At 38.7% G+C, this 144179-nt stretch overlaps 1 protein-coding gene across 1 annotated transcript; it reads left to right on the plus strand.

The window, feature by feature from the left end:
• The first annotated feature begins 27370 nt into the window (after nt 1-27370).
• LOC127080740 (uncharacterized) lies at nt 27371-110890 on the plus strand. The gene is made up of 3 exons (XM_051021036.1): nt 27371-27589; nt 85789-87006; nt 110597-110890. The coding sequence occupies exons 1-3, from the start codon at nt 27371-27373 to the stop codon at nt 110888-110890; spliced, it is 1731 nt and encodes a 576-aa protein (XP_050876993.1).
• Nucleotides 110891-144179: the final 33289 nt, after the last annotated feature.

Here is a 144179-nt window from a genome sequence, read left to right on the forward strand (position 1 = left end):
TCCAGGTTAAAGTTATTTGTTGAAAAGTTGAAGTCAGGATGGTCTGGTCCATATATTGTAAACAAAGTGTTCCCACATGGAGCAATAAAGCTTAAAAACCAGACTAATGGAGACACAATTTAGGTAAATGGTCAAAGATTGAAACCCTACCACCCAGGACAAAAAATTGGTATGGTAGAAGGCGCAACTTACAATAACTTAGACCAGCCGCATGTCGAGCTATAAACGTTAAAAATCGCTTCTTGGGAGGCAAACCAAGGGAGAAGATTGGACGAAAGAAAAAATGCAGGATAGTTAGAAAAATAAGAAAAATCACATGCCCTGGCCATACGCGTATGAGCATTCATATACGAGTATGGAAATGTCAAAAAGCCAAACTTCTGGCCATACGCACATGAGCACTCTTATACGTGTATGGGAATTCAAAAAATAAAAATTGTTTGGTCCCTGCTCATACGCGTATGGCATGTGTTATACGCGTATAAGGGAAGTGAATCGTCATAGGGAAAATTGTGCAGTGAGTGATACATGTATGAATGAGTGATATGCATATGGAAACGATCACATTATTCTATAGGCATATTTGTATGCTTTGGTGCTTTTTCAACTTATTTATGTCTCTGGCCATACATGTATGTGCATATGATATGCGTATGGCCCAACCAGGGCAGCGTATTTATACACGTATGGGCATAAGCACCAAGTATTTATATTTTTTTTCTTCTGTCTTTCCTGTTATTTTCTCTTGAATCTCATATGCACCACCGAGTTCCTATGTGATCTCTATGCATTTTTCCAACTATTTTATTCTTTGTTCTTCACATCCCTCACCCATTCATTCAAAATGGTTGTTGGTTCTTCTTCTTCTTATGATTTTGACAAATTTATATTTGTTGTGCATCACGAAAGGTTTAAGATTCTTACAGATTGCAACATAGTGAATGCGAGGACATTCAACTTGAGCCCAGATGAATACGCATAGATTCACATGGTGTTTAAGATGCACAACCTGACTTATCTGAATAATCAAATCCATCTAGTTTCTTTGGATCTGGTACGTGAATTTTATGTTAATTCTTACCAACATCCTTCTGAGAAAATTGAAGCAGAGCCAACTCTGCTTTCCTGGGTTAGAGGGAAGGAAATCCGCTATGATAGGAAATCAATGAACAAAGTTCTGAAGATGAAATTCAGGAAATCGTAGTGTCAGTATCTATTAAAAAAGACAATTTCCCGAGCAAGATGGTCATTTAAGGAGATGTTGGACCTCTTGGAACTACGTGGTGCAGGTTGGCACGATTTCACACCATCTACTGATCCTAATCATGTATCGAGAAAAATAATGGTGCATGATCTGGATGTTATCCCAAAAACGAGGACATGTTTTTTTCATCATAATCTGAAGATGAACTAGAGTGGCTCAAATCTGATTACTATGAGATCCTTTAGGTTGTACCTGACTCTCACCCGCCAGTCGGCTAACTTGGGGCGAATTATCTCTAATGGAATGTATCAGATGGCCCAGAGCATCAAGAGAAAGGCTTTGGGACATTCTACTGTGATCCTTCTGCTGTGTCAAAAGGCGGAAGTGGAGGACTTGACAGGAGGCAGGTTGGTGAAACCAACACAAAGTATAGATGCTGCATGGATTGTTAGCATGCCTGCCAAGGCAACTCAGAAGACAACTCATGTGGGGCCTGAGGGGAGACCAAAAGATCCTGCAGGACCTAGTGAGCCTTTGAGGCAAGACATATTGTAAGACCACAATTTTGACCCTAAGATCCCTTATGCTATCTCATCATATGCATTGGCTTTGGGATCACACCTTGGCATCCTCCTTACCCCTTATTCATTGGGTTTTCATTGGGAGAGATAATCAAGCACTTTTGATTGTATCATACTTTGTTTTTCATTATTTACTAATCAAAATACCAAAAATATGTCAATGTATAATTTAACTCTTTTGTAGGTAGTGTGTGTGCTCACCTATGCTCCATCAAGCTCATATCTAGGGTTTGTGACCCTTAATGCAAGGATGTCAATCAAGATATGGTTCACATTGACTCTAGACATCATATATGGATCCCCATGGTATTCACATATCATTTTGATCAAGAAATCATCAAGAGTTTGGAGCTTGTTTGACTTGGAAGCCCTAATTCATCTAGGTATCTTGTGTCACTTCTTCAACAAGCTTCTTCAACATTTGATCAAATAATTCAAGGGATACTGTAGCGGTGTATTCGTTACTATATGATCTATTGATTAAATCATAAGCAAAGTATACAATGAATATAGAGTCGCCACCGCACTTTTATTTATCCTAAGGACTGGTTAAAAAGCGAACAAAAACCTAAGAAGTTTTACACGTAGAAAACTAATGAAAAAGATCAGAGATCGGGGTAAGGGGTAAATTACGCAACGGGAAGGTGTTAGGCACCCATCACGTCCTAGGTACTCCTAGGGAGCCCTTTTCACACTTTGTTGTTTGAAAATTATTATTTGTCATGACATAAGCATTGTGCAAACATGATTGGGATGATGAGGAAAGAATGTACATGTTAATTATTTTTGTGTTCGAACGGATGAACCCGTTGCCTACGTACCTTCCATCAAAGGTAAGGATCAAAACACCGTAGTTCGGCTAAAATTTTTCCAAAAGTTAGTGGATTCAATTTTAAAACAAAAGCTCACAGGTCTTACGTTACCCACGGGAGAAAACTCAACCTTATATAACAACTAGTCCACCATGTGAGAAAAGCTTCAACTTGCCAGAGAGGGGTTAACCCTATAATAGGCAAGGAAGACTTACAATTCATCTACTAAGGACAAATAGGTGAGATTAATATCAACCAACTAGGGTAAATCAAACCTATAGCTAATGTATGAAAACTTAACAGACATGGACAAAGCCACAAAATCACTTGAATGGGTGAAGTTATTTGGATTATTTACAAAAAGCTCAAAGTATGATTAAAGTCAATTCAAAATGAAGTATTTACAAAAATGAAGTTTGGAAAAATCATGGACTTAAGGTCCAAGTTTCTAATTTGGAAAGAAGGTGAGAATGTTTGCACAACACTTATTTCAAGTTTTAAAAAGTATGTGTGAAAAGGTAGGACACAATGGGATGAATGGAATGGTGTGTATGTAAAACTTCTTAGGAGGGTCCGCCTCTTGAAATCATATAGAAGATGATTCAAGTGGGTCCTTAGGAATAGGCTACAAATGAGCAATAATATGAACATGGTAACAGATGAAAGTAAATAAAAGCGGATACTGGATGCCACTCAATGGTCTTATACCTGTCTCCTAAAACAAGTAAGGATATCAGAAGCCACTCTATGGACTTACACTAATCTCCATCAGAATAAAACAAAAAAAAACAAAACAGGGAAGTCGACTGCCAATCTATCTGGACTTATGTTAACCTCCACAGTATGATCCTAGGAATACAAATGCCACATCACAGGGACTTACAATGAATCCTCACATACAACAACAATGCTCGAACAAAGAGCAAAGAAGATATGAGTGACCAATGAGGTCTTACACTCTATCTCTTCCATGTCATGGGAACAAAAGCCAATCAGTATGGACTTACAATTGTCCTCAATGGGAAAACATCAATGTCACAAGGACAAAAGAACTGATCATGCACTGATGGCAAACAAAGTCGATAAATGCACAACGACAATCAATGGTAGTAAATGCACAATGGCAATCAAGTAATCATGCATAAATGAATCAAGTAATCAATCACATAAATTCAAGTAGCACACGCTATAACCATTCAATGAGGCTCAAGCAAAAGGGTGAGGCATTAAAGCCAACTGTAATAGGGTTCAAGTTGCTCTTAACCTTGCCATTGAGGGGCTAAGGTGAAGCAGATGAAAGGGTATGAGGGGTGTGCCTCATTGCTTCTATCTCAAGTCCGAGAGAGCATGTAAATATAAGAATGTGGGGGAGCTCAGAAAGATGGAACTCTTTCCCCAATTGAAGACTCTATAGATCTTGGGTTCGGATCTCAATGCTACAACCATGTAATGGGAGCAAGGAGAAGACTCACAGAATAGTGGGAGATAGGCTACATATCTCTTATATCCACCAATTGCCTTTTAAAAGGACTTTTCCTGCTTGGGACAAATATAAACATACACAAGCATTGCCTCTTAAGGAGGACTTCAGACAGTTTGCCCGGCCAAATAACAGGCCGGGTCTCCAGACTACATGAAGAAGAAGGTGCAATACCTCAATGCCAATTGCTTATAAGCAAAGCAATGCAAGTTCTTAAGAGAACTGAGCAACTAAGGGTACCTGAAATCAGTCAAATATAATCAGCATCCCAACATAAACAAAACAACAACAATAAGAATCAATCAACAATCAAACAATGATGTACATAGCACCAAGTCCATGTGAACCAAGCACCCTACAACACAAACAAATTAGTATACAATGATCCAAAGTAAACAACTCAATTATGAATCAACCTCCTTAAAGCATTAGCTTTTTAACCTGAAAAGTCAAAGTCAAGCTCAAACATAAGTAACAAGACCACTAGGCCAAGCCTAGGGTCCAAAGGAGGGAAAAAATGTAAAACAACAAGTAAAACATGATCAATGTCAAGATAATTCAAATAAGAAGAGATCCCAAGTGGTCTCATGTCTAAACCATACACCAATTTCATTTTATGCACAAATTAAGGCAAAGTAAACAATGTTGAATCACATATGGACAACCAGAATGATTACATCCAAAAATAATATCAAAACAGCATAGAAAATTCCACAAAAATTATATCCTAAACAGAGGACATTCAACAAGCTACATGTCAATTTTTATGCCATTTGGACTAGTGGAGCTATGGGAATTAATTCAACATGTCAAAGCATGCAAAAACACAACCAAAATAGGTCACAATATGTACACTAACTCCAATCAAATGGTAAACAGTGATATCACATGGGAAATTAATGGGACCAAAGCCAAATGAAAGCTACACATGTCAGGAACTACTTCACCAAATTTCATATTCATAGGGTTAGGGATGAAGATTTGGCAACATAGGAAAAAATGTTACACAAGCAACAAGCCAAAATTGCTAAGCAGCAAACAAAAATTCTAATCAATTAGAAAATGGATTATAAAAATCCACAAAAAATTCATGTTGAAAGTTAACATATCAAAGGTATCTCATGCAAAAAAACATAACCATAGGCCTAATGGAAGCATGGAAAAATAATTCATGAACTCAGCATATCAAAGTGTGACACATATTGTCACACTCAAAAAGAATTAATCACATCTAGCAAACCAGAGGTCCAAAAATTACAAATCATATGTCAAAATCTCCAGGAGAGGGTCAAGAATCATCCTATAAAATTTCAATTCATTTGGAGCATGTATGATTATTTGGTGATAGAAATGGTAAAACACATAAAATTCACACACATGATGAACATCCTTATGTCAATTAAAATTCTATCAAGCACAACTTAAATTTTTATATCTAAAAAAAGTAGATTAAAAATGGAGATTATCAAAAAAAGTCTCGAATTATTTGGACTAGGGATGATTTTATGATTTTTAGAAGTTTTGAAATAATTATTGAAATGTTTATTTAGGATTTACAAAGAATTAATTAATTAATTTATGAATGAATGGCAACACGGTAATAATCACACGCACAGCCAAAACGGTGTCGTCCAACTTAAATGGCGTGGCAATATGCTATTCGTCCACACCAGCGGGAAACAGTAATTTGAGAAGCTAAACGCGGATGAAGGATCGAAGAGCATTTTTCCAGAATTTTTATCATCTTCTTCGCACAGCTCGTGTTATTCATCGCCGGCGAATTCGGTTACGAGCAAACGTCCACCGAATCGAACAAGCCTTATACCGTTGGAACCGGCATCTCATCAGGATCATGAATATGCATGCAATTTCGTCCAGAAACTCATATATGAAGCGAATCGAGCGAAAGAAAATATGGCATACGAACTTCAATCGAAGATATCTCAGTCAATTCATGACGAAATTACAATCTACAAGTTGCTACGTGATCTACGATGAATACTCTACCAAATCCCTATGCTAATTGAGGCAATCGCGAGTTTTGAAATCCAACCTTTCTTGAGGTGCAGCAATGGAGTTCGCGCGATTTTGCTTCAAATGATGAAAACAGGTGCGTGTTGAAGTGTGGAGAGGACGATGGAATCAAAATCCTAGCTCAAAGCGGCTCCGATTCTTAGAAATCTTCAACTGTTCCTCCTTGATGCAAGCTTGGACAGTGTGAATTGTGAAGGCTTCTTGATCCACCACCTGAAAACAGAGCTTCCAAAACCACTACAGATGATGAATTCACCACGAATTAGCACAAAACTTGAAGAATTCTTGGTGAAAAATTGAAAAATGTCAATATGCAATGTGGAAAAAGTGAGAGAAAATGGGAGAATTTCTTGAGATTTTCTGTTGGATTTGTGAATTATGATTAGTGTGTGCAGTTTCTGTTACAATTAAGTTTATATATGGTGCTCCTAATCCAACTTTAATCAAGATTAGTGAAAAAGGGTGATTAGTGAAAATGGAGCTTATGTGCATTTGGCCTTTTTACCCTTGAATGGTTAGAAGCATTGCAGCAGTAATTTATCCTTTTGAACAAGTCACAAATCTCATTTGGAAACTGATAGAATTGGTCCCATGTCCAAATTCTTCATACTTCTCAATTTCACTATGTGATGGTACTTTGTCCATTTTTCCAATTCATTTCAAAAGCTAATTTCCAAACCACAAGGCCTAGGCATGTTATGATGATTCCAACAAGTTTCAAATGCCATTTATGAAGTGTTGCAAAAATCCCCACTCAAAAATTCCAATTATTTCACAAGTTGGACAATTTTGCCCCTGGTCATTTTAACTGTACACTTGAAATTTGACCTTTTGCATTGACCACTTTTGAAGAAATCCAATTATGCACCATGAGAGTACATGTCAAATGGAGTTTGTGCATATAAAGAACTTGCAATTTGGGCAATCCATGTGGAAGTTATGCCCTCCTGATTACGGGTCATTTCTGAAATTCACTGGACCATAACTTGACAACCATACATGGGATTTTCAAGTTCTTGGACTTTTTGGAATGGTGAGGACAAGATCTTCAACTTTCATGTTGGACAAAATTCCATTTGAAGCTTGTATCATGATGTAAATTTGAGGAGCAAAACTTTCCATTTTGGGCAGGTGAGAATTACAGGTCACCTGCCATTTTTGGAAACTTTCTGTCTGACTTCAATTCCTTCAACCTTGATCTTTGAAATGCCAAATGAGGCTTATATGGACATGAATGAGGTCTTTCTAACCATCTCACACCTTCCAAATCCTGATTAAACGCACAGTTGACCACAGTTGACTTTTGTTGACTTTTCTTGACTGGGCCATGTTCTGATGAATTCCAAGCCTCTTTTTCTTGAGATCTTGCTTCCAAATGATATCACAAGTTATATGAACTCTTTATGAAAGATCATGGTGTCCAAATTCTTCAAGAATGGTCACCATCTATTGCTCAAGGCCTGATTTGACTGTTTTGACCTGGCTAGCTTCATCTGCAAGCAACATGGTTAGATGACAATATTTTTGTACTTTTGGTTAGTGAATATATGAAAAGCAATGATATACAAATGCAATACATGCTTGGTGAACAAGAAATACACTCACAAGGTAACCCCACCCACTAGGAGGGTAGCTAGGGTATGCACTGATCCTTGAGGCCATGATATGATATGATATGGGCCATGAGGGATCTTAGGGCCAAAATTAGGGTCTTACAGATGCCCCTATTTAAGATCATTCTATCCGGAGAAGTGAAGTTTAGAAATCTTCATCTCGACGCGGTAGAATGGGCTTAAATAATAGTAATGAGACGAATTTTGGTCCCTAAGAGACCTCATGATGCAGATGTATGCATGCAAAAGCAAATTCTGTGGAGATATATGGTTCACACAAAAGAAAAAGACGATCCATCGGAGTAATACACTCACCAGGAACAGAGGCTCTAATGAGACTCTTATTGGGACTCTATTAGGGGATAGTAAGAAAAAATGCGTGAGCAGGACACGACTTTGATTAGGGAAAACAAAACTGACACAGCGTGAACTAAGACACGACTCCGAGTGGGGATAACAGACATCGGACTGGAGAGCTTGCTGGAGAAGCAAAGGACTCACACCGGGGAATAAAGAAATTCCAAAGGAAAATAAATCCATAGGAAAGACATAAGCTGACTCAACTATCCAGAAAGGATACTTCGGATAAAAATCCGGACTCGGACCAGGAAAAGATTCACATAGAACTTCCCTGCCGGAAATGCATATATTGGGGAAACGCCCATATAGCAAAAGGGTAAAAATCACCAAAGGAAACTCCACAGGGGAATGTCTAACAAAGAGACTCTCCTGGGAAAAGCAACAAGAATGAGGTGTTACCGGTATAAGGGTAACAAACTCAGGAAGAATGAATATCTAAGACCGGTATAAGGGTGAGAGATATCAATCAACCAACATCTGAGAAAGACCTACAAAGGGTATAATACTCAGGAAAATCCGACTCCACAGGGGACCAAGGTCATAATAGGGAGTAAACAGAAAGGAACACCAGGGACACCGAGGTATATAATAGGTGACCGACAGAACGTGAATTGGTATATATGCCAAGACACTCATCATCCAAAAGGAGGGCTTGAAAAAGCAAAACAATTTACAGGATGGACATTCGAATCCACAACGGGAAAACGAACCTTACTCAACTGGGGACACAAACCCAAAGAGCGCATGAGATATAATATCCATTACCGGCAGACCGTGGATAAGAATACTCGCATGAGATATATTATCTATTACCGTCAGAACGTAGATAATAAACTCGCATGGTAAGAAACACCAGAGATACCGAAGTATATAATAGGTGATCTACCACAAACGTGAATTGGTATATATGCCAAAACACACATCCGAAACACAACTGGTTAAAGGATGGATATTCGATTCTACAAAGAATACGAATCTCGCTTAGCTGGGGAAAATCAACAAAGGATTCCAACCAAAGAGCGCGTGAGACATATTATTCATTACCGGCAGACCGTGAATAACATACTCGAAAGGAAAAGACACCAGAGATACCGAAGTATATAATAAGTGACTAACCAAAAAGAGAGACCATCGATACCAAGCATCCGGGTAAACGAAAGACAACTCAAGGGGATAAATTGCAAGCATCCGGCAATTATCCGACAACAAGAATATTCGATTCCGCGAAAGGGAAATAACGAATCTTACTCGACCAGGGAAACACAAAAGGCTTCAACTGAAGAGTGCATGAGATATATTATCCATTACCGTCAGAACGTGGATAGTATACTCGCATGGCAGATTATCCACAACCGGTATAAGGGTTAATAAAGGATAAATCGACCGAAAAGAAAGGCATCGGGATACCAAACAGGCATATAATGATGACCAATCAAAGAGTGTAACAACATTACCAACAAAAGGGTAAATGAAAGACTCACTGGGGATAAATTGCAAGCATCCGACAATTATCCGCAAAAGCAAGGAATACATTGATAAACAATCAATGATCCGGGGAACAAATCACTAGCAACCGGTGAAAAGACCCACTGGCGACTTCAAAAGGATAACATTGCAAGCATCCGGCAATGATCCAGAAGACTGCTGGGAATACAAGTGCTTACTCAAGAGCAACTACCCAAAAGCAGGGGGGAATATCAACATCGAATATTGAATGAAGACAACCATAAAGAGATTAGGGTTTACATCTACCGAATACAGGGCAGAAGACCAAAAATCTAGCTGAGGAAACAAGGGGTTTAACAATACCGACTATTGGGTAAGAAACCAAAGACTCAGCTGAGGATAAAATTGCTAGCAACCGGCAATTATCCACATGTATCATAAGATACAACTCCGCTAGAGCGAAAAATCACAGCGACAAAGGATTTACAACTACCGAATACGGGGTAGAAGACCACAAACTCCACTGGGGATATAAATCACCACAGGGAACAAAACTCTGTTTGGGATAACACCACAACAACAGGAAATCCACCAACAACCAGATCGAACCACAAAGGTTACCACTGCTAGGGGAAAAGAGATAGGACTTACGACTACCGAATACGGGGTAGAAGCCAACACTCTGGCGAGGATAACCACAATTTAGGGTTTACATCTACCGAATACGGGGTAGAAAACCAAAAACTCTGCGTGGGGATAGAATAAATCACGAATCCGCACGAGAAACCAAAAAATGAGGTATATAACAGACCGCAAACTCTGTTGGAGAGCAGGGAATTAGGATTTACGACTACCGACTATCAGGTAGAAAACCAACAACTCTGGCTGGGGACTAAAAGGTATATAACCACAAGTTCCGCCAAGAAAGCCAGGAAAATAGGACTTACAACTACCGGTATAAGGGTAGGGGCCAAAATCGACTCTTGCGGAGGAATGAAAGGTATATAACCACAAATTCCGCCAAGAGGACAAGGAACAATAGGACTTACAACTACCGGTATAAGGGTAGAGGCCCGAAACTCCGCTGGGGATAAAAATCACCACAGGGAAGCACAATGAACAGACGACAAATGTTAATTCAGGAAAGATCCGAAAAGACAGACTGAATCAAGACACGTCCTAACGAGGATATAACTCAAATAGGAACATCCATCCCAATATATGTGTTGGGAGGAAACGGGAGAAACCGTCATCCACGAGGGTATATCTCAGTGGGGAACTGCAGAAGGACAGACAGACATTTTCTGCTTATGGGCTGACTCTATATGGGGAGATTAAACACCCGACATCTGCTTAGGGAGACCTATAAAGATCTATATCACCATAGCAAGGAACAACAAACAAAGGATATATGGCAAAAAATGCAACATGAATATTTGGATGTTTTATGAATATGCATGAATATGCGTGGTTTATGTTTGATGGATGCTGACAAAACAGACATATCTAACACAACAGGTCCAGGAATCAAACGTCCGGTATTACACTTCCAGGGGAAAACCAAATGGAAAGCCAATTCTGCTGGAGATCTATATGCTATAAAGCAAAGATCTGCGGGTACTGCTGGGGAGCAGAAGCAAAAGAATCAGAGATATCTGGAGAATACCAAATCTCTGAGTGATGGATCAGCGATCACCCCATCTAGGGCACAGAAAGTCGCAACAGGCAAAGAGCCACAAAGACAAATCTGTCGGGGAACAAGAGAATCTCAAAGTCCTGCAGGGGATCCTAGCAAACACTGCTATGGAAACGGATCCAACATAACTCCATTGGGGAACAACCCACTGAGGGAGCAAAGGTTACCCGGATAGAGTTTGGCTGCACACGCAACTCTACTGGGGATATCATCAACTACTCTCTTGGGGAACAACCCACCGAGGAAGGAAAGCACCAAACAAGTAGATTCTGCAACAAACCACTCTACTCGGGGCGAACACGCATCTGATGGATCACATCAACAGATTCTGCAACAAAATCCGCTCTACTGAGGATCGAAAAGTAATCAGGAAATCAATACAATCTCTGGATGACGGAGCTATCAACCGACCATACCGGGGATTGAAAGAGGTTCAACAGGCAATACTGCCACAACAACCGCTCTGCAGACAAATGCTGGAGAAAGTTGGATGAAAATACGGGGATATCAACCTAATCAACCACGGAGTAGGAAAATAAATCCTGCTCTGACGAGAATAACAACCATTCTGATAGAGAGAAAGTAAACACTCCGTTTGCGACTGCGCTGGGGAGGAGTGACAACAACTCTGCTCACGACTTCGATGGGGATATCAATAACAGCTCTACTGTGCCAAGGAGACAAATAAAGTCTGGGGATAGCGATCCACTGGAGAAAGTGGCGAGGCACCAAGGTGGCAAACCATCAACTGCCGAATCTTCCACAAGGAAAGCATCCATGCTGGGGAAAACTGCTGTTGGAGAAAACTGAGTCTTCAACAACACTCTGCTTGGGGAATAACCCCACCAACAACTCGACTTGCAATCATGCTGGCAACTCACTTGGGGAGAAATACGGGATACAGGGATATCAACCCACTAACCACAAATTTTCTAAACAGCTGAGCAATCAAGCCGGGGAGAGACTACTGCTGGAGAACAGACTGAGCCTTCAATACACCACTCTGCTTCGGGGAGTCAAAATCCACAGAAGCTCTGCTTAGGGAACAACCCCATCGACCAAATCTCTGCTTGGGGAACAACCCCAACAACCAAATCTCTGCTTGGGGATCAACCCCAACAACCAAATCTGGAGAAGAAGGATACAAACCAAACCAGGAGTATGAACAAATGTCTTACCTGTTGGAAACCATGCCACCCTTGGGAGAGCACTGAGAAATTCTTTGAGTATCCTTTTATCATTGTGAATGTTCACTTTGTTTAAAACAATAATCTTTGAAAAATTATGTTTTTTTTTTAAAACAATGATATTTTTATCAATTAAAACATGCAAAACATTTGTTGAATTGAAACAAATAAGAGTGCAAATAATTGGATAAAAAGCTCAAATTTATTTGATGGAATGGTAGTCTGCAAATGGCAAGACTCAATAGATCTTTACAAATTTGAAATCAGTGATATATATTGGAGGAGGGCTACATTGAACATAATGATCCTTTCTCTACCAATTTGAATCTCGATGTATCCGAAGCTTCAGTTGACGACGAATCGAGAATCCTCTGACGAACAGACAGCTGGTGAACAGAAAGTCTTGTCAGGATGCAGTTACTTGCCAAATCCCTAATTTTTGCCTAGATTGCCCCAGGGTGAGGTATTCAATCTAGCGGGATGCAAATATTCTCTTTTTTCAAGTCTCTAATCTTTTGCCTAGATCACCCATGCGGGTTCTCCATCGAGACGCTCATTTTTGCCTAAGCCGCCCTTTCGGGTTTTCAGCTTAGCAAGCTATTCTGTTTTTTTTCATTTGCATATACTCCCCCTTTTTTTTAGGCAAAGTATCTCTTAACTGCATCTGAATTCACAGGACGAGTGAAATCCTCCCCATCCATTGTTGTAAGCATCAAAGCTCTGCCTGAAAAGGCTCTCTTAACAACATATGGACCCTCGTAGTTTGGAGTCCACTTGCCCCTGGAATCGGGCACGAAAGACAAAACTTTCTTGAGCACGAGGTCACCTTCTCTGAACACACGAGGCTTGACCTTCTTATCGAATGCTTTCTTCATTCTCTGCCGATACAACTGACCATGACACATGGCAGTTAACCTCTTCTCTTCAATCAAGTTTAGTTGGTCATAACGACTTTGAATCCATTCAGCATCAGTCAACTAGGGACTTGAGGGTATCAGGCTTCTTTTATTCCTTTTTCTATTTGAAATTTTTTTCCTGATTTTTGCTTTTACTTTGCTTTTTCTTTTTTTTTTTCACCCTCTTTTTTTTTTTTTTTTTTTTTTTTTTTTTTTTACATTACATTTGTAATGCCCCAGTTTGACTGTTTTGCTGATTCTCATGATACAGCTGGATGAGCTTCTTTTATGCTCGAGAAGGATAGGAAATCTCATCAGGAATCCCCTTCAACATCATCTTCCTCTGCTTCGAATACAAAGGATTCAAATTTGGGAGATGGCGTCGGATCATTATGTTCAATGGGTTTAGAAATCCCTGCATAATGATTCTGGATAATGAAAAGCTTTTGAATTTAAACAAGCAAATCATTTATGCAGATGAAAAAGTTGTTTTATTGTTTTTCAGGGTTTTTTGTGATCACTGATTTCATGCAAAAAGCAAAAAGTGAAAACAAATGGAAAAACAAATGTTTAACAATGCATTAATTGAATGAAATATCATTGTATTAAATGCTGCCAACAATGTCATCACTTCTCCTTTTGGCATGGGAGAAGGGTTTTGAACAAAGTGAACCATTACTCTGATCTATGGATGACTGTAGGAACATCCACAGCGACCCAATTGTGACAGACACCACCAGGAATAACAAAATTGCTCATATCCTCTGCATCTTCTTCCAAGATAGCAGCAACTTCCTCTTCTTCAGGCTGATCATCATGGATGAATCCCCCACTTGTGAACAAACCTTGCTCATTATATGCCCCAGAACAGTAGCCAATGCCAGCCCGGGATTGGTTAACCAGGAATAAATCCATCAACAGTACTTAGTCTGGCAAATATCTCTCTAAGTTCACAACTCTCTTACTCAGGATGATCCATCAATCTGGTAGAGATTGGCTCTGGTATGGTACCGGCGAAGTGCGTCTTCAAAATAAATGAAGATCGCAGGGTCAAACCACAGGACGGGAGACTGGAACAAAACGCCCGCTTATGCAAATGATGCATGAAGTGTTTATGCATATGCTTGTTTTTTTATTTCAAAGGAACTCAAGGGTTCTATTTGCAAACTTTGAAATATTTAGCATTTTATTGCATATGGAAATATCTCATCAGATAGATCAGGTGAAAAAAATTTCCCGGTTTTTTCATGTTTGAAATTTTTTGCAAATAAACTCCTTTGAGTTCCTTGAAAATTTTCTCTTTATCTGATGATATGGATGTAGATGAATGCATGAATGCATGAATGCAACAATCACACTCAAGGATCAAGCAAAGCACACCAAACAAAGGTCGTGGGAAAGCTCAATGTATCCCTAATATCAATCATCCATTTTGGTGGATTTAGGTTTTCACCTTATCGACACCCAAGTTCCATTGATATTAACGGTACATGAACCGGCTCGAACATCCTTAATATCAACCAGCCGCTTTGGTGGATTTTAGGTTTTACACCTGATCCGGGATCCATTGATATTAACGGTGTCTGAACGACTCAACCACGAATCACGGGTTTGCTGAGAATCACGAGCATGAAGTCTTGGTTAAGAACCACCCAAAGGGAGTGCACTAGGGTTTAAACCTGCCAGACATGTTCTATTAGAGGTTCCCATAATCATCGTCCCATCTCTCGGATATTATCGGAGGAACGAATACTCGTATTCCAAAAATATTCTCGAGAGAGACTCTTATGAGTGTAGTATCGCGTAACAATCGCATCAGAACTTACATCTGAACGACCTCCGCACTACGTCCTAAAAATAGGCCAAGATGGGTTTGGTAAACTAAGGTCCTTGGCTTCTAAGGCACATGATTGAAGGAATAATGCCTAACCACAAATAACTTGTGTGACATTATCAATCCAACATGACCTCCACCAAGTGAATGGACTCGCAAGTCAACTGGCTAAGGAATACTCCACACCAATCGACAAGACTATGCCATTCTCCTATCCTAGAGTGCACTCGAGTTCGGGTATAGAACTCATCTCACAGAGATCACCAAAGCAAACAACATTTGTATATCAAGCAATTCAAACATTACAATCAATACAGTGATCCCAAATTGTACAAAAATATGTCAAATAACAAGTAATAATATATCACACAACAATGGTGAAAAGTAGGCAATACCGCCAAGGAAGGTCTAATGTTATTTCCCCAGCAGAGTCGCCACTTTTCTGTAGCGGTGTATTCGTTACTATATGATCTATTGATTAAATCATAAGCAAAGTATACAATGAATATAGAGTCGCCACCGCACTTTTATTTATCCTAAGGACTGGTTAAAAAGCGAACAAAAACCTAAGAAGTTTTACACGTAGAAAACTAATGAAAAAGATCAGAGATCGGGGTAAGGGGTAAATTACGCAACGGGAAGGTGTTAGGCACCCATCACGTCCTAGGTACTCCTAGGGAGCCCTTTTCACACTTTGTTGTTTGAAAATTATTATTTGTCATGACATAAGCATTGTGCAAACATGATTGGGATGATGAGGAAAGAATGTACATGTTAATTATTTTTGTGTTCGAACGGATGAACCCGTTGCCTACGTACCTTCCATCAAAGGTAAGGATCAAAACGCCGTAGTTCGGCTAAAAATTTTCCAAAAGTTAGTGGATTCAATTTTAAAACAAAAGCTCACAGGTCTTACGTTACCCACGGGAGAAAACTCAACCTTATATAACAACTAGTCCACCATGTGAGAAAAGCTTCAACTTGCCAGAGAGGGGTTAACCCTATAATAGGCAAGGAAGACTTACAATTCATCTACTAAGGACAAATAGGTGAGATTAATATCAACCAACTAGGGTAAATCAAACCTATAGCTAATGTATGAAAACTTAACAGACATGGACAAAGCCACAAAATCACTTGAATGGGTGAAGTTATTTGGATTATTTACAAAAAGGTCAAAGTATGATTAAAGTCAATTCAAAATGAAGTATTTACAAAAATGAAGTTTGGAAAAATCATGGACTTAAGGTCCAAGTTTCTAATTTGGAAAGAAGGTGAGAATGTTTGCACAACACTTATTTCAAGTTTTAAAAAGTATGTGTGAAAAGGTAGGACACAATGGGATGAATGGAATGGTGTGTATGTAAAACTTCTTAGGAGGGTCCGCCTCTTGAAATCATATAGAAGATGATTCAAGTGGGTCCTTAGGAATAGGCTACAAATGAGCAATAATATGAACATGGTAACAGATGAAAGTAAATAAAAGCGGATACTGGATGCCACTCAATGGTCTTATACCTGTCTCCTAAAACAAGTAAGGATATCAGAAGCCACTCTATGGACTTACACTAATCTCCATCAGAATAAAACAAAAAAAACAAAACAGGGAAGTCGACTGCCAATCTATCTGGACTTATGTTAACCTCCACAGTATGATCCTAGGAATACAAATGCCACATCACAGGGACTTACAATGAATCCTCACATACAACAACAATGCTCGAACAAAGAGCAAAGAAGATATGAGTGACCAATGAGGTCTTACACTCTATCTCTTCCATGTCATGGGAACAAAAGCCAATCAGTATGGACTTACAATTGTCCTCAATGGGAAAACATCAATGTCACAAGGACAAAAGAACTGATCATGCACTGATGGCAAACAAAGTCGATAAATGCACAACGGCAATCAATGGTAGTAAATGCACAATGGCAATCAAGTAATCATGCATAAATGAATCAAGTAATCAATCACATAAATTCAAGTAGCACACGCTATAACCATTCAATGAGGCTCAAGCAAAAGGGTGAGGCATTAAAGCCAACTGTAATAGGGTTCAAGTTGCTCTTAACCTTGCCATTGAGGGGCTAAGGTGAAGCAGATGAAAGGGTATGAGGGGTGTGCCTCATTGCTTCTATCTCAAGTCCGAGAGAGCATGTAAATATAAGAATGTGGGGGAGCTCAGAAAGATGGAACTCTTTCCCCAATTGAAGACTCTATAGATCTTGGGTTCGGATCTCAATGCTATAACCATGTAATGGGAGCAAGGAGAAGACTCACAGAATAGTGGGAGATAGGCTACATATCTCTTATATCCACCAATTGCCTTTTAAAAGGACTTTTCCTGCTTGGGACAAATATAAACATACACAAGCATTGCCTCTTAAGGAGGACTTCAGACAGTTTGCCCGGCCAAATAACAGGCCGGGTCTCCAGACTACATGAAGAAGAAGGTGCAATACCTCAATGCCAATTGCTTATAAGCAAAGCAATGCAAGTTCTTAAGAGAACTGAGCAACTAAGGGTACCTGAAATCAGTCAAATATAATCAGCATCCCAACATAAACAAAACAACAACAATAAGAATCAATCAACAATCAAACAATGATGTACATAGCACCAAGTCCATGTGAACCAAGCACCCTACAACACAAACAAATTAGTATACAATGATCCAAAGTAAACAACTCAATTATGAATCAACCTCATTAAGGCATTAGCTTTTTAACCTGAAAAGTCAAAGTCAAGCTCAAACATAAGTAACAAGACCACTAGGCCAAGCCTAGGGTCCAAAGGAGGGAAAAAATGTAAAACAGCAAGTAAAACATGATCAATGTCAAGATAATTCAAATAAGAAGAGATCCCAAGTGGTCTCATGTCTAAACCATACACCAATTTCATTTTATGCACAAATTAAGGCAAAGTAAACAATGTTGAATCACATATGGACAACCAGAATGATTACATCCAAAAAAAATATCAAAACAGCATAGAAAATTCCATAAAAATTATATCCTAAACAGAGGACATTCAACAAGCTACATGTCAATTTTTATGCCATTTGGACTAGTGGAGCTATGGGAATTAATTCAATATGTCAAAGCATGCAAAAACACAACCAAAATAGGTCACAATATGTACACTAACTCCAATCAAATGGTAAACAGTGATATCACATGAGAAATTAATGGGACCAAAGCCAAATGAAAGCTACACATGTCAGGAACTACTTCACCAAATTTCATATTCATAGGGTTAGGGATGAAGATTTGGCAACATAGGAAAAAATGTTACACAAGCAACAAGCCAAAATTGCTAAGCAGCAAACAAAAATTCTAATCAATTAGAAAATGGATTATAAAAATCCACAAAAAATTCATGTTGAAAGTTAACATATCAAAGGTATCTCATGCAAAAAAACAGAACCATAGGCCTAATGGAAGCATGGAAAAATAATTCATGAACTCAGCATATTAAAGTGTGACACATATTGTCACACTCAAAAAGAATTAATCACATCTAGCAAACCAGAGATCCAAAAATTACAAATCATATGTCAAAATCTCCAGGAGAGGGTCAAGAATCATCCTATAAAATTTCAATTCATTTGGAGCATGTATGATTATTTGGTGATAGAAATGGTAAAACACATAAAATTCACACACATGATGAACATCCCTATGTCAATTAAAATTTCTATCAAGCACAACTTAAATTTTTATATCTAAAAAAAGTAGATTAAAAATGGAGATTATCAAAAAAAGTCTCGAATTATTTGGACTAGGGATGATTTTATGATTTTTAGAAGTTTTGAAATAATTATTGAAATGTTTATTTAGGATTTACAAAGAATTAATTAATTAATTTATGAATGAATGGCAACACGGTAATAATCACACGCACAGCCAAAACGGTGTCGTCCAACTTAAATGGCGTGGCAATATGCTATTCGTCCACACCAGCGGGAAACAGTAATTTGAGAAGCTAAACGCGGATGAAGGATCGAAGAGCATTTTTCCAGAATTTTTATCATCTTCTTCGCACAGCTCGTGTTATTCATCGCCGGCGAATTCGGTTACGAGCAAACGTCCACCGAATCGAACAAGCCTTATACCGTTGGAACCGGCATCTCATCAGGATCATGAATATGCATGCGATTTCGTCCAGAAACTCATATATGAAGCGAATCGAGCGAAAGAAAATATGGCATACGAACTTCAATCGAAGATATCTCAGTCAATTCATGACGAAATTACAATCTACAAGTTGCTACGTGATCTACGATGAATACTCTACCAAATCCCTATGCTAATTGAGGCAATCGCGAGTTTTGAAATCCAACCTTTCTTGAGGTGCAGCAATGGAGTTCGCGCGATTTTGCTTCAAATGATGAAAACAGGTGCGTGTTGAAGTGTGGAGAGGACGATGGAATCAAAATCCTAGCTCGAAGCGGCTCCGATTCTTAGAAATCTTCAACTGTTCCTCCTTGATGCAAGCTTGGACAGTGTGAATTGTGAAGGCTTCTTGATCCACCACCTGAAAACAGAGCTTCCAAAACCACTACAGATGATGAATTCACCACGAATTAGCACAAAACTTGAAGAATTCTTGGTGAAAAATTGAAAAATGTCAATATGCAATGTGGAAAAAGTGAGAGAAAATGGGAGAATTTCTTGAGATTTTCTGTTGGATTTGTGAATTATGATTAGTGTGTGCAGTTTCTGTTACAATTAAGTTTATATATGGTGCTCCTAATCCAACTTTAATCAAGATTAGTGAAAAAGGGTGATTAGTGAAAATGGAGCTTATGTGCATTTGGCCTTTTTACCCTTGAATGGTTAGAAGCATTGCAGCAGTAATTTATCCTTTTGAACAAGTCACAAATCTCATTTGGAAACTGATAGAATTGGTCCCATGTCCAAATTCTTCATACTTCTCAATTTCACTATGTGATGGTACTTTGTCCATTTTTCCAATTCATTTCAAAAGCTAATTTCCAAACCACAAGGCCTAGGCATGTTATGATGATTCCAACAAGTTTCAAATGCCATTTATGAAGTGTTGCAAAAATCCCCACTCAAAAATTCCAATTATTTCACAAGTTGGACAATTTTGCCCCTGGTCATTTTAACTGTACACTTGAAATTTGACCTTTTGCATTGACCACTTTTGAAGAAATCAAATTATGCACCATGAGAGTACATGTCAAATGGAGTTTGTGCATATAAAGAACTTGCAATTTGGGCAATCCATGTGGAAGTTATGCCCTCCTGATTACGGGTCATTTCTGAAATTCACTGGACCATAACTTGACAACCATACATGGGATTTTCAAGTTCTTGGACTTTTTGGAATGGTGAGGACAAGATCTTCAACTTTCATGTTGGACAAAATTCCATTTGAAGCTTGTATCATGATGTAAATTTGAGGAGCAAAACTTTCCATTTTGGGCAGGTGAGAATTACAGGTCACCTGCCATTTTTGGAAACTTTCTGTCTGACTTCAATTCCTTCAACCTTGATCTTTGAAATGCCAAATGAGGCTTATATGGACATGAATGAGGTCTTTCTAACCATCTCACACCTTCCAAATCCTGATTAAACGCACAGTTGACCACAGTTGACTTTTGTTGACTTTTCTTGACTGGGCCATGTTCTGATGAATTCCAAGCCTCTTTTTCTTGAGATCTTGCTTCCAAATGATATCACAAGTTATATGAACTCTTTATGAAAGATCATGGTGTCCAAATTCTTCAAGAATGGTCACCATCTATTGCTCAAGGCCTGATTTGACTGTTTTGACCTGGCTAGCTTCATCTGCAAGCAACATGGTTAGATGACAATATTTTTGTACTTTTGGTTAGTGAACATATGAAAAGAAATGATATACAAATGCAATACATGCTTGGTGAACAAGAAATACATTCACAAGGTAACCCCACCCACTAGGAGGGTAGCTAGGGTATGCACTGATCCTTGAGGCCATGATATGATATGATATGGGCCATGAGGGATCTTAGGGCCAAAATTGGGGTCTTACAGATACTTCATATTACATCATACTACACATATATGATCCTCCATGAGTCAAGTTAACAAGATGGTTCATGGTGGTTGACCAGAGAAAGTCAATTGGTCAAAACTGGGGTTCCCTATACCCTATCACCTACAATTTTTGTCATATGAAAATGATTCCAATATCAAAGTTACTCATAATGACATTACAAAAAAAATTCATGTTTAAATCAAGAGCTAGTTTTGCTTTGAAAGTCATTTTTTATGGTGGAATATTATAGGTCATTTTGTCTGAACCCTAGTTAGGAGGTCAACTTCCAAGGACCATAACTTGCTTGATTTTTATGAGATGAAAGTCATTCAAGTTTTATGATCAAATTCAAGATGTCCTCTTCAACTTTTATGTTTGAACGAAGTTCAAATTCAACTTGAAAATGCATATGCCAAGAGGAAACATTATAGGTAATTTTGGGCCATTGCCATTGAACAAGTGATTTTCCTCAACTTCTAAAATGTATAACTCCTTAATGACAAATCCAAATGAGGTCAAATTGGTGACCAAATTGAAAAGGCTTGAAATAGATACAACTTTGGTGAGGAAACTATTTCCATTTGAAGTCTATAACAAAAGTTATTCAAGGTGGAAGAAGTGAACATTTGACTTAGTACTGAGAAAATTTTCAAATATGTTTGATTTTCCAAACTTCCACCTCAAAATTCATCATGATTCGAGCTTCAAATGGAAAGGTGTTCAACATGAAAGTTGTTTCCCTTGATCTCGTCTTTCTAAAAATTCCAAGACCATCTCATTTGGATCAAAATTGAGGGATTTACGCATGAGTGTAATGCATGGTCCCATTTGGAAATATTTATGACCAATTTTCATTTCAACATTGCATGGTCCCTTGATTTCGTTTCAGCATCATTTGGTATTAAGTTTGGACCCTTTGGCATCATTGATTGGGGTTTGTACACGCCCATGCAAGCATGCATGAGATCATTGCTATTTTTGGATTTTGAATTGAAGTGTGCAAAAAGCACTGAGTAAGCTTATAAATACAAGTGCCCTGAGCTCAGAAATGAATGAACACCTTACCTAAGCTTTGCCAAGAGAACTCAGACCCCTCACTCCATAGAATTTCTTGAGGATTTCATTGAAATCGAGTTTGAATTTCACCTTCTATTTTGAAGTTCAAACTCCAAGAATTCATTTCCCTTTTCATCTCAATTGATCACTGCAAGAAAGAGGAGGAAGAATCTAGCAAATCCAGATCAAGATCAAGCTGAATTGAAGCTACTCGAGGGTTAAAATTGAGAAACTTCATCTCTTCAATTCTCTCTCAATTCTCCACCATTCTTTGTGATTTTTGGTTGGTTGAAGTCCTACCAATGTAGGCAACAAGATTGAGTTTCTTTGAGGTTAAATCGAAGCAACTCAGTTCATGATCCTCAAAATTCAAATCCATGTATATTTTTATATACTTGGAATTGGAGAAAATTGAGGCCAAAGTCGTGATCCTGAGCACTTTCTCTTCAAAATAGTGTACTTGCTTATCATTTTTCATGAAGTTTAGGTTGGACCAGTCTGGTGGTCATCACCGGAGAAGATGACCGGAGTTAGGGCTCCGTTGGTGTGTTGGCAAGGTTCTAACCATCTGATCTTGGTCCAACGTTCTAATCTTGGCCATTGGTTTTGATTACCACGTTGTGGCGCTTTGGCTCAAGTCCACCATAGATAGCGCGCACGTGGCCATCAGATTTGACACCTCAATTAATGAGGCAGATCTGATGGCCTTCATTTTGTTTGTATTATCTAACTTTTCATTTAATTGCTTTATTTTGTTTAATTCATATTAATTTCATTTTTAATCCAAAAAATATGAGACTTTCACCAAAAATCCTTAAATATTTTTCTCTTTCATTTTCTGAATTAAAATTTTTTTTTTGGATTAATTTTGATATTTTTCATGTATTAAATGTTTTTGTGCATATTTTTAATTGTTTAAAAATACTTCTGACTTTTCAAAAATCATGAAATTTTTTGTCTAAGGTCCTTTGACCTTGTTTGACCTAGGATAAATATCTTGGCCATTTATTTGGTGTTTTGAAGAGATTTTAGGTTTTGACCAAATTAAATTGTATTTTAATCCATTTTTAAATTGATTTTTAATTGATTAATTGTGTAAAAATTATGTTGAGCCATTTTTATGGTCTTGTGATGTTTGACTATTTGTTTGGGCCTTGGTCAAGGTTGAATTGAATTTTGTTGGATTAAAATCATTGAATTTAGGGGATTGATGAAATGTACATTTCATCTCCCAAAATGAATTAATTATTTTAATTTGATAAAATTCCTCCCATGACCAATTTGTGTTTCTCTTACTCCCTTCCCCATTTCATATTCATCCCTATTATTTCCCGTTCCTCTCATTGACCAATGAAGTCTCAATATCCTAAGGCTAATTGGTTCATCAATGACTTTGTGTCAGATGAACCAATACTAGTATGGATGAGGTAGGTCCATCCCTTTTGATCTTTTCTTTTAGTGTGTGGTATATTTTAGGAGTTTGGTTTATTATACCAAATCTCTAACATGCATTAACACCTAAGTTTTTATTGCCCGGCCTCAGATAGTTGCGACTTCTACATAAGTCCAATTACTATTGCTTAACATAAAGCTAAATTTGACCCTAAAGGCATATCATTCTAGTAAGTGAGATTGTAAGTCTCCCATCTTTCATGATATTGTACGGAAACTTGGCTTTTTTTCCTTCCTATGGAAGATGTCTTGGTTCAAGGATCCATGCTTGTGAATAGATGGTTGAGTGTTCTCCAAAGAATGACTTAATCAATCAAAAAAGCAAAACACCACTTACATGCAATTAATCTTGACTAACATTTTACTAACTCTTATTAATATTACTTTACTTTCAAATTATTTATTTTATTCAATTTAATTTCTAGTCATTTATCATTCATTTCCATTTACATTTCATTTAACTTGTTTATGTTTATGCCATTTTCACTTTGCTCATTTGAGCCATATATTGTGATTGTATTTATTTTGTTTGTATATTTTGATTATGTTTGTGGTCTTGGAACCTTAAAAATACTTAATAAACAACAAAAAACCCTAAAAAATGTTTGGTGGACTATTGATCTTGATCTGAACTTTTGGACTTAGAACTAGGCAACATTCCCTGTGCAAAAAGGACTTGGCCAATCCCAACATTTTGAGACCGAAGTTATTGAGAATTGAGCCTTCATATGATGCAAGTATTGGGATTCATTTGAGCTTATCTGCTACATCGTCTTGAAGTAAACTATTATTTTGATCTTATGTCTAATGCTTTATTCTAAGTGGATCAAAGAGTATTTCATCTAATACATGAGAAGACAAAGAAGACTGCTAGTTATGGGATTTGCTTGCTTGGATGTGGCCATCTTTATTTGATGCCTTGGTCTTCATATTGCTAATTGCTTGCTGATTATTTCTTGATTCTATGTCCAAAAGGAAAGTGAGTCTTCTATATGACAGTCTTGTCTGTTGGATTGCATCCCAACGGTCAGATCTTTTCAACTCTTAACTTTTAATTTTATGTTTAGGATTAGTCTCTTCATCTCCTTCCACTTATTAAATTTCAAAATCTCTCCCCCTTTTCAAAAACTTTCTTTGCTTGTGATTTCAAATTTAGACCTTATTTCAAATAGAAACTTTGGCCATATGCCATTGAATTTTTCAAACTCTTTTCTTAAATCAAATTTGTAAATGAACTTAACCATATTGACTTAAAATTTCAAAAGACAAAAAGAACTAACACTCATTCAAACTTTTGGACCATTTATGCCTTTTTTCACTTAACTTTTGATTAAAAGTAATCCACTCATTTTTTGAAATTGTTACCACGAACTACGAGGTTTTGATCCCTCATTTTATGTTGGTACGTAGGCACAAGTCCGAAGGTCTTGTTAAACACAAAAATATAATCAATGAATTCTTTTCTCATCCCAACACTCTATTTTTCTCAAGCATCTTTTATACCAAAAACACATACACACATAAAAAGGTCTCCCTAGGAGTACCTAGGACACTTTGGGTGCTAACACCTTCCCTCTTTGTAACCAACCCTCTTACCTGTAATCTCTGGCATTTTATTAGTTTTGATTTGAAAACTTCTTATCTTTGGGTTTTGTTCGTACTTTTCCCCTTTCCTTTAGAAACAATAAGAGCCCGGTGGCGACTCTGGTTTTATTGACGTTAAGCTTATCCATAACTTGATGGTCATGAATTTACCGCTACAGGAATTAAGTGGCGACACTGTTGGGCAGTAGTCCTCAGTGGGTTTAGCCTACTTTTTTATGTGTGTATATTTGTATATTTGTATATTTGATGTTTGTATATTTGTTTGTGTGATATAATCTGTTTGTTGTGCTTGGTGATATTTGAGTGGTGAGATAAGTTCTAACCCGAACTTGAGTGCAATTAAGGTAGGAGGATGGTATAGTCATGTTCAACTTGTGTGGAGTAGTCCTTAACAAGTTGGCTTGAGACCCATCTACTCAGTGGAGACCCTTTTGGAGTTACTAATGTCACACAAGTTATTTGTGGTTAGGCATTACTTTCTCTAATTTGGGGTCCGAGAAGCTGAGGACCGTAGAACATTTAACCCAACTTGGCCTATTTAGGACGTAGTGCGGAGACTGTTCAGGTGTAGACCTGATAATAGTTGTTACACGATACTACACTCAGACGAGTTTCTCTTGAGAATATTATGGGTTGATGAGTCAGTCATCCTAACCTGTAATATCCGATAGATGGAATTAAGACTCTGTGAACTTTTTAGAACATGATCTACAGCTTTTTATCCCTAGTACACTCCTTTGGGATGGTTCTTAACCCGACTCCATGCTCGTGACTCACAATAAACCCTTTGATTCTCGGTTGATCCGATCAAGTCTCATAAATATCAATGGAACTTGGGTGTTGATAAGGTGAAAACCATAATCCACCAAAATTGATGATTGATCTTTATGATGACTTGATCCATCCCTTGACCTTTGTTTGTTTTTTCCTTGTGTGTGATCCCTTGTTTGTGATTATTGCATTCATGCTTACATGTGCATCATAACATTCATCATAGAAAAATAAATTTCAAAGAACTAAGGTGTTATTTGCAAATATTTTCAGACCATGGATTGCTGAAGAAGGAACACTAGGAAGTTATCATCCTTTCTATTAGATCCCTTGGACTTCAAGCAACGTCATGAGAAGCTTTTGTTTGTGTTATCTATTGATATGGTTGGAGGACTCTTGAGTGTTTTGGTTCAGTTCTATGACCCTCTCTACCGGTGCTTCACTTTTCCCGATTATCAGCTCGTACCTACGTCAGAGGAGTATGCCCATATCTTGGGAATACCTGTTTCTGACAAGGTCCCTTTTAGTGGATTAGAGGAGATTCCTATGTCTATGGTTGTGGTTGAGCCATTAACTCTCCCTAACCAAGATGTAGAGGAGTTGGAAGACGCACTCATCAAGATGAAGCAAGAGAGAGATATGTGGGAAGAGTGGTTCCATGCTTTGAGCTGAAAGCATGAGGAGTTGCAGCTTGAGTCAAAGGACAAGGATTCGCTTATTGAACTTCTTGAAGACCGAGCAGTGAAGAGACAGAGAGAGCCAGAGGGTCCACCTTCCTCTAGTATGCCTCAGCCTTCCGGTGCTTGGAAGAAGATTGTTGATCAACTTGTCCTTAAAAAAGCTCAGATAAAGACGTCTTTTGAGTCTGAGATCTAACGCATCCGAAGGAAGTACGCGCCCACATCCAGATCATCTTATACCATTACTAAGGGGTCCTTAGGATGGTTAGTTTCCTTTTCTCTTGTATTTGTATTTTGGTTTCTGAAATTGTACTCAGTGTAATCCTTCCAAATTTTATGAATAAAAGAGATTTTATGGTCAAACAAATTGCTACTATTAAAATTTGCAGATAGAACTTCATATGCTCCTTAAAATTTAATAAACAAAAAACATTGCATTTCATGCATCATTTGCATAGCAGGTTTTCTTCCGCCAGATGTCTTATCGGTTATTCTTTTGTGCTTCAGCCAAGCTGACTCACCGGTACAACACTTGCGCTAATCAACCGAAGATCATGGAGCAATTAGAGGAAGAGAATAGATAGTTGAAGGATGAAATTGCATGATTAACTGCTATGATGGAGTCTACTCTTGCTGCTCATAATCGGTCTTCACCAACTCCTGCAACTCCTCCCCAGAGGATTGTTATTTATGAGGTTGCTACCTCGACTGTTCCTATTACTTCCATGCCTGCTGGATTCCCTTGGGAAATGTCGTCCAACTTTATGCTTGAAGGATATGTGCCCACTTTTGTTTCTCTACTGGAATCTAGGTTGATCATGACATTGCCACCTCTAGTTTTTCATACTCTGCCTCGTGTTGAGGACACCATCTACCATTCCGAGCCATCTGAGGACCCATGAATGGACGAAATGAAGGATCAGTTCCTCGAGCTGTGAAAAGAGTTAAAGACTCTGAGAGGAAAGGATTTGTTTGGGAAGAGTGTTGTTGAGCTCTGCCTAGTGCCTAATGTGAAGATCCCGATGAAGTTCAAAGTCCCCGACTTTGAAAAGTATAAGGGAAATACTTGTCCGCTGAGTCACCTTGTGATGTACACCAGAAAGATGTCAACCCAAACTGATAATGATCAGTTACTGATTCACTACTTCCAAGACAACCTGTCTGGTGCTGCTTTAAGATGGTATATGGGGTTGGACAGTTCAAGTATCTGTACTTTCAATGATTTAGGTGAAGCTTTTGTCAAGCAGTACAAGTATAATATGGATATGGCGCCTGATAGAAACCAGCTGAGGTCTATGTCTCAGAAGGATAAGGAGACATTCAAGGAGTATGCTAAGAGGTGGAGGGAGCTTACTACTCAGATTAGTCCACCCTTGGAAGAAAAAGAGACGACCAAGATTTTCTTGAAGACCGTGAGTTTGTTTTATTACAAACGTATGATTGTCAGTGCCCCCAATGAATTTATCGAAATGGTAAATATGGGGATGAGGTTAGAAGAAGGAGTCTGTGAAGGACGTCCGTCCAAGGAAGAAGCATGTTCATCAAAAATCCATTTGAAACTTGGAAAGTCATCATTTATTTCAAAACATTATAGGTCATTTTGATTGAAACCCTAATTTTAGGTCAACTTCCCAAGGACCTAACTCACTCATTTTTTATGATTTTGAGGTGAGACCAAGTGCATTAGAAATTTTAAGATGTCTAATTCAAATTTTATGTTGTACAAAATGTCATAATCCTAAAAGAAACACATGTGATAATACAAAACATTATAGGTCACTTTGGACCAAAGCCATTGAATCTTGAAAAAGTCCAACTTCAAGTGCCCATAACTCTCTCATTAAAATTCAAAATGATGCAAAATTTAAGTCTAAATTGATTAGTTTGAAAAGATATACAACTTTTATGTTGAAGGTTTTGTCATTTGAGGCTTGAATCATTGAAACAGAGGGCTTGAAGTTGGTCATTTTTGGCAAAATTTTCAAATACATGTTTTGTACCTTGAACTTCATGGCCAGTTTTCATAAATTTCCAAACTCCAAATGGATTTTTGTTCAACATAACTTTTTTTCCTCATATAAAGACCTTTCCAACCATTACTCACATGCTTATGTTTGGATTTTCCAAATGGGATTTTCGAAGAGATGAACAATTTTGACCATTTATGCATTTCATGTTAAATCTTGATACACAAGCCATTGCCTTGCAAACTGCACGTCCAATTCAACTTGGTTGATGTTCAGCATTCATTTGCAATAGGTTTTGGGCCTCACATGCTCCTGTACAGGCCCATGCATGGAGGACCCAATTTCATGCACACGAGTTTGCTCACACATTCCTTGCAGCTGTGGCTATAAATAGAATGCATTGCCTCATTCAAATGGTAACCTGAAGGCACCTGAATCCCTGCTGAATTCATTTCCCAACCTCTCACCAAAGAAATTTGAATTTTCACTTGCATTTTTCAAGTTTGATTTTCAACAACATCAGTTGAATTTCAATACTAATTCCTAAGCCTAACTCTCATACCAAGCATCAAGATCAAGCTGCAAGCAAAGGATTGGTTGAATTGTGCTCATAAAAGCTGCACTACAAAGGTTTACACTATAACTGTTTTGCTTCGAATCTCACTGAATATTGTGCATTGCTTGTGTTGGTTTGGTGTTCTAAAGTCCTCATGTGAGAGGCAAGCCAATGGTGGCTTTAATTTTATGAATTGTTGAACTTCAGATTGAACACCTAGTTTTTCAACCTCAAATTTATTCTTCCATAAGGATCTTGAGTGAAAACTAAGGTTACAGGGGTGATGTACATCACCCCGACTTTAATTTGGTGTATGGATCGTGTGGTTTGGTTAGAGTTGCAAAACCTGCAACTGGTGGCCGGATTTTAGCTTCTCACCGGAGAAGACGGTGGTTTCCACCACCGTCCACACGTGGCGGACCTCATAGCCCTTGGATCCATTAGCCACGATCTAATCTTGACCTTTGCTTCTGTTTACTTTTTTAAATACAATGTGTTATGCTGTTGACTTGTCCACACCATGCGCGCGCGCATCATGACCTTCTGATCAGCCACGTTAATTAATGAGCGTTGATCCAAGTGCTGTGGTTTTTTTTCTATTTTCTGAATTTCTGTTTTATTTTCTTTTATTCCATTTATATTCAAAAATTCATAACTTCTTTATTTGAAATCACAAAAATATTGGACCAATTGCAAAAAAATTCTCTTAAATTCTAGTTTCATAATATGATTTCTAATTATTTTTGTGATTCCATTTAATATTTTTTGTGAATTATTTTGTTTTTAATTGTTTTTAATTCATTTTAAATACTTTTAGATATTCAAAAATGCCAAAAATATTTTCTTAACATCTTTGAATGATGATAAGTCTATGAAAAATATTCTCATCAATTTCTTAATTGATTTGAGATTTTTTTGAGATTTTAGTCTAATTATGTTATTTTTCTTCATTTTTAATTGTTTAAAATTAGTTTCTGTTTTCAAAAAATGTTGAGAAAATTTGTCAAACCTTGTTTGACCATGTTAGACTTATGATGATCCAATTGGACTTATCCCACTTGCTTTGAATTGGATTTGAAGTTTGACCTTTATTTGTTTATTTTATTTTATGTATTATTTTAATTCCAAAAAATACCAAAAATATGTTTGACATTTCTTGACTTCTAATCTTCATTTCACTTCTGTTTACCATTGATTGATGTTGATTCCATTCATGTTTGACCAATGTGTTTTGGTTATGTCATTTGAATTTCCATTTTTGTACATTTCATTTTCATCTTCATCTTCTTCTTTTTCTTTTGACCAATGAGTTAATGATTTGTGGTTAGCCTTGACATATGAGGGGCTTAACCTTCTTTGATCCAAATCAAATTCAACTTGATCAAAGATCAAGTGAATTGCTTTGTGTCCAAGATAGGTTGCTTCTTGGTCAAGCAAAGAACCTGAAATCCATACAAGGTCATTCTTCTTTTCTTTTGGCATGGCAAGTTGTAGGAGCTTGGCTTACTAGTCATGGTCTCTAACTTGTGTTTATTTGCCTATAGTTTTATTGACCGGCCTCAGATAGGTGTGACTACTGCATTAGTTCACTTACGATTGCTTAACATAGCGCTAAATTGTCTTATGGCACACTAACACTAACTACTAATTACTAACTTTTAATTCAAGCATTTAATTCTTGCAATTTACTTTAATGCAATTTAATTTCTTGCTCATTTATTCATATTGCCTTTTCCCTTTGCTCACTTGAGCTCATGTTTATGTTTATGCTATTTTTTCTATTGCTCACTTGAGCACATGTTTATGTCTATGTCATTTGCCTTATGCTCACTTAAGCATATTATTGTGTAAATATATTGTTGCCTTGTGCTTGTTTTGTTTTTGTTTGTGTGAACCCAATGCAAAAAGGAGAAAGGACTTAGAATTAGGACCTTACCTATGCTTAATGAAGTTCAAGAGAAACTAGGCCTCATGCCTTTAGAATGCTAAAATTGTTGAAGAGCAACTAGGCCTCTTGCCTTTAGAATGCTTAATCTTGAAAGTTGAATTGAAAGGACCTCTAATTCTAAACTCATTCTTTGTCCATTCCTCTTATTGCATTGTGAACTTTTTGATTGTTTGTTCTTGTGTGATAGGGATTCCAAACTTGAGATAGTAAGGAGGACCATTGTCATGAGCATCCAAGTTAAGAGAAAGATAAGCCAAATGGAGATCCTAGGAGCTTGATTGAATATTTTCTTGATTGCTTGAGTTAATTGCTTATTGCTTGCTAAATCCAAAGGAAATGAGCATCTTGAATCATCTTTATGATCTCAAGAAAGGAACTCCAAGGGTTTTATTCTCTTCTCTCATCTTTGCATGTTTAGGACTAGCCCTTCTCTTCTTCTCTCCACTCTAACCTAAGCCAAACTCATTTTGTGCAAGCATTGACATTGTTTTCAAAATTAGAAACCTAGGCATTATGCCTTTGATTTTTCAAACTCTTTCATAATACTTATTTTGAATTGAATCTTAAGTCAACTTTGACTTTATTTTGTGAATACTTCTAATTTGTAAAGACAACTCACTCAAGTTTGTTTTTGTGGTTCCAATGGCCACCTTTGCCAAAGCTTTTCATAAACATTAGCCATAGGTTTGAGTTATCATAGTGGTTGATGTAAACCTCACCTCATCCTTAGTGATTGGACTATAAGTCTTCCATACTTATTATAGGGTGGATCCCTCACTAGTATGTTGAAGCTCTCCTCACATGGTGGATTGTTGGTTTAGGTTGAGTTTTCTCCCTTTGATAACAAAAGACCTTAAGGCTTTTGTCCAAATCAATTCACCCACTTATTTTGAGATTTTTACCCCGAACTACGAGGTTTTGATCCTACCCTTTGTGATGGTACGTAGGCAATGGGTTTATCCATTCAAACAACAAAATTGTAAATAATATGTATATTCTTTTCTCATCTCCCCAATCATGTTTGCACAAATATTTTCACAAATACCAACCTACCATACAACTTTGCAAAAAGGGCTCCCTTAGAGTACTAAGGATGTTTTTGGTGCTTAAAACCTTCCCATTGCATAACCAACCCCCTTACGCAGATCTCTGACATTTTTATTAGTTTTTGATTTGATAAAACTTCTCGGTTTTTGTTCGCTTTCTAACCTTTCCTTTGGATAAATAGAAGTGTGGTGGCGACTCGAATTGTATGATTTACTTTTGATTTAGTCAATAAATCTAAAGGTAACGAATACCTCGCTATAGCTATTATTTAATTCCTTTGTATTCTACCTAGTATTCTCCCATTGGTATTCTACCCAGTAAAAAGGTAGTTATAATCCCTATTTTTTCCCCAGAGATTTGATCCTTGATATGTTCATCCTAACCGATGACGGGTTTCCTTCTCTTTGCGGTCTTCTGCCTAGTAACCGGTAGTTGTAAATCCTGCTTTTCTCTCCCCTTTGCAGAGTCTATCCTTGATATGTTCATCCTAACCGGTGAAGGATATTTTCTTTTTGGTATTCTATCCAGCATTCGATAGATGTAATTGTAAGACCCCAATTTTGTCCCTAAGATCCCATATGGCATCATAACATTGCATTGCATAGCCTCAAGGATCATTGAGCATCTTGGCTCCCTTTCCCTTTAGGTAGGGATCTCTTGTGAGTGGTTTGAGATCACCAAGCATGCTTTAATTGTATATCATTGCTTTTCTTGTTTTATTTACTAACCAAAAGCACAAAAATATGTCACTAACATCTTTTGTTTGTAGCTTAAGCAATCACCAGGTCAAGAGCTTCAAGAAGATCCTTTGTGCAAGAGATGAGATATTTTCTTGGGATGAGGATCACATGATTATTATAAGGAGCTTACATGAGCTAGGGTTTCATTTTGAATCAATTTCACCAAGTGGTAGAGGTTCAAGTTAATCAGGACATTCCAAGGTCATCTGAGGACCAAAAGTCAATTGTGCAGTCAACTGAGGGCTATGAGGTGGGGAAATGAGTTGAGACACCTCAATCATGTTAAAATGGGGTCTATTAATCATTATAAACATCCATCTTGAAGATTCAAAGGTCATGGCAAAAGTTACTAAAAATGGAAAATTACCTATAATTCAAAGTTTCCAAATTTGGCAAGTTTTGGTCCACTTTCAACTTGACTTGTCAATGTCAAAGAAGTTTCAAATGGATTTTTGGTGAACATGAAAGTTGTTGATTTTTGTCTCCCCTTTACAAAAAGTCTTAATTCATGTCCATATGATGAATGGTTGAGAAGTTATGGTCATTTGATCACAAAGTGTGCATGGAAATTCAAAATGGCATAACTTTTGATGTAATGCTTCATATTGGTTCATTCTTTTGGCAAAATGCTTCTCATGTTCAAGACATCTCAAAATGAGCTTTGCCATGCATGGGAAAAGTGTGTATGTTCATTATTTCACACATGTGCGAAATGAAGAAAATCTCCACCATTCATTTTTGGCTTAAGATGCAAGCAAATTAATATTCAAATCCTAGCCCTTGGTTGTTCATGAGTGAATTAAAAGCTTAACATGAGGATGTGCACGTGTATTATGGGCACATGAGCTCATTTTGCATTTTTGCAAGTTACTTCATATCTCACTAATCATGATTAACCAATGGAAAATATGATTAGCATTGTCATTAGCATGAAGTATAAATACTGAAACCCTAATCATAACTGAAAAGAACCACCATTTCAGATCCAAATTCAAGAACTCTCTCAAAATTATCTCTCTTCGAATCTTCATTTTTCTCACACAAACCTCAATGATCCTTGCATAATCTTGATCCTCATGCTTCACTGAGCAAGATTCATCCATCATTTGGTGCAATTCAGTCAGAATTCGAGCAGACCAAGAACATGAACATGGCAATGGAATTTGGAAATTGAAGTGGATTCAAGAGGATTCAACCGTTCATTATTTCTTAAAGCTTCATAGGAAGATCATAGGAGAAGATCTGGAGCTGTAGAGCTTGAGAGAACACGATTTCAGAGAGCTGCACTTCAAGGTGACTCAAAATTCGATCTCTCCTTTTGCTGTTTTTTGATCATAGACTTGTAGATCTTGTTGAGTAGAGCATGGAGATGTGTTTAAATTTAAAAATGAGTGAGTATTGAGGATGTTATGTGGACTGAAAGTTTGGATCTAGAAAATGTTTCTCTTCGATCTGTAGAATCTATGAGGAATTAGGGAAATCTAAGGTCATATTTGGATTCAGCGTTGGAAGACGAGTGGAACGGTATAGGTTTTGTGAGATTCTGGAAATTTTTGTGGCGGCACCGCCGTGCGTCTCGTCGGAGAAGACGACCGGAGCTGTAGCTCCGGCGTCTGCGTGTGTTAGGGCTTTTGCTTACGTGTGTGCGATGTGTGTTACTGCATGGAAGTTTGATTGGATGTTGTTGCTTTGACTGATCCACGCGTGCGCTTGACTGCTGATGGAGCATGCTGACGCATTAAATGAAACGGTGTGTTTCATGTTTCAAATGTGGAGCGTTGGATTGATGAGCGCGCCAGATCCATTGGTTCCTGTTTTTTCTGGATTTATTTGAATTATGTTGTTTCCCTCCATTTTCCATGTATATTTCCATTTATTTTAGTCATTTTAGAAAATTCATAAAAAATACAAAAATGATCCAAATGAGTCCCAATTTTTTTTCATAGTTTTGTATGGATGTCTACATTTTTATGATGCTGGTTTCAAGAATTGTTGATGTCTGGATCTTTATGTGTGAATTTTTGAATTGATGTTGTACCAAATTGACCTATTGCATTCAATGCATTGTGAAATCCTCAGTGTTGAGCCATTTGATCCAATTTTTTGCATGCTTGACATTCATACATGACATGAATTATTGGTCACTGGTTCGGATTTTTTCTCACATGTTATCATCATTTTTGACACATAGAGAAAAGTGTGACAATTTGTGTCACATTTTTGACATTGAATTGGTGCATTTTTGTTCATATAGCATTTGCATCATTCTGGATTTGATTTTTTGCATGTTGAACATTCATGGCATGAGAAACGTATACAAAAAATCTCAAAGTCATTGCATGCATTTCTGATTTGGTATGAATTTTCTAAGTTGGAAGCTCAGTTTGTGCATATTTTTTAGGCTTTTTGAAGCATTTGAATGATATTTGGAGTATGATGGATCTTTGGCCATGGTGATTGGTGTCTAGGGGTTCATATGGTTCTGTTTGGGGCTTGTGATTTGATTCATCTCATGCCATTGGTTGTTTATGCTTTGTTGTGTTGATTGGATGTACATAAGCTAACTTTGTTGTTTTGTTTCAGGATTGGATATTTAGCATTGGTAATTGGGTTTGTTCTCACTTTGTGAGATGCAAGCACATTGAATACTAACCTATTGTTATTTTGTAGGGTTTTAATTGATATGGTGAACTCATGAGCTCATTTGAGTGCTAGGGCACTTATGCACTGAATTGTGTAACTGTTAGAGGGTTTCACTGTTTGTTTTCTGGTTGTATGACTGAAGTACTAATTCTTTAGTCTTTGTATAGGTACCTTAGTTGCTTGCTTGCTTTAGCTTTTGTTTGAGCATTGGATTGTGGTTGACACACCACTCAGGTAGTTAGCTTCTTACTTCATGTAGTCTGAAGTCTTGTCACCTTTTTGGTAGGCATTTTGCTGGCAAGTCCTCCTTCAGAGGCTCTGTTTGTGTTTGCTTAAAATTGTGCTCAAAGACCTCCAAGAAGTGGCATGTGTTATTTGTTAAGACCTCCAAGAGAAGAGGCAATTGACGGATAAAAGGGATTAGTAGCCAATCCCCCGTTATTCAGTGTGTCGTTCTTTATGCTCGCACTACATGCTGATGCAAGACAACTATTAGGCTCGAGTCTTAATCTCCCTATTAGTTTGTTGTTTCCCTAGTCTCGGGTTAGGAGAGTGTTTTACCCCATGGAACTTTTGATGTGTGTGCTCTTGAACTAGGAGTTTCCATTTGAGCTTAATTGGAGGATCATTACCATGTTCATCCAAGTGGAAGACACAAGATACATTGAGGATCTCTTATGAGACTTGTTTGATTGCTTATGCTTTGTGCTTGCTTATTCCAAAGGATGGGAGCTACTTGGATCATCAATATGATCTCAAGAGAGGGACTCCTAGTGTGGTTTCATTTCATATCCCTCATCTTTTTGTTTTCCTTAGGACTTAGCCCTTCTTCTTCATCTCTCCACTCTAACCTAAGCCAAAACCCTTTTTGTGCAAACATTTAACCTTTGTTTTCAACATTAGAAACCTAAGCCTTATGCTTTTGATTTTCAAACTTTCTTTTCATAACACTCATTTTGAATTGAATCTTTAAGTCAACTTTGACCACTTTTGTATATACTTCTAATTGGTAAATATAACCCATTCAAATTTCCCTTTTGTGGTTCCAGTGGCCACTTCCTTAATCAAAATTTTCCATAACCTTTAGCTATTAGGTTTGAGTTATCCTTGAGGTAGATGTAATACTCACCTATATCCTTAGTGATGGACAATGAGTCTTCCATGCTTATTATAGGGTTAACCCCTCACTAGCATGTTGAAGCTATCCTCACATGGTGGATTTGTGGTTTGGTTGAGTTTTCTCCCTTTGATAACAAAAGACCTTAAGGCTTTTGGACCAATCAATTCACCAATTTGTTTTGAGATTTTTACCCCGAACTACAAGGTTTTGATCCTAATCTTTTTATAAGAGGGTACGTAGGCAATGGGTTTATCCATCCAAACACAAAATGTAAATAACTTGTACATTCTCTTCTCATCTCTTCAATCATGTTTGCACAAATAAAATTTTCACAAAACAACAACCTTCACAAGTATGAAAAGGGCTCCCTAGGAGTACCTAGGATGTTTTGGGTGCCTAACACCTTCCCATTGCATAACTAACCCCCTTACCCAGATCTCTGTTTCTTTTATTAGTTTTTGTTAAAACTATTAGGTTTTTGTTCGCTTTCTAACCATTCCTTTGGATAAATAGAAGTGCGGTGGCGACTCGACTTGTATGGTTTACGTTGGATTTAGTCAATATTTCTAATGGTAACGAATACCCCGCTACAAAAAAGTGGAGACTCCGCTGGGGATGACCCCTAGTGGGTTTTGCCAACTTTTCATGCTTGTTGTATTGTATTGTTTTGTGACATATTTTTGTGCAATTTGGGATTACTGTATTGTATGTAATGATTGATTTGCTTGATATTAATTCCTTGTATGCTTGGTGATCTTTGTGAGATGAGTTCTATACCCGGACTCGAGTGCACTTAGGATAGGAGAATGGCGTAGTCTTGTTGACTTGTGTGGAGTTATTCCTTAGCAAGTTGACTTGCAAGTCCATTCACTTGGTGGAGGTCATGTTGGGATCAATAATGTCACACAAGTAAGTTGTGGTTATACATTACTCTTTCCAATATAGACCTTAGAAGCCAAGGACCTTAGTTTACCAAACCCATCTTGGCCTATTTTTAGGATGTAGTGCGAAAGTCGTTCAAATGTAAGATTTGATACGATTGTTACGTGATACTACACTCATAAGAGTCTCTCTTGAGAATATTTTTGGAATACGAGTAGTCGTTTCTCCGATAATATCCGAAAGATGGGATGATGACTATGGGAACCTCTTGTAGAACATGTTTGGCAGGTTTAAACCCTAGTACATTCCCTTTGGGTGGTTCTTAACCGAGACTCCATGCTCGTGATTTGCAACAAACCCTTGATTCATGGTTGATCCGTTCATACATCCTTAATATCAATGGAACTTGGGTGTTGATAAGGTGTAAACCATATTCCACCAAAATGGATGATTGATATTAAGGATAATATGATCTATCCCATGACCTTTGTTTGGTGTGCTTTGCGTGATCCTTGAGTGTGATTGTTGCATTCATGCATTCATGCACTCATTTGCATCCATATCATCAATAATGAAAGAAATTTTCAAGGAACTTAAGGGGTTTATTTGCAATATTTTCAGACATGGAAAGACAAAGAAGGAATACAAAGAAGTACAACTTCAGGCAACCAGATTTGAAAGAGTTAAGGAATCTGACATCCTATGTATTAGATCCCTTGGGTTTCAAGGCTCGCTTTGGGAAACTTCTTCCTCTTCTGACTACTCAGGTGGATGAAGGGTTGATGAGTGTATTGGTGCAGTTTTATGATCCCTTGTACCGTTGCTTCACGTTTCCGGACTTTCAGCTTTTGCCTACCCTTAAGGAGTATGCCTATCTCGTGGGTATACCTATTCTAGACCAGTTGTCGTTCAGTGGCTTGGAGAGTATTCCTACTTCTCGAGAGATAGCTGACATGTTGCACATAGATGAATCTCTGATTGGTGCTCATATGACTACCAAAGGTAGAATTCAAGGTCTCCCTTCTGAGTTCCTCATTGCTCAAGCTACTGTTTATGGGAAGGCCATGAGTGAGGATGCCTTTGAAGCCATATTTGTACTTCTCATCTATGGATTGGTATTGTTCCCCAACCTCGACAAGTTTGTGGATGTGAACGCTATCAGGATCTTCTCCGCTCTTAATCCCGTTCCTACTCTGTTGGGTGATACCTATTTCTCTTTGCATATGAGGAATGCAAAGGGTGGTGGCGCCATTGTGTGTTGTTTGCCTCTGTTGTATAAGTGGTTTATTTCTCACTTACCTCAGACGGTCGCTTTCAAGGAGAACAAGGGATGTCTACGGTGGTCCACGAGACTTATGTCTCTCACTAATGATGATATTTCTTGGTATAACCGTGTATATGATGGTGTGCAGATTATCGACTCTTGTGGTGAATTCTCCAATGTGCCTCTTCTTGGTACATGTGGTGGGATTAACTACAACCCTGTTTTAGCACGTCGTCAGCTTGGGTTCCCCCTAAAGGATAAACCTAATAACATTCTGTTAGAGGGTGTGTTCTTTCAGGAGGGTAAAGATCCCCAAGGCTTGAAGGGCAGAATGGTTCGCGCTTGGCGCAAGGTTCATAAGAAAGGAAGGAAGGAGTTGGGTCCTAAGAATTGCATTGCTTTGGAGTCTTACACTGCTTGGGTAAGGAAGAGAGCATCTGAGTATCTCATGCCTTACGAATATCCGAGACCTACACCTTTGGTTGTGGCTGGGCCTTCAACCCTCCCTAACCAAGGAGTAGAGGAGTTGAGAGACGAAGACCTATCACGTGCCTGGATCCGTGAAAGGGAAGAGTTGCTTCAGCAGATTAAGGAGAAGGATGCTTTGATAGAGTTCCTCGAGCATCAGGTTATTGATGATCCTAATGATGCACGGACTTCTCTACTTCCCCAGTCTTCCAAGTTTTGGAAGAGGAAGTATGACCGACTCGCCAAGGAAAAGGCAGATATGGAGGCAGCTTACGAGAGGGAGGTGAAGAGGCTTCGTGCATCTTTTCTTCTTATGTCCCGAGCATTAGATGATTGTTTCTAGGGATCCATAGGATGATTATTTTCCTTTTCTCTTGTATATGATTGACAAATGTTGTACTTCTTTTCCCTGATATTATTTCATGAGATATTTCCATATGTGATAAACAGTTAATATTTCCAAAATTTGCAAATAAAACCCTAGAGTTCCTTTGAAATAAAAACAAATCATGTGCACAAGCATTGCATGCATCATATGCATAAGCAGGTTTTGTTCCTGGCTTCTGGTCTTGTGGTCTAACTCTGTGCTCTTCATTTATTTTGAAGACAAGCTAACTCACCGGTACTACACTAGAGCCAACTCTTCAAGACTGATGGATCATCTAGAGTAAGAGAACTGTGAACTCAAAGAAGAAGTCGCCAGACTGAGTGCTTTGATGGAATCATTCCTGGCTGCCCAGAGCCAGTCTTCTCCAACACCTTCAACTCCTCCCCAGAGGACAGTTATCTCTGAGATTGTTTCCTCAACTGTGCCTGCAGCCAGTGCATATTTTGCTCCAGCCTCTATGCCAACCGGGTTTCCGTGGGGGATGCCTCCTAATTTCATGCCTGAGGGCCCTGCTCCAACTTTTGCTTCTATGCCGGCATCTAGCCCGGTCCTTGCTGTTCCTCCTCCTGTCGTGCATACCATGCCTAGGGTAGACGACACCATCTATCATTCTGAGCCATCTGAGGGCCCAGATGTCCATGAGAAGATGGACGCTATGAACGACCAATTTCTTGAGCTTCGCAAGGAATTGAAGACTCTTAGAGGAAAGGATCTCTTTGGCAAGTCTGCTGCCGAATTATGCTTGGTTCCTAATGTGAAGATCCCAGTGAAGTTCAAGGCCCCTGACTTTGAAAAATACAAGGGGAACACCTGTCCTCTCAGCCACCTGGTCATGTATGCCAGGAAGATGTCAACTCAGACTGATAATGACCAATTGCTCATCCACTACTTTCAGGACAGTCTGTCCGGTGCCGCTCTGCGCTGGTATATGGGGCTGGACAGTGCGAACATCTGATCCTTCAACGACCTTGGCGAGGCCTTCGTCAAGCAATACAAATACAATATGGATATGGCTCCCGATAGGGATCAGCTAAGGGCCATGTCCCAGAAGGACAAAGAAACATTCAAAGAGTACACCCAGAGGTGGCGAGAGGTGGCAGCATAGATTGTGCCTCCGCTAGAAGAGAAGGAAATGACCAAGATTTTTCTGAAGACCTTGAGTTCATTCTATTACGAGCGGATGATCGCTAGCGCTCCTTTTGACTTCACCGAGATGGTGAATATGGGGATGCGGTTAGAAGAAGGGGTCAGAGAAGGACGTCTAACCCGAGAAGAAGGCTCTTCTGCCAAACATTATGGGGTGTTTGCAAAGAAGAAAGATGGAGAGGCACATGTTGTGACCTCCCATGTGAAACCTAGAAGACCCTCTGTGAGGAGGAAGATTGTGCGTCCCGCCGGTAACCAGCACCAGGTGGCTCACATAGCACCTGTTTTCAGAGACAATCAACAATATCAGCAACATAGCAACAATCAACAATCACCTCAGCAATATCAACAACAGCACCGTCCGCAACAGCAAGCCTATCAACCTCGAAACAGTAATCAAACCAGCATGAGTTACGAGAGGAAAAAGGTCACTTTTGATCCGATTCCAATGACATACGTAGAACTATATCCCTCTTTGGTAGAGAGGAAGTTGATTACTCCAAGAGACCCACCAGCTATACCTGCTAACCCTCAGTGGTGGTATAAGCCTGAATTGCATTATGTATACCACTCTGGTGCTCCCGGCCACGACGTGGAGAATTGCTATCCTTTGAAGACCAAGGTTCAATACCTTGTAAGGTGTGGCATCCTGTGTTTTGAGGACGTAGGTCCTAATGTGAAGAAGAACCCATTGCCTGAGCATGAGAAATCTGTTAACATGGTCCAGGGCTGCCCTGGCAAATACAAAGTCAAATATGTCAGTCATATTCGACAATCGTTGGTCGAGTTACATCGTTTGCTATGCGAGTACAATCACTATGAGCACGATCATGATAGATGCCGAATCTGCCCTGTTAACCGATTGGGTTGTCGCCACGTGTGCAAAGATCTTCAGGAAATGCTGGACGAAGGAGTTATCGAGATCCTTCAGAATATATATGTTGACGAAGATGAGCAAGAGGTCAACGTAATTTCCCTAGTATTCCGGATACCCGAGCCTGTTATCATTAAGTACGATGGTAGCAAGCAGAAGGTTTCTCCTACCCTGATCATTAAGCCTGCCGGTCCAGTACCGTATTCTTCTGAAAAGGCAATTCCCTTTCGTTACAATGTTGTTGCTGTAGAAGATGGGAAAGAGATGACTTTGCCATCCTCCTCTGTTGTGAATATTGCTGACGTAAGTGGTTTGACCCGCAGCGGTCGCGTGTTTTCTGCGCCACCGAAGCCCCAGGCTAAGGCTGATTTTGTTGAACGCCCGATCGGGAATGTTGTAAGCACCCCGAATCCGGCACCTGTTGTTAAGCCCTCCTCTGTACTAAAAACTCCTACTTCTATTGGCCCTAGCGGCAATGTGAAAGAAGACTGTGATGAGATGCTAAGGCTCATCAAGAAGAGTGAGTACAATATTGTAGACCAGCTTCTACAAACGCCATCCAAGATATCCGTGTTATCATTACTCCTGAATTCAGAACCACATAGAGAGGCTCTGCAGAAAGTTTTGGATGTGGCATATGTAGATCATGATGTCACTATAGAACAGTTCGATAGCATTGTTGCAAACATTACTGCTTGTAACAATTTGAGTTTTTGTGACTCTGATCTCCCTGAGGAGGGAAGAGACCACAACTTGGCTTTACACATATCCATGAATTGTAGAGACGACGCCATGTCCAATGTGCTGGTAGACACTGGGTCATCCCTGAATGTATTGCCAAAAACCACTCTCTCAAAACTGTCTTATCAAGGGCCTCCCATGAGGTAGAGTGGGGTAGTTGTGAAAGCTTTCGATGGGTCTCAAAAGACTGTGATTGGGGAAGTTGATCTCCCAATCAAGATTGGACCAAGTGATTTCCAGATTACCTTCCAGGTTATGGACATTCACCCATCGTACAGCTGTCTCCTAGGCAGACCATGGATTCACGAGGCGGGCACCGTGACATCCACCCTACACCAGAAGCTGAAATTTGTGAAGAATAAGAAACTAGTGGTGGTAGGGGGAGAAAAGGCTCTCCTGGTTAGCCATTTGTCTTCCTACTCGTACATAGACGCTGAGGATGAAGTTGGAACTCATTTCCAAGCTTTATCTATAGTTGAGCCTGTTGAGAAGAGAACTCCTTCATTTGCTTCCTACAAAGATGCGAAGTTGGCCATTGAGCGTGGTGCAATTGCTGGTCTAGGAAAAATGATTGAGCTGGAAGACAAAAAGTCTCGGGCTGGCATTGGCTTTTCTTCTGGGGTTTTCAATGAGAAAGGGTTGTTCAAGAGTGGAGGTTTCATCCACGCTGGTCAGGAGGAAGAAGCTGCTGCTGTTTTGGAAGAGGATGCAGAGGATTCTGACAATTTCATCATCCCTGGAGGGATCTGCAACAATTGGGTCGTTATGGATGTTCCTACAGTTGTCCACAAGTCCACGTAATGATCACTTTGTTTAAAAACCCTTCCCCCAAGCCAAAAGGATAAGTGATGACATTGTTGGCAACATAAATACAATGATATTTCCATTCAATAAATTCATGTTAAATGTTTATTTTTCCAATTATTTTCCCTTTTTGCTTTTTGCATGAAATTGGTGATCACATAAAACCCTAAAAATAGAATAAAATCAATCTTTTCATCTGTATAATGATTTACCTTGTTTGATTTCTAAAAGCTTTTCATATCCAAAATCATTATGCAGGTTGATCAAACCCATTGAACATAATGATCCAACGCCATCTCCCAATTTTGAATTCCCTGTATTTGAGACAGAGGAAGATGATGTTGAGGAGATTCCTTATGAGATCACTCGTCTACTTGAACATGAAGAGAAGATCATTCAGCCGCATCTTGAGAATCTGGAAACAGTCAACTTGGGGTCTGAGGATTGTGTGCGAGAAGTGAAGATTGGGGCACTCCTGGAAGAATCTGTTAAGAAGGGGTTGATTGAATTGCTACGAGAATATGTCGATATCTTCGCTTGGTCGTATAAAGACATGTCGGGTCTAGATACTGATATTGTGCAACATTTCCTACCCTTGAAACCTGAGTGCGTGCCTGTGAAGTAGAAGCTCAGAAGAACTCATCCTGATATGGCAGTGAAGATCAAAGAGGAAGTTCAGAAGCAAATTGATGCGGGGTTTCTGGTGACTTCTACATATCCTCAATGGGTGGCCAATATTGTGCCCGTGCCTAAGAAAGACGGAAAAGTCCGGATGTGTGTGGATTATAGAGATTTGAATAAAGCTAGTCCGAAAGATGATTTCCCTCTACCACATATTGATATGTTGGTAGACAATACAACTAAATTCAATGTCTTCTCATTTATGGACGGATTTTCCGGATATAATCAGATCAAGATGGCACCCGAGGATATGGAGAAGACAACATTCATCACACCATGGGGAACATTCTGTTATCGAGTGATGCCCTTCGGTTTGAAGAACGCCGGAGCCACGTATCAACGAGCTATGACCACCTTGTTCCATGATATGATGCACAAGGAGATTGAAGTATATGTTGATGATATGATTACTAAGTCAAGAACGGAAGTGGAACATGTAGAGCACTTGTTGAAGATTTTTCAGCGTTTAAGGAAGTACAAGCTTCGTCTGAATCCCAACAAGTGTACATTTGGAGTCCGTTCTGGCAAGTTATTGGGCTTTATTGTCAGCGAAAGAGGTATTGAGGTTGATCCTGCAAAGGTCAAAGCAATACAAGAGATGCCTTCGCCCAAAACTGAGAAGCAAGTCCGAGGTTTTCTTGGTCGCTTGAATTATATTTCAAGATTTATATCCCACATGACTGCCACATGTGCGCCGATATTCAAGCTCCTCCGGAAAGATCAGTCCCATGATTGGACCGAGGATTGCCAGAAAGCTTTCGATAGTATCAAAGAGTATCTGTCTGAACCTCCGATCCTGTCTCCGCCTGTGGAAGGAAGACCTTTGATCATGTATCTGAATGTTCTTGAAGATTCAATGGGTTGTGTTCTTGGTCAGCAAGATGAATCAGGGAAGAAAGAATATGCTATTTACTACCTGAGTAAGAAGTTAACTGATTGTGAGTCTCGATACTCAATGCTTGAGAAAACATGCTATGCTTTGGCTTGGGCTGCTAAGCGCTTACGCCAGTATATGTTAAATCATACGACTTGGTTGATATCCAGAATGGATCCGATCAAGTATATATTTGAGAAGCCTGCTTTAACCGGGAGGATTGCCCGTTGGCAGATGTTGTTGTCTGAGTATGATATTGAGTATCGAGCTCAGAAAGCTATTAAAGGTATTATCTTGGCTGACCACTTGGCACATCAGCCGATTAAGGATTATCAGTCAGTTCAGTATGACTTCCCAGATGAGGAGATTCTATATTTGAAGATGAAAGATTGTGATGAGCCTACACTCGACGAAGGGCCAGAGCCTGGTTCCAGATGGAGTATAGTATTTGATGGCGTTGTAAATCAGTATGGAAATGGTATTGGGGCAGTAATTATTACTCCTCAGGGCATACATATTCCTTTTACAGCAAGGCTAACTTTCAAATGCACGAATAATATGGCTGAGTACGAGGCCTATATTATGGGATTGGAAGAATGCATTGATCTAAGGATCAAACATCTTGATGTTTATGGTGATTCGGCCCTCGTTGTTAATCAGATTAAGGGTGAATGGGAGACGAATCAGCCTGATCTTATTCCATATAGATATTATGCGAGGAGGATTTCAACGTTCTTTACTGAGGTTGACTTCCACCATATTCCTCGAGATGAGAATCGGATGGCAGATGCTCTTGCTACACTTGCTTCCGTGATTGTGGTTAAATATTGGAATGAAGTTCCCAATATCACCGTGATGCGCTTGGATAGACCAACTCATGTATTTGCAGTTGAAGAAGTGAAGGATCATAAGCCATGGTATTATGACATCAAGTGCTTCCTCCAGAACCAGGTTTATCCTCCTGGGGCATCTGTGAAAGATAGGAAGACTTTGAGAAGATTGTCAGGCAGTTTCTACCTCAATGGCGAAGTGCTTTATAAGAGAAATTTTGACATGGTTCTGCTCAGATGCGTGGATAGACACGAAGCAGACCTGTTAATGACTGAGGTCCATGAAGGTTCATTTGGTACCCATTCCAATGGACATGCCATGGCTAGAAAGATGTTGAGGGCAGGCTACTATTGGCTGACAATGGAGTCTGACTGCTGCAAATATGTGAAGAAATGCCAGAAATGTCAAATTTATGCGGATAAGATTCATATTCCTCCGACACTTCTGAATGTGATTTCATCACCATGGCCTTTCTCTATGTGGGGGATTGACATGATTGGCATGATTGAGCCGAAAACGTCCAATGGACACAGGTTTATTCTTGTAGCAATTGATTACTTCACTAAGTGGGTTGAAGCGGCGTCATATGCAAATGTGACCAGGCAGGTAGTCGTGAAGTTTATCAAGAATCAACTCATATGTCGTTATGGTGTGCCAGATAAGATCATTACTGATAATGGATCTAACTTGAATAACAAGATGATGAAAGAGTTGTGTAGTGAATTCAAGATTGCACACCATAATTCTTCTCCTTATAGACCCAAGATGAATGGGGCTATTGAAGCTGCTAATAAGAATATCACGAAAATTATCCAAAAGATGGTTGTCACGTATAAAGATTGGCATGAGATGCTGCCATTTGCTTTGCATGGATATCGTACATCTGTCCGCACTTCAACAGGGGCAACCCCTTTCTCTCTTGTTTATGGCATGGAGGCCGTACTCCCAGTAGAGGTGGAGATCCCATCAATGAGAGTCTTGATGGAGGCCAAGTTGACTGATGTTGAATGGGTTCAGAGTCGCTATGACCAGCTGAATTTGATTGAAGAAAAGAGATTGACTGCCATGTGTCACGGTCAGTTGTATCAACAGAGAATGAAGAAGGCTTTTGATAAGAAGGTCCAGCCTCGTGTGTTCCGAGAAGGTGACCTCGTGCTCAAGAAGGTCTTGTCTTTCGCGCCCGATTCCAGGGGCAAGTGGACTCCAAACTATGAAGGTCCATATGTTGTTAAGAGAGCCTTTTCATGCGGTGCTTTGATACTTACAACTATGGATGGGGAGGATTTCACTCGTCCTGTGAATTCAGATGCAGTCCAGAAATACTTCGCCTAAAAATAAAAACAGAATAGCTCGCTAAGTTGAAAACCCGAAAGGGCGGCTTAGGAAAAAATGAGCGTCTCGGTGGATTGAAAACCCGAAAGGGCGATCCAGGCAAAAGTTAGAGACATAAAAAATGAATATATGCATCCCGCTAGATTGAGTACCTCATCCTGGGGAAATCTAGGCAAAAATTAGGGATTTGGCAAGTAACTGCATCCTGACAAGACTGTGTTCTACAACTGTCATCCATCAGAGATTCTTGTTCATTCGTCGTCAACCAAAGCTTCGAATACATCGAATTCAGAATTGGTGGAGAAATGGTCATTATGTTCAATGTAGCCCTTTTCCAATATATATCACCAATTTCAAACTTGTAAAAAATCTATGGGGTCTTGCCATTTGTAGGCTACCATTCCATCAAACGAATTTGAGCCTTTTATCCAATTATTTGCATTCTTATTTGTTTCTATTTCAACAAATGTTTTGCATGTTTTAATTGAAAAGAAATGTCATTGTTTTAATCAAATTGCTCATAATTTGTTTTTAAACAAGGTGAACATTCACAATGAGAAAAGGATACTTAGGAGACCCTCGGTGCTCTCCCAAGGGTGGTATGATCCCCAGCAGGGTAAGACATTTATTCATATCCTTGGCATGACTGTATCTTCTCCCTCCGGAGCCCCTTTTATGGTTCATCCCCGAGTGGTATGCTTGTTGAGATGTTCACCACTCTCCCCTTCAGCGAAAGAGCGATCTTTTCTCCTCAGCATGTGTGATCTCCTTGGTGAGTTTGGTACTTGGTGTCGGATCACCAGATTCCTCTTATATCCCTTAGATGGATTCCCCAATAGAGTTGCTTTTGTGGCAGTTTCTACCTGTGCAATGAATTTTTTCCCCAACCGGATTAACTGATGATTCATCCCCTAGAGATTTTGTGATTTCCTGGTATCTCTGATTCCCCGGCAGATTGGATACTCTCCATTGGAATTTTGGGCTTCCTCCCTTGAGATGTAGTACCGGACGGCTGTGTGCCTTTTCCTTTGGAGCTGTTTGTGTTAGAATGTCTATTTGTCAGCATTCATCATACATAAATCACGCATATGTGCATATAACCCTCAAACATTTGGATATTCATATTGCATTTTGTGCCATATATCTATTGTTTGTTATCCTCTGCTAGTTAGTTATACATTTCCCAAGCAGATGTCGGTGTCTGGTCCCTCAATATAGAGTCAGCCCCTTTAAGCAGAAAGTGTTTATCTTTCCTGCCATATTCCCCACTGAGTTATATCCTCGTGGACGACGGTTTTTTCTGCTTCCTCCCAACACATATATTGGGATGGGTTCCCCTATTGAGTTATATCCTCATTAGGATGAGTCTCGATTCAGTTTGCCTTTTTGGTTTGATCCTAAATTGGCCTCTTGTGACTGTCTTTGGTGTTTCCCTGTGGTAAATGAATAATTGCTCAGTAATTAATAATTATTCACCTTATCCTCAGCGGAGTTTATGGTTTTCTACCCTTATACTAGTACTTGTAAACCCTTTTTCCCCCCTTTTGCAGAGTTAACCATTGTTGTTCATCCTAGTGGATGACGGTTACTCTTCCGTGGTTTTCTACCCGGTATCCGGTAGATGTAATCCCCTCTTTGACGGTTATCATTATCCAATATTCGGTATTGATATTCCCTCCTTCTTTTGGATATTTGCTCTGATTAAGCAATTTTATCCCCAGCGGGTCCTCTTTCATTTACCGTTTGCCGGTGATATTTGTTGCTCCCTTTGTTTGGTCATCATTGTATACCTAGTTTTGGTATCCCGATGCCTTTCTCTGTCGGTCGATTTATCCTTTATTAACCCAGTAACCGGTTGTGGATAATCTTCCATGCGAGTATATTATCTACGTTCCGACGGTAATAGATAATATATCTCATGCACTCTTTGGTCGAAGCCTTTTGTTCTTCCCCAGTCGAGTAAGATTCGTATCCCTGTTTTGGAATCGAATGTCCATCCCATAATTGAGTTTGCGTTCTGCCTTCTTTTTGGATGATGAGCGTTTTGGGAATATTCCCCAATTCCTGCTTTGGTTGGTCACCTATTATATGCCCAGTAACCGGTATCCCTGGTGTTCCTTCCTTCTGCTCCCTATTATGACTTTGGTCCCCTGTGGAGTCAGATTTTCCTGAGTTGAGATATACCTTTTAGGTCTTCCTCAGATGATTTGGTTGATTGATATCTCTCACCCTTATACCGGTCTTAGATATTCATTCTTCCCGAGTTTGTTGTTCTCTCACCCTTATACCGGTGATTAGATCACATGTCTCATTGAGCTTGTTACCCAGTAACCGGTAACACCTCATCCCGCTGCTTCCCCAGGAGAGTATTTTTAGACATCCCCAGCGAGGTATCTGTTGTAGATCGCCTTTTGCTGTGTTGGCATATTCCCCAACACATGCACCTTCGAGTCAGCTCGATGTCCTTCCATTGGGTTTACTCCCTTTGGGATTATGTTCACCAAGTTTCAAGTCGTGATCTACTCATGCGTTTTCATCCCTTTACTCCCGGTAGAGTCCCTTCCCCATGGAGTGGATAACTCATAGGGATTATCAAATTCCTTCTGATCTTTTCTTCTTTGTGGACACATATCCCCGCAGAGTTTGTTTGTTTTGCATACATACATTTGCATCATGAGGTCTCTTAGGGACCAAAATTTGTCTCTTTGTTACTACCTCCGTTCCTATTTGTAAGAGACAAACATAAGAAATCACACAAACCAAGGAATATTTTTTTTAATTAATTTTTCTGAAAAATAAACTTGTACTTCCAAAAATACCCCTAAGTTAAACATTTAGTAGTATTAATGTTATAATTAAGCCAAATGTTGATATAATAAAAATTGGTCAGCATTTATTCTATCCAAAAATAATTACAACAAAAAAATTGGCTTTCCACATTCTCATCGTGAAAAATTAGATGTAAATTAAATTTCCCTCTATTTTTTTTATACATCTTCCCACCAAATTTTAAAAACCAAAATAATCTTCCCACCAATTTTGGTAGTATATTTGTCTTTTTTATATAAAGAGAGTTGGTGTTTCATTTCAATCATACTAGAAATTTAGTTTTCATCTACTAGAATTAAGTCCATGGCAGATGAAAATGGTGAGCAATCTCTTTATATATTGATTACTGTGTGACACGTTAATATACTTGGCTAACATATATAGTTATATGCATGGTAATATACATGATGATATCCATTAATATATTTATACACTACCAGTGGAAATTTTTTTCCCTCCAAATCATTAATATCAATGGAAACTGAATAGGTTTGGCTTTAGATACCCATTATGTGTATGGGGAATATACATAGCACGTTCTTTTCAAAACATTAATGCCCAATGAATAATAAATATTGCATTTTGTTTACTAAGGGTATAAATGAGATTTCTCAATTAATAAAATTTAATTTTATAATGTGTCTCTTATAAAAAGGACCAAAAGAAAGTTACAATTTGTCTCTTACAAATAGGAACGGAGGTAGTATTATTTAAGCCCATACTACCTCGTCGAGACGAATATTTTAACCTTCACTTCTCCGGCTAGAATGACCTTAAATAGGGGCATCTGTAAGACCCCAATTTTGTCCCTAAGATCCCTCATGGCATCATAACATTGTATTGCATAGCCTCAAGGATCATTGAGCATCTTGGCTCCCTTTCCCTTTAGGTAGGGATCTCTTGTGAGTGGTTTGAGATCACCAAGCATGCTTGAATTGTATATCATTGCTTTTCTTGTTTTATTTACTAACCAAAAGCACAAAAATATGTCACTAACATCTTTTGTTTGTAGCTTAAGCAATCACCAGGTCAAGAGATTCAAGAAGATCCTTTGTGCAAGAGATGAGATATTTTCTTGGGATGAGGATCACATGATTATTATAAGGAGCTTACATGAGCTAGGGTTTCATTTTGAAGCAATTTCACCAAGTGGTAGAGGTTCAAGTTAATCAGGACATTCCAAGGTCATCTAAGGACCAAAAGTCAACTGTGCAGTCAACTGAGGGCTATGAGGTGGGGAAATGAGTTGAGACACCTCAATCATATTCAAATGGGGTATATTCATCATTCTAAACATCCATCTTGAAGATTCAAAGGTCATGGCAAAAGTTACTAAAAATGGAAAATTACCTATAATTCAAAGTTTCCAAATTTGGCAAGTTTTGGTCCACTTTCAACTTGACTTGTCAATGTCAAAGAAGTTTCAAATGGATTTTTGGTGAACATGAAAGTTGTAGATTTTTGTCTCCCCTTTCCAAAAAAGTCCTAATTCATGTCCATATGATGAATAGTTGAGAAGTTATGGTCATTTGATCACAAAGTGTGCATGGAAATTCAAAATGGCATAACTTTTGATGTAATGCTTCAAATTGGTTCATTCTTTTGGAAAAATGCTTCTCATGTTCAAGACATCTCAAAATGAGTTTTACCATGCATGGGAAAAGTGTGTATGTTCATTATTTCACACATGTGCAAAATGAAGAAAATCTCCACCATTCATTTTTGGCTTAAGATGCAAGCAAATTAATATTCAAATCCTAGCCCTTGGTTGTTCATGAGTGAATTAAAAGCTTAACATGAGGATGTGCACGTGTATTATGGGCACATGATCTCATTTTGCATTTTTGCAAGTTACTTCATATCTCACTAATCATGATTAACCAATGGAAAATATGATTAGCATTGTCATTAGCATGAAGTATAAATACTGAAACCCTAATCATAACTGAAAAGAACCACCATTTCAGATCCAAATTCAAGAACTCTCTCAAAATTCTATATCTTCGAATCTTCATTTTTCTAACACAAACCTCAAAGATCCTTGCATAATCTTGATCCTCATGCTTCACTGAGCAAGATTCATCCATCATTTGGTGCAATTCAGTCAGAATTCGAGCAGACCAAGAACATGAACATGGCAATGGAATTTGGAAATTGAAGTGGATTCAAGAGGATTCAACCGTTCATTTTTGCTTAAAGCTTCATAGGAAGATCATAGGAGAAGATCTGGAGCTGTAGAGCTTGAGAGAACACGATTTCAGAGAGCTGCACTTCAAGGTGACTCAAAATTCGATCTCTCCTTTTGTTGTTTTTTTATCATAGACTTGTAGATCTTGTTGAGTAGAGCATGGAGATGTGTTTAAATTTAAAAATGAGTGAGTATTGAGGATGTTATGTGGACTGAAAGTTTGGATCTAGAAAATGTTTCTCTTCGATCTGTAGAATCTATGAGGAATTAGGGAAATCTAAGGTCATATTTGGATTCAGCGTTGGAAGACGAGTGGAACGGTATAGGTTTTGTGAGATTCTGGAAATTTTTGTGGCGGCGCCGCCGTGCGTCCCGCCGGAGAAGACGACCGGAGCTGTAGCTCCGGCGTCTGCGTGTGTTAGGGCTTTTGCTTACGTGTGTGCCGTGTGTGCTATTGCGTGGAAGTTTGATTGGATGTTGTTGCTTTGACTGATCCACGCGTGCACTTGACTGCTGATGGAGCATGCTGATGCATTAAATGAAATGGTGCGTTTCATGTTTCAAATGTGGAGCGTTGGATTGATGAGCGCGCCAGATCCATTGGTTTCTGTTTTTTCTGGATTTATTTGAATTATGCTGTTTCCCTCCATTTTCCATGTATATTTCCATTTATTTTAGTCATTTTAGAAAATTCATAAAAATTACAAAAATGATCCAAATGAGTCCCAATTTTTTTTCATAGTTTTGTTTGGATGTCTACTTTTTTATGATGCTGGTTTCAAGAATTGTTGATGTCTGGATTTTTATGTGTGAATTTTTGAATTGATGTTGTGTCAAATTGACCTATTGCATTCAATGCATTGTGAAATCCTCATTGTTGAGCCATTTGATCCAATTTTTTGCATGCTTGACATTCATACATGACATGAATTATTGGTCACTGGTTTGGATTTTTTCTCACATGTTATCATCATTTTTGACACAGAGAAAAGTGTGATAATTTGTGTCACATTTTTGACATTGAATTGGTGCATTTTTGTTCATGTAGCATTTGCATCATTCTGGATTTGATTTTTTGCATGTTGAACATTCATGGCATGAGAAACGTATACAAAAAATCTCAAAGTCATTGCATGCATTTCTGATTTGGTATGAATTTTCTAAATTGGAAGCTCATTTTGTGCATATTTTTTAGGCTTTTTGAAGCATTTGAATGATATTTGGAGTATGATGGATCTTTGGCCATGGTGATTGGTGTCTAGGGGTTCATATGGTTTTGTTTGGGGCTTGTGATTTGATTCATCTCATGCCATTGGTTGTTTATGCTTTGTTGTGTTGATTGGATGTACATAAGCTAACTTTGTTATTTTGTTTCAGGATTGGATATTTAGCATTGGTAATTGGGTTTGTTCTCACTTTGTGAGATGCAAGAAATTTGAATACTAACCTATTGTTGTTTTGTAGGGTTTTAATTGATATGGTGAACTCATGAGCTCATTTGAGTGCTAGGGCACTTATGCACTGAATTGTGTAACTGATAGAGGGTTTCACTGTTTATTTTCTGGTTGTATGACTGAAGTACTAATTGTTTAGTCTTTGTACAGGTACCTTAGTTGCTTGCTTGCTTTAGCTCTTGTTTGAGCATTGGATTGTGGTTGACACACCACTCAGGTAGTTAGCTTCTTACTTCATGTAGTCTGAAGTCCTGTCACCTTTTTGGCAGGCATTTTGCTGGCAAGTCCTCCTTCAGAGGCTCTGTTTGTGTTTGTTTAAAATTGTGCTCAAAGACCTCCAAGAAGTGGCATGTGTTATTTGTTAAGACCTCCAAGAGAAGAGGCAATTGACGGATAAAAGGGATTAGTAGCCAATCCCCTGTTATTCAGTGTGTCGTTCTTTATGCTCGCACTACGTGCTGATGCTTCTTAACATGTGCCCCAGATCTTTGTCCAGAGTCTGTTAAGTGGAAAAGGATCCCACTTTCTGGATCCCCACGCTTTCTTTGTCATGAGCTCACCCTGGCCAGGGTTAAGAGCATGAGGTCTCATCCTCATTACCGATTTGATCAGCTTCACCCTAACATTTAATGTTAGTGGTTAAGAGCTACAGATTACCCTTTACAGTTTGACTTGTTTGTCGAGGTTCACATGACCCCTCCTAACTAAAGCCCACCCATTGTTTGAGCCTCTTGTACGGATATAGTGTGTGATGTTTGTTTACTTGTGAGTTAAGTTCTTGTTAGAGACCTCAACTTAGGGATGTTGATTGCAAGACAACTATTAGGCTCGAGTCTTAATCTCCCTATTAGTTTGTTGTTTCCCTAGTCTCTGGTTAGGAGAGTGTTTTACCCCATGGAACTTTTGATGTGTGTGCTCTTGAACTAGGAGTTTCCATTTGAGCTTAATTGGAGGATCATTACCATGTTCATCCAAGTGGAAGATACAAGATACATTGAGGATCCCTTATGAGACTTGTTTGATTGCTTATGCTTTGTGCTTGCTTATTCCAAAGGATGGGAGCTACTTGGGTCATCAATATGATCTCAAGAGAGGGACTCCTAGTGTGGTTTCATTTCATATCCCTCATCTTTTTGTTTTCCTTAGGACTTAGCCCTTCTTCTTCATCTCTCCACTCTAACCTAAGCCAAAACCCTTTTTGTGCAAACATTTAACCTTTGTTTTCAACATTAGAAACCTAAGCCTTATGCTTTTGATTTTCAAACTTTCTTTTCATAACACTCATTTTGAATTGAATCTTTAAGTCAACTTTGACCACTTTTGTATATACTTCTAATTGGTAAATATAACCCATTCAAATTTCCCTTTTGTGGTTCCAGTGGCCACTTCCTTAATCAAAATTTTCCATAACCTTTAGCTATTAGGTTTGAGTTATCCTTGAGGTAGATGTAATACTCACCTATATCCTTAGTGATGGACAATGAGTCTTCCATGCTTATTATAGGGTTTACCCCTCACTAGCATGTTGAAGCTATCCTCACATGGTGGATTTGTGGTTTGGTTGAGTTTTCTCCCTTTGATAACAAAAGACGTTAAGGCTTTTGGACCAATCAATTCACCAATTTGTTTTGAGATTTTTATCCCGAACTACGAGGTTTTGATCCTAATCTTTTTATAAGAGGGTACGTAGGCAATGGGTTTATCCATCCAAACACAAAATGTAAATAACTTGTACATTCTCTTCTCATCTCTTCAATCATGTTTGCACAAATAAAATTTTCACAAAACAACAACCTTCACAAGTATGAAAAGGGCTCCCTAGGGGTACCTAGGATGTTTTGGGTGCCTAACACCTTCACATTGCATAACCAACCCCCTTACCCATATCTCTGTTTCTTTTATTAGTTTTTGTTAAAACTATTAGTTTTTTGTTCGCTTTCTAACCATTCCTTTGGATAAATAGAAGTGCGGTGGCGACTTGACTTCTATGGTTTACCTTGGATATAGGGGCAGCTGTAAGACTCCAATTTTGACCCTAAGATCCCTCATGCTATCTCATCATATGCATTAGCATTGGGATCACACCTTGACATCCTCCTTGCCCCTCATTCATTGGGTTTGTATTGGGAGAGATCACCAAACACCATCTGATTGTATCATACTTTGTATTTCATCATTTACTAACCAAAATACCAAAAAGATATCTTTGCTATTATTTAATTTCTTTGTAGGTAGGGTATGATCACCTTTGATCTATCAAGCTCACATTTAGGGTTTAAGACCCTCATTGCCAAGAGCACAATCAAAGAATGTCCTACAATGGCTTTATTCATCATATATGTATCCCCATGAGCTTTACATGTTATTTTGACCATCAAATCATCAAGAGTTTGGAGTTGGTTTGCCTTGGAAACCCTAGTTCATCTGGGTATCTTATGTAACTTCTTCACCAAGCTTCTTCAACAATTGATCAAATATTTCAAGGGATACTTAAAATTTCATCATCTTATGAATATATGATCTCCCATGAGTCCCAAGAGTCAAGATAATTGCAAGCTAGCAAGTTCGTTGATGGTGGTTGACCAGAGGAATTCATCTGATCAAATTTGGGGTCCCCTAGACCCTATCTCCTACCATTTTTATCATATGAAAATTATTCCAAGAGAAACTTTACTCTAAATTACATTCCAAACAAATTTCATGTTGAGGTCTAGAGCTATTTTTGCTTGGAAAGTCATTTTTTTATGGTGAAAGATTATAGGTCATTTTGTCTAAACCCTAATTTGGAGGTCAAATTCCCAAGGCCATAACTTGCTCATTTTTTATGAGATGAAATATTTCCAAGTTTCAAAATCAAATACAAGGTTCCTACTTCAACTTTTATGTTTGGAGTAATATCTAATTCAACTTTTATGAGCATGTGATATGAGGAGACATTATAGGTCATTTTGGACCAATACCATTGAACAAGTGATTTTCCTCAACTTCAAAAATGCATAACTCCTTCATATTAAATCCAAATAAGGTCAAATTTGTGACTATTTTGAAGTAATTTGAAAGAGCTACAACTTTTATGAAGGAACATTTCTCATTTGAAGCTCACATAAAAAGTTAGCTAAGATGGAATAAGTGAACATATGGCTTGACACTTAGAAAACATTTTTATATGTTAAAATTTCGAAACTTCCACCTCAAAATTAATCATTATACAAGCTTCAAATGGAAAAGTGTTCAACATAATAGTTGTTCCTCTTAATCCAACCTTTCCAAAAAGTCCAATTTCATCCATTTTGGACAAGATTTGAATGGTCTGCACATGGCTTGAACATTGCATCATCATTTGGCAAAATCAAAACTTCAAACAGCTGTGTACAATTGCCTTGCATTCCAAGTTGATTTCAGACTCATTCACACTTGATTATGGACCTAAGAGAGTGACTTCATGGGCCTGTACACGCCCATGCAAGCATGCATCATCCATTTCCAATTTTGGAAGAAACTTTGAAGGTGCAAATAACATGTGATTCAGCTATAAATAGAAGCCTCTAGGTTCAGAATTGAGGATCCCTTCGCGCCAGCTTTGCTCCAAGACCCCAAACCCTTCCATTTGACAGGATAATCATGAGAATTTTCTTTGAAAATTGAGTTTGAATCTCACTGTTTTGAGATTCAAAACTCCAGGGATCCAAAGCCTTTGGTTGATTATAATCTACTTCTGCAAGCTTCCTGAGTGAGATCAAGCAAGAATCAAAGCAAGAGCAATCGAATTCTGAACTGCATTGAAGGTATTTTCCAGAATTTTTCATCTCTTCGATTCTCACTCAATTCTCCATAATTCTCTTAGTTCCTTGGTTGTCTGAATTCCTACCAATGTAGGCAACAAGATTGAGTTGCTTTGAGGTCAAATCGAAGCAACTCAGATCATGCACCTCAAGTTTCAACTCCATGTATCTCTCAATATTCTTGGAGTTAGGATAAATTGAGGTCAGATTCGTGCTCAGTGTCATTTTTACTTCAAAATCATTTCCTTCTTTTTTATTTTAGTGAAGGTGATGAGTGGACCAGTCCGGCAAGGCTCGCCTAAGAAGGTGACCGGAGTTTTGCTCTAGTGGTGAGTTGGCATGGTCCAGAGCCACATGATCTGTTTAAATTAATCTAATCACGGGCGTTGGTTTTGAATACCTTGTTTGTGGCAAGCTGACTCAACTCCATCATGGAACGCGCGTTTGTGGCCACTTGATCTGCCACCTCAATTAATGAGGGAGATCAAGTAGTCCACGTTTTTTCTGAGTTTCCAATTTTCATTTTATTTGTGTTATTTTCATTAATTCATATTAATTTTAATATTGACCCAAAAAATATGAGAGTTTCACCAAAAAAATTTAAATAAAATTCTCTTTCATTTTCTGAATTAAAATTATTTTTAGGATCATTATTAATATTTTTCATCATTTAATTGATTTTGTGAATATTTTTAATTGTTTAAAAATAGTTGTAAGTTTCCAAAAATGATGAAATTTTTTCTCCAAGGTCCTTTGACCTTGTTTGACCTATGATAAATCTCGTGGCCATTTCTTTGGTGTTTTGATGAGTTTTTAGGAAATTGACCAACCATAATTTAATTTAATGCATATTTTGATTATTTTTAATTGTTTAAATGCCAAATAAACTGTGTTGAACTATTTTAATTGACTTGTTGAGTTTGACTTGTGTTGTTGGGCCTTGGTCAAGGTTGATTTGACTTTGTTAGGTTAAGATCATTGGATTTAGGGGATTGATGGAATCTACATTCCATCTCCCAAAATGAATGAATGATCTTAATTTGGTAAAAGTCCTCCTTTGACCAATTTGTGATTGATCCATTCCCCCTCCCTTTTCATCTCATTGCCCTTCTTTATTCATTCATGTCATGGACCTATGATATCTCTATATCCTAAGGCTAGTTGATTGCAAAATCAACATGAGTATGGATGAGATTAGGTCCACCACTTTGCATATTCTTTTTGTGCGTGGTATGTTTCATGAGCATAGTCCATTATACTATGTATCTAACATACATTAACTCCAAAGTTCTATTGTCCGACCTCAAATAGTTGTGACTTCTACATAAGTCCAATTACGATTGCTTAACATAGCGCTAAATTTGTGACATAAAAGGCATAGCATTCTAGTAAGTAAGATTGTAAGTATCCCCTCTTTCAGGGTATTGTGTGGAAACTTGGTCTTTTTTCCTTCCTTTGGAAGATGTCTTGGTTCAAGGATCCATGCTTGTGATAAGTGGGTTGAGTGTTCTCCAAAGAATGACTTAAACAAAACAAAGCAAAAGCAATACTAACTTCTAATCAACTAACAACTAACATTTAATTTCAAGCCATTTACTTTTATGCACTTTAATTTCAATCTTTTAATTCATTTTCCATTATTCAAACCATTCAATTTGTTTACTTAATGTCATTTTCACTTTGCCCACTTGGGCCATAATTTGTGATATATTGTGCTTGTATATACTTGTTTGTTTGTGTGGTCTTTTAACCTTAATGTACATAATAAGAACAAAAACCCTAAAAAATATCTTGTGTGGACTGTTGGTTTGATTTGAGACTATTAGACTTAGAATTTAGGCAACACTCCCTATGCAAAGGACTTGTCCAATGCCAACTTTCATGAAACCAAGTGCTTGTGAAGTGAACATTCATCTGATACCATATTGAAGATCCATTTGAGTTCATCTGCTACATGATCATAATGAAGCTGTTATTTTGAACCTGTGTCTAATGCCATCTTTGAAGTCATCTGATGCATGGAAAATTTTGAAGAAAGATCATGGAGTTGTTAAGCTTGGATGTGGCTATCTTTATTTGATGCCTTGCTCTTCATCTTGTTATTTATGTATTAAAATTGCTTGATTCTAAAGTCCTAGGGAAATCTGGGTTTCTATATGACATTCTTGTCTATTGGATTGCAGCCCATTGGTCAGATCTTTTCAACTCTTAACTTTAAAATTTGTGCTTAGGATTAGTCTCTTCATATCCTCCCCATTTCTTTAATTTCAAAATCTCTCCCTCCTTTTAAAACCTTCTTTGCTTGTGTTTGTTTTTTTCAAAACTTTGACCATATTGCAAACTAGAAACTTTGGCCTTATGCCATTGCATTTTCAAACTCCTTTTCTTAATCAAACTTGTAAATAAACTTAACTATACTTGACTTAAAATTTCAAAAAGAAAAAAGAACTAACACTCATTCAAACCTTTTTAGGCCTCTTGTGCCTTTGCTAAACTTAAATTTTGTTAAAAGCAATTCACTCACTTTGAAATTGATACCACTAACTACGAGGTTTTGATCCCTCATTTTATGTTGGTACGTAGGCACAAGTCCGAAGGTCTTGTCAAACACAAAAATATAATTAATGAATTCTTTCCTCATCCCTCTATTCTATTTATTGCAAACATTATTTTATACAAAAACACATATGCACACAATAAGGGCTCCCTAGGAGTACCTAGGACACTTTGGGTGCTAACACATTCCCTCTGTGTAACCAACCCCCTTACCTATAATCTCTGGAATTTTATTAGTTTTGATTTGAAAACTTCTTATCTTTTGGGTTTTGTTCGTACTTTTCCCTTTTCCCTTGGAAACAATAAAAGTGTGGTGGCGACTCTGGTTTTATTGAAGTCTAGCTTATCCATAGCTTGATGATCATGAATTTACCGCTACAGAAATCAAGTGGCGACTCTGCTAAGGAGTTGTCCTCAGTGGGTTTAGCCTACTTTTTGTATGTATATAATTGTATATTTGATGTTTGTATATTTGTTTGTACGATATAATCTGCTTGTTATGCTTGGTGATCTCTGAGTGGTGAGATAAGTTCTAACCCGAACTTGAGTGCAATTAAGATAGGAGGATGGTATAGTCATGTTTGACTTGTGTGGAGTAGTCCTTAAAAAGTTGGCTTGAGACCCATCTATTCAGTGGAGACCCTTTTGGAGTTATGAATGTCACACAAGTTATTTGTGGTTAGGCATTACTATCTCTGATTTGGGGTCCCAGAAGCTGAGGACCGTAGAACATTTAACCCATCTTGGCATATTTAGGACGTAGTGAGGAGACTGTTCAGGTGTATACTTGATAACAGTTGTTACGCGATACTACACTCAAACGAGTTTCTCTTGAGAATATTATGGGTTGATGAGTCAGTCATCCTAACATGTAATATCTGATAGATGGAATTAAGACTCTGGGAACTTTTTAGAACATGATCTACAGGTTTTACCCTTAGTTCACTCCTTTGGGATGGTTCTTACCCAAACTCCATGCTCGTGACTCACAACAAACCCTTGATTCTTGGTTGATCCAATCAAGTCTTGTCAATATCAATGGAACTTGGGTATTGATAAGGTGTAAACTATAATCCACCAAAATGGATGATTGATCTTGACAATGACTTGATTCATCCATTGACCTTTGTTTGTTTGCCTCGTGTGTGATCCCTTATTTGTGATTGTTGCATTCATGCATTCATGCACATCATGACATTCATCACACGAAAAGTTCAAGGAACTGAGGTCTTATTTGCAAATATTTCCATACCATGGATTGTGCACGAAGGAACACTAAGAAATACAGTTTCAGATGTCCGGATTTGAAAGTGTTAAGGAAGCTATCATTTTTTGTATTAGATCCCTTGGACTTCAAACAACGTCATGGGAAACTTCTGTCTATCTTATCTGTTGATGTGGTTGAAGAACTTCTGAGTGTATTGGTTTAGTTTTATGACCATCTCTACTGTTGCTTCACTTTTCCCGATTATCAACTTGTGCCTACATTAGAGGAGTATGCCCATCTCTTGGGAATATCGGTTTCTGACAAAGTGCCTTTTAGTGGATTGGAAGAGATTCCCAGATCTCATATTATTACTGAAGCTCTTCACTTGAAGAAGTATGAGATAGAGGCTCATTGGGTGAAGAAAGAAGGATTGTTTGGATTAACTTCTGAGTTCCTTATCAAGGAAGCTACTGCTTTTGCTCATGTCGGTAGTGTGGATGCTTTTGAAGCTATCTTTGTGCTTTTCATCTATGGTTTGGCTTTGTTCCCTAACATTGACGGTTTTGTTAATGTTAACGCCATTAGAATTTTTCTTGATTGGGAATCATGTGCCTACTTTGTTGGGTGATATGTACTTCTCTTTGCATCTAAGGAATTCTAAAGGTGGTGGAACGATTGTGTGTTGTGTTCCTCTTCTGTACAAGTGGTTTATTTCACACTTGCCTCAGACGCCTACTTTTATGGAGAACAAACAATGTCTAAGGTGGTCTCAGAGACTTATGTCTCTCACTAATGATGATATAGTTTGGTATGACTCTTCATTGAGTAGCTTGGAGATTATTGATTGTTGTGGTGAATTCTCTAATGTGTCTCTCATTGGTACACAAGGAGGAATTAACTACAACCCTGCTTTGGCTCATCATCAACTTGGGTTCCCCTTAAGAGACAAACCTAATAACACTTTGTTAGAAGGTCTTTTCTATCAGGAGGGTAAATATCCCTAACATTTGAAGCAGAAGATTGTGCATGCTTGGCATAATGTGCATAGGAAGGGAAGATCCGAGCTTGGTCCATGCAATTGTGTTGCTTTGGAAGCTTACACTCTTTGGGTGAAGAAGAGAGCTTTGGAAGTGAAGATGCCTTATGCTTGTGAAAGACCTGTGTATATGGTTGTGGCTGAGCCATTAACTCTCCCTAACCAAGATGTAGAGGAGTTGGAAGATGCACTCGCCAAGATGAAGCAAGAGAAGGATATGTGGGAAAAGTGTTTCCATGCTTTGAGCAGAAAGCATGAAGAGTTGCAGCTTGAGTCCAAGGACAAACATGCACTTATTAAGCTACTTGAAGACCAAGTAACAAAGAGACAGAGAGAACTAGAGTTTTCATCTTACTCTAGTAGGCCTTAACCTTTCATTGCTTGGAAGAAGATTGTTGATCAGCTTGTCCTCGAGAAGACTCAGATGAAGACTTCTTTTGAGTTAGATATTCGACGCATTCGAAGGAAGTACACGCCTGCAGCCAGATCTTCTAATGTTGTTAGGGATACTTAGGATGAATAGTCTCCTTTTCTCTTGTATTTTGTATTTTGGTTTCTGAAATTGTACTCAGTGTAATCCTTCCAATTACATAAATAAAAGAGATTTTATGGTCATATCAATTTGTTGCAATTGTTGTTATATATATATATATATATATATATATATATATATATATATATATATATATATATATATATATATATATATATATATATATATATATATATTTGCAAATAATATAGTAAGTTCCTTGAAAATAAAAATAACAAAGCATTGTATTTCATGCATCATTTGCATAGCAGGTTTCTCTTTTGCCAGATGTCTTATTGGTGTTTCTTCTGTGCTTCAGCCAATCTGACTCATCGATACAATACTCGCGCCAATCACTCAAAGATTATGGAGCATCTAGAGCAAAAGAACAGAGATTTGAAGGACGAGATCGCCCGCCTAACTTCCATGATGGAGTCAGTCTTAGCTGCTCAGAGCCAATCTTCTCCAACGCCCACAACTCCTCCTCCTCAGAGGACTGTCATTTCAGAGGTGTCTACCTCTACCATTCCCGCCACTGCTGCTCACTTTGCGCCTACTATGCCTGCCGGATTCCCGTGGGGAATACCTCCCAATTTTATGCCTAAAGGATTTGCGTCTACCTTTGCCTCCATGTCGGCATCTAGCCTGGTCATGTCTGTGCCGCCACCAGTTGTGCATACTCTACCCCATGTTGAAGACACCATCTATCATTCTGAGCCGTTTGAGGGCCCTTATGTGTATGAAAAGATGGACGAAATGAAAGATCAATTCCTTGAGCTGTGAAAGGAGTTGAAGACTTTGAGGGGTAAAGACCTGTTTGGTAAGAGTGCTGCAGAACTTTGTTTGGTTCCAAATGTGAAGATCCCGGTGAAGTTCAAAGTGCCTGACTTTGAAAACCACAAGGGGGATACTTGTCCACTCGGTCATCTTGGGATGTACGCCAGAAAGATGTCTACGCAAACTGATAATGGTCAATTACTGGTCCATTATTTTCAAGACAGACTGACATGTGCCGCGTTGAGGTGGTACATGGGCTTGGATAGTGTGAGCATCCGCACATTCAATGATTTAGGTGAAGCATTCCTGAAATAGTACAAGTATAACATGGACATGGCTCCAGATAGAGATCAGTTAAGGTCGTTGTCTCAGAAGGACAAAGAGACATTCAAAGAGTATGCTTAACGATGGAGAGAGCTTGCCGCTCAGATTACCCCTCCTTTGGAAGAAAAGGAGATGGCCAAGATTTTTCTCAAGATCCTGAGCTCATTTTACTATGAGCGGATGATTGCCAGTGCCCCCAGTGATTTTACCGAGATGGTAAACATGGGGATGAGGCTAGAAGAAGGTGTCCGAGAGGGACGGTTATCTAAGGAGGAAGCGTCATCCAACAAGAGGTATATAGTTTTGGTAAGAAAAAGGAGAATGAAGCTAATGCAATATCTTTTGGGATGCAGAGGAGGCCTCATGTAAGAAGAAGTCAACCACCCCGTTAACACCATCATCAAGTATCATCTGTGATCCCAGTATTTTCTAACAATCAGTAAACACCAATTCAACAACAACAACGTCAACAACAGCCACCACAACGAACAAACACCTAAAACAACAACAATACCAATAATCATCAACAACAACAAAACTTTGAGAGGAAGAAGGTCTCTTTTGACCCGATTCCTATGACATACGCATAATTGTATCCATCATTGGTTCTCAAGAACCATTTACAACCGAGAAACCCCCCTCAAATCCCTGAACCACTTCCCTGGTGGTACAAACCGGAACTCCGTTGCGCCTTTCACCAAGGAGCTCCCGGTCATGATATTGAGAATTGCTACCCCCTGAAGTATGAAGTCCAAAAGCTGGTTAAGAGTGGGATGGTGTCCTTTGAGGACTGTGCGCCAAACGTCAAAGCCAACCCACTACCTGCCAATGGAAATTCGTCTGTTAATATGGTGGACGGTTGTCCTTGGGAGTTCAAGGTATTTGATGTCCGCTTCATTAGAAGATCCTTGGTGATGATGCACAAGGATATCTGTTTGGTAAGCGATTGTGAGCATGATCATGATGGTTGTGCTATCTGTAGTGTCAATCCTAGAGGTTGTGTGATTGTAAGAAGAGACATCCAGAGGTTGATGGATGAAGGTATGATTCAGATTCTCCAGTCCCGTCACGTAAATGACAATGTGAATGTTATTGTTCCCATTTTCAAGACTCCTGAAAGAGTAGTGATCCAGTACGACAGTAGTAGTAGCAACAGTGTCAGCAACAGATCGGTATCGCCGTTGGTTATACGGTTAGTGGGCCCCATCCCGTATGCATCTGATAAGGTTGTCCCATATCAATACAATGCTAATATGCTAGAGAATGGTCAAGAGGTTCCTTTGCCCACGACTAGTTCCATTGTGAGCATAGCTGATGTTACTAAGGTGACCCGCAGTGGTCGTGTCTTTGGGCCGGGGTTCCCAAAGGATGTGGAAGATTTATCTGTTAGCAAGAAGGTTGATACGCCTGTGGTAGATCCTGTTAGTGCCCCAAAGTGTCAGTCTGGTGAATCCAGTGGTTTAAAGCCTAACGATGATGATGAGGTGCTCAGATTGATTAAGAAGAGTGAGTTTAATATGGTGGAGCAGCTGCTCCAAACTCCCTCTAAGATTTCAGTGTTGTCTCTGCTATTGAACTTAGAAGCGCACAGAGAAGCACTGCAAAAGGTATTAGAACAAGCTTATGTGGAGCATGATGTTACGGTGGGTCAGTTTGATCATATTGTGGCTAACATCACTTCCTACAACAACCTCAGTTGTTGTGATGAAGAACTCCCCGAGGAGGGTAAAAATCATAACTTGGCTCTGCACATCTCCATGAATTGCAAGGATGACGCTCTGTCAAATGTGTTAGTCGACACTGGTTCCTCATTGAATGTACTCCCGAAATCAACTCTGTCAAGATTGTCATACCAAGGAGCTCCTATGAGATATAGTGGCGTAATCGTCAAAGCTTTTGACGATTCTCACAAGACCGTGATCAGTGAAGTGGACCTTCCTTTGAAGATAGGTCCGAGTGACTTCCAAATTACTTTTCAAGTAATGGATATCCACCCGGCCTATAGCTTCTTGTTAGGAAGGCCATGGATTCATGAGGCATGAGTCGTTACTTCAACATTGCATCAGAAATTGAAGTTTGTCAAGAATGGAAAGTTGGTTATTGTTGGTGGGGACAAGGCTTTGTTGGTAAGCCACCTGTCATCTTTCTCTTATGTAGAAGCTGAGGATGAGATTAGAACTCCATTCCAAGCTTTATCTATTTCTGAGGAAAAGAGAGTTGGGGCACCCATGTTCTCATTTAAAGATTCATAGAAGATTGTTGAAGATGGTCAGCCTGATTAGTGGGGACAAATGGTTGAGGTCTCCGACAACAAGAGTATAGACGGTTTGGGTTTCCAACGCGGTTCATCAGTGGTTAGAGCTGAAGATGCACGACTAAGTTTCCGTAGTGGAGGGTTCATTCATGGTAATGAACAATACTTAGCTGCCGTGATCGAGGGTGGTGAAGATTAAGACTGCACCAATTTTGTGACGTATGAAAGAGCTTGAAACAATTGGACCATTGTTGGTATTCCTATTATTGTGTATCGATCTAAGTAATTGCTGTTATTTGTTTTTGAAAATCCTTCTCCTATGCCTAAGGGATAAGTGAACATTGTTTGGGCATTTCAAATTTGATCATCAATAAAATATAATTCTATTCGTCCACATATATGATGTTTTATTTTTACTTTTTGCTTTTTCTGAAAATGGTAATCACAAAAAACATAAATAAATAATATAATTGTCCATCTGCATAATATTTGGTTACAATTCACTTCTCTAAAATCAAAATATCAAATCATTATGCAGGTTGGTTTCTAAACCTATTGAATACAATGATCCTACTCCTTCTCCAAATTTTGAATTCCCTGTGTTTGAGGCTGAGGAGGAAAGTGATGAAGAAGTATCTGATGAATTGTCCCGTCTTCTTGAGCACGAGGAAAAAGCCATTCATCCATTCGAAGAGCAGATTGAGTTAGTCAACTTGGGTTCCGCGGATGATGTGAAGGAAGTCAAGATTGGGTCTCGACTGTGTCCAGAGGTCAAGAAAGGGTTGATTGATCTTCTCCGAGGGATGGAAAAGTCTGTATGTGCATTGATTATAGAGATTTGAATAAAGTCAGTCCGAAAGATGATTTCCCTCTACCACACATTGACATGTTGGTAGACAATACATCTAAATTCAAAGTCTTTTCGTTTATGGACGGATTTTCCGGATATAATCAAATCAAGATGGCACCCAAATATATGGAGAAGACCACATTCATTACACCCTGGGGAACATTCTGTTATAGAGTGATGCCTTTCGGTTTAAACAATGCTGGTGCAACTTACCAAAGAGCAATGTCTACTCTTTTTCATGATATGATGCATAAAGAGATTGAAGTCTATGTCGATGATATGATCGCTAAATCTATTGATAAAGAAGAACATGTTGAGCATTTGTTGAAGCTATTCCAGCGTTTGAGGAAGTATAAACTCCGCTTGAATCCCAATAAATGTACATTTGGTGTTCGTTCTGGTAAGTTGTCGGGCTTTATTGTTAGTGAGAAGGGTATTGAAGTTGATCCTGCCAAGGTCAAAGCAATACAAGAGATGCCTGCGGCCAAAACTGAGAAGCAAGTCAGAGGTTTTCTCGACCGCTTGAATTATATCTCAAGATTCATTTCACACATGACTGCCACATGTGCGCCTATATTCAAGCTTCTTCGGAAAGATCAGTCTTGTGATTGAATCGAAGACTGCCAGAAAGCTTTTGACAGTATCAAATAAAATCTTCTTGAACCTTCGATTCTGTCTCCACCTATTGAAGGAAGACCATTGATCATGTATTTGACTATGCTTAAAGATAGTATGGGTTGTGTTCTTGGTCAGCAAGATGAGATTGGAAAGAAAGAGTATGCAATTTACTACCTCGGTAAGAAATTCATCGACTGTGAGACTCGGTATCCTATGCTTGAGAAGACTTGTTGGGCATTGACTTGGGCTTCTAAACGTCTGCGTCAATATATGTTAAATCATACCACTCAGTTGATATTTAGAATGGATCCAATCAAGTACATATTTTAAAATCCTGCTTTAACTGGGAGGATTGCCCGTTGGAAGATGTTGTTATCAGAGTATGATATTGAATACCGATCTCAGAAAGCAATCAAAGGTAGTGTCTTGGCTGACCATTTGGCTCACCAGCCAATTGAAGATTACCAGTCTGTGCAGTATGACTTTCCTGACGAAGAGATCTTGTACTTGAAAATGAAAGATTGCGACGAACCATTGCTTGCAGAAGGGCCAGAACCTGGTTCCCGTTGGGGTATGGTATTTGATAGAGCTGTTAATCAGTATGGAAATGGCATTGGGGCAGTGATTATTACTCTTCAAGGCACGCATTTTCCATTTACAACTAGATTGACTTTCAAGTGTACAAACAATATGGCTGAGTATGAAGCTTGCATAATGGGGCTTGAAGAGGCCATTGATCTTAGGATCAAGTATTTGGACGTCTATTGAGATTCAACTTTGATTGTGAATCAGATCAAAGGTGAATGGGAGACGCATCAACCCGGTTTGATACCATATAGAGACTATGCGAGGAGGATTTCAACTTTATTTACAAAGGTTGAGTTTCATCATATCCCTCGAGATGAAAACCGGATGGCAGATGCTCTTGCAACGTTGGCTTCAATGATTATGGTGAAGTATTGGAATGAAGTTCCCAACTTGACTATAATGCGTCTTGATAGGCCATCTCATGTATTTGCTGCTGAAGAAGTCCAAGATGAGAAGCCATGGTATTTTGAAAGATAAGAAGACTTTGAGAAGATTAGTCGGCAACTTCTACCTGAATGGTGATGTGTTGTACAAGAGAAACTTCGATATGGTTCTGCTCAGATGCGTGGATAGACACGAAGCAGACTTGTTGATGACTGAAGTCCATGAAGGTTCCTTTGGTACTCATTCCAATGTATATGCAATGGCGAAGAAGATGTTGCGAGCAGGTTACTATTTGCTGACAATGGAATCTGACTGTTGCAAGTTTGTGAAGAAATTCCATAAGTGTCAAATTTATGCAGATAAGATTCATGTTCCTCCGACACTATTGAACGTCATTTCCTCCCCATGGCCCTTCTCCATGTGGGGAATTGACATGATTGGCATGATTGAGCCCAAAGCTTCGAATGGACATCGTTTCATTTTGGTGGCTATTGACTACTTCACAAAGTGGGTCGAAGCGGCATCATATGCGAATGTAGCCAAGCAAGTTGTTGTAAGGTTTATTAAGAATCAGATTATATGTCGGTATGGTGTGCCAAGTAAGATCATTACTGATAATGGATCAAACTTGAATAATAATATGGTGGAAGCTCTTGGCAAAGACTTCAAGATTGCACATCATAATTCTTCTCCCTACAGACCTAAGATGAATGGGGTTGTTGAAGCTGCAAACAAGAACATCAAGAAGATCATCCAGAAAATGGTTGTGACATATAAGGATTGGCATGAGATGCTCCCATTTTCTTTTCACGGGTATCGTACTTCCATCCGCACTTCAACAGGGGCAACCCCCTTATCTCTTGTATATGGTATGGAAGTTGTGCTCTCTGTAGAGGTTGAGATCCCATCATTGCGTGTCTTGATGGAAGCCAAGTTGACTGAGGCTGAATGGTGTCAGACCAGGTATGATCAGTTGAATTTAATTGAAGAAAAGAGGTTAACTACCATGTGTCATGGTCAGTTGTACCAGCAGAGAATGAAGAAAGCTTTTAACAAGAGGGTCAGGCCTCGTGTGTTCAGAGAAGGTGACCTTGTGCTCAAGAAGATCTTATCTTTTAAACCAGATTCTAGGGGAAAATGGACTCCTAATTATGAAGGCCCATATGTTGTTAAGAAAGCCTTCTCAGGCGGTCCTCTGATTCTTACAACTATGGATGGTGAAGAGTTCACTCGTCCTGTGAACGTAGATCCAGTCAAGAAATACTTCGCCCAAAAAAGAAAAGAACAACTTGCTAAATTGAAGACCCGAAAGGGCGACTTAGGCAAAAATGAGCGTCTCGGTGGATTGAAAACCTGAAAGGGCAATCCAGGCAAAAGTTAGAGACATAAAATAGAAAGGATTATCCCGATAAATTGAGTACCCCACCTTGGGGAAATTTATGCAAAAATTAGGGATTATGACAAGTAACTGCATCCTGCTGATCTTCAGATTTTTGAAGACGTTCTTGAAGCACATTGTTGGATTTTGATCCCCAGTAGCAGTCAAGAGCACAGTGGATATCAAGAGTTGGTAGAAGGATTAGTGATCATTGTATTCAATGTAGCCCTTTTCCATGTAAATTACCATTTTTCAACTTTTGTAAAGATCTCTGGAGTCTTGTCATTTACAGACTACCATTCTATTAAATAAAGTTGAGCTTTTATCTAATTGTTTCTACTCTTGTTTAATTCAGCCAAATAGATTTAAATTTTATTATGATCATTTTTGAAATTAATTTTTTATCAAAATCATATTTTTCTTAAACATATAAAAGCATTAATTTTAAGCAATTGATTTCATTAAGAGGAATATCAACAGTGGTTTGAAAAGCGGTAAGCCCTAAGTGTGAAGCATTATTATTTCTCCCTAAGCAGTTGGCATGTTTCCTCTTTCATCCTCGACAACATGTTTAACACCCGATGTTCGTTGATTTCCCCGTCCGATTAGTTCGCCATTATTCCTAGTTGAGTTTGTGTTTCTTCCCCATCTGAGTGTAGGCATTTCATGACAGCAGTTTGCATGTTCTCGACAGAACTTTGGTTCCCCACCAGCCGCTATCATATTTTGCTCCCAGTCAGAGTTTCCTCCTGGTTTCTGAGCAGCTATTTGTATTTATCCCCTGCAGGGTTGTCTCCCATTTGATATGGTGTTGACCTAAAATTCCCCACAGAGTTGATATCAATTTCCTCAGTGGATCTTCTCCTTCCTTCCCAACTAGGGTTGAGCCTTTGAGATGTTGGATCTTTTCTCCAGCAGTTGCTTCCCTCTTTAGTGGATTGTCCGAGAATTGTATCGATGATTCAAACCAGCGACATTTTGTATCCTTTGGGATTGTTTTTTCAGCATAATCATCATATATACATATACATATACATATACACTCATATAACTCACATTTATTGCATTATTACATCTCTTGTGATTCTTATCCTATGTTATGGTGGTACTTTATCCCCATACAGATTCGATGTGTCTGTCATCTTTCAATTGTAGAGTGTCAGCCCCCTAAGCAGAAAGACTTTAACCTTTCTCCTTTCCCCACTGAGTTATTTCCTCGTGGATGATTATTATTTCAGCTTCCTCCCAAGTTGATTATCTGGATGGAACCACTCCCCTTGAGTTCTATCCTCATTGGGTTGAGTCTTGTTTGACTGTTTCTTTCTAGATCTTACCTAGATGGATAATTTTGGTCCCCTAAGAGTCTATTGCCCAGTAACTGGTAATATTCTTCTTAGTTTGCATTTTGTTACTTTTTGCCCAATACCCGACAAAAGTAACCACTTTTCTCCCCAGCGGATTCGTTTTCACGTCTCCCAAGAAGTATATCCTTGATATGTTCATCTTAACCGATGATGAATATTTTCTTCCCCTGCTTTGAGTTTATCCTTGATATGTTCATCCTAACCGGTGACAGATATTCTCCCTTTGGTATTCTACCCAGTAAAAAGGTAGTTATAATCCCTATTTTCTTCCCCAGAGATTTGATCCTTGATATGTTCATCCTAACCGATGACGGGTTTCCTTCTCTTTGCGGTCTTCTGCCCAGTAACTGGTAGTTGTAAATCCTGTCTTTCTCTCCTATAAGACCCCAATTTGACCCTAAGATCCCTCATGTAACTTCATCATAGGCATTAGCATGGGATCATACTTTGGCATCCTCCTTCCTCCTTTTTCATTGGGTTTGGTTTGGGAGAGATCACCAAATACTTTGTGATTGTATCATACTTGTATTTTATCATTTCACTAACCAAAATACCCAAAATATGTCTTTGTATTTGCCTAACTCTTTTGTAGGAAAGGCATGATCCCATTGATTCATCAAGTTCACATCTAGGGTTTGAGACCCTCATGAACAAAGAGCACAACCAAGAATTGATCCAAGAATGGTTATGAGCATCATATATGAGTCCTAATGTTCTCTACATGTTATATTGATCAAGTTTTCTTCAAGAGTTTGAGGGTGATTTGCCTTGGAAACCCTAGTTTAACTGGGTATCTTGAGTAACTTCTCCAACAAGCTATCTCACCAATTGATCAAATTTTTCAAGGGACACTTCAAAATTCATCATATTATGCATATATGATCTACCATGAATCAAGAAAGTCAAGAGAATTGGAAGTTAGCAAGTTGGTTGATGGTGGTTGGCCAGATGAATTCATCTGATCAAAATTGGGTCTCCCTAGACCTTATCTCCTACAATTTTCACCATATGAAAATGATTCCAAGAGAAAACTTAATCTAAATGACATTCTAAACAACTTTCATGTTGAGACCTAGATCTAGTTTTGCTTGGAAAATCATTTTCTATGTTGAAACATTATAGGTCATTTATTCTAAACCCTAATTTGAAAGTCAACTTCCCAAGGCCATACCTTGCTCAATTTTTATGAGATAAAAAGTTTCCAAGTTTCACAATCAAATTCAATGTCTCTACTTCAACTTTGATGTTTGAAGTGGGAGCTAATTCAACTTTATTGAGCATGTGATATGAGGTTACATTATAGGTCACTTTTGACCTATACCATTGATCAAGTGATTTTTCCAAACTTCAAAAATGAATAAATCTATCATTTAAAATCAAAATGACATGAAAATTTTGACCATTTTTAAGGTCTTTGAAAGAGCTACAACTTTGATGAAGACACTTTTCTCATTTGAAGCTCATATAAAAAGTTAAGCGAGGTGGAACATTGAGACATATGGCTTGACACTTAGAAAAAATTTGATATGTCAAAAATTTCCAAACTTCCACCTCAAATTTCTTCATGATACAAACTCCAAATGGAAAAGTGTTGAACATGAAAGTTATTCCTCTCAAACTCGCCTTTCCAAAGAGCTCAAATTCATTCATTTTGGACAAGGAATGCATAGGCTCCGCATGGCATGAACATGGTGTCATCACTTGGCAAGGTCCACGTTTTTTCTGATATTTTAATTTTCATTTTAATTGCTTTATTTTTAATAATTCATATTAAATTTAATATTGATCCAAAAAATATGGGAATTTCACCAAAAAAATTCAAATATTTTCCTCTTTCATATTCTGAATTAAAATTATTTTTTGGATCATTATTAATATTTTTCATGAATTAATTGATTTTGCATTTGTTTTTAATTATTTAAAAATATTTTTAAATGTCCAAAAGTTATGAAATTTTTTTCTCCAAGGTCCTTTGACCTTGTTTGACCTATGATAGATCTCATGGCCATTTCTTTGGTGTTTTGATGAGATTTTAGGAATTGGACAAACCATATTTAATCTAAATGCACTATTTTAGTATTTTTAATTTGAATAAATGCCAAATAAATTTGTTGACCAATTGTGATGACTTGTTTATGTTTGACTCTTGTTGTTGGGCCTTGGTCAAGGTTGATTTGACTTCGTCAAATTAATATCATTGGATTTAGGGGATTGATGGAATGTACATTCCATCTCCCAAAATGAATGGATGATATTAATTTGGTAAAAGTCCTCCTTTGACCAATTTGTGTTTATCCCTTTCCCTCCCACTTCATCTTATTCCATTTCTTCATTCATTCATTCCATTTGGCCTATGATATCTCAAAATCCTAAGGCTAGTTGATTGAAAAATTGACATGAGTATTGTAAGACCCTAATTTAGCCCCTAAGATCCCTCATGGCATCATAACATTTCATTGCATAGCCTCAAGGATCATTGATCATCTTGGTTCCCTTTGCCTTTGGGTGGGACTCCTTGTGAGTGGTTTTAGATCACCAAGCATGCTTGAATTGTATATCATTGCTTTTCTCATTTTGTTTACTAACCAAAAGCACAAAAATATGTCACTAACATCTTTTGGTTGTAGCTTGAGCAATCACAAGGCCAAAAGCTTCAAGGAGGTCATTGGTACAAAGACATGGTCAGGAGGAGGAGGAAGAAAGCATGGCAATGGTTCCCAAATATCTCATCCATAAAATATGCCCCCCTAGCATCTCAATTCATCATTTTGATCAAAGCAAGTCAAAGGGTTTGAGGCTTGTGTCCCAAGGAACCCTAATTCATCTGATCATCCATAATGCCTTGCTCATGAAGCAACCTCAGCCCATGATCAAATACAATCAAGGGAAGTTCTTTAATTCATAATTTCATGAATATTTGAACTTATTTGAGTATCCTCAATCATCAATTCATCAAGGTATGAGTCATGGACTTGAGAAGTTGACTAGTCAATTCATCTGACTATTTTGAAATGCACTGAGACCTAACTTTTTATGTGTTGGTCAAATGGAGATGGTTCCAAAAGCAAAAATGTTCTTAAGAACAATTTGAACAAATTTCATGTTCATAAAAAATTAATTTGAAGCTTAGAAGACCATCTTCCATTCCAATACATTATAGGTCATTTTGACTGAAACCCTAATTTTGGGTCAACTTCCCAAGGACATAACTCATTCATTTTTTATGATTTTGAGGTGAGATCAAATGCATTGGAAAGCTTAAGATGTCTACTTCAAATGTTATGTTGAACAAAATCACAAAATCACAAAATCTCAAAGTAAATACATGTGATAATGCAAGACATTATAGGTCCTTTTGGGTCAAATGCATTAAAAGTCAAAAAAGTCCAACTTCAAGTGCCCATAACGTCTTCTTCAAAAATCCAAATGATGCAAAATCTTAGTCCATTTTGATTTTCTTGAAAATATATACAACTTTGATGTTGGAGATGTTTTCATTTGAAGCTTGCATCATCAAAACAGAAGGGCTTGAAAGTTGGCCAATTTTAGAAACCTTGCCTTGACATGTTTTGCACATCACACTTTAAACTCAAATTCCATAAATTTCCACACTCCAAATGAGTTTTTGTCCAACATAAAATTTGTTCCTTATACAAATACCTTTCCAACCATTACTCATATGCTTATATTTGGATTTTTCATGAGTGACTTTCGAAGAGCTGAATATTTGTGACCAATTGTGAAATTCACATTGAATCTTGAAATGCAAGCTATTGCAAGGCAAATTACACGTCCATTTCCCTTTGGTCATTGCTCAGAGTTCATTTGGCATTGCTTTTGGGCCTTGTGCATGATCATGCAAGCCCATGCAAGTGATATCCAAATTCATGCACACGGTTTCCTTCACACTTCCCTTGCCAATTCAGCTATAAATACATGCTTCATTCCCTCCATTTGGACCACCAATTCCAACCTGAAATGCTGCAGAATTCATTCCCCAACCATCACTAAAGAAGCAAGTTTCATTTCTCTTAAAAAATTTCAGATCTCGAATTCAACTACATCTGGTTGTTTTCATAGATCTAATGCTTCTAGACCTTCACCATACACTTCATTGAACTTCTGTTTTGATAAAGCAAGCAAGGTTTCAAGCTCAAATCACCAGAACTCAAACTTGAACTCCAACTGGTATTTGTTTCGATTCTCTTAATTCATTGACCTATTGGTTGTGGTTTTGTGTTGGCTGAAGTCCTCTCAATGGAGGCATCATGTTTATGCTTTTAATTTTTGCAATTCATTGAGTTCATGATGAACACCAGAGTTTTCCATCTCTGATTTCTCAAATCATAGAGATATAGAGTGGAAATGGATGGTACAGGGATGATGTACATCATCCCAGCTTTCTATTGATATATAGATCGCTTGATTTGGTTGAGTTTTGAGGTTCTGCATTTTGGCCGGAATCTGGAAGCTCACCGGAGAAGACGGTGGCTCCGGTGGCTTCATCAAGTCCAGTTTAAATCCTGGCCGTTGGATCCATTCTCCAAATTTGATCTCGTCCCTTCATTGTTATGACTTTTAATTCTTTCCCATACGCGTGCATTGACTCTGGATCACCATAGGCGCGCGCTTCTTGGCCTCATGATTTGCCAACTCAATTAATGAGCTTAGATCAGACGGTCACGCTTTTTTTCCAATTTCCATTTTCTGTTTTATTTTCCTTTTATTTTCTTTAATTCCATTTTATTTCAAAAATTAACATCTCTTTCACTTTTAATCCAAAAATTATGGGACCAATTGCATTATTTCCCAAATAAATTCTAGTTTCTATTTCTGATTTTTAATATTTTTTATTTCATCATTTGATATTTTTTGTGAATTTTCTCTTTTCTGGTTAATTTTAATTCATTTTAAATAGTTTTTGATATTCAAAAAATACAAAAATATTTTCCTAACCTATTTGAATGATGATGGATCTATGAAAAATATTCTCATCAATTTTTGAATTGATTTGAGATTTATTTGAGATTTTAGTTCAATTAGGTTATTTTTATTCATTTTTAATCGATTAAAAATAGTTTCTGACTTTTAAAAATGCTGAAATTTTTTGTCAAACTTTGTTTGACCTTGTTGAACTTAGGATAAATCACTTGGACTTTTCAAGGTTGATTTGAAGTGATTTTGAAGTTTGACCTTTCCATTTATTTTTAATTCAAGTTTATTTTAAATATTAAAAATGCCAAAAATATTCTATTCATTTCTTGACTTTCAATCTTCATCTCATTTCTGTTTTTGATTGTTTGACCTTGACTTTCAATGTTATTGGTCAACATATGAGGATTGGTACATGATATTTCACTTAATGCATTTATATTTCTTTACTTTTTCCATTTCTATTCTTCATCATTCATCTCCTTCTTCTTCTTCTTCTTTTTTCTTTTTGATCAATGAGTTGAAGGTTGATAAGTTAGCATTGATTAGAGGGATTTAACCTTCCTTGGTTCAAATCTAATTCATCTTGATCAATTGATCAAGTGAATGGCTTTGCATTAAGGATAGGTTGTCTTTTAAATCATGCATAAGGCTTAAACCAATACAAGATCAATTCTCTTCTCCTTTTGGCATGGCAAGTTATTGGGACTTGCTTCACTAATCAAGACTTCTAACTTGTGTTTGTTGCCTACATTATTATTGACCGGCCTCAGATAGTTGTGACTTCTACATAAGTCCAATTACGATTGCTTAACATAGCGCTAAATTTGCCTTATGGCACACTAACTACTAACACTAACTATTGACAATTAACATTTACTTAATGCAATTTACTTTATGCAATTTACTTTAAGGCAATTTACTATTCTTGCACATATTATCCATTTGCTTTTCTCTTTGCTCATTTGAGCACATGTTTATGCTAATGCCATTTGCCTTTTGCTCACTTGAGCACATAATTATGTATATATTTTTGTGCTTGTGTTTTGTTTTGATTGATGTGGACCAAATGCAAAGAAATGGACTTAGTTTCTAGGACTTTCCCTATGCAAAGAAATGGAGAATTGGACTTAGATTCTAGGACCTTCCTTCTTGTCCATTCTTGTTTTACTTCATGGAACTTTTGATGTGTGTGCTTTTGTGCTAGGAGTTTCCATTTGAGCTTAATTGGAGGACCATTGCCATGTTCATCTAAGTGGAAGAGACAAGATGCATTGAGGATCTCTTTTGAGACTTGTCTGATTGCTTATACTTTGTGGTTGCTTATTCCAAAGGATGAGAGCTACTTGGATCATCAATATGATCTCAAGAGAGGGACTCTTAGTGTGGTTTCATTTCTTTCCCTTTCCCTTTTATTTTCCTTAGGACTTAGTCATTCTTCTTCTTCTCTCCACTCTAACCCAAGCCAAAACTTTTTGTGCAAACACTTAATTATTGTTTTCCAACATTAGAAACCTAAGCCTTATGCTTTTGATTTTCAAACTTTCTTTTCATAACACTTATTTTGAATTGAATCTTTAAGTCAACTTTGACCACTTTGTACATACTTCTATTTGGTAAATATAACCCATTCAAATTCTTTTTTGTGGTTCCAATGGCCACTTCCTTAATCAAAAAATTTCATAACCTTTAGCTATTAGGTTTGAGTTATCCTTGTGGTAGATGTAATACTCACCTATATCCTTAGTGATGGACAATGAGTCTTCCATGCTTATTATAGGGTTAACCCCTCACTAGCATGTTGAAGCTATCCTCACATGGTGGATTTGTGGTTTGGTTGGGTTTTCTCCCTTTGATAACAAAAGACCTTAAGGCTTTTGGACCAATCAATTCACTAACTTGTTTTGAGATTTTTACCCCGAACTACGAGGTTTTGATCCTAATCTTTTATAAGATGGTACGTAGGCAATGGGTTCATCCATTCAAACACAAAATGTAAATAAACTTGTATATTCTCTTCTCATCTCTTCAATCATGTTTGCACAAACAAATTTTCACAAAACAACAACCTTCACAAGTATGAAAAGGGCTCCCTAGGAGTACCTAGGATGTTTTGGGTGCCTAACACCTTCCCATTGCATAACCAACCCCCTTACCCAGATCTCTGTTTCTTTTACTAGTTTTTGTTAAAACTTTTAGGTTTTTGTTCACTTTCTAACCATTCCTTTGGATAAATAGAAGTGTGGTGGTGACTCGACTTGTATGATTTACCTTGGATTTAGTCAATATCTCTAAAGGTAACGAATACCCCGCTACAGAAAAGTGGCGACTCTGCTAGGGAAACATGAATCCTAGTGGGTTTTGCCAACTTTTCATGCTTGTTGTATTGTATTGTTTTGTGACATATTTTTGTGCAATTTGGGATTACTGTATTGTATGTAATGATTGATTTGCTTGATATTAATTCCTTGTATGCTTGGTGATCTTTGTGAGATGAATTCTATACCCGGACTCGAGTGCACTTAAGATAGGAGAATGGCGTAGTCTTGTTGACTTGTGTGGAGTTATTCCTTAGCAAGTTGACTTGCAAGTCCATTCACCTGGTGGAGGTCATGTTTGGATCAATAATGTCACACAAGTAAGTTGTGGTTAGACATTACTCTTTCCAATATAGACCTTAGAAGCTAAGGACCTTAGTTTACCAAGCCCATCTTGGCCTATTCTTAGGATGTAGTGCGAAAGTCGTTCAAGTGTAAGATTTGATACGATTGTTACGCGATACTACACTCATAAGAGTCTCTCTTGAGAATATTTTTGGAATACGAGTAGTCGTTTCTCCGATAATATCCGAAAGATGGGATGATGACTACGGGAACCTCTTGTAGAACATGTTTGGCAGTTTTAAACCATAGTACATTCCCTTTGGGTGATTCTTAACCTAAACTCCATGCTCGTGACTTGCAACAAACCCTTGATTCATGGTCGATATGTTCATATATCCTTAATATCAATGGAACTTGGGTGTTGATAAGGTGTAAACCATAATCCACCAAAATGGATGATTGATATTAAGGATGATATGATCCATCCCATGACCTTTGTTTGGTGTGCTTTGCTTGATCCTTGAGTGTGATTGTTGCATTCATGTATTCATACACTCATTTGCATCCATATCATCAATAATAAAAGAAAGTTTTCAAGGAACTTAAGGGGTTTATTTGCAAAACTTTCAGACATGGAAAGACAAAGAAGGAATACAAAGAAGTACAGTTTCAGGCAACCAGATTTGAAAGAGTTAAGGAATCTGACATCCTATGTACTAGATCCCTTGGGTTTCAAGGCTCGTTTTGGGAAGCTTCTTCCTCTTCTGACTACTCAGGTGGATGAAGGATTGATGAGTGTATTGGTGCAGTTTTATGATCCTTTGTATCGTTGCTTCACTTTTCCGGACTTTCAGCTTTTGCCTACCCTTGAGGAGTATGCTTATCTTGTGGGCATACCTATCCTGGATCAGGTGCCCTTCAGTGGCTTGGAGAGTATTCCTACTTCTCGAGTGATAACAGACATGTTGCATATAGATGAATCTCTGGTTGGTTCTCATATGACTACCAAAGGTGGAATTCAAGGTCTCCCTTCTGAGTTCCTCATTGCTCAAGCTACTATGTATGGGAAGGCCATGAGTGAGGACGCCTTTGAAGCCATATTTGTACTTCTCATCTATGGGTTATTATTGTTCCCCAACATCGACAAGTTTATGGATGTGAACGCTATTAGGATCTTCTCTGCTCTTAATCCCGTTCCTACTCTATTGGGTGATACTTTTTTCTCTTTGCACATGAGGAATGCAAAGGGTGGTGGCGCTATTGTGTGCTGTTTGCCTCTGTTGTATAAGTGGTTTATTTCTCACTTACCTCAGACGGTCGCTTTCAAGGAGAACAAGGGATGTCTACGGTGGTCCACGAGACTCATGTCTCTCACTAATGACGATATCTCTTGGTACAACCGCGTGTATGATGGTGTGCAGATTATTAACTCTTGTGGTGAGTTCTCCAATGTACCTCTTCTTGGTACATGTGGTGGGATTAACTACAACCCTGTTTTGGCACGTCGTCAGCTTGGGTTCCCCCTAAAGGATAAACCTAATAACATTTTGTTAGAGGGTGTGTTCTTTCAGGAGGGTAAAGATCCCCAAGGCTTGAAAGCTAGGATGGTCCGCGTTTGGCGCAAGATTCATAAGAAAGGAAGGAAGGAGTTGGGTCCTAAGAATTGCATTACTTTGGAGCCTTACACTGCTTGGGTAAGGAAGAGAGCGTCTGAGTATCTCATGCCTTACGAGTATCCGAGACCTATACCTATGATTTTGGTTGGGCCTTCAACCCTCCCTAATCAAGAAGTAGAGGAGTTGAGAGACGAAGACCGTTCACGTGCTTGGATCCGTGAACGTGAAGAGTTGCTTCAGCAGATTAAGGAGAAGGATGCTTTGATAGAGTTCCTTGAGCATCAGGTTATTGATGATCCTAATGACGCATGGACTTCTCTACTTCCTCAGTCTTCCAAGTTTTGGAAGAGGAAGTACGATCGACTCGCCAAAGAGAAGGCGGATATGGAGGCAGCCTAGGAAAGAAAAGTGAAGAGGCTTTGCGCATCTTATCTTCCTGTGTCCCGAGCTTTAGAAGATTGTTTCTAGGGATCCATAGGATGATTATTTTCCTTTCCTCTTGTACATGATTGACATTGCTGTACTTCTTTTTCCTGATATTATTTTATGAGATATTTCTATATGCGATAAATGTTAAATGATTCAAAAATTTGCAAGTAAAACCCTAAAGTTCCTTTGAAAAGTAAAAACAAATCATGTGCACAAGCATTGCATGCATCATGTGCATAAGCAGGTTTTGTTTCCGGTCTCTTGTCCTGTGGTCTAACTCTGTGCTCTTCATTTATTTTGAAGACAAGCTGACTCACCGGTACTACACTAGAGCCAACTCTTCAAGACTGATGAATCAACTAGAGCAAGAGAACCGTGAACTCAAGGATGAAGTGGCCATATTGGTGCTTTAATGGAATCGTTCCTGGCTTCCCAGAGCCAGTCTTCTCCGACGCCTTCAACTCCTCCCCAGAGGATGGTTATTTCCGAAATTGTATCCTCAACTGTGCCTACTGCCAGTGCATATTTTGCTCCTACAGCCATGCCAACTGGGTTTCTGTGGGGGATGCCTCCTAATTTCATGCCTGAGGGTCCTGCTCCAACTTTTGCTTCTATGCCGGCATCTAGCCCGGTCCTTACTGTTCCTCCTCCTGTCGTGCATACCATGCCTAGGGTAGACGACACCATCTATCTTTCTGAGCCGTCTGAGGGCCCAGATGTCTATGAGAAGATGGACGCCATGAATGATCAATTTCTTGAGCTTCGCAAGGAATTGAAAACTCTTAGAGGAAAGGATCTCTTCGGCAAGTCTGCTGTCGATCTCTGCTTAGTTCCAAACGTGAAGATTCCTGTGAAATTCAAGGTCCCTGACTTTGAAAAGTACAAAGGAAATACTTCTCCTCTCAGCCACCTGGTCATGTATGCCAGGAAGATGTCTACTCAGACTGATAACGACCAGTTACTCATTCACTACTTCCAGGACAGTCTGTCCGGTGCTGCTCTGCGTTGGTATATGGGTTTAGACAGTGCGAACATCCGATCCTTCAACGACCTTGGCGAGGTCTTCTTCAAGCAATACAAATATAACGTGGATATGGCTCCCGATAGGGATCAGCTAAGGGCCATGTCCCAGAAGGACAAGGAAACATTCAAAGAGTATGCCCAGAGATGGCGAGAGGTGGCAGCACAGATCGTGCCTCTGCTAGAAGAGAAGGAAATGACCAAGATCTTTCTGAAGACCTTGAGTTCATTCTATTACGAGCGGATGATTGCTAGCGCTCCTTTTGACTTCACCGAGATGGTGAATATGGGGATGCGTTTAGAAGAAGGGGTTAGAGAAGGACGTCTAACCAGAGATGAAGGCTCTTCTGCCAAACGTTATGGGGCGTTTGCAAAGAAGAAAGATGGAGAGGCACATGATGTGACCTCCCATGTGAAACCAAGAAGACCCTCTATGAGGAGGAAAACTGTGCGTCCAGCCAGTAACCAGCACCAAGTGGCTCATATAGCACCTGTTTTCAGAGACAATCAACAATATCAGCAGCATAGCAACAATCAGCCACCACCTCAACAATATCCGCAACAACAGCACCGTCCGCAATAGCAGGCCTACCAGCCTCGCAACAGTAATCAAACCAACACAAGTTACAAGAGGAAAAAGGTCACTTTTGATCCTATTCCGATGACGTACGCAGAATTATATCCCTCTTTGATAGAGAGGAAGCTGATTACTCCGAGAGACCCACCGGCTATACCTACCAACCCTCAATGGTGGTATAAGCCCGAATTACATTGTGTATACCATTCTGGTGCTCCCGGCCACGACGTGGAGAATTGCTATCCTTTAAAGACCAAGGTTCAAGACCTTGTGAGGTGTGGTATTCTGTGCTTTGAGGACATAGGTCCTAATGTTAAGAAGAACCCATTGCCCGAGCATGGGAAATCTGTTAACATGGTCCAGGGTTGCCCTGGCAAATATAAGGTCAAATATGTTAGTCATATCCGACAGTCTCTGGTTGAGTTGCACCGTTTGTTATGCGATTACAATCACTATGAGCACGACCATGATAGATGTCGAATCTGCCCTGCTAACAGGTTGGGTTGCCGCCAGGTGCGTAAAGATCTTCAGGAAATGCTGGATGAAGGAGTTATTGAGATCCTTCAAAACAGAAATGTTGACGAAGATGAACCTAAGGTCAACGTGATTTCCCCAGTGTTCCGGATGCCCGAACCTGTTATCATTAAATATGATGGTAGCAAGCAGAAGGTTTCTCCTTCCCTGATCATTAAGCCTGTCGGTCCAGTACCGTACTCTTCCGACAAAGCAATTCCCTTCCGTTACAACGTTGTTGCTGTAGAAGATGGAAAAGAGGTGTCTTTACCATCCTCCTCTGTTGTTAACATTGCTGACGTAAGTGGTTTGACCCGTAGCGGTCGTGTGTTTTCAGCATCACCGAAGCCTCAAGCTAATGCTGATTTTGTTGAACACCCGATTGGGAATGCGATGAATTCTCCGAATCCGGCACATGCTGTTAAACCCTCCTCTGTACTGAAAACTCCTACTTCTGTTGGCCCTAGTGGCAATGAGAAAGAAGACTGTGATGAGATGCTAATGCTCATCAAGAAGAGTGAGTACAACGTTGTAGACCAGCTTCTATAAACGCCATCCAAGATATCCGTGTTATCATTACTTCTGAATTCAGAACCCCATAGAGAAGCTCTGCAGAAAGTTTTGGATGTGGCATATGTAGATCATGATGTCACTATAGAGCAATTCGATAATATTGTTGCAAACATTACTGCTTGTAACAACTTGGCATTACACATCTCCATGAACTGTAAGGACGACGCCATGTCCAATGTGCTGGTGGACACTGGGTCATCCCTGAACGTATTGCCAAAGTCCATTCTTTCTAAATTGTCATATCAAGGGCCTCCCATGAGGCAGAGTGGAGTAGTTGTGAAAGCTTTTGATGGGTCGCGTAAGACTGTGATTGGGGAAGTTGATCTCCCAATCAAGATTGGACCCAGTAATTTTCGAATTACCTTCCAGGTTATGGATATCCACCCATAGTACAACTGTCTCTTAGGCAGACCATGGATTCACGAGGCTGGCGCCGTGACATCCACCCTACACTAGAAGCTGAAATTTGTGAAAAACAAGAAATTGGTAGTGGTAGGGGGAGAAAAGGCTCTCCTGGTTAGCCACTTGTCTTCCTTCTCATACATAGATGCTGAGGATTAAGTTGTAACTCCTTTCCAAGCTTTATCTATAGATGAGCCTATTGAGAAGAAAACTCCTTCATTTACTTCCTATAGAGATGCAAAGTTGGCCATTGAATGTGGTGCAACTGCTGGTTTAGGAAAAATGATCGAGCTAGAAGACAACAAGTCCCGGGCTGGCATTGGCTTTTCTTCTGGGGTCTTCAACGAGAAAGGGTTGTTCAAGAGTGGAGGTTTCATCCATGATGGTTAGGATGAGGAAGTTGTTGCTGTCTTGGAAGAGGATGCAGAGGACTCTGGCAATTTCATTATCCCTGGAGGGATCTGCAACAATTGGGTCGCTGTGGATATTCCTACCGTTATCCACAAGTTAACGTAATGATCACTTTGTTTAAAAACCCTTCTCCCATGTCAAAATGAGAAGTGATGACATTGTTGGCAACATAAATACAATGATATTTTCATTCAATAAATTCATGTTAAATGTTTGTTTTTCCAAATTATTTTGCTTTTTTGCTTTTTGCATGAAACTGGTGATCACATAAAACCCTAAAAAAGAATAAGATCAATCTTTTCATCTGCATAATGATTTGCCTTGTTTGAATTATAAAGCTTTTCATATCCAAAATCATTATGCAGGTTGATTTCTAGACCCATTGAACATAATGATCCAACGCCATCTCCCAATTTTGAATTCCCTGTATTTGAGGCAGAGGAAGATGATGATGAAGAGATTCCTGATGAGATCACCCGTCTGCTTGAGCATGAAGAGAAGATCATTCAGCGCACCTGGAGAATCTGGAAACAGTCAACTTGGGGTCTGAAGATTGTGTGCGAGAGGTAAAGGTTGGGGCACTCCTGGAAGAATCTATTAAGAAGGGGTTGATTGATTTGCTACGAGAATACGTCGATGTCTTCGCCTGGTCATATGAAGACATGCCTGGTCTAGATACAGATATTGTGCAACATTTCCTACCCTTGAAGCCTGAGTGCGTGCCTGTGAAGCAGAAGCTCAGAAGGACTTATCCTGATATGGCAGTGAAGATCAAAGAGGAAGTTCAGAAGCAAATTGATGTGGGGTTCCTGGTGACTTCTACATATCCTCAATGGGTGGCCAATATTGTGCCCGTACCTAAGAAAGATGGAAAAGTCCGGATGTGTGTGGATTATAGAGACTTGAATAAAGCTAGCCCGAAAGATGATTTTCCCTTACCACATATTGATATGTTGGTGGATAATACAGCTAAATTCAATGTCTTCTCATTTATGGACGGATTTTCCGGATATAATCAGATCAAAATGGCACCCGAGGATATGGAGAAGACAACATTCATCACACCTTGGGGAACATTCTGTTATCGAGTGATGCCCTTCGTTTTGAAGAACGCCGGAGCCACGTATCAACGAGCTATGACTACCTTGTTTCATGATATGATGCACAAGGAGATTGAGGTATATGTTGATGATATGATTGCTAAGTCAAGAATGGAAGTTGAACATGTAGAGCACCTGTTGAAGCTTTTTCAGCGTCTGAGGAAGTATAAGCTTCGTCTGAATCCCAACAAGTGTACATTTGGAGTCCGTTTTGGCAAGTTATTGGGCTCTATTGTCAGTGAAAGAGGTATTGAAGTTGATCCTGCAAAGGTCAAAGCAATACAAGAGATGCCTGCGCCCAAAACTGAGAAGCAAGTCCGAGGTTTTCTTGGCCGCTTGAATTACATTTCCAGATTCATATCCCACATGACTGCCACATGTGCGCCGATATTCAAGCTCCTCCGGAAAGATCAATCTCATGATTGGACCGAGGATTGCCAGAAAGCCTTCGACAGTATTAAGGAGTACCTGTCTGAGCCTCCGATTTTGTCTCCACCTGTGGAAGGGAGACCATTGATCATGTATCTGACTGTTCTTGAAGATTCAATGGGTTGTGTCCTTGGTCAGCAAGATGAATCAGGGAAGAAAGAATATGCTATTTACTACCTAAGTAAGAAGTTCACTGATTGTGAGTCTCGATACTCAATGCTTGAGAAAACATGTTGTGCTTTGGCTTGGGCTGCTAAGCGCTTACGCCAGTATATGATAAATCATACGACTTGGTTGATATCCAGAATGGATCCAATCAAGTACATATTTGAGAAGCCTGCTTTAACTAGGAGGATTGCCCGTTGGCAAATGTTGTTGTCTGAGTATGATATTGATTATCGAGCTCAAAAAGCTATCAAAGGTAGTATCTTGGCTGACCACCTGGCACATCAGCCAATCGAGGATTATCAGTCAATTCAGTATGACTTCCCAGATGAGGAGATTCTGTATTTGAAGATGAAAGATTGCGATGAGCCTACACTCAATGAAGGGCCAGAGCCTGGTTCCCGATGGAGTATGGTGTTTGATGGCGCTGTAAATCAGTATGGAAATGGTATTGGGGCAGTGATTATTACTCCTCAGGGCACACATATTCCTTTTACAGCAAGGCTAACTTTCAAATGCACGAATAATATGGCTGAGTATGAGGCCTGCATTATGGGATTGGAGGAATGCATTGATCTCAGGATCAAGCATCTTGATGTTTATGGTGATTCGGCCCTTGTTGTTAATCAGATTAAGGGTGAATGGGAAACGAATCAGCCTGGCCTCATTCCATATAGGGATTATGCGAGGAGGATTTCAACGTTCTTTACTAAGGTTGACTTCCATCATATTCCTCGAGATGAGAATCGGATGACAGATGCTCTTGCTACGCTAGCCTCGATGATTGTGGTTAAATATTGGAATGAAGTTCCCAATATCACTGTGATGCGCTTGGATAGACCAGCTCATGTGTTTGCGGTTGAAGAAGTAAAAGATGACAAGCCTTGGTATTATGATATCAAGTGTTTCCTTCAGAGCCAGATTTATCCGCCCGGGGCATCTGTGAAAGATAAGAAGACTTTGAGGAGATTGTCTGGCAGTTTCTACCTCAATGGTGATGTGTTATACATGAGGAATTTTGACATGGTTCTGCTCAGATGCGTGGATAGACACGAAGCAGACCTGTTGATGACTGAAGTTCACGAGGGTTCATTTGGTACTCATTCCAATGGACATGCCATGGATAGAAAGATGTTGAGAGCAGGCTACTATTGGCTGACAATGGAGTCTGACTGTCGCAAATACGTGAAGAAATGCCATAAGTGTCAAATTTATACGGACAAGATTCATATTCTCCCGACACTCCTGAATGTGATTTCATCACCATGGCCTTTCTCCATGTGGGGAATTGACATGATTGGCATGATAGAGCCGAAAGCGTCCAATGGGCACAGATTTATTCTCGTAGCAATCGATTACTTCACCAAGTGGGTTGAAGCGTCGTCATATGCAAATGTGACCAGGCAGGTGGTCGTGAAGTTTATCAAGAATCAGCTTATATGCCGTTATGGTGTGCCAGATAAGATCATTACTGATAATGGATCTAACTTGAATAACAAGATGATGGAAGACTTGTGTAGTAAGTTCAAGATAGCACATCATAATACTTCTCCTTACAGACCAAAGATGAATGGGGTTGTTGAAGCCGCTAATAAGAACATCAAGAAGATTATCCAGAAGATGGTTGTCACGTATAAGGATTGGCATGAGATGCTGCCATTTGCTTTACATGGATATCGTACATCTGTCCGCACTTCAACAGGGGAAACCCCTTTCTCTCTTGTTTATGGCATGGAGGCCGTACTCCCAGTAGAGGTGGAGATCCCGTCAATGAGTCTTGATGGAGGCCAAGTTGACTGATGCTGAATTGGTTCAGAGTCGTTATGACCAGCTGAAATTGATAGAAGAGAAGAGATTGACTGCCATGTGCCATGGTCAGTTATATCAGCAGAGAATGAAGAAATCTTTTGATAAGAAGGTCAAGCCTCATGTGTTCCGAGAAGGTGACCTTGTGCTCAAGAAAGTCTTGTCTTTCGCGCCCGATTCCAGGGGCAAGTTGACTCCAAACTATGAAGGTCCATATGTTGTTAAGAGAGCCTTTTCAGGTGGCGCTTTGATACTTACAACTATGGATGGGGAGGATTTCACTCGTCCTGTAAATTTAGATGCAATCAAGAAATACTTCTCCTAGAAAATAAAAATAGAATAGCTCGCTAAGTTGAAAACCCGAAAGGGCGGCTTAGGCAAAAATGAGCGTCTCGGTGGATTGAAAACCCGAAAGGGCGATCCAGGCAAAAGTTAGAGACATAAAAAAAATTATATCCCGCTAGATTGAGCACCTCATCCTGGGGCAATCTAGACGAAAATTAGGGATTTGGCAAGTAACTGCATCCTGACAAGACTTTTGTTCTACAACTGTCATCCGTCAGAGATTCTCGTTCATTCATCATCAACTGAAGCTTCAGATACATCGGATTCGGAATTGGTGGAGAAATGGTCATTATGTTTGATCAGTCACCATTTATGCTAGACATTCCACTATTTAACCGTAAATAAGTCAGGTAAACTGTGTAAACTGAAGCATTTTTAGTTAGATATAAGCTCAATTCTATAATATTGAGTGTGTTGTTACTTATGAGTTTCTTGAGGATATTTTACACTTTTTGGTATGTTAGCAGGTAAAAAACTAGTTTGGAAGCTCGGGGAATCAAACGTCAGATGCGAAATTGAGCCCGAGCAAGAAAACGGAAGAAAAAATCATTTTTTGGAGAACCTGCTGTCCATACGCGTATGGCCTTACATGATACGCGTATGGACCTGCCCAGTACGCCTAGCATACGCATATGACCAGAGGGATGGAAAATCAAGCAAAATAGCAAGCCTCTGGTGATACGCGTATGGGACTGGGCAGTACGCGTACCAGCCTGGGCAATACGCGTACCAGCCTGGGCAATACGCGTATCAGAGGCTGTCTTACGTGCAGTACGCGTATGGGACAGCTCAGTACGCGTATGGAGCACAAAATCAGGAAAAGTCCAACTGAATAGCTATTAAGAGGGCAGAACACGATTTTCCGGGGGTTGGACGATTTGGAGAGAAAAGAGACGCGTTTTGAGAGCTGGAGACTCTACGATTATCAAAGGATTCATATGTTCAAGAGTTTTCCGACGATTGAAGATTGATTCCTCACGAAATTCTGTAATGACAACAATGTTAATCTTTGTTTTTATTTCGATTATGAGTAGCTAAACCCCCCATTGCTAGGGGGTGACCCTGATTCTGAATGTGACAGATTTGATGTTTATGAATGCATTGATTATTTCTTCTTTTCCATTGATTTGTTCTTATTACTGTTCTTTATGCTTTATTCGTCGGACCAACGAATGATGATTAATATGAATAGTTTAAGCTGGACAGCGATTATTCATTGATCTGGATAAGAACTTTGGATAGTAAAAATAACCTAGGACTAGGGATTTTCTATCTGACCGGTAATTCTTGATATTTGAATGCTTGAGTATGAACTTAATTATTTATGGACATAGTAATTAGGTTACATAATCAAAGGTCTTTTCACTAAGGAATTAGGAATAGATAACCTTGAGGACCGGAATTAATTGGACAGGAATATTGTCTAAACCTTCATAAATTATATCTGATACAAGAAGTTTCATTCACCGAACCCTAGCAATCTTCTCTCATTTGTATCTCGCTCAACCTTTTTACTTGTTTTATTTATCTGCAATTGGTAGTATAATTAATCACAACACAAAAACCAAAGGCTTTTGTCTAATTGAAACAATCTATAAACTCTGTGTCGTCAAGCAGTCCTTGAGATCGACAAACGGGGAATTTCCCTTTTATTACTACAGTGAGAAAAATAGTACACTTGCTATTTTCCCATCAAGTTTTTGGCGCCGTTGCCGGGGACTGCCAAAGATAATAGAGTTTATTAAGTTATTTTCAATTAGAATTTTGTTGCTCTGCATCCAAAATTTTATTTATTGTTTAATTTTATTTTTATTGTTATTATAACTAATTTCTGTCTAATCTGTGTATACGAGGTAAGGCCTCAGCTAATTTTCATTTTGACGCAGAACCAGAGAGAACATTGCGTGCAAAGCTCAGAGAAGCTAGAAGAAAGAAACTGGCAAACTCTGACACCGAAGAACCGGTCACACCTGGCACACCAGTCTCTGTTCACTCCGAAAAATCTGAGTCAGACACAGATTCACATCCAGACACTGTAAACATGGCTGCAGACCCACCCCCAGCGGAAAGACTTTTAGGTGACTATGGCAGACAGAATAACCCAGTTGTGCGGTTGACCATTGTTAACCAACCTGTTAATGTTGCTCACTTCCAGTTACACCCCTCAACTATCCGTCAGTTAGAAAGCAAACCTTTTGCAGGAAAGATCAATGAGGATGCAAACAAGCATCTGCAGAGGTTTCTGACTATGACTACATCATTAAAAATTGATGGGCATTCTGAAGAGGCAAAGAGATTGGTCATGTTCCCATTCACGTTATCTGAGGACGCTGAGGAATGGTTCTATTCCCTACCCGCAGGAAGCATTACTACTTGGCAACAAATGGAAACAGCATTCTTGAACGAGTATTTTCCTGCTTCTGTGTATATCCGTAAGAGGTATGACATTGTGAATTTTAAACAGAAAGACGGAGAGACACTTGGAGATGCATACAAAAGATTCAAGAGATGTTTAGTTGCATGTCCTACACACAATCTAGATGAAACTGAACAAATGCAGAATTTTGTAAACGGGCTGAAGATGAAGACTAAGCAACTCATTGATACAGTTGCTGGTGGCTCATCTAATTTTTCAACAGCAACCGGTATCAAAAAGATCATCGAAGCTATTGCAGCGAATGAGCATTTGGAATTATATGACCGTACTGTGAATCAGCCGGAGGGAAAAATTGACTTGAAATTAGCAAATCAGGTAGTGAAAATGGAAGACCAGGTTGCTGCTGAGGTTGAAAGAAGATTGAAAGCTATGAATTTAGGTACCCAGACTGTTGCTCAAGTGCAACCGGTTCCGACCATGATTTGTGAGATTTGTAGTGGACCACACTTTACCATGCATTGTGTTGCAACCGCAGAACAGGTGCAAGCAATAAATTACCTGAGGCAGAATAATCCCTACTCAAATACTTATAATCCGGGGTGGAAAAATCATCCTAATTTCTCTTGGAAAGATCAGCAAGGTAATATTCAGAACCAAGGACCTCCACAACAACAACCACCGTACCAACAGCAACCTTATCAGCAACAAGTACCTAAGAAAGCGGATTGGGAGATTGCTATAGAGAAGATGGCAACTCAGAGTATGCAATTTCAGGAAGAAACCAGGAATAATCAGAAGAGCACCAATGCATCCATTAAAAATCTGGAGATTCAATTGGGTCAGATAGCACAACAGATAACAAATTCCCAAACACCAGGCGCATTACCTAGTGCAACAGTGACAAATCCGAGGGAGCACAATAATGTGAGTGCGGTAACAACAAGAAGCAGGAAATCTGTTGAAGATCTTAAGAAGAAGGATGAAGAAGAAGATCAATTGCTTGAAGTGGACCTGGAAATCTTAGAAAACAAGACACCACCTGAGGAAGAAAGTGTGACACTGTCGGTGGTACAAGAAAAGCTACCTGAACCAAAACCCATCATTAAGCTTCCATTCCCACAAAGAAACAAAAAGAAGAAGCAAGATGAGAAGAATTTTCAGAAATTCATGGAGTTGTTCAGGAAATTAGAAATCAATATTCCATTCTCTGAGGCACTCGAGCAGATGCATATCTATGCGAAGTTCATGAAAGACATCATCTCCAAGAAGCGCACCACTGACACTGACCCTGTTATATTAACTGAAACTTGTAGTGCTATTTTGCAGGGTATGAAGATTCCAGTGAAGAAGCCAGATAGAGGTTATGTGACTATCCCGTGTACCATTGGAGATAGGTCCTTTAAAAGGGCGCTGATTGATTTGGGGGCTAGTGTTAGCCTTATGCCTTTGTCTATTTACAGGAAGCTAGGAATTGGAAATGTTCAAGATACCAGAATGACACTTCAATTTGCTGACCACTCAGTGAAGAGACCTTTTGGGGTAGTTGAGGGTGTTCTGGTCAAAGTTTATAAATTTGTTTTTCCTGTTGATTTTGTAATTTTGGAAATGCCAGAAGATGAAGAGATACCTCTGATTCTGGGCAGACCTTTCTTAGAAACAGGGAGATGCAATATAGATATGGAGGAAGGTACCATGACCCTAAAGGTGTATGATGAAGAGCTCAGAATTGATGTCCGAGATACTATGAAACATAAAGAGAATATGTGTACAAACCACTCTGTGGAAGTGATTGATCAAATTTTAACTAGCACAATTCAAAGAAAGTTTCCTGAATTACCGTTAGAAAGAGTTCTTAGTCTGTCGGTCAGAGAGATGGAGGAGAAGGATGAGGAAAAAGAAAAAGAAGTGCTTGCTATGCTGGACACACAAACCCCTTGGAGGAAATACAACCCACGCAGGTGGGAGGATCTGAGAGCTTCACCAGAATTAGAAGATGAAAAGGTACTGAAGAAACATAAAAGTGGTATTGGTGTTTTAAATGAGAAGAATGGCGACACCTTCAAGGTTAATGGTCAGAGGTTGAAACCATATGATCCCGGTGAAGGGGGACCAATTGAAACTGTTAAACTCATCTAAGTATGAGGTGTCCCGTCGAGCCATGCGACGTTAAACGAAGCGCTGCTTGGGAGGCAACCCAAGGGAGGTTTGAAATTTCTTTATGTATTTTTCTTTTTGGTTTATTCAGTTTTTATTTTCTTTTGCTTGGATGTAATCACCTATTATGGGTTGGCTTAATCTAATGAATTTGATTTGGTTTACCTCCATTTTCCTGTTTATTTCGTTAGATATGTGACTATGTCTGGCTATTGGTTTTCTTGATCACTTACACCAAATACTTGGGTGTCCTCTCTTTCAGTCCCCTGACTGTAGATACTGTTGTTTATGATTGGACGCACTGGTTAAGATTAACATCAGAACCACGAGCATGAGCTTTGAACTCAGAGGTATGATAGAACAAGTCAGCTTAACCCGTCCTGGTGAGATCAGAAAAAGCCAAACACTTATCATCATATGAGAGATATCAGGTATGTCTTTATCAATCTTGGTTTGCGTATGTTCTTTTGTTATTATTAGTTGTACGACTACACACACTGAGGCATGTTTTTGTTTATCACCTAGAGCCTTTCTAGCCATCCCATTATTATTATTATCCATTGTTTGACCCTGTTGAGCCTATTAATCATTTATTTTTGATATACCCGTTTTTTTTTCTAAAGCCATGACCTAGTACCTATCCTACCCTGTTCAGAGTATGTGAGGATTGATTTCATCTCTACGTTTCTATCTAAGTTTGGGGTTGCTGTTGGAATAGCAACCTTTAAGTTTGGGGTAGCTTTGCAGTACGTGAATAGTAAGTGAATGTCGTATAAAAATAAAAAATAAAAAAATAAAAAAAATAAAAAAGAGAAAAAGATAAAAAAAGAAAAACAACAACAACATGAAAAGAAAGAAAGAGAAAAGCGAAAAACAATAAAAGAACAGCTTTTGAAAAATGCTACATTCACTATAGATAAAAGGAAAAGAGGATTGCAAAACCCTACAGGAATAATAGGAAAGAAACGTAGTGAGAGAATGATTTCATGTACTCTGAACCAAAAGACCCAAAAACCGTTGTTCCAATTTCATACCCTACCTAAACCAAAGCCCCGTTACAACCCAAAAAGACCTCAAAAAGTGTGTGTGATTGTACATGTTGATAGGATGAGAGAAGTTATTCAAACTTCTGATTTGATATTGCATATTGTGATTTGAGAGTGATAACACTTTAACCCAGAGAGACTTGGTGAGAGTGTGATATAAGCTGACAGGTAAAGTCATATCTCTGAGGGAAAGAGTTTCTAGCTCGTTGGCTATGTGGAAGAATCAGAAAACCTGAAAAACATCAAGAGGTCCAGTGCGAAAGATTTCAGCAGTATTGTGGTAAGAACTGTTTTACAGTAAGTTTGGGGTGACATGATCTTTGATGGTAATAAAATGTTACTTGAGGACAAGCAACAAGCTAAGTTTGGGGTTGTGATCAGTCACCATTTATGCTAGACATTCCACTATTTAACCATAAATAAGTCAGGTAAACTGTGTAAACTGAAGCATTTTTAGTTAGATATAAGCTCAACTCTATAATATTGAGTGTGTTGTTACTTATGAGTTTCTTGAGGATATTTTACACTTTTTGGTATGTTAGCAGGTAAAAAACTAGTTTGGAAGCTCAGGGAATCAAACGTCAGATGCGAAATTGAGCCCGAGCAAGAAAACGGAAGAAAAAATCATTTTTTGGAGAACCTGCTGTCCATACGCGTATGGCCTTACATGATACGCGTATGGACCTGCCCAGTACGCGTAGCATACGCATATGACCAGAGGGATGGAAAATCAAGCAAAATAGCAAGCCTCTGGTGATACGCGTATGGGACTGGGCAGTACGCGTACCAGCCTGGGCAATACACGTACCAGCCTGGGCAATACGCGTATCAGAGGCTGTCTTGCGTGCATTACGCGTATGGGACAGCTCAGTACGCGTATGGAGCACAAAATCAGGAAAAGTCCAACTGAATAGCTATTAAGAGGGCAGAACACGATTTTCCGGGGGTTGGACGATTTGGAGAGAAAAGAGACGCGTTTTGAGAGCTGGAGACTCTACGATTATCAAAGGATTCATATGTTCAAGAGTTTTCCGACGATTGAAGATTGATTCCTCACGAAATTTTGTAATGACAACAATGTTAATCTTTGTTTTTATTTCGATTATGAGTAGCTAAACCCCCCATTGCTAGGGGGGTGACCCTGATTCTGAATGTGACAGATTTGATGTTTATGAATGCATTGATTATTTCTTCTTTTCCATTGATTTGTTCTTATTACTGTTCTTTATGCTTTATTCGTCGGACCAACGAATGATGATTAATATGAATAGTTTAAGCTGGACAGCGATTATTCATTGATCTGGATAAGAACTTTGGATAGTAAAAATAACCTAGGACTAGGGATTTTCTATCTGACCGGTAATTCTTGATATTTGAATGCTTGAGTATGAACTTAATTATTTATGGACATAGTAATTAGGTTACATAATCAAAGGTCTTTTCACTAAGGAATTAGGAATAGATAACCTTGAGGACCGGAATTAATTGGACAGGAATATTGTCTAAACCTTCATAAATTATATCTGTTACAAGAAGTTTCATTCACCGAACCCTAGCAATCTTCTCTCATTTGTATCTCGCTCAACCTTTTTACTTGTTTTATTTATCTGCAATTGGTAGTATAATTAATCACAACACAAAAACCAAAGGCTTTTGTCTAATTGAAACAATCTATAAACTCTGTGTCGTCAAGCAGTCCTTGAGATCGACAAACGGGGAATTTCCCTTTTATTAATACAGTGAGAAAAATAGTACACTTGCTATTTTCCCATCAATGTTCAATGTAGCCCTTTTCCAATATATATCACCAATTTCAAACTTGTAAAGATCTATGGAATCTTGCCATTTGCAGACTACCATTCCATCAAATAAATTTGAGCCTTTCATCCAATTATTTGCACTCTTATTTGTTTCTACTCAACAAATGTTTTACATGTTTTAGTTGAGAAAATATCATTGTTTCAAACAAACAAATTTTTTCCATAAATTGTTTTTTAAACAAAGTGAACATTCACAATGACGAAAGGATACTTAAGAGATCCTCAGTGCTCTCCCAAGGGTGGTATGATCTCCAGCAGGGTAAGACATTTGTTCATATTCCTGGCATGACTGTACCCTCTTCCTCCCAGATATTGTTGTGGTTTATCTCACCAAGTGGAGTGCTTGTTGAGGTTATTTACCTCTATTCCCTTCAGCAGAGCAGTGATCTGTCCTCCTCAGCAGATGTGCTCTCTCCGGAAGATGCGATTTTTGGTGGTGGGTCCCCATAATCCCTTTATCCCTTGGATAGATTCCCCAGTAGAGTTGCTTATGTGGCAGATTCTACCTGTGCCCTAAACTCTTTTCCCCAGCTGAGACTGATGATTCATCCCCTGCAGAGATGTTGTTGTCCTCTGGTATCTCTGATCCCCGGCAGATTGGTCACTCTCTGGTGATTTGGGCTTTCTCTATTGAGATGTAGTACTGGATGTTTGTGTGCTTACTTCCTGGATTCGTTTGTGTTGGATATGTCTATTTTCCAGAATTCATCATACATAAATCACGCATATACATGCATAATTATAACATTCAGATATTCATGCTGCATTTCTTTGCCATATATCGTTTGTTTGTTGTCTCCTGCTAATGGTGATATAGATTTCCCCAAGCAGATGTGTGTGTCTGATCTCTCCATATAGAGTCAGCTCCATAGGCAGAAAGCGTCTATCCCTTTCTTCCATATTCCCCACTGAGATACATCCTCGTGGATAACGATTGTTTCCGTTTCCTCCCAACACATATATTGGGATGGGTTCCCCAATTGAGTTATATCCTCATTAGGGAGAGTCTTGATTCAGTTTGCCTCTTTGGTTTGATCCTAAATTGGCATCTTATGACTGTTTCCTTTTGCTTCCCTGTGGTATAAATGAATAATTAGTCATGATTAGTAATCATTCTTTTTATCCCCGGCGGAGTCTGTGGTTTTTCTACCCTTATACCGGTAGTTGTAAACCCTATTCTTTTCCCTCGCAGAGTTAACCTTTTGTTCATCATAATCGATGACGGTTACTCTTCCGTGGTTTCCTACCCAGTATCCGGTAGGTGTAATCCCCTCCTTGACGGTTATCTTCATCCAATATTCGGTGTTGATATTCCCTCTTTTTCTCGGATAGTTGCCCTGATTATGTGATTTATTCCCAGCAAGTTATCTCTCGTCTACCCTGTTGTTGGTGACGATTGTTTCTTTCCTGAATTGGTCATCATTATATACCTAGTTTCGGTATCCCGATGCCTTTTATTTTCGGTCGATTTATCCTTTATTGACCCAGTAACCTTGTGGATAATCTTCCATGCGAGTATATCATCTACGTTCTGACGGTAATAGACAATATATCTCATGCACTCTTTGGTTGAAGCCTTTTGTTCTTCCCCAGTCGAGTAAGATTCGTATCCCCTTTGCGGAATCGAATATCCATCCTATAATCGAGTTTGCTTTTAGCCCTCTTTTGGATGATGAGTGTCTTGGAAATATTCCCCAATTCACGCCTTGGTTGGACACCTATTATATGCCCAGTAACCGGTATCCCTGGTGTTTCTTCCTTTTTGCTCCCTATTATGACTTTTTTCCCCTGTGAAGTCAGAGTCCCTGAGTTGAAATATACCTTTTTTAGGTCTTCCTCAGATGTTTTGAAGTTTTGATATCTCTCACCCTTATACCGGTCTTAGATATTCATTTCTTCCTGAGTACGTGTATCTCTCACCCTTATACCGGTGTTCGGATCACATGTCTCTTTGAGCTTATTACCCAGTAACCGGTAATACCTCATCCCCCTGCTTCCCTAGGAGATTCTGTTTGGTATCCCCAGCGAGTCCTTAGTGGATTTATTCCCAGAGATTTTGTCTGAGGTACCCGTTGTGGGCAGTTTTTGCTATATTGGCATATTCCCCAATACATGCATCTTTGAGTCAGCTCGAGTCTTTCCAATGGATTTATTCCCTTTGGAGATTCTTTTCCCCGGTTTTGAGTCGTGACCTGCTCACGCATTTTTAGTCCTTTACTCCCCAATAGAGTCTTTGCCCCATAGAATGAATTATGCATGGGAGTCATCACTTTCCTCTTAATCTTTACCATTGTGGACACATATACCCACAGGGTATTACCTTTTGCATATATACATCTGCATCATGAGGTCTCTTAGGGACCAAAATTCGTCCCTTTGTTTTTATTTAATCCCATTCTACCTTGTCGAGACGAAGATTTTAACCTTCCCTTATCCGGCTAGAATGACCTTAAATAGGGGCATCTGTAAGACCCTAATTTTGCCTCTAAGATCCCTCATGGCATCATAACATTGCATTGCATAGCCTCAAGGATCATTGAGCATCTTGGTTCCCTTTGCCTTTGGGTGGGACTCCTTGTGAGTGGTTTGAGATCACCAAGCATGCTTGAATTATATATCATTGCTTTTCTCATTTTGTTTACTAACCAAAAGCACAAAAATATGTCACTAACATCTTTTGGTTGTAGCTTGAGCAATCACAAGGCCAAAAGCTTCAAGGAGGTCATTGGTACAAAGACATGGCCAGGAGGAGGAGGAATCAAGCATGGAAATGGTTCCCAAAGATCTCATCCATCAAATATGCCCCCCTAGCATCTCAATTCATCATTTTGATCAAAGCAAGTCAAAGGGTTTGAGGCTTGTGTCCCAAGGAACCCTAATTCATCTGATCATCCATAATGCCTTGCTCATGAAGCAACCTCAGCCCATGATCAAATACAATCAAGGGAAGTTCTTTAATTCATCATTTCATGCATATTTGAACTTATTTGAGTATCCTCAATCATCAATTCATCAAGGTATGAGTCATGGACTTGAGAAGTTGACCAGTCAATTCATCTGACTATTTTGAAATGCACTGAGACCTAACTTTTTATGTGTTGGTCAAATGGAGATGGTTCCAAAAGCAAAAATGTTATTAAGGACAATTTGAACAAATTTCATGTTCATAAAAAATTAATTTGAAGCTTGGAAGACCATCTGCCATTCCAATACATTATAGGTCATTTTGACTGAAACCCTAATTTTGGGTCAACTTCCCAAGGACATAACTCATTCATTTTTTATGATTTTGAGGTGAGATCAAATGCATTGGAAAGCTTAAGATGTCTAATTCAAATGTTATGTTGAACAAAATCACAAAATCTCAAAGTAAATACATGTGATAATGCAAGACATTATAGGTCCTTTTGGGTCAAATGCATTAAAAGTCAAAAAAGTCCAACTTCAAGTGCCCATAACGTCTTCTTCAAAAATCCAAATGATGCAAAATCTTAGTCCATTTTTATTTTCTTGAAAATATATACAACTTTGATGTTGGAGATGTTTTCATTTGAAGCTTGCATCATCAAAACAGAAGGGCTTGAAAGTTGGCCAATTTTAGAAACCTTGCCTTGACATGTTTTGCACATCACACTTTAAACTCAAATTCCATAAATTTCCACACTCCAAATGAGTTTTTGTCCAACATAAAATTTGTTCCTTATACAAATACCTTTCCAACCATTAATCATATGCTTATATTTGGATTTTTCATGAGTGACTTTCGAAGAGCTGAATATTTGTGGCCAATTATGAAATTCACATTGAATCTTGAAATGCAAGCTATTGCAAGGCAAATTACACGTCCATTTCCCTTTGGTCATTGCTCAGAGTTCATTTGGCATTGCTTTTGGGCCTTATGCATGATCATGCAAGCCCATGCAAGTGATATCCAAATTCATGCACACGGTTTCCTTCACACTTCCCTTGCCAATTCAGCTATAAATACATGCTTCATTCCCTCCATTTGGACAACCAATTCCAACCTGAAATGCTGCAGAATGCATTCCCCAATCATCACTAAAGAAGCAAGTTTCATTTCTCTTAAAAAATTTCAGATCTCGAATTCAACTACATCTGGTTGTTTTCATAGATCTAATGCTTCTAGACTTTCACCATACACTTCATTGAACTTCTGTTTTGATAAAGCAAGCAAGGTTTCAAGCTCTAATCACCAGAACTCAAACTTGAACTCCAACTGGTATTTGCTTCGATTCTCTTAATTCATTGACCTATTGGCTGTGGTTTTGTGTTGGCTGAAGTCCTCTCAATGGAGGCATCATGTTTATGCTTTTAATGATTGCAATTCATTGAGTTCATGATGAACACCAGATTTTTCCATCTCTGATTTCTCAAATCATAGAGATCTAGAGTGGAAATGGATGGTACAGGGATGATGTACATCATCCCAGCTTTCTATTGATATATAGATCGCTTGATTTGGTTGAGTTTTGAGGTTCTGCATTTTGGCCGGAATCTGGAAGCTCACCGGAGAAGACGGTGGCTCCGGTGGCTTCATCGAGTCTAGTTTAAATCCTGGCCGTTGGATCCATTCTCGAAATTTGATCTCGTCCCTTCATTGTTATGACTTTTAATTCTTTCCCATACGCGTGCATTGACTGTGGATCACCATAGGCGCGCGCTTCTTGGCCTTATGATTTGCCAACTCAATTAATGAGCTTAGATCAGACGGTCACGCTTTTTTTCCAATTTCCATTTTCTGTTTTATTTTCCTTTTATTTTCTTTAATTCCATTTTATTTCAAAAATTAATATCTCTTTCATTGTTAATCCAAAAATTATGGGACCAATTGCATTATTTCCCAAATAAATTCTAGTTTCTATTTCTGATTTTTAATATTTTTTATTTCATCATTTGATATTTTTTGTGAATTTTCTCTTTTCTGGTTATTTTTAATTCATTTTAAATAGTTTTTGATATTCAAAAAATACAAAAATATTTTCCTAACCTATTTGAATGATGATGGATCTATGAAAAATATTCTCATCAATTTTTGAATTGATTTGAGATTTATTTGAGATTTTAGTTCAATTAGGTTATTTTTATTCATTTTTAATTGATTAAAAATAGTTTCTGACTTTTAAAAATGCTGAAATTTTTTGTCAAACTTTGTTTGACCTTGTTGAACTTAGGATAAATCACTTGGACTTTTCAAGGTTGATTTGAAGTGATTTTGAAGTTTGACCTTTCCATTTATTTTTAATTCAAGTTTATTTTAAATATTAAAAATGCCAAAAATATTCTATTCATTTCTTGACTTCCAATCTTCATCTCACTTCTGTTTTTGATTGTTTGACCTTGACTTTCAATGTTATTGGTCAACATATGAGGATTGGTACATGATATTTCACTTAATGCATTTATATTTCTTTACTTTTGCCATTTCTATTCTTCATCATTCATCTCCTTCTTCTTCTTCTTCTTTTTTCTTTTTGATCAATGAGTTGAAGGTTGATAAGTTAGCATTGATTAGAGGGATTTAACCTTCCTTGGTTAAAATATAATTCATCTTGATCAATTGATCAAGTGAATGGCTTTGCATTAAGGATAGGTTGTCTTTTAAATCATGCATAAGGCTTAAACCAATACAAGATCAATTCTCTTCTCCTTTTGGCATGGCAAGTTATTGGGACTTGGTTCACTAATCAAGACTCCTAACTTGTATTTGTTGCCTACATTATTATTGACCGGCCTCAGATAGTTGTGACTTCTACGTAAGTCCAATTACGATTGCTTAACATAGCGCTAAATTTGCCTTATGGCACACTAACTACTAACACTAACTATTAACAATTAACATTTAATTAATGCAATTTACTTTATGCAATTTACTTTAAGGCAATTTACTATTCTTGCACATATTATCCATTTGAGCACATAATTATGTATATATTTTTGTGCTTGTGTTTTGTTTTGATTGATGTGGACCAAATGCAAAGAAATGGACTTAGTTTCTAGGACTTTCCCTATGCAAAGAAATGGAGAATTGGACTTAGATTCTAGGACCTTCCTTATGCAAAATTGGAGTAAAAGGATCTTAATGATGAAAATGGAATTAGAAGGACCAAATCTCTCAACTCTCTCTTGTCCATTCTTGTTTTACTTCATGGAACTTTTGATGTGTATGCTTTTGTGCTAGGAGTTTCCATTTGAGCTTAATTGGAGGACCATTGCCATGTTCATCTAAGTGGAAGAGACAAGATGCATTGAGGATCTCTTTTGAGACTTGTCTGATTGCTTATACTTTGTGGTTGCTTATTCCAAAGGATGGGAGCTACTTGGATCATCAATATGATCTCAAGAGAGGGACTCTTAGTGTGGTTTCATTTCTTTCCCTTTCCCTTTTATTTTCCTTAGGACTTAGCCATTCTTCTTCTTCTCTCCACTCTAACCCAAGCCAAAACTTTTTGTGCAAACACTTAATTATTGTTTTCCAACATTAGAAACCTAAGCCTTATGCTTTTGATTTTCAAACTTTCTTTTCATAACACTTATTTTGAATTGAATCTTTAAGTCAACTTTGACCATTTTGTACATACTTCTAATTGGTAAATATAACCCATTCAAATTCTTTTTTGTGGTTCCAATGGCCACTTCCTTAATCAAAAAATTTCATAACCTTTAGCTATTAGGTTTGAGTTATCCTTGTGGTAGATGTAATACTCACCTATATCCTTAGTGATGGACAATGAGTCTTCCATGCTTATTATAGGGTTAACCCCTCACTAGCATGTTGAAGCTATCCTCACATGGTGGATTTGTGGTTTGGTTGAGTTTTCTCCCTTTGATAACAAAAGACCTTAAGGCTTTTTGACCAATCAATTCACCAACTTGTTTTGAGATTTTTACCCCAAACTACGAGGTTTTGATCCTAATCTTTTATAAGATGGTACGTAGGCAATGGGTTCATCCATTCAAACACAAAATGTAAATAAACTTGTATATTCTCTTCTCATCTCTTCAATCATGTTTGCACAAACAAATTTTCACAAAACAACAACCTTCACAAGTATGAAAAGGGCTCCCTATGTGTACCTAGGATGTTTTGGGTGCCTAACACCTTCCCATTGCATAACCAACCCCCTTACCCAGATCTCTGTTTCTTTTACTAGTTTTTGTTAAAACTTTTAGGTTTTTGTTCGCTTTCTAACCATTCCTTTGGATAAATAGAAGTGCGGTGGCGACTCGACTTGTATGATTTACCTTGGATTTAGTCAATATCTCTAAAGGTAACGAATACCCCTCTACAAGTATGGATGAGATTAGGCCACCCCTTTCGCATATTCTTTTTATGTGTGGTATGTTTCATGAGCATAGTCTAATATACTATGTCTCTAACATGCATTAACACCAAAATTTTATTGCCCGACCTCAAATAGTTGTGACTTCTACATAAGTCCAATTACGATTGCTTAACATAGCGCTAAAATTGTGACATAAAAGGCATATCATTCTAGTTAGTGAGATTGTAAGTCTCCCCTCTTTCATGGTATTGTGTGGAAACTTGGCCTTTTTCCTTCCTTGGGAAGATGTCTTGGTTCAAGGATCCATGCTTGTGATAAGTGGGTTGAGTGTTCTTCAAAGAATGTCTAAAAATGAAAAGCGAAAACAAAACAATACTAACTTCTAACCTATTAACTACTAACTTTTAATTTCAAGCCCTTTACTTCAATGTCATTTAATTCTATCTTTTATACATTTGGCATTATTCATATCATTCTAATTGTTTATGTTAATGCAATTTTCACTTTGTCCACTTGGACCATATTGTGTGATATATTTTATTTGTGTATACTTTGTTTGTTTGTGTGGTCTTTGACCATTAATGTACATAATAACAATAAAAAACCTAAAAAACTTTTGCGTGGACTGTTGGCTTGATCTTGGACAAATGGACTTAGAATTTAGGCAACATTCCTATGCTAAAGGACTTGGCCAATGCCAACTTATTGAGAAACCAAGTGCTTGCAATTTGAAACTTCATCTGATACATCATTCAAGATCCTTTTGAGTTCATCTGCAACATGATCATGGTGAAGCTGTTATTTTGAACCTGTGACTTGTGGAATACATCTGTTACATGGGCTACTTTGAAGAAGATCATGGAATGGATAAGCTTGGATGTGGCCATCTTTATTTGATGCCTTTATCTTCAAGATAATATAATTATGCATTTGTGTGTTGCTTGATTCTAAAAAGTCCAAGGGAATTCTGGGTTTCTATTGACATTCTTGTCTATTGGATTGCTACCCACTTGGTCAGATCTTTTCAACTCTAAACTTTTAAATTTTGTAGATAGGGTAGTCTCTTCATCTTCTCCCCATTTATTTAATTTCAAAATCACTTTCTCCATTTTCCAAAATCTTCTTTGTGTGAACTACTTTTATTCTAAACTTTGACCACTTTGCAAAAAGATAGAAACTTTGGCCATATGCCATTGCATTTTCAAACTCCTTTTCTTAAATCAAACTTGTAAATAAACTTAACTATACTTGACCTAAACTTTAAAAAAGCCAAAAAGAACTAACTCATTCAAACCATTTTAGGCCTTTGTGCCTTTCAAACTTAAATTTTGTTAAAAGTAATGCATCCACTTTGAAATTTGTATCACGAACTACGAGGTTTTGATCCCTCATTCTTATGTTGGTACGTAGGCACAAGTCTGAAGGTCTTGTCAAACACAAAAATATAATTAATGAATTATTTTCTCATCCCCACATTCTATTTGTTTGTAAACATCACTTTATACCAAGTACATATGCACACAAAAAGGGCTCCCTAGGAGTACCTAGGACACTTTGGGTGCTAACACCTTCCCTCTGTGTAACCAACCCCCTTACCTGTAATCTCTGGCATTTTATTAGTTTTGATTTGAAAAATTCTTACTTTTTGGGTTTTGTTCGTACTTTTTCCCTTTTCCTTTGGAAACAATAAAAGCGCGATGGCGACTCTTGTTAATTGATCTCTATCTAGTCAATAGCTTGATGATCATGAATTTACCGCTACATCTCCCCTTTGCAGAGTCTATCCTTGATATGTTCATCCTAACTGGTGACGGATATTCTCTTTTTGGTATTCTATCCAGCATTCGATAGATGTAATCCCTACTTGTTGTTCAGGTGGTTTCTCCTTGATATGTTCATCTTAACCGGTGACGGATATCCTGCTTAACATCCCCCAGGCAAGTCTATCCTTGATATGTTCATCTTAACCGATGACGGATTTTCTTTCCTCTGAGTCTATCCTTGATATGTTCACTCTAAGCAGTGACGAATATTCTATGCTTTTGGTCTTCTGCCCAGTAACCAGTAGTTGTAAATCCTATTTTTGGCTTTTCCCCAGCAAGTCTAATCTTACCCAGTAATCGGTAATGAATATACTTCCTGGCGGCCCTCGGTGAGTCATCCTTGATATGTTTACTCTAACCGATAACGGATGTCCTCCCTGTCAGATTTTGTTATCCCCATACTCAGTAACTGGTAGTGGATAATATATTTCTGCTCCTCCTGTGTTGAAGATATTTTCTTCCCCAGTCGAGTTTGAGTGTGTATTTCCTTAGTGGAATCGTTGTTCCTGCTTGGTTCGAGTATTTCAGTTTTGCTCTGATCTACCCGTGTCCCCCTGTAGATGATCTTTGTACCTCCCCGACCGAGTCTTTCCATTGTTTTTCATGGAATCCCTCTAGTCCCCCAGCAGTTTTCAAGTCGTAGCCTGGCCTACGCATACCCTTTTTATCCCTTCAGATTCTCTGTCTCCCTAGTGAGTTTTCCATACGGAATGCATTATGCTCCTGCGGACTTCCAGTCTCTCCGGATTTCTTTTCCTTTGTGGCAACATTTCCCCCACAAAGATTTCTTTTAACATTCATATCATATGCATCATGAGGTCTCTTAGGGACCAAAATTTGTTCCTATGTGTTGTTATTTAAGCCCATTCTACTGAGTCGATACGAAGATTTTAACCTTCATCTCATCAGTTAGAACGTCCTTAAATAGGGGCAGCTGTAAGACCCCAATTTTGACCCTAAGATCCCTCATGCTATCTCATCATATGCATTAGCATTGGGATCACACCTTGGCATCCTCCTTACCCCTCATTCATTGGGTTTGTATTGGGAGAAATCACCAAGCACCATGTGATTGTATCATACTTTGTATTTCATCATTTACTAACCAAAATACCAAAAAGATGTCTTTGCTATTATTTAATTCCTTTATAGGTAGGGCATGATCACCTTTGATCTATCAAGCTCACATCTAGAGTTTAAGACCCTCATTGCCAAGATCACAATCAAGGAATGGCCTATAATTGATTTATACATCATATATGTATCCCCATGAGCTTCACATGTTATTTTGATCATCAAATCATCAAGAGTTTGGAGTTGGTTTGCCTTGGAAACCCTAGTTCATCTAGGTATCTTATGTAACTTCTTCACCAAGCTTCTTCAACAATTGATCAAATATTTCAAGGGATACTTCAAATTTCATCATATTATGCATATATGATCTCCCATGAGTCCCAAGAGTCAAGGTAATTGCAAGCTAGCAAGTTGGTTGATAGTGGTTGACCAGAGGAATTCATTTGATCAAATCTGGGGTCCCCTAGACCCTATCTCCTACAATCTTTATCATATGAAAATTATTCCAAGAGAAACGTTACTCTAAATGACATTCCAAACAACTTTCATGTTGAGGTCTAGAGCTAGTTTTGCTTGTAAAGTCATTTTTTATGGTGAAAGATTATAGGTCATTTTGTCTAAACCCTAATTTGGTGGTCAACTTCCCAAGGCCATAACTTTCTCATTTTTTATGAGATGAAAGATTTACAAGTTTCACAATCAAACTCAAGGTGCCTACTTCAAGTTTGATGTTTGGAGTAAGATCTAATTCAACTTTTATGAGCATGTGATATGAGGAGACATTATACGTCATTTTGGACCAATACCATTGAACAAGTGATTTTCCTCAACTTCAAAAATGCATAACTCATTCATATCAAATCCAAATGAGGTCAAATTTGTTACCATTTTGAAGGACTTTTAAAGAGATACAACTTTTATAAAGGAATGTTTCTTATTTGAAGCTCACATAAAAAGTTAGCCAAGGTGGAATAAGTGAACATATGGCTTGACACTTAGAAAACATTTTTATATGTTAAAATTTCGAAACTTCCACCTCAAAATTCATCATGATACAAGGTTCAAATGGAAAAGTGTTCAACATAAGAGTTGTTCCTCTTGATCTAACCTTTCTAAAAAGTTCAATTTCATCCATTTTGGAAAAGATTTGAGTGGTCTGCGCATGGCTTGAAAATTGCATCATCATTTGGCAAAATCAAAACTTCAAACAGTTGTGTACAATTGCCTTGCATTCCAAGTTGATTTCAGACTCATTCACACTTGATTATGGACCTAAGAGAGTGACTTCGTGGGCCTGTTCACGCCCATGCAAGCATGCATTATCCATTGCCAATTTTGGAAGCAACTTTGAAGGTGCAAATAACATGTGATTCAGCTATAAATAGAAGCCTCTAGGTTCAGAATTAAGGATCCCTTCGCGTCAGCTTTGCTCCAAGACCCCAAACCCTTCTATTTGAAAGGATAATCATGTGAATTTTCTTTGAAAATTGAGTTTGAATCTCACTGTTTTGAGATTCAAAACTCCAGGGATCCAAAGCCTTTGGTTGATTCTAATCTACTTCTGTAAGCTTCCTGAGTGAGATCAAGCAAGAATCAAAGCAAGAGCAATCGAATTCTGAACTACATTAAAGGTATTTTCCATAATTTTTCATCTCTTCGACTCTCACTCAATTCTCCGTAATTCTCTTGGTTCCTTGGTTGTCTGAAGTCCTACAAATGTAGGCAACAAGATTGAGTTGCTTTGAGGTCAAATCGAAGCAACTCAGATCATGCACCTCAAATTTCAACTCCATGTATCTCTCAATATACTTGGAGTTAGGATAAATTGAGGTCAGATTCGTGCTCAGTGCCATTTTTACTTCAAAATCATGTCCTTTTTTATTTTAGTGATGGTGATAAGTGGACCAGTCCGGCAAGGCTCGCCTGAGAAGGTGACCGGAATTTTACTCCAATGGTAAGTTGGCATGGTCCAGAGCCACATGATATGTTTGAATTAATCTAATCACGAGCGTTGGTTTTGAATACCTTGTTTGTGGCGCGCTGACTCAACTCCATCATGGAACGCGCGTTTGTGGCCACTTGATCTGCCACCTAAATTAATGAGGGAGATCAAGTGGTCCACGTTTTTTCTGATTTTCCAATTTTCATTTTATTTGTGTTATTTTCATTAATTCATATTAATTTTAATATTGATCCAAAAAATATGAGAGCTTCACCAAAAAAAATTAAATACAATTCTCTTTCATTTTCTGAATTAAAATTATTTTTAGGATCATTATTAATATTTTTCATTATTTAATTAATTTTGTGAATATTTTTAATTGTTTAAAAATAGTTTTAAGTTTCTAAAAATGATGAAATTTTTTCTCCAAGGTCCTTTGACCTTGTTTGACCTATGATAAATCTCATGGACATTTCCTTGGTGTTTTGATGAGGTTTTAGGAAATTGACCAACCATAATTTAATTTAATGCATATTTTGATTATTTTTAATTGTTTAAATGCCAAATAAATTGTGTTGAGCTATTTTAATTGACTTGTTGAGTTTGACTTGTGTTGTTGAGCCTTGGTCAAGGTTGAATTGACTTTGTTAGGTTAAGATCATTGGATTTAGGTGATTGATGGAATATACATTCCATCTCCCAAAATGAATGAATGATCTTAATTTGGTAAAATTCCTCCTTTGACCAATTTGTGATTGATCCATTCCCCCTCCCTCTTCATCTCATTCCTCTTCTTTATGCATTCATGTCATGGACCTATGATGTCTCTATATCCTAAGGTTAGTTGATTGCAAAATCAACATGAGTATGGATGAGATTAGGTCCACCACTTTGCATATTCTTTTTGTGTGTGGTATGTTTCATGAGCATAGTCCATTATACCACGTCTCTAACATGGATTAACACCAAAATTCTATTGCCCGACATCAAATAGTTGTGACTTCTACATAAGTCCAATTACGATTGCTTAACATAGCGCTAAATTTATGACATAAAAGGCATAGCATTCTAGTAAGTTAGATTGTAAGTTTCCCCTCTTTCATGGTATTATGTGGAAACTTGGCCTTTTTTCCTTCCTTTGGAAGATGTCTTGGTTCAAGGATCCATGCTTGTGATAAGTGGGTTGAGTGTTCTCCAAAGAATGACTTAAACAAAACAAAGCAAAATAAATACTAACTTCTAATCAACTAACAACAAACATTTAATTTCAAGCCATTTACTTTTATGCACTTTAATTTCAAGCTTTTAATTCATTTGCCATTATTCATACCATTCAATTTGTTTACTTAATGTCATTTTCACTTTACCCACTTGGGCCATAATTTGTAATATATTGTGCTTGTATATACTTGTTTGTTTGTGTGGTCTTTTGACCTTAATGTACATAATAAGAACAAAAAACCCTAAAAAAATATCTTGTGTGGACTGTTGGTTTGATCTGAGACTATTGGACTTAGAATTTAGGCAACACTCCCTATTCAAAGGACTTGGCCAATGCCAACTTTCATGAAACCAAGTGCTTGTGATGTGAACATCCATCTGATACCATGTTGAAGATCCATTTGAGTTCATCTGCTACATGATCATAGTGAAGCTGTTATTTTGAACCTATGTCTAATGCCATCTTTGAAGTCATCTGATGCATGGGAAATTTTCAAGAAAGATCATGGAGTTGCTAAGCTTGGATGTGGCTATCTTTATTTGATGCCTTGCTCTTCATCTTGCTATTTGTGTATTGATATTTCTTGATTCTAAAGTCCAAGGGAAATCTGGGTTTCTATATAACATTCTTTTCTATTGGATTGCAGCCCATTTGTCACATCTTTTCAACTCTTGACTTTTAAATTTGTTCTTAGGATTAGTCTCTTCATCCCCTCCCCATTTACTTAATTTCAAAACCTCTCCCTCCTTTTAAAACCTTCTTTGCTTGTGTTTGTTTTTTTTCAAAACTTTGACCATATTGCAAACTAGAAACTTTGGCTTTATGCCATTGCATTTTCAAACTCCTTTTCTTAATCAAACTTGTAAATAAAATTAACTATACTTGACTTAAAATTTCAAAAAGCAAAAAGAACTAACACTCATTCAAACCTTTTTAGGCCTCTTGTGCCTTTGCTAAACTTAAATTTTGTTAAAAGCAATTCACTCACTTTGAAATTGATACCACGAACTACGAGGTTTTGATCCCTCATTTTATGTTGGTATGTAGGCACAAGTCCGAAGGTCTTGTCAAACAAAAAAATATAATCAAGGAATTCTTTCCTCATCCCTCCATTATATTTATTGCAAATATTATTTTGTACAAAAATACATATGAACACAAAAAGGGCTCTGTAGGAGTACCTAGGATACTTTGGGTGTTAATACCTTCCCTCTGTGTAACCAACCCCCTTACCTGTAATCTCTGGCATTTTATTAGTTTTGATTTGAAAACTTCTTATCTTTTGGGTTTTGTTCGTACTTTTTCCTTTTCCCTTGGAAACAATAAAAGCGCGATGGCGACTCTGATTTTATTGACGTCTAGCTTATCCATAGCTTGATGATCATGAATTTACCGCTACAAACTCCCGTGGGTGTCTGATTTCTAAGAGAGATATCCAGAAGTTGATGGATGGGAATGTAATCCAGATTCAATAGTCGAGGGATATAAATGATATAAATGTGATCGTGTCGGTGTTTAAGACCTATGAGCGGGTAGTTATACAATTCGATAGCAACAACATCAACAATGTTAATAGATCGATATCATCATTCATAATACGGTTAGCAGGCCCTGTTCTGTATGCATCCGATAAAGTTGTGCCTTATCAGTATAACGCCACAATGGTGGAGAATGATCAAGAGGTTCCTCTACCAGTAGCAGATTATATGCTAAATATAACTGATATTGCAAAGGTGACCCGTAGTAGTCGTGTTTTCGGTCCGGTCTTTCCAAAAGAGATAGAGGACGCTGCAGCCATTAAAAGGGTGGAGATGCCAGTGGTGAATCCAGTTAGTGCTCCAGTATGTGAGTCCGGTGAATCCAGCATACTGAAGACTAATGATGATGATGAGGTATTGTGTTTGATAAAGAGAAGTGAATTTAATGTGGTGGAGCAGCTGCTCCAAACCCCATCAAAAATCTCTGTGTTATCCTTATTGATGAATTTTGAAGCACATAGGGAGGCATTGCTGAAAGTGCTTGAATAAGCCTATGTTGAACACGATGTTACTGTGGATCGGTTTGACCATATTGTTGCTAACATCACTTCTTGCAATAATTTGAGTTTTTGTGATGAAGAGCTTCATAAGGAAGGTAGAAATCACAATCTAGCGCTCCATATTTCTATGAACTGCAAGGAGGACACACTATCTAATGTGTTGGTCGATACTGGTTCGTCTCTGAATGTGCCTCCAAAGTTAACTCTATTCAGACTTTCCTATCAAGGCGCCCCGATGAGGTACAATGGTGTGATTGTCAAAACGTTTGATGGTTCCTGAAAAACCGTCATTGGTGAAGTGGACCTTCTAGTTAAGATAGGTCCGAGTGATTTCCAAATTACTTTTCAAGTGATGGATATCCATCCGGCTTACAGTTGCTTGTTGGGAAGGCCATGGATTCATGAAGCTGGAGCTGTGACGTCTACTCTGCACCAGAAGTTGAAATTTGTGAAGAACGACAAGCTTGTCGTTGTTGGTGGAGAGAAGGCATTATTAGTGAGCCATTTGTCATCCTTTTCGTATGTTGAAGTTGGGGAGGAGGTTGGAACGCCGTTCCAAGCCTTGTCTATTGCTGAAGTAAAGAAAATTGGGGCACCTATGTCCTCTCTCAAGGATGCTCAAAAGGCTATTGAGGTTGGCAACTTTGATCAGTGGGGTCGAATGATAGAGATTGTTGAGAACAAGAATAGTGCCGGATTGGGATTTCAACCAGGGTCGTTCAACGTCAGAACTGAAGATGTGAAACCGGATTTCTGCAGTGGAGGGTTCATTCATGGGAATGATAAACACTCAGCTGTTGTGATCGAAGACAGTGATGATAAAGGCGAAGCTTGCGCCAACTTTGTGACGCATGGCCAGATTTGCAACAATTGGGTTGCTGTTGATATTCCTACTATTATTCATCGCTCTAAGTAATTTGTTTTCATTTTAAGAAAAATCCTTCTCCTATGCCTAAGGGAGAAGTGAACATTGTTGGGCATTTCAATTATCATCAATAAAATGCAATTTTATTCATCCACATCTATGATGTTTTATTTTTACTTTTTGCTTTTTCTGAAAATGGTAATCACAAAAAAACAATCTTCCATTGGCATAATATTTGGTCACAATTCAATTCTCTAAAATCAAAATATCAAATCATTATGCAGGTTGGTTCTCAAACCCATTGAATACAGTGATCCTACTCCCTCTCCAAACTTCGATTTCCATGTGTTTGAGGTTGAGGAAGAAAATAATGAAGAATTATCTGATGAATCATCTCGTTTACTTGAGCATGAGGAAAAAGCCATTCAGCCGTTCGAAGAGCAGATTGAGCTAGTCAACTTGGGTTCCGAAGATGATGTGAAGGAAGTCAAGATTGGGTCTCAAGTGTGCTCAGAGGCAAGAAGGGGTTGATTGATCTTCTTCGAGAGTATTCTGATGTGTTTGCTTCGTCCTATCAAGACATGCCGGGGTTGGATTCTGAGATGTGGAGCATAGATTGTCGTTGAAGCCAGAATCCCGCCGGTCAAGCAGAAGTTGAGGAGGACTCATCCTGATATGGCAGTAAAAATCAAAGAGGAAGTGTAAAAGCAGATTGACGCTAGTTTTCTTGTCACCTCCGAGTATCTGCAGTGGGTGGCCAACATTGTGCTTGTTCCTAAGAAGGATGAAAAAGTCCGCATATGTGTTGATTATAGAGATTTGAACAAAGCCAGTCCAAAAGATGATTTCCCTCTGCAACACATTGACATGTTGGTAGACAATACAACTAAATTCAAAGTCTTTTCATTTATGGATGGATTTTCCGGTTATAATCAGATCAAGATGGCACCCGAAGATATGGAGAAGACCACATTCATTACACCTTGGGGAACATTCTGTTATAGAGTGATGCCTTTCGGTTTAAAGAATGATGGTGCAACGTACCATAAAGAGATTGAGGTTTATGTTGATGATATGATTGCCAAATCATGCGATGAAGAAGAACATGTTGAGCATTTGTTGAAGTTATTCCAGCGTTTGAGGAAGTACAAACTCCATTTGAATCCCAATAAGTGTACATTTGGTGTTCGTTCTGATAAGTTGTTGGGCTTTATTGTCAGTAAGAAGGGTATTGAAGTTAATCCTGCCAAGGTCAAAGCAATACAAGAAATTCCTGGGCCCAAAACTGAGAAGCAAGTCAGGGGTTTTCTCGGCCGCTTGAACTATATCTCAAGATTTATATCACATATGACTGCCACATGTGCGCCTATTTTTAAGCTTCTTCGGAAAGATCAGTCTTGTGATTGGATCGAGGATTTCCATAAGGCTTTTGATAATATCAAAGAGTATCTGCTTGAGCCTTTGATTCTGTCTCCGCCTATTGAAGGAAGACCGTTGATTATGTATTTGATTGTCCTTGATAAGAGCATGAGTTATGTTATTGGTCAGTAAGACGAATCTGGGAAGAAAGAGTTTGTGATTTACTACCTCAGTAAGGAGTTCACCGACTGTGAGACTCGGTATTCTATGCTTGAAAAGACTTGTTGCGTATTGGCTTAGGCTGCTAAGCGTCTGCGCCAATATATGTTGAACCATACTACTTGGTTGATATCCAAAATGGATCCAATCAAGTACACTTTTTAGAAGTCTTCTTTAACTGGGAGGATTTCCCGTTGGCAGATGTTGTTATCAGAGTATGATATTGAATACCGATCTAAAAAAGTTATTAAAGGTAGTATCTTGGCTGATCATTTGGCTCACCAACCAATTGAAGATTATCAGCCAGTGAAATATGATATCCCTGATGAAGAGGTCTTGTACCTGAAGATGAAAGATTGTTATGAACCATTGCTTGAAGAAGGGCCAGAACCTGGTTCCTGTTGGGGCATGGTATTTGATGGAGCTGTTAATTCTTATGGTAATGGCATTGGGGCAGTGATTATTACTCCTCAAGGCACTCATTTTCCATTTACAGCTAGATTGACTTTCAAATGTATGAATAATATGCCTGAGTATGAAGCTTGCATTATGGGGCTTGAAGAGGCCATTGATCTCAGAATTAAATATCTTGACGTCTATGGAGATTCAGCTTTGGTTGTGAATCAAATTAAAGGTGAATGGGAGATGAATCAACCCGGTTTGATACCATATAGAGATTATGCAAGGAGGATTTCAACTTTCTTTACAAAGATTGAATTTCATCATTGTAGCGGGGTATTCGTTACCTTTAGATTTATTGACTAAATCAAAAGTAAATCATACAATTCGAGTCGCCACCGCACTTCTATTTATCCAAAGGAAAGGTTAGAAAGCGAACAAAAACCGAGAAGTTTTATCAAATCAAAAACTAATAAAAATGCCAGAGATCTGGGTAAGGGGGTTGGTTATCCAATGGGAAGGTTTTAAGCATCCAAAACATCCTTAGTACTCTAAGGGAGCCCTTTTTGCAAAGTTGTATGGTAGGTTGGTATTTGTGAAAATATTTGGGCAAACATGGTTGGGGAGATGAGAAAAGAATATACAAATTATTTACAATTTTATTGTTTGAATGGATGAACCCATTGCCTACATACCATCACAAAGGTAGGATCAAAACCTCGTAGTTCGGGGTAAAAATCTCAAAATATTGGTGAATTGATTTGACAAAAGCCTTAAGGTCTTTTATTATCAAAGGGAGAAAACTCAACCTAAACCACAATCCACCATATGAGGAGAGCTTCAACATACTAGTGAGGGATCCACCCTATAATAAGTATGGAAGACTTATAGTCCAATCACTAAGGATAAGGTGAGGTTTACATTAACCACTATGATAACTCAAACCTATGGCTAATGCTTATTAAAAACGTTTTAACAAAGGTGGTCATTGGAACCACAAAAACAAACTTCAGTGAGTTGTATTTACAAATTAGAAGTATTCACAAAATGAAGTCAAAGTTGACTTAAGATTCAATTCAAAATAAGTATTAATGAAAAGAGTTTGAAAAATCAAAGGCATATGGCCTAGGTTTCTAGTTTTGAAAACAATGTCAATGTTTGCACAAAATGAGTTTGGCTTGGGTTAGAGTGGAGAGAAGAAGAGAAGGGCTAGTCCTAAACATGCAAAGATGAGAGAAGAGAATAAAACCCTTGGAGTTCCTTTCTTGAGATCATAAAGATGATTCAAGTTGCTCCTTTCCTTTGGACTTAGCAATTAACTCAAGCAATCAAACAAATATTTAATCAAGCTCCTAGGATCCTCCAATTGGACTTGTCTTTCTCTTAACTTGGATGTTCATGACAATGGTCCTTCTAACTAACTCAAGTTTGGAATCCCTATCACACAAGGACAAACAATTAAAAAGTTCACAATGCAATAAGAGGAATGGACAAAGAGAGTTTAGATTAGGGGTTCTTTCAAGTCAACTTCAAGATTAAGCATTTTAAAGGCATGAGGCCTAGTTGCTCTTCAATAATTTTAGCATTCTAAAGGCATGAGGCCTAGTTGCTCTTGAACTCTATTAAGCATAGGTAAGGTCCTAATTCTAAGTCCTTTCTTTTTTTTGCATTGGGTTTACACAAACAAAAACAAAACAAGCACAAGGCAAATTTACACAATAATGTGCTCAAGTGAGCAAAAGGCAAATGACATAAACATAAACATGTGCTCAAGTGAGCAAAAGAAAAATAGCATAAACATAAACATGAGCTCAAGTGAGCAAAGGAAAAAGACAATATGAATAAATGAGCAAGAAATTAAATTGCACTAAAGTAAATTGCAAGAATTAAATGCTTGAATTAAAAATTAGTAATTAGTAGTTAGTGTTAGTGTGCCATAAGTCAATTTAGCACTATGTTAAGTAATCGTAAGTGAACTAATGTAGTAGTCACACATATCTGAGGCCGGTCAATAAAACTATAGGCAAATAAACACAAGTTAGAGATCATGACTATTAAGCCAAGCTCCTATAATTTGCCATGTCAAAAGAAAAGAAGAATGACCTTGTATGGATTTCAGGTTTTTTGCTTGACCAAGAAGCAACCTATCTTGGACACAAAGCAGTTCACTTGATCTTTGATCAAGATGAATTTGATTTGGATCAAAGAAGGTTAAGCCTCTCATATGTCAAGGCTAACCACAAATCATTAACTCATTGGTCAAAAGAAAAAGATGAAGAAAGGAAATGAAGATAGAACGTACAAAATGGAAATCCAAATGACATAACCAAAACACATTGATCAAACATGAATGGAATCAACATCAATCAATGGTAAACAGAAGTGAAATGAAGATTAGAAGTCAATAAAGGTCAAACATATTTTTGGTATTTTTTGGAATTAAAATAATGCATAAAATAAAATGAACAAATAAGGGTCAAACTTCAAATCCAATTCAAATCAACTTGGATAAATCCAATTGGATCATCATAAGTCTAACAAGGTCAAACAAGGTTTGACAAATTTTCTCAACATTTTTTGAAAACAGAAACTAATTTTAAACAATTAAAAATGGAGAAAAATAACATATATGAACTAAAATCTCAAATAAATCTCAAATCAATTAAGAAATTGATGAGAATATTTTTCATAGACTTATCATCATTCATACATGTTAAGAAAATATTTTTGGCATTTTTGAATATCAAATGGTATTTTAAATGAATTAAAAATAATCTGAAATGAAATAATTCACAAAAAATATTAAATGGAATCACAAAAATAATTAAAAATCATTTTATGAAAGTAGAATTTAAGAGAAAATTTTTGCAATTGGTCCCATATTTTTGTGATTCCAAATAAAGAAGTTATGAATTTTTGAAAATAAATCGAATAAAATAAATTAAAACAGAAATTACGAAAAATTAGAAAAAACCACAAGCGTCTGATCACAGCTCATTAATTGACGTGGTTGATCAGAAGGTCATGAGACACGCGCGCATTGTGTTCCTTGGTCAACATCACCACACATTGAATTAAAAAAAGTAAACAAAACGCGTGGCCAAGATTATATCATAGATAATGGATCCAATGGACATGAAGCTTCCATGTAAGGGACGGTGGTGGAAACCACCGTCTTCTCCGGCGAGCTCAATAATCCGGCCACCAGTTGCAAGTTTTACAACCTCAACCAAAACTCACGATCCATACACCAAATTAAAGCTGGGGTGATGTACATCACCCCTGTAACGTTAGTTTTTACTCAAGATCCTTATAGAAGAAGAAATCTGACGTTGAAAAACTAGGTGTTCAATGTGAAGTTCACCAATTCACAAAATTAAAGCCACAATTGGCTTGCCTCTCATATGAGGACTTCAGAAATGCAAACCAACACAAGCAATGCATAATATTCAGTGAGATTCGAAGCAAAACAGTTGAGGTATAAACCTTTGTAGAGCATCTTTTATGAGCTTGATCCAACCAATTCTTTGCTTGCAGCTTGATCCTGATGCTTGGTATGAGAGCTAGGCTTAGGAGTTAGTGATGATAATCAACTGGTGTTGTTGAAAATCACACTTGAAAAATGAAAGTGAAAACTCAAATTCCTTTGGTGAGAGATTGGGGAATTAATTCAGCAGGGATTCAGGCGTCTTCAGGTTGCCATTTGAATGAGGCAATTCATTCTATTTATAGCCACTGCTGCAAGGAATGTGTGAGCAAACTCGTGTGCATGAAATTGGGTCCTCCATGCATGGGCCTGTACAGGTGCATGTGAGGCCCAAAATCAATTGCAAATGCAAGCTGAAATGATAATGGAATGGTTTGGACATGCAGTTTGCAAGGCATTGGGTTGTGCATGAAGATTTAACATGAAATGCATAAATGGTAACAAAAGTTCATCTCTTCGAAAATCCCATTTGGAAAATCCAAACATAGGCATGTGAGTAATGGTTGGAAAGGTCTTAACATAAGGAACAAAAGCTATGTTGAACAAAAATCCATTTGGATTTTTTATGAGAAAGGTATGGGCACTTCAAGTCGGACTTTTTCAAGATTCAATGGCTTTGGTCCAAAGTGACCTATAATGTTTTGTATTATCACATGTGTTTCTTTTAGGATTATTTAATTTTGTCCAACATAACATTTGAAGTAGACATCTTAAACTGTCCAATGCACTTGGTCTCACCTTAAAATCATAAAAAATGAGTTAGTTATGTCCTTGGGAAGTTGACCTAAAATTAGGGTTTCAGTCAAAATGACCTATAATGTTTTGAAATGAATGATGACCCTCCAAGTTTAAAATGGATTTTTGATGAACATGAAAGTTGTTCATATTATTCTTAATAACATTGTTTCTCTTGGGTTCATCTTCATTTGACAAACACGTAAAAGTTAGGTCTCAGTGGATTTCAAAATAGTCAGATGATTTGACTGGTCAACTTCTCAAGTCCAAACCTCAAATCTTGATGAATGAATGATTGAGAGGCCTCACATGGGCACATATATGCATAAAATGATGAATGAAAGAACTTCCCTTGATTTTATTTGATCATAGGTTGAGGTTGCTTCATGAGCAAGGCACAGTCAATGCACAGTTGAATTAGGGTTTCCTTGGGAAGCAATCCTCAAGCCCTTTGGTTTATCTTGATCAAATTGACAAATTGAGATACTTGGGAGACATATATGATGATTGAGAGCTTTGGGAACCATTGTCATGCTTGCTTTCATCTTCATCTGGCCATATCAATGAGCATAGGGGCCTCCTAGGAGCCTTGAATCCCATGACTGCTTGAGCTTCAAAACAAACAAAGTTAGTGACATACTTTTGTGCTTTTGGTTAGTAAACAAAATAAGAAAAGCAATAATATACAATTCAAGCATGCTTGGTGGTCTCAAACCAACTCACACAAGTCCCAACCCTAGGGTTAAGGAGCCAAGATGCTATGATCCTTGAGGCAAATGCAATGAGCAATGATATGATGCCATGAGGGATCTTAGGGTAAAAATTAGGGTCTTACAGATGCCCCTATTTAAGGTCATTCTAGCCGGAGATATGAAGGTTAAAATCTTCGTCTCGACGAGGTAGAATGGGCTTAAATAATAATAAAGAGACGAATTTTGGTCCCTAAGAGACCTCATGATGCAAATGTATGTATGCAAAAGTTAATACTCTGTGGGGATATATGTCCACAAAGAAAAATCATGGGAAACTGAAAGTCTGCGGGAGTATAATACATTCCATAAGGAAAACTCACTGGGAGACAGAGACTCTGAGGGGATAAAGGGGATGAAATGCGTGAGCAGGTCACGACTTGAAACTTGCTGGGAGACACGAGGGGATTCCATGAAAATAAATCAATGGAAAGACTCAAGTTGATGCAAAGGTGCATGTATTGGGGAATATGCCAATACAGCAGAACTATCCACAAAGGATACTTCGGATAAAAATCCGGACTCAGGCGGGGAAGTCCATTAGGGACTCAGCTGAGGAAGAAACCAATGAGGCATTACCGGTTACTGGGTAATAAACTCAAAAAGAGACATGTGATCAAAAACCGGTATAAGGGTGAGAGATCAACACGCTCAAGGAGAGAGAATATCTAAGACCGATATAAGGGTGAGAGATATCAATCGTCCAAACATTTGAGGAAGACCTAAAAAGGTACATTTCAACTCAGGGAAATCTGACTCCACAGGGGACAAAAAGTCATAATAGGGAGCAGAAGGAAGGAACACCAGAGATACCGGTTACTGGGCATATAATAGGTGACCAACCAGGCGTGAATTGGGGAATATTTCCAAGACACTCATCATCCGAAAGGAGGGATGAAAAAAGTAAACTCGATCACAGGATGGACATTCGATTCCATAAGAAAATATGAATCTTACTCAACTGGGGAAGAAAAGACTTCGACTGAAGAGCGCATGAGATATATTATCTATTACCGTCAGAACATAGATAACATACTCGCATGGAAGATTATCCACAACCGGTTACTGGGTTAATAAAGGATAAATCGACCGAAAAGAAAGGACATCGGGATACCGGTTACTGGGTATAAAATGATGACCAATCAAGGGGAGAAACAATCATTACCAAACAAGGGTAAATGAAAGATGACTCATTGGGGATAAATTGCTAGATCAGAGCAATTATCCAAGAGATATATCACCGGTTACTGGATGGTATACTCAAAAATGAAGGAATATCAATACCGAATATTGGATAAAGATAACCAACAAATAGGGGATTACATCTACTGGTATCCGGGTAGAAAACCACAGAAATAGGACTTATAACTACCGGATACTGGGTAGAAGGCCACAAGGTGAGAGCATTTGTCACCGGTTAAGATGAACATATCAAGGATTAACTCTGCAAGGGGATAAAATGGGGTTTACAACTACCGTTTACTGGGTAGAAAACCATATAAATAGGACTTACAACTACCGGTTACTGGGTAGAAGGCCACAACATCCGCTGGGGAGAGAATGAACAGTTACTGTTTACTGAGCAATTGCTCACCTGAACCACAGGGAACTGCAGGGGAAATAACAAGGAAGGGGTCAATCTAGGAACAAACTAGAGAGACACAATCAAACAAGACTCAACCCAATGAGGATATAACTCAGGGGAGTAATTCCATCCCAATATATATTTTGAGAGGAAACTGAAATAATAGTCATCCACGAGGACATAACTCAGTGGGGAATAGGGAAAGAAAGATAGACACTTTCTACCTATAGGGCTGACTCTAAATGGAGAGATTAGACACAAACATCTGCTTTGGAAGAACATTTCACCAATAGCAGGAGATAACCAGCAAAGATATATGGCAAAGAATGCAACATGAATATTTGCATGTTAAAATTATGCATGTATATGTGTGGTTTATGTATGATTAATGCTGACAAACAGACATATCTAACACAAACAGGTCCAAGAGTCAATGGACAGACATCCGGTACAACATCTCAAAAGAGGAAAGTTAAGCCCACAGGAGAGAATCCAATCTGGTGGGGAACAACAAATACCAGGAAACACCAAACATTGCTGAGGATCAAGCAGAGTCGCTGCCGGGGACAAAGACTACTGCTGAGGAACAATCAGGGTTGTTGGGGATCTGAGACCGTTGTTGGGGATCAGCCAAAGGGAACAACTACCAAAAGCTGGGGATCTTCCAACAATATGCAGAGATATGGATAAGATCAGTCATAGAAGAACTCTACTGGGGATCTTATCAGGGGGTGATGTGGAATTCTGTGGGGAACAACCACCAAACAGAAACACATCAATCAAGCATTCACTTCTAACCATTGAAGGAACATCTCTGTTGTGGAGACAAAGAAACAAAATCACTCCGCTGGGGAAGGAAACAACACATCCTCCTCGAAGTTCCAACGCCAAACTAGGATCAGGTAAAGTCTCAGTTGGAGAAGCCACAGAGCCGTCGTCAGGGATTTGCTGTTGAACAGACAAAAGATCCGATGCAGAGGAAACCCTATCAGGGGGCTTAACACGGATAAGATCCATCGTAGAAGAAATTATACTGGGGAGCTTATCAAGGAAAGATATGAAACTCTATGGGGGAACAACCACCAAACAGAAGTTTCAATAAACAACAAATTTCCTCATATCTGCTGGAGAAACATCTCCACTAGGAGGACGGAGAACCACTGCTCCACTGGGGAAGGAAATAAACATCTTCAACACCAGCTCTGCTAGGAGGAAACCATCCAATAAGGAGGAAAAACAAATATATCAGGCTCTGATCAGGCAACTCCACTGGGGAAAGACTGATGGCGATCATACTGGGGATTACCTATAGGTGACCTAACTGGGGGAAATCTAACGTGAACAACCCTACTGAGGATGAGTGGTAAGCAAACTTGCTGAGGAAAAACTGTAAGCCAACCTGCTGAGAATTCCCACTCATGCTGGGAATTCCTGCTCATGCTGGGGATTCCAGCTCATGCTGCGGGAGATTCCAATTATGCTGAGGGAAGACCAACTTCCTTGAAAAGATAGCATAACAATTTTTATCAATTCATAAGGGATTTTAGGTCAGTCCACACAAGGGATGATAACCATATAATTGATAAAACACAGATGCTAGACTCAGACTCTCTAGGGATCTAAGGACGGAGGTATATACACCTCCACAAGATCAAGGCCAAAATTCCAGATTCCCTGGGGACTTGATGAAGTATCACCCTTCTATGCGCTCACGGAGGAGACAACCTGAAAGATGATGAAGAGGATACAAGTATGCTAGGAATATGAACAAATGTCTTACCCTTTTGGAAATCGTACTATCCTTGGGAGAGCACTGAAGACATTCCATTTATCCTTTCAGTCATTGTGAATGTTCACTTTGTTTAAAAACAATTTTTACAAAAACTTTATTTGTTTAAAACAATGATATTTATCAATTAAAACATGCAAACATTTGTTAAACAGAAACAAATAAGAGTGCAAAGAATTGGATAAAGGCTCAAATTTATTTGATGGAATGGTAGTCTGCAAAGGGCGAGACTCCATGGATTTTTACAAATTTGAAATTGGTGATATATATTGGAAAAGGCTACATTGAACATAATGACTATTTCTCCACCAACTCTGAACCCAATGTATTTGAAGCTTCAGTTGACGATGACTGAGCGAGAATCTTTGACAGAAGACAGTTGTAGAACAAAGTCTTGTCAGGATGCAGTTACTTGCCAAATCCCTAATTTTTTCCTAGATTGCCCCAAGGTGAGGTGCTCAATCTAGCGGGATATACATTCATTTTTTATGTCTCTAACTTTTGCCTGGATTGCCCTTTTGTGTTTTCAATCCACTGAGACGCTCATTTTTTCCTAAGTCGCCCTTTCGGGTTTTCAACTTAGCGAGCTACTCTGTTTTTATTTTTAGGCGAAGTATTTCTTGACTGCATCTGAATTCACAGGACGAGTGAAATCCTCTCCATTCATAGTTGTAAGTATCAAAGCACCGCCTGAAAAGGCTCTCTTAACAACATATGGACCTTCATAGTTTGGAGTCCACTTGCCCCTGGAATCGGGCGCGAAAGACAAAACTTTCTTGAGCATGAGGTCACCTTCTCTGAACACACGAGGCTTGACCTTTTTATCAAAGGCTTTCTTCATCCTTTGCTGATATAACTGGCCATGGCACATGGCAGTTAATCTCTTCTCTTCTATCAAATTCAGTTGGTCATAACGACTCTGAACCCATTCAGCCTCAGTCAACTTGGCTTCCATCAAGACTCTCATTGATGGGATCTCAACCTCCATGGGGAGCACAACTTCCATGCCATAAACAAGAGAGAAAGGGGTTGCCCCTGTTGAAGTGCGGACAGATGTACGATAGCCATGCAAAGCAAATGGCAGCATCTCATGCCAATCTTTGTACGTAACAACCATCTTCTGGATAATCTTCTTGATGTTCTTGTTAGCAGCTTCAACCGCCCCATTCATCTTGGGTCTTTAAGGAGAAGAATTATGATGTGCAATCTTGAACTCGCTACACAGCTCTTTCATCATCTTGTTGTTCAAGTTAGATCCATTATCAGTAATGATCTTATCTGGCACACCATAACGGCATATGAGTTGATTCTTGATAAACTTCACAACCACTTTCCTGGTTACATTCGGATACGATGTCGCTTCAACCCATTTGGTGAAGTAATCAATTGCTACGATAATAAAACGGTGATCGTTCGATGCCTTTGGCTCTATCATGCCAATTGTAACACCCTTCTAAAATACCCCAATTATTTAATTAAAATAATAAACATATATCAGAGTAATTATGCAGTTAAGGGTGTCACACAATCATTCACACCATGTTCCAAAATAACTGTCATGCTCTTTATTTAATCAATTAAACATTTGCATAAATCGCAGCGGATATAAATCAAATCAATCAAAACATGTAACATACTACATGTAAACTGGTTCAACAATCATTAACAACATAATTAAAAGGTTCCCTCCCGATGTTACATCTATCAGAGCATGACCCACTAAGGAGACTACACTAGTCTCCAAGCATTCGCTTCTACTCAACTCATTTCTCGTTACCTGAAAAATAGTTGTAAGGGTGAGTTCCTCAATCGATATAATAAGCATTATAAAATCTCATGTCATGTTAAGTAATTTGACACATTAATCACCCTAATCACAACATACGATCAGTAACAGCACATCAGCTCAACATCAACATAAAACACAAGTATAATCTCAAATCATACTCCATAACAACACAAACACACGTATAATATTGGAATACATCCATTCATATTATACGCCATACATACATTATGCAATGAGACTCCACACATGCGGTACCGACTATTCTTGAACATATAGTTCAAGCTCACCGATCAAATCCAGATACGGCTACTAAGCTCACTAGTCCCACTCATTTGAGATCTAATGACTCACTCACTAATTCCTCACCATGGGAATTAGCTACAGCCCCGAAGGCTATGCTATGCACACTAATCATCTAGCATGCAAACATCAACAACAAATCCACAATGATTCACTCACTAATTCCTCACCATGGGAATTAGCTACAGCCCCAAGGCTATGCTATGCAAGCTAATCATCTAGCAATGCAACATCAACAACAAAGTCCACAATGGACATATGCTCACACTCTAAGCCATACAACAGTCCAATTACAATTGCATACATAACATGTACATTCACAACATTATGCATACCACCAAACCTCACCAACACATGTATCAAAACATCATATCATGTCAAATAATTGAACACAGTATTAGCACACTCTACTAATACCTATACTGCTCAAACAGCGGGAATTAATCCCTGTTACATCATAGGCCAACATAGGCCAACCCTCAAATATGCACACAACATTTAAAACACCAATTTTCCACTCTGCAACAGTGTTAACCGGTTAACGCCCTGGGTTAACCGGTTAACGCAGCACAACACGCTTCCTGTCCCTAAACTTAACAGTGTTAACCGGTTAACGCCCTGGGTTAACCGGTTAACGCAGCACAAACAGCAATATTTCAGCAATCACAACAGTGTTAACCGGTTAACATCCTGGGTTAACCGGTTAACACAGACAAAACAGCAAATTTTCACAATTCAAAACAGTGTTAACCGGTTAACGCCCTGGGTTAACCGGTTAACGCAAGACAGAAGCTGTTCCTGCGCTAACTCAAGGCAGAATGCAGAATTCTCCGCATTTTCCGCCATTGGAGGACTTCCGGACCTCCGATTCCAATTCCGTAAAAAGCTATACGTCCAGCAAAATACGACTCACACAACTATCGATTCAATTACAGTTTTTAACACAGTTTATCCAACATCAATTTCAGCATTCACAATCCCAATTAGGGTCAAATCAACGGCTTATCACTACCCATTACATATTATCCCATAATACCCATTAATCGACGATAAACCCCCCTTACCTGATTAATCCGGCAAATCTTTGAGCTCCAAGCTCTTCTCTTCTCCAACCTTCTTCCTCTTGCTCTGCCTCTTCGCCCTTTTCCTCTTTCACGATCGCTTCCCTGCTTTTCACGTAAAACCTTTTTACTCCAAATGAAACTCTTTTTTCCTTATTCCGACTTATATATTTTCCAAATTATATTATTATTCCAATAATAATAATAATTCAATAATTCCAAAATAATAATAATAATAATAATCCAATTATCTAATTAAATTAATAAATATATTATTAACTTAATTTAAATAATTATCATATTATTATCGGGGTGTTACAACTCTCCCCCACTAAAAGAGTTTTCGTCCTCGAAAACATACCTCAAGCGAACAACTCTGGGTAAGACTCCTTCATCTTACTCTCCAGTTCCCAAGTCACATTGCCACCTGCTGGTCCTCCCCAAGCTACCTTCACCAAGGCAATCTCTTTACCCCGCAACTGCTTCAACTCTCGATCCTCGATCCTCATAGGTGATGTTTCAACAGTCAGGTTATCTCTCACCTGTACATCATCTACTTGGACTACATGCGACGGATCATGAATGTACCTCCTCAACTGAGACACATGAAAAACCTCATGCAAATTCGCAAGCGACGGCGGTAAAGCGATACGATAGGCTACTTCCCCTATCCTCTCCAAAATCTGATAAGGACCAATAAATCGAGGTGTCAACTTCTTCGACTTCAAAGCTCTACCAACACCAGTTATCGGAGTGACACGAAGAAACACATGATCTCCCTCTTGGAACTCAAGTGACTTCCTCCTCTTGTCATGATAACTCTTCTGACGACTCTGAGCAATTCTCATCTTCTCCTGAATCATCTTAATCTTTTCCGTAGTTTGTTGAACAATCTCCGGTCCAACCACAGCACTCTCACCGGACTCATACCAACATAAAGGTGTCCGACATCTCCTACCATACAAAGCTTCAAACGGTGCCATACCAATGCTCGAATGAAAACTATTGTTGTAGGTAAACTCAATCAAAGGCAAATAACAATCCCAAGTACCTCCCTTTTCCAAAACACAAGCTCTCAAAAGATCCTCTAGTGACTGAATCGTCCTCTCAGTCTGACCATCAGTCTGCGGATGATATGCAGAACTCAATCTCAGCTTAGTTCCCAAAGCCCTCTGCAAACCTTCCCAAAACTTCGATGTAAATCTAGGATCTCTGTCCGAAACAATACTCGACGGAATACCATGCAAACTTACAATCTTCTCAATATACAACTCGGCTAATCTCTCTAACGGATAATCCATTCTGATCGGAATGAAATGAGCCGATTTTGTCAACCTGTCAACAATCACCCAAATGGCTTCAAAATTATTATTTGTCCTCGGCAAACCCGAAACAAAATCCATACTGATACTATCCCACTTCCACTCTGGAATAGTCAACGGTTGCATTAGCCCAGACGGCTTCTGATGCTCAATCTTTGACTTCTGACAAGTCAAACAGGAATAAACAAAACTCGCAATTTCTCTTTTCATTCCCGGCCACCAAAATAACTTTTTCAAATCATGATACATCTTCGTAGCCCCAGGATGAATACTCAAGCCACTACGATGTCCTTCCTCAAGAATACTCTTCTTAAGTTCGATAACATCCGGAATACACACCCGTTTACCAAATTTCAAAACACCATTCTCATCAACTCTGAATTCACCACCTTGACCTTGATTCACTAAAGTCAACTTATCAACCAAAAACACATCGGATTTCTGACCCTCTCTGATCTCATCCAGAATACCACTTGTTAACTTCAACATTCCCAATTTAACACTATTGTGAGTACTCTCACACACCAAACTCAAGTCTCTAAACTGCTCAATTAAATCCAATTCCTTAACCATTAACATAGACATATGTAACGATTTCCGGCTCAACGCATCAGCCACTACATTTGCTTTACCCGGATGGTAATTCAACCCAAAGTCATAATCCTTCAGAAACTCTAACCATCTCCTCTGTCTCATATTCAACTCTTTCTGATCAAACAAGTACTTTAAACTCTTATGGTCACTGAAAACCTCAAATCTTGACCCGTACAAGTAATGCCTCCATAACTTCAGAACAAATACCACAGCTGCCAACTCTAAATCGTGTGTCGGATAGTTCCTCTCATGAACCCTCATTTGTCTCGAAGCATAAGCTATAACCTGCTTATTCTGCATCAACACACCACCTAAACCCAACAATGAAGCATCACAGTAAACTTCAAATGATTCCGACGGACTCGGTAATATCAGAATAGGAGCAGTAGTCAACCTTCTCTTTAACTCTTAGAAACCTTCTTCACATTTTGAGTCCCAAACAAATGCTTGCCCCTTTCTAGTCAACATCGTCAACGGTAACGCCAACTTAGAAAATCCCTCAATGAACTTCCTATAATAACCAGCCAATCCAAGGAAACTTCGAATCTCAGCAACAGACTTCGGAGCTTCCCACTTAGACACCGCTTCTATCTTAGAAGGATCAACAACAACACCACCTCTTGAAATCACATGACCAAGAAAACTAACCTCTTCTAACCAAAATTCACATTTAGATAGTTTAGCAAATAACTTCTTTCCTCATAGAATTTCTAAAACCACTCTCAAATGCTCAGCATGCTCCTCTTCAGACTTCGAATACACCAAAATGTCATCAATAAACACCACAACAAACTGATCTAGGTACGGATGGAAAATCCTATTCATATACTCCATAAATACTCCAGGCGCATTAGTCACACCAAAAGGCATTACAGAATACTCATAATGTCCATACCTTGTTCTGAAAGCAGTCTTCTGAATATCCTCAGTTTTCACACGTATCTGATGATACCCAGATCTCAAATCTATCTTGCTGAACACACTCGCACCAACCAACTGATCCATCAAATCATCAATCCTCGGCAAAGGATACCGATTCTTGATCGTCACTTTATTCAGTTGCCTGTAGTCCACACACAACCTCATAGTACCTTCTTTCTTCTTAACCAACAACACTGGTGCACCCCACGGTGACACACTCGGACGAATAAATTTCTTATCCAACAGATCTTCCAACTGACTCTTCAATTCAGTTAACTCAACCGCATACATACGGTACGGAGCCATCGATATCGGCCTAGTACCAGGTACCAAATCAATCGAAAACTCAACTTCACGCTCTGGCGGCAATTCATTCACTTCTTCAGGAAACACATCAGGAAAATCACACACCACTGCTAGATCGCCAATCACCAGTTTATCTTTAGCCTCCAGAGTCGCTAATAGCATAAACAACTCCGCCCCATCTGCTACTTCCTCATTCACCTGCCTGGCTGATAGAAACAAACTCTTTCCTTCTTCAATCTCAGGAAATATCACAGTCTTATCAAAACAGTTGATAGAAACTCGGTTAAACACCAACCAGTTCATACCCAAGATAACATCAATCTGCACTAGTGGAAGACATACAAGGTCTATCCCAAAGTCTCTACCAAAAATACTCAAAGGACAAATCAAACAAACTGAAGTAGTAGTCACTGAACCCTTCGCAGGAGTATCAATCACCATACTACCATGCATCTCAGATATTTCTAGCTTAAGTTTCACAGCACAATCCAAAGATATAAAGGAATGAGTAGCACCGGTGTCAATAATAGCTACAAGAGGAAAGCCATTAATATAACACGTACCTCGGATCAAACGATCATCTGCAGAAGTCTCAGAACCCGATAAAGCAAAGACCTTGCCTCCTGACTGATTCTCTCTCTTCGGCTTAGGACACTGTGGACTGATATGACCCAACTCTCCACAGTTGAAACAAGTTACAGTCTTCAGCCGACACTCTGCAGCCAAATGACCACCTTTTCCACACTTGAAACACTTCATCTCGGCACTGGTACACTCATGGACACGATGTCCAGCCCGACCACATCTATAACACTTAGCAGGAGCACTAGAGTCTCCCCCACTAGGCCTCTTCATCCCACTCTGCTTCTGGAAACCTTTGCCAGCTGCATACGGTTTTCCACGATCATTCTGATTCTTGCCTTTCCTATCAACTCTCTGTTGATAGCTCTCTGCTCTGGCTTTGGAATCCTGTTCAAAAATCCTGCAACAGTCAACCAAGTCAGAAAACACTCTGATCCGCTGATATCCAATAGCCTGCTTGATCTCGGGACGTAACCCGTTCTCAAACTTCACACATCTCGAAAATTCTCCAGCAGCCTCATTATAGGGAGTGTAATACTTCGACAGCTCTGTGAACTTAGCAGCATACTCAGTGACCGACCGATTGCCCTGCTTCAATTCCAAGAACTCTATCTCTTTCTTTCCTCTGACATCTTCTGGAAAGTACTTCCTCAGGAATCTCTCTCTGAACACAGCCCAAGTGATTTCAGCATTCCCAGCAGTTTCCAACTCAGTGCGGGTAGCAACCCACCAATCATCAGCTTCTTCTGACAGCATATGCGTACCGAACCTGACCTTCTGGTTATCGGCGCACTCAGTCACTCGGAAGATTCTCTCGATCTCCTTCAACCACTTCTGAGCGCCATCTGGATCGTATGCTCCCTTGAACATTGGAGGATTGTTCTTCTGGAACTCACTCAGTTGGCGAGCAGCTCCCATTCCCACCACATTCGGACTCCCTCCAAGTACTCCAGCTAGCATACCCAGAGCCTCAGCAATCGCAGCATCATCTCTACCTCTTCCAGCCATCTCTATTCTGAAAAACCCATCAAGCTAAAACAATGAGTACTGATAGGGTTACGCAACACCTATACCGTACAGGGGAAACAGAATAATTACGACTCGACTCGACCGACTATGCTCTGATACCACTAATGTAACACCCTTCTAAAATACCCCAATTATTTAATTAAAATAATAAACATATATCAGAGTAATTATGCAGTTAAGGGTGTCACACAATCATTCACACCATGTTCCAAAATAACTGTCATGCTCTTTATTTAATCAATTAAACATTTGCATAAATCGCAGCGGATATAAATCAAATCAATCAAAACATGTAACATACTACATGTAAACTGGTTCAACAATCATTAACAACATAATTAAAAGGTTCCCTCCCGATGTTACATCTATCAGAGCATGACCCACTAAGGAGACTACACTAGTCTCCAAGCATTCGCTTCTACTCAACTCATTTCTCGTTACCTGAAAAATAGTTGTAAGGGTGAGTTCCTCAATCGATATAATAAGCATTATAAAATCTCATGTCATGTTAAGTAATTTGACACATTAATCACCCTAATCACAACATACGATCAGTAACAGCACATCAGCTCAACATCAACATAAAACACAAGTATAATCTCAAATCATACTCCATAACAACACAAACACACGTATAATATTGGAATACATCCATTCATATTATACGCCATACATACATTATGCAATGAGACTCCACACATGCGGTACCGACTATTCTTGAACATATAGTTCAAGCTCACCGATCAAATCCAGATACGGCTACTAAGCTCACTAGTCCCACTCATTTGAGATCTAATGACTCACTCACTAATTCCTCACCATGGGAATTAGCTACAGCCCCGAAGGCTATGCTATGCACACTAATCATCTAGCATGCAAACATCAACAACAAATCCACAATGATTCACTCACTAATTCCTCACCATGGGAATTAGCTACAGCCCCAAGGCTATGCTATGCAAGCTAATCATCTAGCAATGCAACATCAACAACAAAGTCCACAATGGACATATGCTCACACTCTAAGCCATACAACAGTCCAATTACAATTGCATACATAACATGTACATTCACAACATTATGCATACCACCAAACCTCACCAACACATGTATCAAAACATCATATCATGTCAAATAATTGAACACAGTATTAGCACACTCTACTAATACCTATACTGCTCAAACAGCGGGAATTAATCCCTGTTACATCATAGGCCAACATAGGCCAACCCTCAAATATGCACACAACATTTAAAACACCAATTTTCCACTCTGCAACAGTGTTAACCGGTTAACGCCCTGGGTTAACCGGTTAACGCAGCACAACACGCTTCCTGTCCCTAAACTTAACAGTGTTAACCGGTTAACGCCCTGGGTTAACCGGTTAACGCAGCACAAACAGCAATATTTCAGCAATCACAACAGTGTTAACCGGTTAACATCCTGGGTTAACCGGTTAACGCAGACAAAACAGCAAATTTTCACAATTCAAAACAGTGTTAACCGGTTAACGCCCTGGGTTAACCGGTTAACGCAAGACAGAAGCTGTTCCTGCGCTAACTCAAGGCAGAATGCAGAATTCTCCGCATTTTCCGCCATTGGAGGACTTCCGGACCTCCGATTCCAATTCCGTAAAAAGCTATACGTCCAGCAAAATACGACTCACACAACTATCGATTCAATTACAGTTTTTAACACAGTTTATCCAACATCAATTTCAGCATTCACAATCCCAATTAGGGTCAAATCAACGGCTTATCACTACCCATTACATATTATCCCATAATACTCATTAATCGACGATAAACCCCCCTTACCTGATTAATCCGGCAAATCTTTGAGCTCCAAGCTCTTCTCTTCTCCAACCTTCTTCCTCTTGCTCTGCCTCTTCGCCCTTTTCCTCTTTCACGATCGCTTCCCTGCTTTTCACGTAAAACCTTTTTACTCCAAATGAAACTATTTTTTCCTTATTCCGACTTATATATTTTCCAAATTATATTATTATTCCAATAATAATAATAATTCAATAATTCCAAAATAATAATAATAATAATCCAATTATCTAATTAAATTAATAAATATATTATTAACTTAATTTAAATAATTATCATATTATTATCGGGGTGTTACACCAATCATGTCAATTCCCCACATGGAGAAAGGCCATGGTGAGGAAATAACATTCAGAAGTGTCGGGGGAATATGAATCTTATCCGCATAAATCTGACACTTGTGGCATTTCTTCACATATTTGCAGCAGTCAGACTCCATTGTCAGCCAATAGTAGCCTGCTCTCAACGTCTTCTTAGCCATGGCATGTTCATTGGAATGAGTACCAAATAAACCCTTATGGACTTCAGTCATCAACAGGTCTGCTTCGTGTCTATCCACGCATCTGAGCAGAACCATGTCAAAATTCCTCTTGTAAAGCACATCACCATTGAGGTAGAAACTGCCAGATAATCTCCTCAAAGTCTTCTTATCTTTAACAGATGCCCCAGGCGGGTAGATCTGACTCTGGAGAAAGCACTTGATGTCATAATACCACGGCTTATCATCTTTCACTTCTTCAACTTCAAATACATGAGCTGGTCTATCCAAGCGCATCACAGTGATATTGGGGACTTCATTCCAGAATTTCACCACAATCATTGAAGCAAGCATAGCAAGAGCGTCTGCCATCCGATTCTCATCTCGAGGAATATGATGGAAGTCAACCTCAATAAAGAAAGTTGAAATCCTCCTCGTATAGTCTCTGTATGGGATGAGGCTAGGTTGATTCGTCTCCCATTCACCCTTAATCTGATTAATAACAAGGGCCGAATCACCAAAAACATCAAGATGCTTGATCCTAAGATCAATACACTCTTCTAAACCCATAATACAGGCCTCATACTCCGCCATATTATTCATGCATTTGAAAGTTAGTCTTGCTGTAAAAGGAATATGTGTGCCTTGAGGAGTAATAATCACTGCCCCAATACCATTTCCATATTGATTAATAGCGCCATCGAACACCATGCCCCATCGGGAACCAGGCTCTGGCCCTTCATCGAGCGTAGGCTCATCGCAATCTTTCAATTTCAAATACAGAATCTCTTCATCAGGGAAGTCGTACTGAACGGACTGATAATCCTTAATTGGTTGATGTGCTAAGTGGTCAGCCAAGATACTACCTTTAATAGCTTTCTGAGCTCGATACTCAATATCATACTCAGATAACAGCATCTGCCAATGGGCAATCCTCCCAGTTAAAGCAGGCTTCTCAAAGATATACTTGATTGGATCCATTTTGGATATCAACCAAGTCGTATGATTCAACATATACTGGCGTAAGCGCTTAGCAGCCCAAGCCAAAGCACAGCATGTTTTCTCAAGCATTGAGTATCGAGACTCACAATCAGTAAACTTCTTACTCAGATAGTATATAGCATACTCTTTCTTTCCTGATTCATCTTGCTGACCCAATACACAACCCATAGAGTCTTCAAGAACTGTTAAGTACATAATCAAGGGTCTCCCTTCAACAGGCGGAGACAAAATCGAAGGCTCAGACAGATACTCTTTAATACTGTCAAAGGCCTTCTGGAAATCCTCGGTCCAATCATGACGCTGATCTTTCCGGAGGAGCTTGAATATCGGCGCACATGTGGCAGTCATGTGGGATATAAATCTGGAAATATAATTCAAGCGGCCAAGAAAACCTCGGACTTGCTTCTCAGTTTTGGGCGCAGGCATCTCTTGTATTGCTTTGACCTTGGCAGGATCAACTTCAATACCTCTCTCACTGACAATAAAGCCCAATAACTTGCCGGAACGGACTCCAAATGTACACTTGTTCGGATTCAGACGGAGTTTGTACTTCCTCAAACGCTGAAAAAGCTTCAACACGTGCTCTACATGCTTAACTTCCGTTCTCGACTTTGCAATCATATCATCAACATATACCTCGATCTCCTTGTGCATCATATCATGAAACAAGGTAGTCATAACGTGTTGATACGTGGCTCTGGCGTTCTTCAAACCGAAGGGCATCACTCGATAACAGAATTTTCCCCAAGGTGTGATGAATGTTGTCTTCTCCATATCCTCGGGTGCCATTTTAATCTGATTATAACCGGAAAATTCGTCCATAAATGAGAAGACATTGAATTTAGTTGTATTATCTACCAACATATCAATATGTGGCAGAGGGAAATCATCTTTTGGACTAGCTTTATTCAAGTCTCGATAGTCCACACACATTCGGACTTTTCCATCTTTCTTAGGCACGAGCACAATATTGGCCACCCATTGAGGATATGTAGAAGTCACCAGAAACCCCGCATCAATTTGCTTCTGAACTTCTTCTTTAATCTTCACTGCCATATCAGGATGAGTTCTTCTGAGCTTCTACTTCAGAGGCACACACTCAGGCTTCAAAGGCAGGAAATGTTGCACGATATCAGTATCCAGACCAGGCATGTCTTCATATGACCAAGCAAAGACGTCGACATATTCTCGTAGGAATTCAATCAACCCCTTCTTGACAGACTCTCCCAGGAGTGCCCCAATCTTCACTTCGCAAACACAATCCTCAGACCCCAAGTTGACTGTTTCCAGATTCTCGAGATGTGGCTGAATGATCTTCTCTTTGTGCTCAAGCATACGGGAATCTCATCAGGAATCTCTTCAACATCATCTTCTTCGGCCTCAAATACAGGGAACTCAAAGTTGGGAGATGGTGTTGGATCATTATGTTCAATGGGTTTGATCAACCTACATAATGATTTTGGATATAAAAGAGATTTCAGAATTCAAACAAGGCAAATCATTATGCAGATGCAAAAATTTATTTTATTCTCTTTTTTAGGGTTTTTGGTGATCACCATTTTCATGCAAAAAGCAAAAAGGAAAAATAATTTGGAAAAACAAACATTTAACATGTAACTTTTGAATGAATATCATTATATTAATATGTGCCAACTATGTCATCACTTCTCCTTTTGGCATGGGAGAAGGGTTTTTAAAACAAAATGAACATATTACGTGGACTTATGGACAATTGTTGGAACATCAACAGTGACCCAATTATTGCAGATTCCTCTAGGGATGACAAAGTTGCCAGGATCTTCCTCTGCATGTTCTTCCACTATAGCATCAGCCTCTTGGTCTTCGACCGTGTGGATGAAACCTCCACTCTAGAACAAATCGCGCTCGTTGAAAGTGCCTGAAGAGTACCCTATACCAGCCCGGGATTTATTGTCTTCCAGTTTAATCATTTGTCCTAAACCAGTAGTTACGCCATGCTCAATGGCCAACTTCGCATCATTGTAGGACGCAAATGAAGAAGGTCCTTTTCTTAATGGCTCAGCAATAGATAAGGCTTGGAAGGGAGTCCCAACCTCATCCTCAGCATCTATATAGGAAAAGGAAGACAAATGGCTTACCAAGAGAGCATTCTCTCCCCTACTACCACCAACTTCTTATTCTTAACGAATTTTAACTTTTGGTGTAGGGTGGATGTCACGTCGCCTGCCTCGTGAATCCATGGTCTGCCAAGCAAGCAGCTATATGATGGGTGAATATCCATGACCTGAAAAGTGATCTGGAAATCACTAGATCCAATCTTGATTGGGAGCTCAACTTCACCAATCACAGTTTTCCTCGATCCATCAAAAGCTTTCCCTACCACTCCACTCTGCCTCATGGGAGGCCCCTGATAAGAAAGTTTAGCCATAGTGGATTTTGGCAACACATTTAGCGATGATCATGTGTCTACCAGCATATTAGACAAGGCATCATCCTTGCAATTCATTGAAATGTGTAAAGCCAAATTGTGGTCTTTTCCCTCCTCGGGAATATCAACATCGCAAAAGCTCAAATTGTTACAAGCAGTTATGTTTGCAACAATGCTATCAAACTGTTCAATAGTGACATCGTGATCCACGTATGCCACGTCCAACACCCTCTGCAAAGCTTCACGGTGTGGCTCGGAATTCATCAGCAAAGATAGGACATATATCTTTGATGGAGTTTGAAGCAGCTGATCAACAACATTATATTCGCTCCTCTTGATGAGCCTCAGCATCTCATCACAATCCTCTTTCAATATGCCATTCCGGCCAACAGGGACAGGAGCTTTAGCAACGACGGCAGGTCTATCAATAAGAAGTGTCGGATTCTGAGAAGAAGAAGTCCCCACAGAACTGGCAAAATTATCAACAGTGCCTCTTCTCATGTCGTCTTGGGGTTTCAGTGGCGCCGAGAAAACACGACCACTGCGGGTCACACCACTGACATCAGAAATACTCACAACAGAAGTGGAGGGCAAAGGCACCTCCTTCCCATCTTCTAACGCAACTGCGTTATATCTGTAGGGAACAACTCTATTTGAAGAGTACGGGACAGGGCCCGCTGGCTTGATTATAAGAGAGGGAGAAACCTTCTTCTTGCTGCCATCATATCTGACAACAACAGGTTCTGGTATTCTGAAAATAGGGGCTATAACATTCACTTCATCCTCATCACGATTCTGAAGTATCTCGATCACACCCTGATCCAGCATCTCTTGGATGTCTTTCCTGACTTGGCGACATCCTCTCTCGTTGACATTGCACACACGGCAGGGGTCATGGTCATGCTCGTAATGATTGTATCCATATAACAGTCTATGCATCTCGACCAATGATTGCCTGATGTGACTGACATACAAGACTTTGTACTTGCTAGGGCATCCCTGAACCATATTAACAGCAGATTTCCCATGCTCGGGCAATGGGTTCTTCTTGACATTCGGACCTACGTCCTCGAAAAATAAGATCCCACTTCTAACAAGGTCTTGAACCTTGGTCTTCAGGGGATAATAGTTCTCCACATCATGTCTGGGAGCACCGGAATGATAAACACAGTAAACCTCGAGCTTGTACCACCACTGAGGGTTGGCCGGTACAGCAGGTGGGTTACATGGAGTGATTAGCTTTTCGTCTATTAATGAAGGATAGAGCTCAGCATAGGTCATTGGAATTGGATCAAAAGTGACCCTCTTCCTATCATAGCTAGTGCTGGTATTTTTGTTGTTTCGAGGCTGGTAGGCCTGCTGTTGCGGACGATGCTGTTGTTGTTGATATTGTTAATGTTGTTGTGGTTGATGCTGATAATGTTGATTTTCCCTGAAGGCAGGTGCTATATGAGCCACCTGGTGCTGGTTACTGGAAGGGCGCACAGTCTTCCTCTTCACAGAGGGTCTTTTTTTATAAAGGGAAGACACGGCATGTGCCTCTCCCTCTTTCTTCTTCGCGAAAGCCCCATAACGCTTTGTAGAAGAACCTTCATCTCTGGTCAGGCGTTCTTCCCTGACTCCTTCCTCTAGTCGCATCCCCATGTTCACCATTTCGGTGAAGTCCGAAGGAGCACTAGCAATCATCCTCTCGTAGTAGAAAGAGCTTAAAGTCTTTAAAAAGATCTTCGTCATTTCTTTCTCTTCGAGCGGGGGCATAATCTGTGCAGCCAATTCACGCCACCTCTGGGCGTACTCCTTGAACGTTTCCTTCTCCTTCTGGGACATAGCCCTCAGTTGGTCCCTATCGGGAGCCATATCAACGTTATACTTGTACTGCTTGACGAAAGCTTCGCCAAGGTCGTTGAAGGAGCGGATGTTCGCACTATCCAGACCCATATACCATCTGAGTGAGGCACCGGACAGGCTGTCTTGGAAATAGTGGATGAGGAGTTAATCATTGTCAGTTTGCGTTGACATCTTGCGTGCGTACATCACAAGATGGCTGAGAGGGCAAGTGTTTCCCTTGTATTTTTCAAAGTCAGGCACTTTGAACTTGATGGGAATCTTGACATTTGGCACGAGGCACAACTCAGCAACATATTTACCGAAGAGGTCCTTCCCTCTTAGAGTCTTCAGTTCCTTGCGCAGCTCAAGGAATTGGTCATTCATAGCATCCATTTTCTCATAGACATTTGGGCCCTCAGATGGCTCAGAATGATAAATGGTGTCGTCGACTCTCGGTAACGTGTGCACAACGAGAGGTGGCACAGCAAGGACCGAGCTAGATGCCGGCAGAGAAGCAAAGGTCAGAGCAAGACCCTCTGGCACAAAATTCGCGGGCATCCCCCAGGGAAACCCGGCTGGCATAGCAGACGGAGCGAAGTGAGCAGTGGCGGCAGGCACAGTAGAGGAAGCTACCTCTAAGATGATCGTCCTCTGGGGAGGAGTTGCGGGCATTGGAGAAGACTGACTTTGGGCGGCCAGGAATGACTCCATCAGGGCAGTCAACCTAGCCACTTCCTCCTTAAGTTCTTTGTTCTCTTGTTCAAGATGATCCATCAGCTTTGAAGAATTGGGCCTGGTGTTGTACCGGTGTGTCAGCTTGTCTTCAAAATAAATGAAGAACACAGAGTTAGACCATTGATCAAGAAGCCCTGAACAAAAACTGCTTATGCATATGATGCATGCAATGTTTGTGCATATGATTTATTTTTAATCAGAGGAACTTTTAGATATCTATTTGCAAATATTTGAAAATATTACTCTTTTAGACATATAATGGAATATTCATATCATTAATATCTGGAAAAAAATTTACACCAAAGAAGTACAGTCTTGGTAACCAAATATAATACAAGAGAGAAGGAAAATGAACATCCTATGGAACCCTAGAAACAATCGTCCAAAGCTCTCGAGACCGGAAGATAAGCTGCACGAAGCCTCTTCACCTCCCTCTCATAGGCTACCTCTATATCTGCCTTCTCCTTGACGAGTCGATCATACTTCCTCTTCCAAAACCTGGATGACTGAGGAAGAAGAGAAGTCACCACATCATCTGGCTCATCAATAACCTGATGCTCCAGAAATTCTATCACAACATCCTTATCTCTGAGTTTCTGAAGTAGTTCCTCTCGCTCACGAACCCAAGCACGCGAACGATCTTCATCTCTCAACTCCTCTACTCCTTGATTAGGGAGGGTTGAAGGCCCAACCATAACCATAGGTGTAGGTCTCGGATAGTCATAGGGCATGCGGTACTCAGAAGCTCTCTTCCTTACCCAAGAGGTGTAGGGTTCCAAAGCAATACAATTCTTCAGACCAAGCTCTTTCCTTCCCTTCCTATGAATCTTGTGCCAAGCGCGGACCATTCTGCCCCTCAAGTTCTGGGGATCTTTACCCTCTTGAAAGAATATACCTTCTAACAAAATGTTATTAGGTTTATCCTTTAAGGGGAACCCAAGCTAACGGCGTGCCAAAATAGGGTTGTAGTTAATTCCACCACATGTACCAAGAAGAGGAACATTGGAGAATTCACCACAAGAGTCAATAATCTGCACACTATCACATACACGGTTATACCAAAAGATATCATCATTAGTGAGATACATAAGTCTCGTGGACCACCGTAGACATCCTTTGTTCTCCTTGAAGGCGAGCGTCTGTGGCAAGTGCGAAATAAACCACTTGTACAGCAGAGGCAAACAACACACAATGGTACCACCACCCTTTGCATTCCTCATATGCAAAGAGAAATAAGTGTCACCCAACAGAGCCGAAACGGGATTAAGAGTAGAGAAAATCCTAATAGCGTTCACATCCACGAAATTGTCGATGTTGGGGAATAACACTAGCCCATAGATGAGAAGTACAAATATGGCCTCAAAAGCTTCCTCACTCAAGGCCTTCCCAAACAAAGTAGCTTGGGCGATGAGGAAATCAGATGGGAGACCTTGCATTCCACCTTTGGTAGTCATATGAGCACCAATATCAGATTCATCTATATGCAACAGATCAGCAATCTCTTGGGAAGAAGGAACTCTCTCCAAGCCACTGAACGACAACTGATCTAAGATAGGTATACCCACAAGATAGGCATACTCCTCAAGCGTAGGCAAAAGCTGGAAATCCGAAAAAGTGAAGCAACGGTACAAGGGATCATAGAACTACACCAACACACTCACCAGACCTTCATCCACCTGAGTAGTAATAATAGACAGAAGCTTCCCATGGCGAGCCTTGAACTCCAAGGGGTCTAATACATAGGATGTCAAACTCCTTAACTCTTTCAAGTCGGGCTGTCTGAAACTGTACTTCTTCGTATTCCTTCTTTGCTTATCCATGTCTAAAAATTTGCAAATAGACCTTTTAAGTTCCTTTAAAATTTTCTCATTGTTGATGATATGGATGTGTATGAATGTATGGATGCATGGATGCAACAATCACACTCAAGGATCAAGCAAGTCACACCACACAAAGGTCACGGAATGGATCAAGTCATCCTTAATATCAATCATCCATTTTGGTGGATTGTGGTTTACACCTTATCAACACCCAAGTTCCATTGATATTAAGGATATACGAGAACAGATCAACCGTGAATCAAGGGTTTGTTGCAAGTCACAAGCATGGAGTCTCGGTTAAGAACCACCTAATGCGAGTGTACTATGGTTAAACCTGACGATCATGTTCTAAAAGAGGTCCCCATAGTCATCATCCCATCTTTCAGATATTATCGGATAAACGACTACTCGTATTCCAAAAATATTCTCAAGAAAGACTCTTATGAGTGTAGTATCGTGTAACAATCGTATCAAATCTTACACTTGAACGATCTTTGCACTACATCCTAAAATAGGCCAAGATGAGCTAGGTAATCTAAGGTCCTTGGCTTCTAAGGTACATATTGGAAAGAGTAATGCCTAACCACGACTACTCGTGTGACATTATTAATCCCAACATAACCTCCACCAAGTGAATGGGCTTGCAAGTCAACTTGCTAAGGAATAACTCCACACAAGTCAACAAGACTATGCCATTCTCCTATCATAAGTGCACTCGAGTTCGGGTATAGAACTCATCTCACAGGAGACCACCAAGCACACAAGCAATTGATATATATCAAGCAATTCATACATTACAAACAATACATTCATCCCAAATTTGCACAAAAAATATGTCACAAGTAAATATAAACATACAATACAACAAAGGCAAAAAGTAGGCTAAATCCACTAGGGAGCAACCAGAGATTCTGGGTTCGATCCCCATCAGAGTCGCCACTTTTCTGTAGCGGGGTATTCGTTACCTTTAGATTTATTGACTAAATCAAAAGTAAATCATACAATTCGATTCGCCACCGCACTTCTATTTATCCAAAGGAAAGGTTAGAAAGCGAACAAAAACCGAGAAGTTTTATCAAATCAAAAACTAATAAAAATGTCAGAGATCTGGGTAAGGGGGTTGGTTATGCAATGGGAAGGTTTTAAGCACCCAAAACATCTTTAGTACTCTAAGGGAGCCCTTTTTGCAAAGTTGTATGGTAGGTTGGTATTTGTGAAAATATTTGGGCAAACATGGTTAGGGAGATGAGAAAAGAATATACAAATTATTTACAATTTTATTGTTTGAATGGATGAACCCATTGCCTACATACCATCACAAAGGTAGGATCAGAACCTCGTAGTTCGGGGTAAAAATCTCAAAATATTGGTGAATTGATTTGACAAAAGCCTTAAGGTCTTTTATTATCAAAGGGAGAAAACTCAACCTAAACCACAATCCACCATATGAGGAGAGCTTCAACATACTAGTGAGGGATCCACCCTATAATAAGTATGGAAGACTTATAGTCCAATCACTAAGGATAAGGTAAGGTTTACATCAACCACTATGATAACTCAAACCTATGGCTAATGCTTATAAAAAAAGTTTTAAAAAAGGTGGTCATTGGAACCACAAAAAGAAACTTGAGTGAGTTGTATTTACAAATTAGAAGTATTTACAAAATGAAGTCAAAGTTGACTTAAGATTCAATTCAAAATAAGTATTAATGAAAAGAGTTTGAAAAATCAAAGGCATATGGCCTAGGTTTCTAGTTTTGAAAACAATGTCAATGTTTGCACAAAATGAGTTTGGCTTGGGTTAGAGTGGAGAGAAGAAGAGAAAGGCTAGTCCTAAACATGCAAAGATGAGAGAAGAGAATAAAACCCTTGGAGTTCCTTTCTTGAGATCATAAAGATAATTCAAGTTGCTCCTTTCCTTTGGACTTAGCAATTAACTCAAGCAATCAAACAAATATTTAATCAAGCTCCTAGGATCCTCCAATTGGACTTGTCTTTCTCTTAACTTGGATGTTCATGACAATGGTCCTTCTAACTAGCTCAAGTTTGGAATCCCTATCACACAAGAACAAACAATTAAAAAGTTCACAATGCAATAAGAGGAATGGACAAAGAGAGTTTACATTAGGGGTCCTTTCAAGTCAACTTCAAGATTAAGCATTCTAAAGGCATGAGGCCTAGTTGCTCTTCAACAATTTTAGCATTCTAAAGGCATGAGGCCTAGTTGCTCTTGAACTCCATTAAGCATAGGTAAGGTCCTAATTCTAAGTCCTTTCTCCTTTTTGCATTGGGTTTACACAAACAAAAATAAAACAAGCACAAGGCAACAATATATTTATACAATAATGTGCTCAAGTGAGCAAAAGGCAAATGACATAAACATAAACATGTGCTCAAGTAAGCAAAAGAAAAATAGCATAAACATAAACATGAGCTCAGGTGAGCAAAGGAAAAAGACAATATGAATAAATGAGCAAGAAATTAAATTGCACTAAAGTAAATTGCAAGAATTAAATGCTTGAATTAAAAATTAGTAATTAGTAGTTAGTGTTAGTGTGCCATAAGGCAATTTAGCACTATGTTAAGCAATCGTAAGTGGACTAATGTAGTAGTCACACATATCTGAGGCCGGTCAATAAAACTATAGACAAACAAACACAAGTTAGAGATCATGACTAGTAAGCCAAGCTCCTACAACTTGCCATGCCAAAAGAAAAGAAGAATGACCTTGTATGGATTTCAGGTTTTTTGCTTGACCAAGAAGCAACCTATCTTGGACACAAAGCAGTTCACTTGATCTTTGATCAAGATGAATTTGATTTGGATCAAAGAAGGTTAAGCCTCTCATATTTCAAGGCTAACCACAAATCATTAACTCATTGGTCAAAAGAAAAAGATGAAGAAAGGAAATGAAGATAGAACGTACAAAATGGAAATCCAAATGACATAACCAAAACACATTGATCAAACATGAATGGAATCAACATCAATCAATGGTAAACAGAAGTGAAATGAAGATTAGAAGTCAATAAAGGTCAAACATATTTTTGGTATTTTTTGGAATTAAAATAATGCATAAAATAAAATGAACAAATAAGGGTCAAACTTCAAATCCAATTCAAATCAACTTGGATAAGTCCAATTGGATCATCATAAGTCTAACAAGGTCAAACAAGGTTTGAAAAATTTTCACAATATTTTTTGAAAACAGAAACTAATTTTAAACAATTAAAAATGGAGAAAAATAACATATATGAACTAAAATCTCAAATAAATCACAAATTAATTAAGAAATTGATGAGAATACTTTTCATAGACTTATCATCATTCATACATGTGACGCAAATATTTTTGGCATTTTTGAATATCAAATGGTATTTTAAATGAATTAAAAACAATCAGAAATGAAATAATTCACAAAAAATATTAAATGGAATCACAAAAATAATTAAAAATCATTTTATGAAACTAGCATTTAAGAGAAAAAATTTGCAATTGGTCCCATATTTTTGTGATTCCAAATAAAGAAGTTATGAGTTTTTGAAAATAAGTCGAATAAAATAAATTAAAACAGAAATTAAGAAATTAGAAAAAATCACAGGCGTCTGATCAAAACTCATTAATTGACGTGGCTGATCAGAAGGTCATGAGACACGCTCCCATTGTGTTCCTTGGTCAACATCACCACACATTGAATTAAAAAAAGTAAACAAAACGCGTGGCCAAGATTATATCATAGCTAATGGATCCAATGGACATGAAGCTTCCATGTAAGGGACGATGGTGGAAACCACCGTCTTCTCCGGCGAGCTCAATAATCCGGCCACCAGTTGCAGGTTTTACAACCTCAACCAAAACTCACGATCCATACACCAAATTAAAGCTGGGGTGATGTACATCACCCCTGTAACCTTAGTTTTTACTCAAGATCCTTATAGAAGAAGAAATCTGAGGTTGAAAAACTAGGTGTTCAATATGAAGTTCACCAATTCACAAAATTAAAGCCACCATTGGCTTGCCTCTCATATGAGGACTTTAGAAATGCAAACCAACACAAGCAATGCACAATATTCAGTGAGATTCGAA

Source organism: Lathyrus oleraceus, chromosome 5 (assembly GCF_024323335.1).
Source record: "Lathyrus oleraceus cultivar Zhongwan6 chromosome 5, CAAS_Psat_ZW6_1.0, whole genome shotgun sequence".
Taxonomy (NCBI): Eukaryota; Viridiplantae; Streptophyta; class Magnoliopsida; order Fabales; family Fabaceae; genus Lathyrus; species Lathyrus oleraceus.

Coding starts and splice junctions, on each gene's coding strand:
- LOC127080740 (XM_051021036.1), top strand. CDS start 27,371: ATGGAGTCTACTCTTGCTGCTCATAATCGGTCTTCACCAACTCCTGCA. Junction 27,590..85,788: donor TCATGACATTGCCACCTCTA/GTTTTTCATACT, acceptor GATTGGACCGAG/GATTGCCAGAAAGCCTTCGA. Junction 87,007..110,596: donor GATGCGTGGATAGACACGAA/GCAGACCTGTTG, acceptor GATATTGCAAAG/GTGACCCGTAGTAGTCGTGT.